At 38.7% G+C, this 144,179-nt stretch overlaps 3 protein-coding genes across 3 annotated transcripts; 2 read left to right on the top strand and 1 right to left on the bottom strand.

The window, feature by feature from the left end:
• Positions 1–27,264: 27,264 nt before the first annotated feature.
• On the top strand, positions 27,265–119,676 carry LOC127440109 (serine/arginine repetitive matrix protein 4-like). The gene is made up of 13 exons (XM_051696508.1): positions 27,265–27,911; positions 89,029–89,169; positions 96,376–96,465; positions 97,290–97,364; positions 97,483–97,509; positions 97,764–97,814; positions 107,793–107,867; positions 112,375–112,513; positions 115,528–115,856; positions 116,519–116,701; positions 117,223–117,327; positions 117,443–117,571; positions 119,427–119,676. The coding sequence occupies exons 1-13, from the start codon at positions 27,781–27,783 to the stop codon at positions 119,674–119,676; spliced, it is 1,725 nt and encodes a 574-aa protein (XP_051552468.1). The 5' UTR covers positions 27,265–27,780.
• Positions 119,677–123,277: 3,601 nt separating this feature from the next.
• Positions 123,278–136,658, top strand: LOC127440111 (heat shock protein beta-8-like). The gene is made up of 3 exons (XM_051696509.1): positions 123,278–123,929; positions 126,823–126,886; positions 134,366–136,658. Exons 1-3 carry the CDS (start codon positions 123,539–123,541, stop codon positions 134,532–134,534), a joined length of 624 nt encoding a protein of 207 aa, XP_051552469.1. The 5' UTR covers positions 123,278–123,538; the 3' UTR covers positions 134,535–136,658.
• A 937-nt stretch (positions 136,659–137,595) lies between these two features.
• On the bottom strand, positions 137,596–143,802 carry LOC127439830 (heat shock protein 67B1-like). Its single transcript, XM_051696057.1, has 4 exons — positions 143,191–143,802; positions 141,428–141,491; positions 140,225–140,345; positions 137,596–138,516 (listed from the first exon to the last, which is right to left on the bottom strand). The coding sequence occupies exons 1-4, from the start codon at positions 143,546–143,548 to the stop codon at positions 137,938–137,940; spliced, it is 1,122 nt and encodes a 373-aa protein (XP_051552017.1). The 5' UTR covers positions 143,549–143,802; the 3' UTR covers positions 137,596–137,937.
• Between the last annotated feature and the right edge of the window lie 377 nt (positions 143,803–144,179).

Below are 144,179 nucleotides of genomic sequence, written 5' to 3'. Positions count from 1 at the left end.
GTCACCTGAGTATCGATCCACTCTGTACAATATTAGTATTAAAAGTGTCAATCCTTTTGGATCGATCCACTCATCCTCAAATTTAGTTTTTCTGTTGCTGAATTATGAACTGTAGCGAATTTTACAAAGATAACAAACAACAGAAGTCATGCAGCTCTTTGTTCGATTTGTATCAAATTGTTTGGCTGTAGTGACAACTGAATTTTCTCAGCAATGCCTTTGTGTACTGAATCTCAGCATAGTATGTCAGTTATGTAACGGGCACGGTTTCTGCAACCTAGTCTCATATGAACAATACTACAACAAAATTTTGCCAAACTGACTTTTACGTTCCGCTCTCTCTAAGTTTTCTGGATAAATTAACACTAGAGGCCCTACAACAACTGTGTGTTTTATTCACTGTCACACAAATCGTGAGTACAATGGCTGTTTATGACTTTATAAACACTTATTTCACACTATTACTCACACACTACTTTGTTATGATATCGACTCACTTTTACTCTAATGCATCATTTGATAAATGATACAATTTAACGCTTGTTTTACAGACCCACCTAAATTTACATTCTACATTCCAGTGTGATTAGCTTCCGCATCAGCTCACCCGATAGAGTGTTGGACTTTTCACTTGAAAGACTGAGGTTCGAGCCCAGCCAAACATGCAAGCTGACATGTGAGACGAAAGTGTTACAGAAGCGACACAAAATGACGTGGTTGCTTCAGAAAATGTGCTTTTCATGTCGAATTTGCTTTTAAATCACTATCGGTTAGGTTTAGATATTGGTAAGGGTAAGGATGTCGGTTTTGTTCATCTCTCATTTACCTTTTATAATAATATTGGTTAGGTTTAGGCTAAAGTTTTAGGTTAGGTAGGTTTGTTTTACTCATTAAAACGTCCATCTAAAATTCACCTTACAAACCTTGTTTAATTACAACATCATTTCACTTGCTTTTGGCGCCCCCCGCTGGACATTTCACTGGGAAACTGCATGGTCAAGTAAATATTATGAGATCAGGCTAGGTTGTTTAGAACAGTAATTGCTGCTTGCAGGTGTATTTCATTACTGTTTTCCGAGGGCCCACTTTTAGGTACATGATTAATAAAAAAGACCATTCCTGAGTAGTGGAGGTGTGTTTTTGCATTGACTCCTCATTTACTTGTGGCCTGATATCATCATCATTTTTTTCTCAGAGCCAAGACAAGCAGTACAAACAATTTTATACTGGGACTTATCCACTTGTCTGGCAACCAATTTTGCCATGGATTCATTTTTTGTAATAATTACATCAGCAAAATTCAAACACATTTTTAATTGTTGTGAAATTGCTTTTCAATCCACACCCTGTTTAGATAACAAAAACAAAGGGCTTGTACTAAAGGGAAATAAAAGGGAAATAAAAAGCCATTTCTCTCTCTCTCTCTCTCTCTCTCTCTCTCTCTCTCTCTCTCTCTCTCTCTCTCTCTTTGAAATAATAAAGACAGGAATTGAAAACACAACGAGCTATTGGTTTCGCTTTGCTTTTCAATAGAAGAAAGTTGGTGCAATGAAAAACAGAAATTGTTCTTTTGATATCTATTGCTTTGAGTCTCGTTTTCACAAAGACAAACAGAAATGCAGTTTGCTTTGTGCAACAAGCACAAGGCGGTGAGTTTATCCTCCAGAGATGGCCAAGTAGTTTACATGTCATTGAAGCAGTGTTAATACTGATGAAGAAAAAGTGAAATAAAGAGAAAGTTGGAAAGGAGGTGAGGGAACAGATAGAAATTAAACGGAGAGAGGCAGAACATACAGGTCAATATTTATTGAGTGAACTGTGCTTGCACCCTAGGAGTCCTGTGTCAGATCTACTGCTTTAATTGGGCATGGATGATCACTTGCCTGGGTAAGACACATCTCCCCTATTTTATTGCCATTCACTTTAATATAATCAGCCTCAGACAAGAATCATGTTGCCTTGGTGTTTGGAAGAATAACAAGTGTTAGCCCTTGAATTCACTTCAATTCAGTGAAGTGGGTGTGGATCTACAACTACGATATAAGAGCAGGCTGGGGAGCATTTATTGTTTGTTTGTTAGGGGTTTTGTTGAGTGGAAGGGATAAATGTCATATCGTACGGTGCTGAGTGGTACTCTTTTGCTGTACTAGAGCAGGTTTTACATGTTACAGACAGCTGTAGTGCTTGCAGATGTTCTGTAAAATTGTTTTACATTGAAAAAAGGAGGAATATTTGCCTACTTTTTAAAGATGTGTGTTTAAAATGATGTAAACTTATAAGAGAAGAAGACTCCAATCTGTTGCATAGGAAAGTTTTTTTATTCTACATGGTGTGGACCACCGTCAAGGGGGTTGCCATGTTGAGATCAGTTGACCAGCCGAATCCTACTAATTTTATTTGGAAAAACCCTGCCATTACACTTTTGATTGTGGAATAAATTAATCATGAGTAAAAAAAAAAATAAAATAAAATAATAATAATAATAATAATAAAATAAAAACAGCAAATAATGCAACAATGGCATCTGTAGCTTAAAACATAATAACTCATTGGCATTGACAGGCAAAACATAAAAAAACAGTTTACTTGGATAATAGAATCAAAATTTTTAAAGCTGCAATAGGACCATTTGAAAATAATTTGTGAAGCACCAAACAGGTCTTATGTCAAGTTATTATTACTCTATGTATTAGTCAAATTAGTTATACTTTACAATAAGGTTCCAGTTGTTAACATTTGTTAACAACATTAACTAACAACAAACAATACTTATTAAGCATTTATGAATCTTAGTTAATGTTAATTCCAACATATACTAATACATTTTTAAAATCAAAAGTTGCATTTGTTAACATTAGTTAATTGTTAATAGTTTGTTCATGATATCTAATGCATTAACTAATGTTAACGAATGGAACCTTATTTTAAAGTGTTACCAAATAATAAGAAATTGACAAAATAATTCAAAAAATACAAATGCTATCTTCAGTCATTTCCTTTATATTTTTATATCTTTGATAACTGACTGGTATCTTTGAATTTGTGTGCTTGAACAAAATTGATTCTTTTGTTTTTTTATTTATTTTTTTTTTTTTGTACACACACACACACACACACACACACACACACACACACACACACACACATGTTGGTGCGGCTATCCTTATGAGGACTCTCCATAGATGTAATGATTTTTATACTATACGAACTATAGATTATATCCCCTAACCCTTCCCCTAACCCTTTCTGCATTTTAACATTTTCAAAAAAAAAAACATTGTTTAGTATGTTTTTTATGCGATTTGAATTATGGTGACACTAGAAATATCCTCATAAACCACGTTTATAGCATAATACCCTTGTAATTACCAGTTTGTAACCTAAAAAAAATTTGAAGTCCCTATGTCATTAATCCCATAGCAACCAGTGATATCATAATGCTTAAAAAATGAATAGTTCTTCAACACTCACATTGTGTGACAAAAAGATATTGCTGAGTCTACTCCGTTCAGGGAGAGATGAAACATTCTGCTTGATGTCAGGAGTTTCACACAGCTTTCACTTTGACATGGTAAAACAAACAAATGCTTCCCTTTTACATGTCCAGTGGGGGGGAAAATAATAAAAGGTAAGTCAACAAGTTGTATAGGATGTGTAAGCATCAAGTATGTTGTATAATGAAGTGCCAAGAGTGAAAGCCAAGTCTGTGAATGGAAATGGTACACACTCTGCTGTACTGTTCTCACAAAGTTGTGTATAGAAAGCTGCCAGGAAAAAAAGTTAAGAAAGCCTTCAGTTGTGAAACAAACCAAAAACGTGCAATGAAAAATAAATGAAAAACATGGAGACTCTTTACAGTCTGAACTAGAATGGCACTCTGTGGTGGCAGTTACTACAGCACCTAGAAAACTGCATAAAGGATGCAAAATACACTGTATTATACTGTAATATTCTGTAGTCTTAGACAGAAAGTTTTAAGGATGTATTAATAATTTATGATAACATTTATAATATATATATAAAAAAGTATTTATGAAAATAAAACAACAAATGTGTGTGAACAAAACAACATACAGTATAAATAGCTTCACCTGTACAATATCGTGGTAGGGGTTGTGTGTAGACATCTGACATGTTGAAGATTAGACAAAGCCTTTATTTTCCACATAACTGGGAATGGCAGAATTTGTTTTCTAGACTTTCAAAATGTCATCTTAAAGGAATAGTTCTCCCAAAAATAAAAAAATAAAATATGTCTTCATTGATGGGTTTGGAACAACATGGTGAATAACTGATATAAGTATTTTCATTTTGGGTGAACAATTCCTTAAAGGGACAGTCCTCCTGCAGTAACCTAAAATTATGGATCTAGTTCAATGGTACAGTGATGATAGTTCATGATGTTTCAGTAACAGCATGTTGGATACAGATGGAAAACAACTACAATATTGTGACCATCAGAGTGATGAACGTAGATGTGGATATTGTTCCTCTGATGTACACTCAACTGCTCGAGAAGGGCTCATCCAGAGGTGGGTAGAGTAGCCAAAATCTGTACTCAAGCAAAAGTACAATTACTTAAAAAAAAAAAAAAAAAAAATATTACTCAAGTATAAGAAAAAGTACTAACTTAAATAATTACTTGAGTAAGAGTAAGAAAGTATCCAATTAAAAGAGTACTCAAGTAGTGAGTAACTCGTTACTTTCACAAATGACATAATGGACATTAACTCCCCTATATTCTATTACATAATACACATTTAACATATATTACAGAATTATTAATATTATTATTATTATTATTAATGGAAATTTTGTCATCATTCACCATCATGTTGTTCCAAACCCGTATGACTTTCTTTCTTTCATGCAACACAATAAGGAGATATTAGACAGACTGTTTATGTCACTATTTACTTTCAGTGAATGTTTTTTTTTTCCTCTATATTTTGAAAGTGAATGGTGACTGATACCGTCAGTCCCTAACATTCTGTCTAACATCTTTTATGTTCCACAGAATACAGAAGGTCAAACGTGTTTGGAACAACATGAGGGTTGGGAAATGATGACAGAATATTAAATCATGGCTGAGCTATCACTTTAAAGGGATAGTTCACCCCAAAATTAAAATTCTCTCATTTACTCACCCTCGTGCATCCCAGATATGTATGACTTCCTTTCTTCTGCAGAACACAAATTAAGATTTTTAGAAGAATATTACAGCTCTGTACATCAGTACAATGCAAGTGAATGGGTGCCAACATTTTGATGCTCCAAAAAGCACATAAAGGAGTAGATCTGCAATGCTGCTGCTGCTGCTGCTGCTGCAGAGCAAATACTGAGACTTGCTGCTGCTAGAAAATAGACTTATAAACTGAGTTAAGTATGTAGACATGCTGCTGCTGCTGCACAATTAGAAAAACACAAGATATGCTGCATCGGGCATGTAGGACATGCTGCTGGACAAATAGACATTGACATTTGGAGCTGGGGTGGAGGTTGGGTGGAGGTGGTTTAGAGAAAAAACTCTTGCAGTGCACTGCAGTGAAACAGGCTTATATGCAAACCTGAGCAATTTAAATGGTAGACAGAGAAAGAGATGAAAGTTGACTGGCTACCTGAAAACTTGTCAAAGGACCAATAAGCCAACACCATGCAAGCCGGTTGTCTTAACATGTCAAGTGTGAGTGAGCCAATTAGCTAAAATGCATATACAAAGTTCAAAGAACCTATCAGCTTGCGCAAAATACAGTTGCATGGCTGAACTTTGGTCATTTCCTCTGTAGTCAAAAAAGACCTTTGATTCAAATTAAGATGCAAAAGTATGGCTTGTCCTGAAATTCTTGGATTTCTTAAATCAGAAAACCATGTCATATAACATATGTACAGTATATGTTACATACTATAAATAAATAATATACATAATTATAAATGTATGATATGTCACCATTAAAAATGATTCATGCTTTAAAAATCACGGGATGTAATGTGATAAAATGGGAGAACATTTGTGTTTTGTTGTCATTATATATTTGTGTGTGCATATATAGGCTATATGTGTGTCTCAGTATATGAATGTGTGTTATAGGTAAGGTGAGATCATTGTGAGGCAATGGTTAGATTTGTTTCCTTGTTAGGTACTGTATTGATTTTCTCACATATTAACACCAATTCTGACTCAAGTTTCAACAGACTGGAATAATTTATAAGAGTCTGCATGTGTGTGTTTCTGTGCTTGCATTTCCATTTGGTCCATGGATAAATTGAACCAACATTCAAAATGATGAAGGTTTGGACAGGAAGAGCATGTATGAGCTTCAATTTGAAAGTCAGTGCGGTCCTAATCAAGGATGGCCTGTTCATGTCATAGAGACACCAATCAGAAATTTGTAGGTAGAACAAACATAATAAAAAACAATCTAGAAAGAACATAAATACTGTCCAAAACAAACCCATTCTTTGTTTGTATGTATGTATTCAATATTTCTCAGAATTATCTGCAGGAATAAAAGAGCAATGTTATGTCCCGCCCCAGTCTAGGGTTGAGGAGGTGTAACAAAAAAAGGCATGAGTTCCCTTCTCCTGTCCCTTTACTCAGAAATAAATATTTTAAAATCAAATAACACTTTTTATTAAATAAACAGAAAAGAAAGTATCAAGGGCTTCAGGAGGGGGCAAGGCCAAAATAACAAACAAAAAGAGTCTTCTCTGAAGGGGGATGTAAATTGCCTAAAACTAAAAAACTAAAAACAGGAGAAAACAAATGGTTAAAAAAAATGGCACCCAACTCCCTACTACTTCCTGTTTATTAATTACTATTTACAAAAAGAATAAGAACAAAAGTAACAGGTACTTACAACAATGACCTGAAAGAACCACTTTTAACAACTATAACTTTTATCAGCTACAACATTATGCAGTAACAACAACTGTCTGGAACGAGTGAAGGGAAGCTCCATTGCAGTGAAGATCTGCTTGAGTCTTATCCTGCTTTCCTCTCCTCACTAACCAATCCAGAATGATGAGTGATTGGCATACATCATTGCAGACTCCTGCTGCTAATCAGCCTGCAAGGAGGATGGAGGAAGAGAGAGAGAGAGAGAGAGAGAGAGAGAGAGAGAGAGAGAGAGAGAGAGAGAGAGAGAGAGACAAGTGGTTTAACAAGCACTTTATTACTCTATAAAACATGCATCACATTACATTACTGACAAAAAATAAAATAAAAAAATCCTTAAAAAAAATAAAAATAAAAAAATAATAAAAAAAATTACTTTAAAAATTCACAAACTGATAATTTTGTACTGTACATAGTACCTCATTAATACACCACACATCACAGAAGAACACCACATTATTTGTAAGTCTATAATAAGCAAATTCAATCTTCAGTCTTGCCTCTATCAACCGTCTAAACATCATTTCAGGATCTACTGTAGCAAGTTGTAGACCTTTGTTCTTTCTTGTTTTCCAAATTGCTAGTTTAGCTGTTCCAGTCAAACAATTCAATAAACAAATTTTCCTCCTCATTGAAAAAGTGTATTTCATTCCCCCAATAAACACTTTATCAGAAAATTCCTCATTAAATCTCCTAAACCAAGTTTTAAGCAAATTAAAAAAGATCTTTTAATTTGTTACACCTTAAAAACAAATGTTCTAGATCTTCCTGCTCCCCACAAAATCGACATTCCCCTACTACTGCCAGTTTTAGGTGCGCCACATATCGGTCTGTAGCTATAGTCCCGTGAATAATCCTCCACTGTAGATCAGCAGTTCGCTTCTCTACAGGAGGTTTATACAGGGTCCTCCACCGCACGAGAAAGTCTGGTTGTAACAGTTCTGGCCATCTAAAAGCTTTTTGTCTCTTCAATGAATCTCGATGTGTGATTCTAACTGAAGTGCAATATATTGCTTTCTAAGACAAATCTTTAAAATTGTCTAACTGAGGGGTCTTGAAAGATAAAATCGAGTCCGCATCTTCACCGTCAGCTTCCTTATTTTTATTTCTGGAAAGCCTTGGCCATTTCTCATGTCCTGTGTTTGTCTCAGTCCTATCCAAGTCCTACAACCATTTGGTAATGCATTACAGATTTCTTCCTTCAACTGTGAAACAAGGCGTAAGGACTTTAAACCCGTCATCTCTTGAAGTGCCTCAATAGATTTCCAACCCCTCTCATTCAAGAGATGTCCAAGTTTCTGAACATCATTCCTCAGTAAACATCTCCTCACGCTTACAGAGGACAGTAATCTGTCTGGATCATTGGGTTGAAAAACAACGGTTCCTCTGGAGTCCAATTTCCTTTATCATCCATGTCTCGCTCCACTCTAAAAACAGTTCTCCATATCTGCAAAATAGACTTGTAAAAAGGTGGAAGCTCTGACAGGCTTGCTTCCTCTAATTTAATTAAAAACAGGTGTTTATCAAGTCCAAATCCTCCTGCCCACTTCAAAAATGCACTTGCAGTTCTGGCCCATACCACATCCTTGTTGTAAGGAAATCTCTGTACAGCTTGTATCCTAAAGGCCCTGATCCGACTCCTCACATCCACCAATCCTTGACCACCCTCTTGAAATGGTAAATAAAGTGCAGCTGCACAGATCCAGTGCTGACCACTCCAAAAAAAAAAAAAAAAAAAAAATTAACAAATGTCCTTTTTATGTAAGAAAAAAGTTCCTCAGGTGGCTCCATAGCTATAGTCCTATACCACAACATTGATGCCACAAGATTATTGACAACCAGAACTCTCCCCCTACAGGACAATAGTGGCAATAGCCATTTCCATTTCGACAACTTAGCAGACACCTTCTACAGCAGTCCCTCCCAATTTTTCTTTTGAAATTGGTCATTCCCCCCAAAAAACCCTAATGTTTTCAATCCGTCCTTTCTCCACCGTAACCCACCCGGGAGTTGAGGAAAACCAGTACCTTCCCACCTACCAATAATAAACCCTTCGCTTTTAGACCAATTAACTCTAGCAGAAGAGGCTTTTTCATATATTCCAATAGTTTGATTTAAAGTTGTAATATCCTCTTGACTTGTAATAAAAACAGTTATATCGTCTGCGTACGCTGATAAAAAATAATTTAAAATTATCATTTAAATTAGGAATTACAACTCCATTAAGATTCCTCCTCAATCTGCACAACAAAGGTTCAATAACCAAACTATATAATTGCCCGGAAAGTGGACATCCTTGTCTAATGCCTCTCGACACAGGTATTGGTTCACTTAATCCACCACCTGCTTTGACCATAACAGAAACATTACAATACAACAACTGAATGTAAGATATAAATCTGTCACCAAACCCAAAATACTTTAACACATTAAAAAGATATTTATGATCAACTCGATCAAAAGCTTTTTCTTGATCTAGTGACAGAACAACAAAATTAACATGATAAACTTGATTAATGTTGATTATATCCTGTAATAAAAAAAGATTGACCATTATAGATCTTTCAGGTATACAATATGTTTGATCATTGTGAACCAAAACATCTAAACATTTTTTAAGTCTATTTGATAAACATTTGGAAAAAATGTTATAATCAGAACATAGCAAAGATACTGGTCTCCAGTTTTTAAGAAGTCCCAATTCTCCTTTCTTTGGAAGCAGAGAAAAGACTGCTCGACGACAACTTATGGGAAGAGTTTCGCTTCTAATGCAGTCTAGCAAAACTTCATAAAAATCTTGTCCTATTATATCCCAGAATTGTTGATAAAAGTCTACAGGTAATCTATCAATTCCTGGAGAACGGCCAATATGTAACTGATGCATTGCTTCTGTAAGTACTTTAAAAGTAATTAAAGTGTCTAGTGCCTTTTTCTTTTCATCCTCAAGCTGAGGTAATTCCTTAAGCAAATCATCAACACTTTCAGCATCACAGCTCTCAGCACTGTATAAATGTTGATAAAAGTCTCTTGCTAACTGTCTCATTTCAACTGGATTTGATGTTACTGATCCATCCTGATGACGAAGATGACACATCTGTTTTTGTTTAACACATTTTCTTTCAAGATTAAAAAAGAATGCACTAGGAGCATCCATGTCTTTAATAGAGCAAAATCTTGCCCTTATCAACGCTCCTTTTGCCTGCTCTTGTAAAAAAGAATTCAGTTCTTGTTTTTTTTCTTCTTTAACACATCGCAATGTACACCTTTATTATTAGTTACAAGATTTTTTTCCAACAATTCAATGTCCTTTTGAAAAGATTTTACTGCTGTTTTAACCATAGTTGATGTATAAAAATCATAATTCTGACAAAATAATCTTATATTCGCCTTTCCCACATCCCACCATTGACAAAGATTCTCAAATAAAGGCTTCTTCAACTTCCAGTTACCCCAAAACACTTTAAAACTTTCACAAAAAAAAAAAAAGCATCATGTAATAATTTAACATTCAAATACCAGTAATAGTTAGATCTTAGTGTCTTCTTAACATTTAAAACCAAAGTGATCATATGGTGATCTGAAAAACCATTTGGTGAAATACAAGCATCAATTACTCTAATGTTCCACATTTCTTTCATATAAAACCTATCCAGTCTTGCACCACAAATTCTACTGTCACACATTTTCAACCATGTATACTGTCTCACACCTATATTTCTTGTTTTCCACACGTCTATTAATTGAAATTCATGCATAACTTTTAACAGTGTGACACCTGATTGACTATGAGGCTCTTCCCCATTTCTGTCCACTGTGAAAACTGTTGTGCAGTTCCAATCCCCCCCAATTACAAGACACACACAATCATCATACTTCTGGATGGCGTTTCTTAATTTCATTAAAAAAAAAAACTACTGCTCTGGACCATTATTGGGGCATAGATATTAACAAACACAAACATAGTTCCCACATACTCAGTTTGTGTTAGTAACAATCTACCTTCAACAATCTTTTCTACATTTAAAATGTTAACATTCATGTTTGCAGAAAATAAAATAGCTACTCCTGCACTATTATGTGTCCTATGGCTCAAAACAAACTTGCCTTCCCACCACATACCCCATTCAACTTCATTATCCTTATTAGTATGCATCTCTTGTAAAAAAGAAACATTAACATTTTTAATTCTAAGAAATTCTGAAACCATTGCTAATTTACCCCTGTCTCTTCCCCCATAAATATTTAGAGAGCCCACCCTCAAAGTATCCATATAAGAATAGAAGTAAAGTGTGGATAGAGACAGGAAGATACAGCAAAGTGTAAAAAACACCATGTGAGAATTAGTCATTTTGCTATCTTTGAGAAACAAGTTTATCTTTTCGTAATTTTGTTATCATCTTCTTCAATCTAAATCTCTTCTTATCCAAAGCCTCATAGCTGACCATTCTTTGCAACAACAACATTGACGCAATAAATTTCTCGCCATCCGGAAAAAAAAATCTGTCACATCAACAGTCTTACCAAATGTCAAATCTAGGAAGTCATTAATCTCTTGTAAAGTATACACCTCTCCCACTATCTGTGACCCCATATCAGAAATCTCAGAAAGCGTATCATCATCTTTCGTCTCTGTATCACAACTTTCTTCACCCTTTGATTTATCAACATTAGCACTTGTCACTTCACCATATAGGTCTACCTGGTCACTCACATCATCGTTCATTACACCCTTTTCACCTAATTCTGTTTCAGCAACAACTTTCTCATTTTGACTGTTATCAATAATGCTTTCAGCCTGTTCAACCATTTGAGCGTCACGCTCCTCCACAACCGGAGGCAGCAAATTCTCCACTTACCACAATTCCATTGCTTATCAAGCGGTTTACTTGAACCTCTTCCTTCACTTTAACCACCACAGCTTTGTTCATACAAGAAGCCGATGAAATATTCTTGTACCCGATCTCCTCTCTGACAGCCATTAATACATCCTCCACAGTCATACCAGTCACAGGAACACACCTAACGCCATGACGAAGGGAAACAGGTGGCGCTACCCCCACGGAGAGGGACGCCATCCTGATCCCAAACAAATATCCACTAGGAAACCACACAAAGTGAAAAAATATATATATTTTTTTTTGATGAAAGTATAGTATTAGACAGAAAAAAAGCCCAGTAAGTCGCCCTCTCCACAACCTCTCATCAGAGACAAAGAGAGAGAGAGAGAGAGAGAGAGAGAGAAAGAGAGAGAACGAAACAGGAAAACCACGGCACAAGCAGGCAAAATCTCCAACTACAATGAGGCCAAGGCCATACATCCACAGATGTAATCAAACAAATGAACAGTGACAACAAACAAGTAAAAGAATACCAACACGATTTCATCAAAAATTTTACATAATTTACGAGGTGGCTATTTTATATGGTCTCGCATGATGTTGTTCTCATAAACTCGTACGACTTCATCACGTGCAAATTCCTGGATGTCTAATGCGGAAGTAAGCGCGAGTTCCGTGCACTAGACGTTAACGACATACTTATTGATATTATGCCCTTACCCAAACCCCTTATCTAAACTTAACCAATCAGTAGAGTGTGTAAACATGATAGGAAGCTGTTATGTATGACAGAAGCAAGTAATTGTCACATATTAGATAGAAATGATGTCCAGCAACTTCATTGCCTATAGTGAAAGTCGTAGGAATTCAAACGAGTGCAGTCGCACGATATCATACGAAGTAGCCAAATTTAGAAAAGTCGAACTAATCCTGACGATTTCACCGTGAGAGTGTGTTGCAGAATACACTTAAATACGTCCAGGGACGTAACAAGCAATAACAGAGGTAGAGTGGATGAGCAATTCAGTCAGTTTCAAAATACAGAAATAGTGTCATGTGACCTATGATCTGTCCTTATTCTAATTTTCTCTCTTTTTCTCACTTACCGTACAGTTTGGATCTAGTATCTAGACAGATACTCTTTAAAACAGCTATTGCACTAACAAGCACTGCTCCACTGTTTGGAGACTAAGTTACATGGTAACACTTTATAAAAACAGCACATGAATAATCATGAATTAATACCAGAATTAATAGTTACTTCCGCATAAATTAATAATGAGTTAAGGAATGGACTAATCAGGAACTAATTAAAAGCTAACAATAACTACAATATTAGTCATATGAATTCATGCTTTAATAATGGTCAGCTTAAATACACGTTAGTACATGTTTGATAGTTAATGCATTAATTAACATTAGGAAATAAACTAAATCAAACAGGCTTTATAAGAAATAATGTGAAGTACTTCAACCTTGAAATAAATGTGCATAATTTATTATGGTCATAATTACAATTTATAACTTTTGATGTCTTCAATTTCACCACAAACATCACTGGATGTTGCAGGATTATTCTGCATAATTTTCATGTATCATCCTTATCAAATGTTGAACACATTAAAGGAATAGTTCTCCCATCATTTACTCACTCTCATGCTATTCCAGATGTCTATGACCTTGTTTCATCTGCAGAACACAAACGATGATTTTTAGAAGAATATCTCAGCTCTCTAGTGAATGGGGACCATATTTTTGAAGTTCCAAAAATCACATATAACAGCATAAAAGTAATGTGTAGGCTCCAGTGGTTTAATCTATGTCTTCTGAAGTAATCAGTTTTCACCGTACATCTTGCCATTGCAGTCTCTAGGCACAATCATGATTTCAAGCTTGATTACACTTTATAGTGCTTGACACATGCGCAGAGTGCTAGATGGTGCAAGGAAGTGTAATCGAGTTTGAAATCATGATGGCCAAGGTAAATGTAATGTGGTAATTTTTTTAGATTTTGGTCTGATCTCACCAAAAACCAACTGGACAACTTCAGAAGACATGGATTAAACCACTGGAGTCTTATGGATTACTTTTGTAGTGCATTTATGTGCTTTTTGGAGCTTCAAAATTTTGGTCACAATTCACCATTTTATGGACCTACAGAGCTGAGATATTCTTTTCTTTTTTGTATTCTACAGAAGAATTTCATACACATCTGGAATGACATGAGGGTGAGTAAATGATGAGATAATTTTCAATTTTGGGTGAACTAATCCATTAATGATTGCAACCAATAATTAATCTTTATAATAATAATTGATCTCAACCCATTCTGTGTGATTCTCCATTCCTTTCCCTTCATACTCTCCCTACCGTTGTGGGTCCTACCACTCAGTACACTCGTCATCTATACGCAGGCCATGTCTGCATCTCAGCTTTTACCTCATGACAAACCAAATGATGCATAATGCATAAATGCAGCATACAAAATTTGATAACTGTAGATAGGGAGAACAGTGACAGAAAAGACACAAGTGATTTTTGTAAACAGGAGGGGGAAAAAGTGTGAAAATAAAGCAATTAATTTGTCAAACAATTGATGAAATAATAAATATGTAAACAACAATGCCTATGACCAGAATTTTGCACATTTCATCACAATTCCCCTCCAAAATAAAGGAATAATTCCCCCAAATGGAAACATTCTGTTATTAAGTTCTCACCCAATGTTGTGTGACTTACTTTCTTATGTCAAAAACAAATGGTGAAATTTCGAAGAATATCCTGGCCACTCTTTTCCATAAAATGAAAGTGAATGAGGACTGGGGGTTTTTGTGCTCCACGCTGGTGCTCCACGGAAGAAAGGAAATCATAGAAGTTTGGAATGGCATGAGGGAATGGCAAATTATTTTTGGGTGAACTATTCCTTTAAAATTTAACAATGGCACACATTACCACAATGATGTTTATAAGTACTCTTTCCAACAGGGGAATGACTAAGGTACAAAACAACAGCCTAAAATAGCACCCTAACCCGGCCAAGGAGGAGATGCTGTCTCTTTAGTTACCATTTATTACAATTAACCTAATAGGGAATGGCGACTATCATTATTGATAAGCATTATGTCCAGGCCTTGGCTATGTCATATGCAATGTACTCACTTTTGTGCAGCAGGACTATCAGAAATGACTGCAGCGTGGCAACACAAGTTTCCTCTCTCTTGGTCCAGCTGTTGAAAGAATATTACACATTTTCAATGGTCTGCGTGCATACTTTCTTTCTCAAGAAAAATGCCCAAAATTTCTAAGAGACATTTTCAGCGATCCTTGAACTAAACTTTGGAATGGCTTCGCACTCAAGCAAACAGCCACTTTTAACCGTGCACTGGAGATAGTAGAGCAAGACCACATATCAGCCACAGAAGTGGCTTTGCACATTCATGACCTGAGAAAAGTCTTGCAGGCCAGGCTCGAGGAATCATTCATACCCTCTGACATTAAAAAGCAGTTGGATTCCCTGGTTGAAGCTGGTGACATGCGAGCGGATGATTTCTTTCGTGCAGTGAGAAACTTTTATTCAGCGTCGGTGGATTACCTCCAAAATTGGAGCCGCTCGTAGGGACACAGAAAAACTTGACTGGGCCCTACTGAGAGATATCCCAGAGTGGAAAGACATTCAGAGCAGCCTCGAACACTTCTACTCCAGAATTCAGGCTCTCAGTTTGATTGATGAAACCATGCTTTTTGATGAGTGGGCTTGTGCGGAAAACATTGTCACTTGTTGCATCACTGAGTGGAACATGAACAAGACGGCCATGTCTGAGGACAGACGTTTTTCGTGAGCTGGAGAGCAAGACCAACAACTTCGGAGTGTTAGCCAAGGTCGTGGAGTTTGTTTTATTCCTGCCTGGGACATCTGCATCTGGGCGCGTGTGTACTCATTAATGAACGCAGCATGGACACCGGATTATCTCGACTCAGTGTAACAGTCATGAAGGCAATCATACGTCTTAATTTTGGACTGGACTGCTCTGCATTTTACGATAAACTCTTGAAAGACAAGCACACACTGGAAAAAATTTCTGCCAGCGAAAAGTACAAGGTGTCAACAGTTACAGATGCGGATGCACCCTCTACTTCGCTATATTCGCTAATCTGCGCCTAGGTAAGGATAGGTTCATTTTATTTCTGCTGGGAGGGGGCTGTCCCATTTTCCACAAGCAGGAATCTGGTCACCCTAGTTTGAAACAGTGAATAATTAGAGAATTTGCATTTTTGGGTGAACTATCCCTTTAATTTAACTTTTTAATTTAAGTTAATATTGTATTTTTGTTTAATGCAAAAATTACTTTGAAATTTAAACAATAATTGGCAGACCTCCTGCAGTACCCTGCGGAGCCACGTTGAAGACCCCTGCTCTAAATGTACAAAATTATGTAGACTGTCAACAATACTAAGAATGGTGGCAGTCTAATTAAATTTGAAAGGAATTTACCAATACATCCATGGTTTTCTTTTGCGTGTGACATAAAATATGGAGTGCATAGAGGTTAAACATCTTGACTGGTAGAAAAATGTGCCCTTGAAAATGGCACTTAAGCTCAGATTGCTCCTGAGGTTTGTCCCTCAAGTAAAACTGTACTGTAAGATGCATGGAATTAAAGCATCTGCAACATGAAAAATAATGTAATAAGACAACATAAAATATATTCAAATGCAAAGTGAAAACTGTAGAACATTATTTAACTTGTAATTGACCTTAAAGTGTGTAATTGTAAATGTTAAAATACTTTCTCCTTTCTCAGCTGTATGCAGAGATAAAGAAAAGCAACTGGTATACTGATTTCCTCGAAATGTGTAAGCATTGTGGCTATGTGACCAATTTGGTGTGCATTTCCCAAAACCATCATTAACCAATTATGGTCGCAAGTTCCATCATTATCAACATAGTTCAACTATTTAGTGTTTCCCGAAAGCATAGTTCCAAACATTTGCAAACAGCATCGCAAAGTAGTGGAACTATAGCTCTTTACCTGTGCATAGTTCTTTGTTAGTTTGCTGTGTGGACATCAGAGGCTTCTATATCTTTCATTCCACATATATATATATATATATATATATATATATATATATATTGTATTGTGGCATGGGGGGGGTGGGGTGTTCATGAGTGGGTCTGCGGGAGAGGGGGAGCGGTAAGGATCGTCACCTGGGTTATCATTACTCTAACACCTGTCTCTGATTATAGTGATGGCGGAGGGAGACCTGAAAAGGCACGCCTGGGCATCACTGTGAAAGCTCTAGGTTCATGGGCAATGGAGGAGTCAGGAGACAGCGAACAGTTAATGTCAGTTTCTTTATTTTCATACAAAGTCACAGCTTATAGCCAACTCAAAAAAGGGACAATTGTGTAGCTCTGCTTCGTGCTCGTCCCTGGTGCTCTCTCTCCCCGCTCTGACGCCCTGGCTTGCCTTTTCAGGTCTGCCTCCACCATCACTATAATCAGAGACAGGTGTTAGAGTAATCATATCCCAGGTGACGATCATTACCGCTCTCCCTCTCCCGCAGACCGACACATGACCATGACCCCCCCATGCCACATGTATATATATATATATATATATATATATATATATATATATATATATATATATATATATATATATATGCACCCCAGATTACTGCTTTGCATGTTTGAGCATCCTGACCATTGACTCAAACAATTATGTGCGTTTGGGGTGGGACTATCTGTTTGGCTGACCAGTGGAAGATGGGGGGAGTGTTCAAGAAACCTTTTGAAAACAGTCATTATTTTTAGTTTTGTGACCGCTAGTGCAGCACTCTAGCACACTTCACCTTTAAAGGTCCTGGACCAAATGAACAGAAGTGTTGATTACATGCTTAAATAAAACAGTTGACGAACACTCTAAGGAAGCTTCATCCTTACTAAGGTTAAAAGCATACTCTGAAAACATCTCTAGCTCTTAGCTACAGCATTCATCAAACACATGGTTTGTAATAACGAAAATCAGCCACAGTCACAGTGGAAAGGTTATTGATCATTAACAAAATATGACTCATATGTTATATTTCTCAACCAAAAACCCAATGATCAAGAACTACATAATTATCATCAGAAGTGTGCTCAAAAACGTACAATCCATTAGAAACACTACTCTGTAACTTCACATTCAGCACTTAACTACTGTAATTGAATCTTTCAATTTTCTACAGACTATGGCTACACGAACACCAATTGCTTGTAATTGGATAAATGCACAAACAAAATGTTCCTAATGACAAAACGTAGATGTCTGCAAATATGGCCAGAAGCTGACACTGCCTGGTTGTGCTGAAATGCATTGGGTAAGTTTTGCATCAGTGCCTTTACTCCACATGATTTGATGACATCATTTTTTACTTCTTTAATGCTGGCTTTGCACACAGTGAGAGAATGGTGACCCTCTATGAAACTGGTCATTTAGATGAAAGAACTGCTGCAACAAGCATTTACAGAACGACATACTGTAACAAGTAAAAGTTCATTTTTGTATGTACTGTAGGAAGAAGAGGACAGCAAATTAGCTGAGAATTTATTGATACCACCCTAAAATAAAAAAGAAAGTGTAGTAACACGTTATTTTACAGTGTCCCTGTTACAGTGTAATTACCCAAGTAAGTACAAAGTACTAAATAATGTAATAACATAAAACAACATGTACTTAACATGTAATTACGTTATGTAACAGCATACACTTACACATCGTAATTATATATGTGTAACAGATAAGATTTATTACATTTGCGTAACAGGCCAGTCTTGTTACATACACTGTGTAAATGGAAGATCTTGTTAAATATGTGGAACAGACCAATCTTTTTTCAAAACATTGGTGCTTTGGTGGGTTTTGCATTGTCAAATACTATCTGTAAAAACTAAAATTATTACCTACAACTGCTTTTCTACATTTTATTTCCACATAAATTATTCTAAGCAGCATGGTTCTGTTGTGTGTATGGGCGTAAATCAGGTTGTGTCAAAATTGGTTTTACTGTTAAACTGTTGCATTCTGTTCAAAGTAGAATTTATATTCAAAGGAAAAATCCCACACAATTACTGATATTAGGTATATTGTGCTGCACTGAACTTCCACCAGCCTGTCATTCTTTGTGTGGAGATACTGGGACACTGTAAAATAAAGTGTTACCAAAAGGGTAAAGGACCTATCACTGTTGGACTATTAATGGGAAAGAAACTTAATCATTGGTATTGTGCATTTGCCTGAAAACAACTGCAATTGTCATTAGGGTCCAAAAGTCTAGCCCTGGTCTGACACTACATTTTAGGATAATAATTTATATATATATATATATATATATATATATATATATATATATATATATATATATATATATATAATATAAATATTTAAGATTATGCATTATTTGTGACATTGACCAATAAAAAGCCAAGCATTTAGCAACATTACAAGATCTTTGGAACATTCTCAAATCATGCTAGGATAACATGGATATTTAGGTTGGTGCAAACTTATGGGGTCCATGTCAGCTCAAGTGCATTCTGAAATGTAGATAATGTTTTAATACAACTTTTTAATTTCATATCATTTGTAATGATAAAACAACTTTTGGATCCTACTGTTTAGGCCTGAATATTTCCATAAAAATGCTAAATCTAATTGGAGTTTCAGTGCAAAATCAACCAGTGGCATTTAAACAGGCCAAGACAGCGAATGAGCTCAAAGACTGCTGGTTCATTAACTGATTGCCTTTAGCTACAATTGAATTTGTTCACTTTGTACAAGATCACTTGTAATCAGGGGATAAGGACTATTGATCCCAGATGGTTTGTCCATATACAGCAGGCTGGGGGTAGGATGTACTGTGTATATTGTAAGATGTGACCAAAATTCTAAGTGATATGTGGTAATTGAAGCACACACTAAGAACAATGCGATTGGTTTGGATTTATTTTTCTTACATTAATTTAATCATTTATGTAATTAGCACCATCTATGTAATTTACAGCAAATTAATTATAGTATATGGTACTATTTTCTTTAGTGTAAGATTTCCATCTGTATAAATGAGAGTGTCAGTGTTTTGTCTGAGAGATTACTTCCTATCTGCCCTATACACTTAGCTTTTCCCTTTTCTTATAATCATTGACTGTAAGAAAACCATGTTATAAACTTCTAATATAATTTCCATTACATGTGCATACAAACTATAATACATACTATGATACATATTTGCAATTCAAATTGATGTACAAAATGCAGTTTATTATGGTTAACAAAAGTGTTTTCAGCGATGTCAGGGCATTCTCTATTCATGGTTATAAATTTATCACGATACATTTTCATATGTACACATTTTCGTGCAGGAGTCCACTCAAAGGAAATTAAATATGAATCAATATCTTGCTTTGGCAGTTTGTATCCAGAATAACATTTCATGCTACTTCATTTTTGTCTGTGATTTATGTAGCATTTTTTTCCCCCTCCTGACACCATGTATGGAGCATCCCGTCTCTTGACATGTTGACTACTGGAATTAAACAAAAGCTGACGGGATTGAGCAGTTACCCACAATTCTGTTTCATGTGTTGACAGGAATAGAGGCTTCAGCAGTAATGGACATGATGGCAAGGAGGAAACAGAGATGCTATGACAGCCAAAATGTATATTATCTCCATGCCTCTTAATATGAGAAAGAAAATGTGCTGTAATGCCATAAGTGATTTTATGGGGGGGGAAAAAATCTAAAAATGAACATGTAATGCTCATAATGTATGACCTCAGTTGTAGTTTTTCTGGTAACACTTTACAATAACATTCCATTCGTTAACATTATTTAACAACATTAGTTAACATGAACTAAAAATGAACAATACTTTTACAGCATTTATTAATCTTTTTTTAATGTTAATTTCGACATAAACTAATACATTTTTAAAATCTAAAGTTGTTAACATTAGTTAATGCAATATGAACTAACAATGAACAATTGTAATTTTATTATTTAACATGAACAAAGATTAATAAATGCTGTAATACTGTAAATATGTTGTTCGTTGTTATTTCATGATACCTAATACAACGAACTTCTTCCAGCAGTACCTATTGCCATGACAATTTCTTTTGCATAATATTTAAGTTCATCAAAAATGTTTCAGGATGATTTAATGACAGACATTAGATGCTACCATTCAATAATGTAACAGCTGTTTCATTGTAACATATCTCCACATAAATTAATGAGAGGGTAAAATAGACTCTCCAGTTTAATTTAATATTACTTGCTTGCTAATTCTCTAAACAAACACCCAAAAATGGATGATCCAAACAGGACACACAGATCAGCCTTTCAGTGTAGGACAATGGCCTTCTCTGTGAAGGATCTGCATCTTAAAGCTATTAAAGCGATAGTTCACCCAAAAATGAAAATGCTCTCATCATTTACTCACCCTCATGCCATCTCAGATGTGTATTACTTTTTTTTTCTTTTTCTGCAGAACACAAATGCAGATTTTTAAAATAATATCTCAGTTCTGTAGGTCCATACAATGGAAAGTGAACAGTGGCCAGGCCTTTAAAGCTCCAAAAAGGAGATACAGTCAGCATAAAGGTAATCCATAAGACTCCAGTGCTTTTAATCAATGTCTTCTGAAAAGATCCAGTTGGTTTTGGGTGAGAACAGCCCAAAATTTAACTCATTTTTCACTGTACATCTTGCCATTGCAATCTCTAGGCACAATCATGATTTCAAGCTTGATTACTGTGCAGAGTGCTAGAGGGCACTACAGGAAGTGTAATTGAGTTTGAAATCATGATCGCCAAGGAGATTGCTATCATGATTTATAGTGAAAAATTTGCATTTTGGTCTGTTTTCACCAAAAACCAACTGGATCACTTCAGAAGACATTTACTTAACCACTAGAGTTTGATGGATTATGTTTATGCCGACTTGATCTGCTCTTTGGAGCTTCAAAGACCTGGCCACCATTCACTTGCATTGTATGGGCCTACAGAGCTGAGACATTCTTCTAAAAAGAAAGTCATACACATCTTAGATGGCATGAGGATGAGTAAATGATGAGAAAATTTTCATTTTTGGGTTAAAAGATCCTTATGCTCTTTAGAGACAGTATGCTAGCATTTCTTGTTTATTACTTAAATTGAGAAAGGGCACATAAAAGGTGTATATTACAAGCACACAGCCATAGGACTTTCAAAAGTGTGGAGATATTTAATGAAAATGCACACTTTTTATACAAAATATAGGCTGACCCATGAATGGAAACAACTAATTGGAAATATGCCAAAAATGCCTGTTCAAGAAAAACAAACAAACAAACAAACAAACAAACAAACAAAAACAGCATAAACCCAAAAAATAAATTCTTAAGATTAACCTAATCTCTGTATTTTGTTCAACTCAGACGTGCCAAGGTGTAATCCTTATTCATATCACAGTAATGTGGTTTCCTCTCATAACCAAGTGGATGGTGGCATTATATGTGGATGTTGGTTAAATAAGCAGAACTAATGAATGGAAGCTAGCATATCTGTCTGTCTCTTCACACTTATTATATATGCTTGTGATGAGAGCTCAGATGCTTTATCCATCATATTCCTTTCTGAATACTGTTTCATATTCTTTCTTGTTCCACTAGTTTTTGTAATTCATGTCACTTATCACTTTTTAACAAATTTGCTGTGCATTCTAGGATTAAAGGAGTAGTTCACCCAAAAAATGAAAATTCTCTCATCATTTACTCACCCTTATGACATCCCAGATGTACAGTACTGATGTACAGTAAAACACAAACAAGGATATTTAGAAGAATATCTGAGCTCTGTAGATTTGTGAGTGGTGACCAAAACTTTGAAGCTCAAAAAAGCACATAAAGACAGCTTAAGTATAAAACAGCATAAGTAATTCTTATGACTCCAATTTTTTATCCATGTCTTTGGAAGCGATCCAGTGGGTTTGGGGTGACCAAAATGTAACACCTTTTTTTACTATAAATCTTGGCATCAGCAGTCTCCTTGGCGATCATGATTTTAAGATTGATTACACTTCCTTGCACCATCTAGCGCTCTGTGCATGCATCAAGCACTCGGAAGTGTAATTGAGATTAAATCATGATGGTACCCACTGCCTAGAGACTGCAATTGCAAGATGTGCAGTGAAAAAATAGTTATATTATGGTCTGTTCTCACACAAAATCGATTAGATCACTTCAGAAGACATGGATTAAACTTTTTTTACTGTACTTTTATGCTGCCTCTATGTGCCATTCACTTGCACTATACTGACCTACAGAGCTGAGATATTCTAAAAAAATGTATGTTCTACAGAAGAAAGAATGTCATAAACATTTGGGATGGCATGAGGGTGAGTAAATTATGAGAGAATTTTCATTTTTGGGAAAACTGTTCCTTTAACAGGAATTACTTTGAAGAATTACCACACAATTTAATATAGAAAGAATGACTTAGAAGAATGATGTCTGCATTGGTGGCATAAAGATTTCTGAGGTGGCTTGTTGCTTTTGTTTGTATTACTATCACTGTTGCACTCTGCATGTGGGTTTCCAGTAACAGGTGGTTGCTGTGAGAGGGAAGGAGCGGGTTTGCTCTGGGGCCTCCAGGGCTAATAGGGGGAAATGCTTTGCCTCAGGAGTGATGTGTCTGATACATTCTCCCTCTGCTGCCGCACCGACCCGTGCCTCTTTTGTTATTCTGTTTAAGGCAACAGGCACAGTCTTTTGTCCTAGTACATGAGAGAGAGAGACTGTGTCCTAGTACATGAGAGAGAGAGAGAGAGAGAGAGAGAGAGAGAGAGAGAGAGAGAGAGAGAGAGAGAAAGAGAGAGAGAGAGACATGCATTCACTGTCAGACCACAGTTTTCCTTATCAGGCCACTGTCAAATTAATGTGTTCCTAAAGAAAATTCAACACCACAGAACAGACCAAGAGCCCAGCAAACCCAGCAAACTAAAGCCAACATACAAATGGTCCCCAAAACGTGAGTCAAAATTCCTTAGTGCAATTAGCTCCAAAGAAATGTCTAACCTAATTAACAGATTTCAAATAACACAGTTTATGGCTAACAAGATTGACGTAAATTCCGCAGTACAACAAATAAATTATATTTATCAAAGGTGCTCAATCAAAGCAAACCTACTCCATACAAACAAGAAAACTAAACTAAAAACTGGGGATGAAATTTGGTGGGTGTGTTCACACTTGGCACGTTTGGTTCGATAAAAACGAACTCTGGTGCAATTGTTCTGTTAGTGCGGTTCATTTGAACAAGTGTGAACGCTGCCATCTGAACCTTGGTGCGCACCAGACAAGCGGACCGAGACCGCCTGAATAGTGGGTCTTGGTCCGCTTCCAAACGAACTCTGGTGCAGTTCGATTGACATATGAATGCAACATGGACCAAAGATGTCTAAACGGACCAAAAACAGGAAGTAATTTGCCTAATACTGACCTCAATCATACCTGGTTCTTCTCATCATAGGAGCTATGTTGCCCATTACAGTTTGGTACAGGCATCAGAACCACCGTCAGCCGTCCTTGCAGCATATCTTCCTATCTTAAGGTTCGGTGTTAAAGATGCCAGTGCGAACGCTAAGCGAACCAGGACTAAAGGTGTAATTTTCTTTTTTGGTCCGGACCAAGAGGACCAAGAGAACCAAACTACAAGTGTGAACACAAAAGAAAACTACGCAGACAGCTCTCCAACCAAAAACACAGAGAGCCACACAAAGCTGAAACCAGACAAAATTATTGTGAAGCACTCAGGGGTTATAAAAATACAATACACCACAAAAAGCAACAACATCTAAACCACACTCTTAATGAAATTGAAGACTCAATTAATGATAATCAGTTCTGGGAAAAATGGAACAGTCTGAATAAACAACACAGCCAGGACATAGCCACACAAAATGTAGAATTATGGAAAGGCTATTTTACAATAAAAAAATAACCAAAACACTTTAGACTATCAGATTAGCAGAGAAGAATTGACAGATGCACTTAAGAAACTAAAACCCAGAAAGGCATGTGGTTTAGACAACATTAGAACAGAAATGCTGAAGCACAGCCCTGCAGTAATGCAGGAGGCCTTGTTAAAACTGTTCAGTCTGGTTCTGCAAACTGGCTACTTTCCTGATACCTGGAGTGTGGCCTTAATACACCCATTATATAAGAGTGGAGACAAATTCGACCCCAATAACTACCGAGGCATTTGTGTGAACAGTAATCTGGGGAAGACTTTTTGTTTTATGCTGAATGCTCGGATACAGGCCTTCCTTACCAAGCACAATGTCTTGAGTAAGAATCAGATTGGATTCCTACCAAACCACTGCACCACCGACCACATTCTCACGATAGTCAACCAGCACGTTCATCAAAAAAAGCAAAGGCAAAATTTATGCATGTTTTGTTGATTTTAAAAAAGCATTTGATTCCATTTGGCATGATGGTCTATATTATAAAATTCTACAATCCGGCACTGGGGTAAAATGTATGACCCTATCAAATCTATGTATTCGGACAACAGGTGCAGAGTTAAAATTGGCAATAAAATAGCAGAATTCTTCACTCAAGGGCGTGGAATGAGACAGAGCTGCAGTTTGATTCCAACTCTGTTCAGCTTTTACATTAATGAGTTAGCAGTGCTACTGGAACAATCTGCAACATCCGGTTTTACCCTAAATAATTCTGAAGTTAAATGTATTCTCTATGCAGATGATCTGGTGCTGCTGTCAGCTACTGCACAAGGACTACAGCAGCACCTGGACCTGCTGGAGAACTACTGTCAGAACTGGGCCCTGACAGTCAATAATAATAATTTAAAAAAAAACTAAAATTATGATCTTCCAGAAAAAAAAAAAAAGCCAGATTACAGGAAACCAGATACACATTCACTATGGGAAACAGTGCAATACAACACACCCTACACTATGACTACCTCGGTCTAAAAATCAGTGTTGGTCTGGCAGTGAATGCACTAAAAGAGAAGGCTAGAAGAGCATTCTATGCTATTAAGAGCACATTTACCCAAACAGACATTAATGTAACAATTTGGTGTAAAATGTTTGATAGTATTATTATGCCTATTGCTCTGTACGGATGTAAGGTTTGGTGTTCACTCTGTCTGGCAGATTACTCTAGATGGGACAAACACTCCATAGAATCCCTGCATGCAGAATTCTGTAGAAACATTCTAAGAGTTCAGAGAAGAACACCTACTAATGCATGCCGGGCCGAACTAGGCAGATACCCCCTAATTATACATATTGAAAAACAGTCCCTCAAATTCTGGACACACCTAAATTCAAGTTCCCCTAACACACTGCAACATGAAGCCCTTAAAATCCAAGAGTTGAAGCCTAAAACCAGTCCCCTTTGTCAGCAGGCTCTGAAACTTACAAACCCACTAACAACTAACAAACACCAGTTTCAGACCTGCACTGCTGAACAAAACCAAATCAGAATAAACCAAATCATAAAAGAAAGCATAAATTCATATTTGGACCATTGGGAAAATGAAAGTAAAAACCAAAGCAAATTGGAATGTTATCAGACCCTAAACAGAAAGTATAATCTGGCAGAATATCTCCACACTGTAAGAAATTCAAAACAGAGACAGATCCTCACCAAATACAGGCTCAGTGATCACTGTCTGGCCATAGAAAAAGGGAGACTCAGACAAACATGGCTTCCAAAGGAAGAACGTGTCTGTGCTCACTGTGACACTGGTGAGGACGAGACAGAGACACACTTTCTCCTTCACTGTGAGAAATTTACAGAGGTGAGAGAGAAATACTTTGACAAACTTTCAAACCTCATGCCACTGTTTTCCAGTTCAGCACAATCATGCATCAGTTGCAGCAAAATTCATTTTTGAAGTGCACACCCTCAGAAACCAATTACTGCCTTAATGTACTTCGTTCACAATATTTGTTTATGTTCATGATGTCTTGTTAAATTCTTATTTTATTTTATATTGTATAGTGTATATTGTTATTATAGTTTTTATTTTATTTTATTTTATTTTATTTTATGCATTACCTGGCACCTTATTTTAATTTTATTTTTATTGCTATTTGTTACTGTTTTATTATAATTTTTTTGTCTTGTCATTATCTGTTTTGTGTATTAATACTTTGGCAATATTGTATATATGTAAACACAATCATGCTAATAAAGTACATTAAAATTGAAAATTGAGAGAGAGAGAGAGAGAGAGAGAGAGAGAGAGAGAGAGAGAGAGAGAGAGAGAGAGAGAGAGAGAGAGGGATGGTCCCATTCCCTGTGACCTATAGCCCCCCAGTCTCATTTTCTTTAACGTCACAAGGTGCGTGCAACAAAACGAGCCACCATCAACTGAGCTCTTCAAGTCGCTCCAGCTCGCGCGCGAGCCACCATCAGCTGATTTTTCCACACTTGTCCAACTCTGAATATTAACACACACGTTGGCACCGATCTCACCGAAGCTTGCGTACTTCATTTCAACGCTCTGTTCTTCTTTTTCCTCTATCAAATCGCCTGGAGTTTAATTGATATCGTGACTTGCACAAAGGATGGTTTTGGGTCGCGAGCTCCGACACTCAAATTGAACTAAAGGCGGGAGGCGCGAGCGCTGAGGGGAATGAAGCGCGAGAGGGGAAGCCGAGACAATAAATAGAAGCTGCCGCTTAACGGTAGCCGTAGCGTCCGTCATGGAACTGAGGGGGAAACGTAAGTAGACGTTTAAAACGGACTCTCAGACGAATTTAAAACGCTCAAAACGGACTCTCAAAACTAGTAAAACACAACGAAAATAAGCTCTCTCCTCTCAAACAAACGGTTGGTTTCAGAACTTGGACAGCTCCCTGGTGCTGCCGCCTAAACAGTACCAACTCTGTGAGGCTTCATCGAAACTCCAGCACAGAACCGTGTTTCCGAGACTTCGGTTTGGTGCCAGGTCTTTTCGGTATTCTTCCTCCGAAAATCGTGGCGCCATGGCTGGTGCACTTCAGGGAGAGAAGCAGCTTTTTGAGAAGTTCTGGAAGGGCACGTTCAAAGCCGTGGCCATGCCGCGACCCGAGAGCGTCATCGTGGCCAGCATAACCGCACGGAGAGCCGTGTCAAAGTGAGTGCTTGAGCCTGAGGCTTCTTGTGTCCCCTTATGTCTTTATCTTGACATTTGTAATATTGTTAAGCGATCATATTTCTGTAACCTTCATGTTCTGCTTTGATTTTGATTGCTTGAAACACAAACTTAACACTTAAGTTTTAGGTTGATATTTCAAGACTTTTTCTAACTGTTCTGCAAGAAATATGTTACATTTACCTCTGTTGGATGTTTTAGAATCCCCAGATATAAAAATTAATAGGCTAATAGCAATGCATTTTCAAATGAGATGAAAAAATTATCTGATTGCTATACTGTACATGTAGTAGCAGTACATTCCTGTAAGTTGCACATTTGTTTTATTGTATCTTTTATACCATATTGTCAAATTGACGCCAAAAGAAGCAATGTAAGTATATTGGATAACAGTCACTTTTCTGAAAAGTGCATGTCTTCTTTGTGATACACAGGCATTAAATAATATCAATAATGTCTGGCTGCTGGGTTTTGATTAGTCAGAGGAACATTTCAAAAGAATTTGAAGGGATTTTTTTCTTTTCTTGCTGTATTATTGTTAATTTGGCAGCACTTTACAATAAGGTTACATTTGGGGGATAGTTAACCCAAAAATGAAAATTCTCTCATTATTTACTCACCCTCATGCCATCCCAGATGTGTATGACTTTCTTCTGCTGAACACAAACGAAGATTTAAGAAGAATATATCAATGCTGTAGGTCCATACAAAGCAAGTGAATGGTTACCAAAATTGTAAAAGTAAAATTAAATTAAAAGTAATTCATACCACTCCAGTGGTTAAATCTATGTCTTCAGAATAAGTGTTGGTGAGAAACAGATCAATGTTCTAAAGTACTTTTTTTTTTTTGCTATCAGTCTCCACTTTCACTTTCACATTTTTCATCTTTTGTTTTTGGCGTTTCACATGAAGGGAGGAGAATTTAAAGAAAAAAATGTTGTTAACCAATGTTAAAAAATGTACTGTAACCTTATTTTAAAGTATTTTCATTAATTTACTATCATTATTTTTACATGTAAATAATTGGGGTTTAAGGGACTCCTAACATAGCCTCAACAACACACACACACACATACACACACACACACACACACACACTCAACAAAACATGAGGGTTAAAGTTTATAATTTTTTTTCTGATTTGTTCTTGTTCAGTTGCCGTCAATTACTGTATATTCAAGCCATATTTTTATAGCATTTTGTCACATAAGAAACATGTAACACAGTCACAGTCAGTGTGACTTGTGTCTATTCTCTTCATTCATCATTGCTTGTCCTTCACTGGAGGCCAGTCAGTTTCACTTGTGCACACACAAGTGCACAGCAGAGCGAGAGGCTACATGGAGTCCTAATGAATCAAGTCAGTGTACAGCCTTCATCATGCCCTTAGGTTAGGACATGAAGAGGATCTCAGCACCTTCTCCCTCACCCATGAATTAGGAGGCATGGCAGTGTGTTGAAGAGAGAGAAAAGGAGAAAAAGGATGAGAGAAACAGAAGGATAGAGAGCACTGGGTGCTCTGTAGGGTTCCAATGCTTTACTTCCCTTTTCTTCTTTTCCTGTTAATCAGGATCAAGCCTTACTCATTACTCCAGTAAGGACAGCGTAACTGATTTGTGATTTACTCTCCTGCCTGTGTGCATTTATTATTCGTTTCCATTCTCCTTAGTCTTATCTTAGGAAACTGTGGCAATTCACACAGATTTGACAACTTTATCCTTTATCAAGGCACTTGCCTGATAAAGCTGTTCATGAAACCCTGAACATCTAGCCAATATTGGTGGATTGACTGTGGTCCTTAAAATAGCTTTGTAGTCATACATTTAGTGCATTAGGACAAATATTATAATGGTGTCTGTCAACACATAGCTGTTCTATCACTCTGTAAAATTTACCATGGATACATTGCTTCTTTCTTGTTCTCTATGCTTTGTAAAAGGCATGCAAACATTATAGGTGATGTTTTGACGTTTGAGTGATAATGATTAATGATAATTTGTCCAAATATTGTCAAATCACAGAAAATACTTTTTTCAGCATTTGTCAGAGAATGATAAATTGAGAATAATAATGTTACCAGGGCTAGGTAATGATGCATAATTTTTGATTCACAAGCTCTCTATTCGACTTAATTTCATATGTGTGTATTTTAGTTATAATATTCATTAATATATTTTGTTGCATGTTAATTTTTTACATTTGTACTATTTAAAAGTATTTACATTTTGGACATACTTCATCCAAGGACATGGGCACTGACCCATGACCCGCATATATGACGTAAGAAAAACAACCGTGATTTGCTCTGGCTGTATTAAACAAGCTCCATTTAAGCACAAAGAACCATTATCTTGGTATATGTAGCACTTAAAGTTGAGAAAAGCCAACTGACTCGCAGTTGTAACGTAAGCTGGCAACAAGGTAAACGAAGAGACGATGAAGTGCGATGATCCCAAGTGCAGTTTATTTACAGTGCTTTCAAACGTGAAACAAAACATAAACATAAACTTGTCTTGACTTGATCTGACTTCCAAACAATGTTACATTATCAGTACTCGACCATGGACAATGGCAAACATGAGGGTTAAATACTTGGACAAGGGAGAACACATGACAATGAAAACCAAAGAACACTTAGAACTCTAAACAAGATTACAAGGCTGCTAACAACCTAATGAAACAATGAGCCAATAAGGGCAAGACACAAAAACATGGGAAACACATGACAAGATCACATGACAAGGAAACAGGAACTAACATGGCATGGAACAAAAACACATACAACCCTGACATATCCCCCCCTCTAGGGGTGGCTCCCGACTCCCCAAAACAAAAACACATAGTTCAAGAGCGTGGCGACTTGATGTGACGTAGGGATGGAGGTCCCCAGTGGAGCTGAAGGATCGGAGAGATGAGGCGTAGCCAGAGGATCAGAGAGCCAAGGTGGAACCAGGTGATCGACAGACCAAGGAGGAGCTGGAGGGATGAGGGACCCCGGTAAAGCTGACAGGCTGAAGGACCACGGTGGAGCCGAGGGAACATAGAGCCGAGGTGATGTTGAGGGACTGACAGGCCAAGGCAGAGTCCAGGGCTCGGAAGGTCTAGGCAGAGTCAGAGGTTCAAAAGTTCTCCTTGTCTGGGATATCTCAGAGGGTGATGATCGAGCCGGTGGCTTGGGGGGAACCGGCTGATCAGGAGAACTGAGGGTGGGCACAAGGGTGGGAACCAATTCCAACTCAAATAGCCCAGTGAGAGATGGCTCTGGAAAGGACGGGGCTTGCAATGCTGGCTCTGGGACGGACGAGGCTTGCAACGCTGGTTCGTTGACTGTGGCAGACGTAGGCGTTGGCTCGTTGACTGTGGCAGGCTTGGGCGTTGGCTCGTTGACCAGAGGTGAGCCTGAGACATTGCATGGAGCAGACTGAAGCTTGGCTGTGACATGGCATGGAGCACACTGAGGCGTGGCTGTGACATGGCATGGAGCAGTCTCAGGCATGGCTGTGACATGGCATGGAGCAGTCTCAGGCGTGGCTGTGACATGGCATGGAGCAGTCTCAGGCATGGCTGTGACATGGCATGGAGAAGACAGAGGCACGGCTGTGACATGGCATGGAGCAGACTCTGGCATGGCTGTGACGAGGAACTCTGGCTTGGTAGCCATGACGTGGGACTCTGGCTTGGCTGGCATGAAGTGGGACTCTGGCTTGGCGGCCATGACATGGGACTCTGGCTTGGTGGCCATGACTTGGGACTCTGGCTTGGTGGCCATGACGTTGGACTCTGGCTTGGCGGCCACCTACCCCACAGTGAACGATAAACCACATATTAGTAGGGCAAGGTTGATATACTGAGCCAGGCTGTGGGTACTCAGACCGCCTGGCATCAGGGAAGAGATTGGCTCATTCAGTCCAAAGTGAAAACAGTCCTTGAGGGCAATCTCATTAAAATCGACCCTGCTAGCCAGAGCACAAAAGTCCTCCACATATTCCTCAATGGAACCGTTTTCTTGGCGTAGACGAAGAAGTTGAACTGCTGGGTTCATCTTGGTCAGTCGAGTATTCTGTAATGTAGACTGGCAACAAGTTAAACGAAGAGACAATGATGAAGTGCGATGATCCCAAGTGCAGTTTATTTACAGTGCTTTCAAAAGTGAAACAAAACATAAACATAAACTTGACTTGACATTAACAATACTTGGCCATGGACAATGGCAAACATGAGGGTTAAATACTTGGACAAGGGAGAACACATGACAATGAAAACCAATGAACACTTAGAACTCTAAACAAGATAACAAGACTGCTAACAACCTAATGAAACAATGAACCAATGAGGGCAAGACACAAGAACATGGGAAACACATGACAAGATCACATGACAAGGAAATAGGAACTAACATGGCATGGAACAAAAACACATACAACCCAGACAGCAGTTCATCGCTGTTCTTTTAAGTCCAGTGTTTTGAACGTGACATCGCCTCAGCTCCCGGGGGATTATGGGATCATTAAGTGTCCAGACGATCCGCACTTCAGAATCTCGCCAGAAATAGTAAGTCATGTGGGTATTACTCGCTTACTGCTTCATGAATACTTTGGATTCTGAAATACTACTCCATCGGCATACTGTTTTTGGCATACTGTATAGTAGAGAAGTATGGATATTCGGACACAGCACCCATTAGCGTCTGCCAGCAGGAGGTTGTTAATCCCTTGACCATCGGGACTCCCTGCTGAGTTAATGGTTCCAGCAAGGGAAAAAAGGATCCAACATGACGGAGAAAAACTTTCTGTCGCAGGGGCAGGCTTTTGTGTTTTCTTGAAGTGACTAATGAGCTTCTTATTTTACCAAAGAACTGACAAGACGTCAAGCTAATCTGAACATTTTTATCTCACTCAGCTGCAAATCATCACAAACGCTGATTGTAATCCATAGTGATTCTTTCACCAAGTGTTTTTTCACACTAAAATGACTAATGAAATCCTAAATTGGAGGCACAGCAGTCTGTTTTTATTGAACATAATTTCTGTACTCACTGAGAGCTGCATATGGACATGCACGTTTTACAGCAAGCCTCAAGGGGATAAATACACAATCACACACTTTGATGAGGTAAAGTTACTCCATAAATCACATCCTAAATTACTCTATTACAATTATTTATGCTCACACGGTTCTCCTGTTGTTATTTTGAGGAACTCCACATGACAGGGACTCAAAGAGAGAGAGTTGCATTGAGTTGGTATGTCTGTCACCCCTCCACCATTGTAAATCGGCTGAAGAGAGTGAGATCTCATCAAAACAGTCTGCATGTGTGACACCCTCTACCAAAACTGAGCTGTTTTGTGTCTGCTAGTACAGCTTTACACGAAACGAGTCAAACCAAACTTTTACTCCCAACACACAGTGAAAGGATCTTCGTGCTGGACTTTTTTCCCACTGTACAATCACTGGTGAGTGAAATCTAAACATCATAGATGTTTTTAGTCGCATATGTGAGTGAATTACTTGCATTGTAGAGAGTTTCCACTTAGAGTTAAAGGTCGATCTTGGGATTTAAGAATCAATGTCAAAATCGATCAAATGAAGACCAAGATGCATTGGAAAATCAATAGTTTCACCCAGCCCTAAATGTTACAGATTTCTTAATTTTGCTTATAGAATTCTGTCTTTCATATTTTCAGTCCCTGTCTCTTTTGACTTCTCTCCCTTTAAAGGGTTAGTTCACCCTCAAAGAATTCTGTCATCCTTTACTCGCTGTCATGTTACAGACTTTTTTCTTAGGTGGGAAAAAAAAGGATTTGTTAAGCAGAATTACAATCCCAGTCACTATTCGCTTTCTTGTATGAAAGAAAGATGCAATGAAAGTTAATGGTGACTGAGGCTCTCAGTCCATAACACAAAAGAACAAGAAGTCATACAGGGTTGGAATGACATAAGAGTGTGTAAATAATGACAGATTTTTTTTTTTTTTTTTTTTGGTGAACTATGCCTTTAACTTTCTCACTGCGTACATATTCATCAGGCTACCTAGCCTTCAGGGCCCACCTGACTTTGATGTTGATGTGTAGAACATGGATAATGACAGTAACATTTACAACCAAACTGATGTCACTGATACAACCGGTACCATCTGTAAATTCAGCATTTAGCTTTCTCTTCATTGTTATTACCACAGGCACATGCAGCACAAACAAGTCACACAGAATTTTTATGATTTTTGTCTGAAAAATAAAATGACTTTTTAATTTTTATTTGCAGTAATAAATCTTAGAGCTGAAGTAGTGCCCAATAAGACCTATTAGCTTCAGTCAGCTCTCTCCTGCATCACTGGAGAAACATCATTATTGGTTATGCCAGCTGAAAAATGCTGGTCACCTATGCATACATATAGCCCTGTTTGCATTTACTTCAAATGTATATGCTCGCTCTGAATTACACATCCTTTATCTCCCTACTTAATCGATAATAATTTAAAAACAATATTATTCTTTCTTATTTTTCTCTGTGTCACTGAGCTTTAAAGAGGCCCACAGTGAAGGGCAATTATGGGGGGGTGTTACTGATCCTCCTCCGTACCCCTAGTGTATTCTGGCGAGACTGGAGAGATGAGTTCACTCTTATGCAGCTGAAAGGTCCTGCCCCAGGCCACTGCAGCCCTGCAAGCTCCTTCTCAGTTGCAAACCTCATTAAAAATGCAAAGGGTTTTAGTTGGACTGAGTGTTAGTGTGTTTGTGTGTGGGTTAGGAAGCAGATGGCCCATAGGAGAAAAGGGAAGGGGGGGGGGGGGATCTCCTACCCCAGCAGATGCTAGTTTAACGAGGAGTAGAATAAAGAGATTAGAGTAACCTGGGAAGAGAACTGCACTCAAATGCAAGAGAAAAAGACATTACTTTGCACTGGTGCTTTTTTTACTATTGGTAAGTGTTGTCCTAGGGTTCACTGAAAGCACACTTGTCATTTTTAATAGTGGTTAACCGATATATTGCAGAGGCTGATAAATCAGTCGATATTCTGACTTTATTAATTATCGGCATTGGCCGATTTGTTTCTTGAGGGCGACCAAAATCGCCTGCTTGCATGTGAAGCGACTGAGACATGTAAACGACCAGTCACATTTCGTTTTGTTGTTACGTGCCATCGTGTTACTATGATAATAGACCTGTGTGCAACACAGTCTCATTTAAAACGGTCTGCATATCAGACCCGCGACAGAAGCGTTTGAGCTCATAATGTTAAAGTGCTCACCTGTTTCATTCTTCCTCTCTCTCCTAATCAGTTCCTTGTAACTTTTAACTGTCTTGTCTAATGATAAAAAGGCAAATATCAATAAAACTTCTATTATATACCATTTGCAAATATGCAGATATTTCGTTTAAACAGATGTAATTCACGAACCCGATGAAAATCCAGCGTTTTCTTCCTGTTGAGCGCTCTTCTAATATCTTCCTCTGAAGCGCGTATTCTATCAGCCAGAATCAAAACTTCAGGGTAAGGTTCAAAAGTTCCTCTGATTCACAAATCAGGATGGTCACTCCGTGACAATCCAAGCAGGTGATCCAGGCCGTTTAAACTGCCAGGAGATTGCTGCTTGTGTTGAATCTGCACGAGTGCGTGAGTGCAACTTCAAAGTAATGTGCTTCACGTGCACTAAATATGAATGTCTTATTCAATATGCACTGTATGTACTATTGGATTGATTTGGTATTTTTGGAGAAAATGCGATTGCTAACGTGGACATGACATACATGGTTGCTGGAATACTGTGTGTACTGTTATTTCCTTCTTCCTAATATCGTAACAATTTCTTCATTTGCAAATAAATTTGATGACTATACAGAAATCAAAAGAAACTGCTTTCTACCATTTAAAATATAATATTATTTTTTTAGATTATTTTTTACAAAGTTAAAGTTTTGTGTGAAATTGAGTAAATATAGAGCTAAATAAGAGTTTATAATTTTTTTTTTAGCAATTTTATGTTTATGTTATTTACTATATTAAATTGTGTGATATATCGTCATTGTATCGGCCACCCTGCTTTCTGGATATCGGCCATTAAAAAACCTATATCTGTCGACCACTAATTTTTAAACTAACCATACACAAAACTATGACTCATAAAAATACACGTTTTGAGTTTTGAACGAGTAGATAAAAGCTGCTTTTCTCCTAACCACTGCACGGTTTACGTGAAAGAGAGTTTGAATAAGAAAGAAATGCTAAATCTTATGCTCTAAGCCTTGCAAAATTTGTATCTATATTTATCATCAGTAAAGTTTTATTTTCCTGGAAAAAAATGACAATATATGTGAACATGCTTGCTTCTTTGAGAAGGATTTGTGTTTATTGAGTCTCTTGTTTCAAAGATCGATTGTTCCTCTGGTATTAATTTGACTTGGTGAAAATAAATTAAGTTAAAGGAATATTCCAGGTTCAATAAAAGTGAAGCTAAATTGACAGCATTTGTGGCATAATGCTGATTACCACAAAAAATCAAGGTTACAGTGAGGCGCCATAAAAATGAATGGGGCCAATTTGTGGAAGGTTTAAAGGCAGAAATGCGATGCTTATAATTTTATAAAAGCACTTACATTAATTCTTCCATTAAAACTGTATTATATGAGCTGTAAAAGTGTTTAAATCTTAAATTTTAATGTTGTTTTAGAGTTTTCGGCATTACGTTGTTATGGCAAAGAAAAGATTGTAAAATTGGATATAACTGCACAGAAAAGGTTATTAAGCGATTTTATCACACTAAAAACATGCATATTGTTTACTTCTTGTAGCTATACTTTTGAAAAAATGGTGAGTATTGGTCTCTTTCACTTCCATCGCAAGTACATTACTTTTACAAGAAAAAAAGGTCTAAATTAATTTTTGTGGTACTTAGGGCTGCCCCCTAATAATCGACCAAACATTAGTCTATGAGAAGAGTCTTGGTCGACCAAGTTTTGATTGGTCGGTTGGTCGCAGAAAAAAAAAAAACTCCACAGGAAACCGACGAATTACCGCTGGTTGGATGCTAGGTGGTTCTATGGGGTAATTTTCGTTAAGCTGGGTTAGGGTTAAGCCTACACAATAAAGCAAGACACCTTGATTTCAAACCTTGAACTTTATTTTTTATTTATTTTAACTAAAAATTAAAATGAAACTGGAAAAAATTAAGTGCAATTAAAATGTGTGTTGTTCAACTTTTTGAAAGATGGCTTTACAACAGTTGTGAAGGGCAACATCTCTCTGGTAAAGAACCTACTTCATCAGTGTATTCACTACCGGATGGGTATTTCGTTGTCTGGGAAAATACATCATGTGTGAATAAATTCGTTTTGTTCCCTCCTTCACGATATATATATATATATATACAGGGTTGGGGAGTAACGGAATACATGTAATGGGATTACGTATTTAAAATACAAAATATAAGTAACTGTATTCCACTACAGTTACAATTTAAATCATTGGTATTTAGAATACAGTTACATTCAAAATTTATTTTGATTACTGAAGAGATTACTTTGCATTTTATTGTCATTTGTTGCATTTAATATTTAGTCCTTTCAGATGGAAAACATTTATACATATAAATTATGCGATCCAAAGTGCATTTTAACAGCGGTGAAACACTTTCTTATGATGTGTTACATTCATTGAGCAGACAGAGAAGTACGTTTGAAGTAAGTTTGGAGCACAAGAAATATAAATAAACCTTGTGTAAACTGTCAGCTTTACATTAGCTGAAATGCTATTTCTAGCCATTTTACATGCACATGTTACCAGGCACGATCATATTTTTTGTAGCAAGAAAATTCACATTGGATCATAATTTATTTTTCCTAGTAAGACCTTTGATATTAGGGCAAAAATCGTATTCTTGATAATAATTTTTGTATTGTTTTCCTGTAAAAATATCTAAAAATCGTTAAACAAGATACATTTGATTTATCTTGTTTTAGAAACAACTCTGCATAAGACATTTAGGTTTTTCAGAGAATGTATTTTTAACATGTGTATTTTGTCACTGTACTGGCAGAGTTTATATAGTCAAAACAAGTTCATATCTTATACCGTCTGCAAATATGTGCAATCCAAAGTAATCCAAAGTATTTAGAGTACGTCACTGACCTTGAGTAATCTAACAGAATACGTTACAAATTACATTTTACAGCATGTGTTCTGTAATCTGTAGTGGAATACATTTCAAAAGTAACCCTCCCAACCATATATATATATATATATATATATATATATATATATATATATATATATATATATATATATATATATATATCGCAATATCCAATTACATCGGCAACCCCTGGGCTGAGGGATCAGTGAATATTCTTGCTTTAGTGATTTTACATTGAAAATTAAATTTATTTATTTAAAAACGAAAAACTTAAATCAAATACATTTCTAAATTGCACTCCAAACGAAATGAAAAAGCAATTATAATAATAAAGTGAAAAAACTCTATATATAAGTAACCACCTTTCCATTTACCGTCAGGCAAGTATCTGTCTAAACATGCAGGTGGAAAATTACTTACATAAATGAAGACATAAAAACAATTATAAATGTAAAAATAATAATTATAATAATGATAATAATCACTGAAATATAAATCATGGTTCGTGGTGAACGTGTTTTTGTATTATTTTATGTTGTAATCACAGATGTATAGGCTGCAGAGTTGTGGTCACAATGAACTGCTCTGTGGAAATAAAGGGAACTGAACTCAAAGCACCTCCTAAGCTGAGATGTCTGAGGTCATTTGCAGCACTCATAGATGATACTGTTCTTGCAAAAAAATTCAGAAAACAGAAACAAAGAAAGAGTGAGAACCTTTTACATGCGCGTGTTCCACAAGACTGCACGCCTCCGTACAAACAGCGTGTCATACATGCGCATAGACGTCTTTTCTGTCATCTGTTCTGAATAATATAATAAAGTGTTTTTCTTCAAGCATGTGTCTGTGTGTCTACGGGCAGATTATTTGTAATATTAATTTTATATTAATACTAGCCTAATAATAAAAATAATAATTATTTAATACATTAATGGGAAAAAGAGCCAAATATCGTCTTGACATCGTCAAAGGCATCGGCTATTGGCGATCACTCTGACCATCGTCAATCCCTGAGATCATCGTCTGTCGGCACAACCCTAGTGTGCATTTCACTCTATAAATTAACAAAATGTTCAGACAGTCTCCTTGCTGGTTTTTCCGACACATTCAGAATCATTACTGCTTTTGCCGGTGTCGCTGCAGCTCACTTCGTGCATGCGCTTTTAAATTTTATATTTTAAAGGCTCATTATTACGGTATAGTATTTCTCTGTAATGTAGAACAGTGTTAGCAATGTTACTTATAACATTCTTTCTCAGTCCTGGAACTCAAACCATTTTCTGATGCTCCCCAAAATATACATATTTAAGTAATTAAATTAATATCCTAAGCATGCGACAACTAGTCGACTAATGGCTTAAACTAACACCTACTAGTCGACTAGGAAAATCTTTGGTCGGGGGCAGCCCTAGAGGTACTTAACATTATGCCAAAAATGCTGTCAATTGAGCTTAACTTGTATTTGGAATATTATTTTATCATAACATTTTCCCCCTTCATTATCTTAAACCAATCAGTTTAACCCTTAAGACAGCCTATTCTTATGACATGTGATCATTATAGGAGAAAATGGCACTAGTATTCTGACAGACGCAACTGCAACTGTATCAAAAGTGCAGTGAGTCGTTATAAAAATACTAAGTGTGTGTTTTTTTTCAGTGTTCATCTAAGTTTGCATGGATTGGTTCAAGCCATTATTGTTTGCTTTTTACTTTGTTATCCTAATAGTTGCTCCACACCCAGGCTACTGCTGAGGTAATAAAATGAATCGAAAGGACAATGGTCTTCATCTGTTAGGTATTGTGTATCCTGTTTTTATTTTTATTTTGCTCTGAAAGCAGAAGGAAACGGTATTGTTCAAAGGTTGTGTGTGTCAGGGCCTAATGTAGAAGCAAATCAGAACTCTCAGTTCCATTTAGTTCCATTTCAGTTGATTTAAATAAGCTTGAGCTGTGGTCGCAAACAGAGTTGTTACATCTCATAGAATTTAATTTCCTTATTTTGTTTTTATAAGATCCATATGACTCTTTTTCTTTCTCTTGTTCTCCCATTCCACTTTGTGTTGGTCTCGCTCTCTCTCTCTCTCTATTACTCAGTCTGGCTGGGTGGGGACTCTGAAGGGACTGTAACCCCTGGAGCTGAGCTCTAGCTCAGAGACAGCTGCAGAGCTGTAGAAATGCTGATATGGTTGCCAGGCCTCCAGGGTTCAGCTATAATTCCTCTTAAATCTAGCTACTGCAAAATTCCAGCACATCATCTAAGTGGTAGGGGACTTCTTAAAAGAGACACATTTTATTTGACTGGGATTGAGTCCAGCAAGATGAAAGGCACTGCTGTGAAACACCATGGGAGATGTTGAAATGCAATATGCAGTCTTGATAGGGAGGACTTTGGGAGGTTGTATGGACAATTTGCAGAAATTCCTTTTAAGTATGATGTGGTCATCTGATGTAAGAGCTTTTGATTGAATCTTTGCAGACATTTTCATGTCCTTGATAACAGTGTTGAACGTGTAATGAGAAAAAGGAAGGCATAAGAAGCAAGTCCGGAAGTCAGTATTTTTGCACACATCAGAAAATGTATTGAACCGTTTAACACCACTCATGTTAACAGTATGAATTGTATGTGCACAGTTAATGATTTTTTAACACCCACTTCAGTTAATTTATTATATCTTGGCTTGATTAAATAGAGTACCCCTTCTGGAATTTACCAATGCAGTGGTGCACATTGTTAAAACAAGATGAAAAAAATATTGTGATTTGTCTTGTATACAGATTTGATTTCAATCTAGCTTTGATGCACCTTACTTAAATTACAGCTGACTAGCATAAAACAGAAACACTAAATTTAATCTTCGCCCTTATGTTTTATAATGACTGTATTTCTTTTTCTGTTGCCCTCTCCAAGTGTAGTCCACAAACCTAATTGTGTACAGAGGCACTTTGAAACCTCAGTGAATCACTGAAAAGCTGCTGAGATTACGGAAAATGAGAACGAGGCACAGCCTGGAGTTATGTCCTTGTAATTTTACTGGGATGAATAATCCATAAAGTGTTGGCACAGGACTGCATACATTTAGAGAAGTAATACTGTTTCCATTAAACATTAATAACCATATTTAATGAGAATAAATCTACTTCAACACTTTTGTCATGCCTTGATAATTAAATGAATTAAACAAATAAAATACATTTCTGCTGAATTAAGTTTTAACAGAGCTATTTTACGGCATGTTTGGGTTTTGTAAATGTGTGCAAAACTGCCTTATTTAAAATGTGGAAAATAATAGTAATAGATAAGGGGCAGAACTGATGTTGTGTCTGTTCTTGTGTTGTGAAAATATGCCATGTAAAGATTCTTTACATGGTATACGTAACAGCTGTAGATTTTAGTATGCTTTGACCTTGCTTTGCCAATTGAAATTAAGAATGGCTTGTGTTGAATTCTTTATACTTTTATATATAATCCCAAAAAAGATCACATTTGCCATTATTTTATTTCTGATCATGAAATATTTATTTAATAGATCTACATTTATTTACTTTGAATTCATTGGCAGGATTCACAGTATTCTGCATCTGAATAAGCGAGTTATATTGTCCTTTAACTATCATAAATCCTATATGCAAATATAATCAAGGTTGGAAAGATCACAACAGAGAGAGAGCGAGAGTAGGCAAATGATTTCAAGCATCTTGTCAACGTGAATGTTTATTCAAGAACACAACCAGTTTTTCTTCTGGCAGCATATGCACAATGTGTAGGCAGCACTAAGCAGATTATTTGTGATTTCCAGGCCTTTTGACTTTCTTCAGGAAAAAGCCAGGCTAGCTTTAACATCAAACTAATCATTAGGTAAAAAAACAAAACAACAAACACAAAAAAATAAAATAAAACATAACCCTTGCAAAAACCAAAATTCAGTCAATCAGTCTCAAAATGACAGATGTGAACACTATTTTGAAAACCATAATAAACAAAGAGACTGTAGAGATTTTCAGATATTTAAAATACTTTATCCTGAATTTAAATAATTCAGTTGCTCACACAAAGGCTATTACTGGAGGATGACACTTCACATATTGTTACATTAATGTATAATGTCATAAAAGTACTGTAACGTTTCTGGCTGCTGGCAATGACGATGACGAAGTGTAGAGAATCCAAGTGCAGTTTATTTACAAACGTGATAACCAATAACCCTAACTACAAACGTGAAACATAAACATGAACTTGACTATGGCTTGACATAAACGTGGCTTGACTTAAACATCTACAATCACATTCAATACTTGACAAAGACACAATGGAAAACATGAGGCTTAAATACATGGACATGGGGGAACATAAACCAATGAACAAACAGAACTCATAACAAGCTAATTAAAAAATAAACCAATGAAAACAAGACACATGAACATGGAGGGAAAACAGGAATCACATGACAAGGGAAACAGGAACTAAACATTTTAAAATAAAAGACATGAAATCAACAAAATACACATGACATATCCCCCCCACTAAGGGGCGGCTCCCGACGCCCCAACACATAAACAAAACACAAAAAAACATTACAAAGTTCCAAAGTTCTGTAGGGAGCTGGGGGATTGGGGGTTGTCTTGAGGTGTGGGGCGTGGCGTGGCGAGAAAGGGAGAGGGGCATGGGACCAGGGCACAGTCCGTGGGGGGTGGAGCCATGAGAGGCTCAAGGGACGGAGCCATGGAAGGCAGAGCCGTGAGGCTTGATGGGCGGAGCCATGGAACTTGGTGCCCGGAGAGTAGCCGAAGACTCGAAGGGCCAGGGTGGAGCCAATGGGACTGAGGACAAAGGTGGAGCCATAGGGAAGGAGGTCCCCGGTGGATCTGACAGATCGGAGGGATGAGGCGCAGCCAGAGGATTGGAGAGCCAAAGCGGAGTAGTTGACCGACAGACCAAGGAGGAGCTGGATGGACGAGGGACCCTGGCAAAGCCGACAGGCTGAAGGACCGCAGTGGAGCCGAGGGAATGCAGAGCTATTAGAGGCAATGTCGAGGGACCGACAGGCCAAGGCGAAATCCAGGGCTCAGAGGGTCCAGTCAGGGTCGGAGGGCTGAAAGTTCCCCTTGCCTGCTCAGGAGAACTAAGGGTGGGTATAAGGGTGGGAACCATCTCCAGGTTCAACTGCTCAGGTGTGACTGTGACGTGGCATGGAGCAGGCTGAGACGTTGCTGTGACGTGGCATGGAGCAGGCTGAGGCGTTGCTGTGACGTGGCATGGAGCAAAAGATGGCGCTAGCTCAGCGACCATGACGTGGAACTCTGGCTTGGCGGCGGCCATGTCGTGGACCTCTGGCTCGGCGGCAGCCATGTCGCGGACCTCTGGCTCGGCGGCGGCCGTGTCGCGGACCTCTGGCTCGGCGGCGGCCATGTCGCGGACCTCTGGCTCGGCGGCGGCCATGTCGCGGACCTCTGGCTCGGCGGCGGCCATGTCGTGGACCTCTGGCTCGGCGGCGGCCTCCCCCACAGTGAACGTGGAACCAATGATCTGTAGGGCGAGGTCGATATATTAAGCCAGGCTGAGGGAACTGCGACCGCCAGGCATCAAGGAGGAGATCGGCTCACTTAACCCCACCCTAAAAATGTCCTTGAAGGTGACCACATTAAAATCCACCTGGCTGGCCAGAGCGCAAAAGTCCTCTACGTAATCCTCCAGGGGACGATTCCCCTGACGTAGGTGTATGAGCTGAAATACTGGGTTCATTATTCGGTCAAGTATTCTGTAACGTTGCTGGCTGCTGGCAATGACGATGACGAAGTGTAGAGAACCCAAGTGCAGTTTATTTACAAACATGATAACCAATAACCCTAACTACAAACGTGAAACGTAAATCATAAACATGAACTTGACTATGGCTTGACATAAATGTGGCTTGACTTAAACATCTACAATCACATTCAATACATGACAAAGACACAATGGAAAACATGAGGCTTAAATACATGGACATGGGGGAACATAAACCAATGAAAAACAGAACTCATAACAAGCTAATTAAACAATAAACCAATGAAAACAAGACACATGAATATAGAGGGAAAACAGGAATCACATGACAAGGGAAAGGGGAACTAAACATTTCAAAATAAAAGACATAAATCAACAAAATACACATGACAAGTACACAGCTAGATTTATGCTATTGCATATAAAAGTTTACGAATAGGGATGCACAATATAGAAATTTGGCCAAAATTGATAGCTGATATTGTTTTTATTTTGTGGAAGAAAACTTCAGTCTAGAATTGTACATTCTCCAAGGAAAATCAGGCATAAAACATTTTGCAGAGATTATTCTCTATCAGCTTTTTGAGTCGTGATACTCACGTGCTTTAGTGCTATTTTCCTCCCTACCGGACCCCTGGAGTGATCAAAGGCCATTATTAAAATGCAAACTTATCAAAGTCAAACCATCACTTAAATTAAATCATTTCAAGCTTGGCTGGCTCTCCTCTTCTCTGCCTCCCCATCATTTTTCATTTCCATCTCTTGCCCATCCTCATTTCAGGAAGACAATCTGCCACTCACGCAGAATTGCCTCCATTTGCATAACTGATGCTTCATTTGGGCTGGGACTGTTTCCGTGGTGATGTCACTGCACAATGGTGAGGCAGTAACAGCATCTCTCCCACCTCTCAATCTTGCAGTCAAGGACAAGTGTTCCTTAAGTTAACATTTCCTTTCCTTCACCCTCTGGCTGAGCAGATGTTCAGGTTTCAGCTCTGTAATACTCTGATAGTACTGCCTCCTAAATGCAAGTCATGGAAGGACTTATTCAATATTCAAGAGAGAACTTTTAAGAAAGGAAAAGAAGATGACACTAAATATTCTATTTGCTTCCATCTATTTGCTCTCTAAAGACCTGTTCACAGCAAGTCAGTTTTTTTCGCTTTTAACAGGAACAATGAATTCCCATGGCGCTATTGACATTTGGTCCGACAAATCGTCCGCCGACAATTCTACGTTTTTTTTTTACGGAGACTGGTCTAATTTTTTTTTCTTCTGTGAAAACTGACTGGCCAATGAGATAAGAGCTTTTTGTCATTTTTCCAGAGTCACTGCAGCTGCTCAGTCCATCACGTTGGTGGCGCTAATCAACTGGCAAACACCGGCACTGGATGTGTAGCTGATACTGTGCCTGTTATTTTCTCATGGCATAAAAATAGCAATGAGGTTAGGCAATTCGTTTGCACAAAGCTTGTAGTAAAATATCCCATAAAAAAGACACTTTACATGCAATATTTTACTGTAGACAAACGAATTGCAAAACCACACTGCTATTTTTATTGCAAGGATGATATAACAAAGTATTGCAATAATTTAAATAAAGAAAGGACTGTGAGTCAGTGTTTTCTTTTATATAATTTTTTATATTACTAGGGTTAATATTATAAATTTTTAATACTACCATTATTTTTAATGCACATTATTCCATGTGTATGTATATCTCTGTACCTTATGTTATATATCCAGGCATTAATCCAGGCATTACAAAAAGAAAATATGGTTTGGTTGTCCGTTTGGAATACACTCGTAGCAAAATACATGAGCAAATAAATATACAACATCGCTCTTCACTAATCTCACTCACATAAAAAACACAGATAATATGTGTTAATAAAATGTATCAACATCATGGGAAGAACATAATGAAACCAAATTAGGTAAATAAATGCTTTAACAGCGTTCAGTCTATTAATCTCTATCACTGACAGCTGGGCAGTGCAGGAGACTGGTATAAATGTTTGAAGAACAGTAACAGCACCATCTACTGTACTGGGGTGAAATATTTTTTTGTTTTATTTTTTATGGACTCTGTGTGAATAGTCCTTCCGTCACAGATTCATCTTGCAAAATCGTCACAGATTTGGTGTGAACAGGCCTTAAATCATTTTCTTTTTTTTTTTGGCTTTTCATTTTATATATATATATATATATATATATATATATATATATATATATATAAAATAAACTACATACTTGGACCACATATTTAGCTAAGAAAATAATATCTATTTGTTCCCTTTTAGCATTCCATCATGTCTGTTCATAAGAGAACGATAGCTAAGAGGGTCAAATATAAACATTAAGAGAACTCAAAGAGACGTTGTCCATTGAAAACCAAAAAAGTTGTAGCATTTGACATGCCAGGCAGTCGCAAAGAGGACGCAGTCTGCGGAGGTGCTCCATAAATTGCAGTGGTCTTTTGGAATGAGCAATTTTGCCACTGACATTTCAGTAGCCAACATATTCAGCTGAGCAGTTATTATAAAAACCAAAGCTGACAGGTTTGCTGTTGTTCTCAGGCTGCTGTGGCACATTGTGAAGTGCATTAGAGATATTTTCTCCCACAGCAAGAATTTGTTTTTTTTGTTTTTTGAGTGTTCTCCTCTTGCTCCAACTCATTAACCATCTCTGCTAACCCCACTCTGCACTCAACAAACCTCTTCACAAAAACTCAAGCAAAATTATGCGAAAAAATATTTTGCTTTCCACAAACGTTTAATTTGAATTAAGTGTAGATTAAGGTATTAAAAGATAAGGGCTCTATTTTCGTGAATTGGCAAAGTGCAGCGCTACGTGCAACAAACATGCGCTACGTCTTATCCAATTTTCGTAAGCGCACTAATTCTAACTGCAATTTTCGTGCCAGTGCAAAGTGCAAGTAGGCGTGGGAGTGTTAGTGCTTTCTGTGGGTGTTTGCACGCAAACTGTGGATGTATTGTATGTTAATGAAGTGGCGCCAAGCGCAAGTTGCTATTTTCAGAACAAAGTCCAAACTCAGTTCCTACATTTTTAGTTTGGAGAATCCGCCAGCAGGTGGTAATAAGGTTAATGTACAAACTCTGAAAATATATAGTGGAACATCAATTTATGTCCCTGACGATCAGAGTTATATATAGCCGTCTTATGAAATGAAAACTTTAAAAAGAGATTTGTGCTAAACTATCTATAGGTCATGGTTTATTTTTCATTAATATTATTTTTAAGTTTATATTTGCAATTGTATTTATGGGCTAATTTGTATTGGTATTTTTCGTACAGTCCTACAGTGAAAGAAGTTAGAGAGGATAAAATGTTTGGATTTGGTAAGAGATTTTTTTTTTTTTTTTTTTTTTTTTTTTTACCATTTCATTATTTTGATTATATTTTCATTTAGTTTGTAGTGTAATTTTAATTTAGAAATGTTTTTGGTTTATTTTTTTCATGTTTCAATAAATGAATTTAATTGTTCAAAATCGACTGGTAGAAGTGAAGTGCGTGCCGATATAATCAATATTAATACTTGCCATGATTTGTGTCTTATGTTGAGTGTTTTTTGTTTTGTTTTTTCACAGCCAATGTCTGCTCACCAGTCACATTAATTTAAGCCAAGTTCTATTCATGGTTAATCTGTTTTATGGAGAAATTACACATTTTATGGAGCTACAAAAGCAATATTAACATAATATATCGTAATCGGGGTAGAAGGCAACAACAACTCACGTTGGTCAATTGGATGCATACAGTTTTGAATAATGACACAGAAAGCCGAACTCGGCCGTTTCAATCAATCAATTAATCTATCTATCTATCCATCCATCCATCCATCCATCCATTTTATCCTATGTAGGTTCACAGGGTGAACTCGGCTGCATAAAAATTTCAAGTGCGCTTTCTTTCCCTTTAATCTCGCATGCTCCGCTCTGTGTCTGCTGTGAGAAAGTTTGTGTAATCTGAGACAGACACATTGGGTATTAATATATAATGATAATGGATTATTACATTTTGTAATCAATGCATAAAAATTTCTTTGCTAGATCAATACACCGCGATGCATCGATGCATTTTACCACCCCTAGTTTTTAGGCTATCTTCAGACTTTCTTTCAGAACTGTTTCCCACTTGTGATAGGAAAAGAAAAGCAAGAAATACTTTCACATATCTATTTCAATTTGTGTCCTATTCATGTGCAAAACATGAAAGGCCCGCACTGCAGATAGGTGAGCAATTAAGCTGTAATTGTTTTTCAAGTTTAAATTAAAAAAGGTTCATAGAGTTGATAAAAATGGCTTGGTTCGCTCTTTCTTTAAATGATTTTTAAAGGAAATAAATTGCTGACACTACAGTGCATCTGGCCTATTATAAAGGACCAAATGAATGACTCCGAGTCTTTGATCAAGGCATAGTGATGGGCTCATGTTTCCATCCCCATTATAATAAAACTTTCAGCGTGAATCAGATGCTATTTAATTATTTAAATGCTCTTGAGTACATTTCTGCCATCTTGCCTGTTTCAGTGACATTATACTGTATTTCTTCCATAATTTATGGTAAACTTATCTATTTCCATTATGATATACTTGTTATATTGAATATGTTCTCTTGATCTACAGTATGTTAGAAGTTATTTTGCTTTGATATCAAATTTTCTCTTTGTGTCAAAATCTGTAGGGAAATTGTGTGACTAATCATAGTCATTATTCTTTCATCCTCTCTCCCTCTCTACTTTAAAGTATCAGGGTCACAGGAGAAAAGGAACAAGAGCTGACAAGAGTGGGAGTCGGATGGCAGAAATTTGACTGGCACTTCTGAATGACTGAATGTCAAGAACAGGGCAAAATAATGTCTTAAACTTCGAGAATACAAGTGGAGTCTTTTGGGATTAACATCCATGGCTTTTGTGCTCAAGACCTTAATCAGATGCTCCCTTATTGTAATTAACTGGCCATGGAGATGGTGTTAGGATCCATGTGCTGGAAGTTTATTATGAACACAAGCAAACAATCCAAATCGGCAGGCAAATAGAGGTAGTTGTAAAGCAAGCGGTATAATCCAATAAACCAAAAAGACAGTCCAACAAGGCAAACAAAACAAAGGGATATCCAAAAGGCAGTAAATCCAGGAAAACAGGCAATGGTCATAACATGAAAACAATCAGCAAAGGCAATGGAAAAACACTTGGTAAGGCAGGATAAACTGGCAATAATTCACAAAGTCAGAATGGAACAGCATGGTATTTATATAGTTTAAACAGGAAGTCACCAAAGAAGAAATGGTACAGAGTTAGTATTCGGGAGAGGGCTCCCTCTGGTGGTTGGTAGGAGGGGTAACAACCTCAGATTTTACAGAACCCACTCCCCCCCCCCCCCCCACGAACAACTCCTGGTGTTGTTCTACTGGGACGTCCCCTTGGTCGTGATGCTGGACGATTAGGATGGGCATGATGAAATTCTTGGATCAGGGATGGGTCCAATATGTCCTTGGCGGCTACCCATGATCTCTCCTCTGGTCCGTAGCCCTCCCAGTCCACCAAGTATTGCATCTGGCTCCCTTGTCGTCTTGAGTCCATGATCTCTCTGACCATAAACGCTGGGGCTCCATCTACCTCCAATGGAGGTGGAGGCTCAGAATCCATGGTTCCAGAGACAGACGCCAAGTGGACGGGTTTCAGGAAGGACACTTGTACTGAGCTTCCTGCAGGGTAGCCGCAACTTGAGATCCCTTGTGGACAACCAGACCCTCTGTCCTGGCTGATAGTTGGGATGGTGGCGCCTCCGTCGGTCAGCCTGGAAGCGTTGTGCTCGGACCGCTCGCTGTAGCCGGACATGTGCGCTGTCCCACACCCTCTCGCTTCGCTTAATGAAATCGTCCACCGCTGGCACTGTAGAAGGTTCGCCTGACCAAGGAAACATTGGGGGTTGGTAGCCCAGCACGCATTGGAAGGGGGTTAGACCCATAGAGGTATGAGTGAGGGAATTCTGTGCATATTCGGCCCAGGGCAGGAAATAGCTTCACTTCTCCTGTTCACGGCTACAATAACTCCGAAGATATCTGCCTATCTCTTGGTTTAGACGTTCCACCAGTCCGTTGGCCTGAGGGTGGTAACCAGAGGTGAGACTCACATTGATATCCAGTTGTTTGCAGAAAGTCTGCCAAAATCGGGACGTGAAATGTGGACCTCTGTCATACACGATGTCCTCTGGTATTCCATAGACCCTAAAGACTTGGTGGAACAAAGCATTAGCGGTTTCCATGGCAGTGAGTAAACCCTTGAGAGGGACAATTCTACATTATTTAGAAAATCTATCTATTATTACCAGAATGGTAGTGTTACCATGGGAGTTTGGCAGGTCTGTGACGAAGTCGATGGAAAAGTGGGACCATGGTCTTTGTCGTATTGGCAGTGGTTGAAGCAACCCCGTGGGCAGTTCTCTGGGGGTCTTGGATTGGGCACACACCTGACAAGACTTTACATAGTTAGTTACATCATGAATCAAAGTTGGCCACCATAAGGAATTACGCACCAGGGTAACAGTTCTTTAGATGCCAGGATGTCCAGTGCTCAAGAAAGTGTGGACCCATTGGATAGTTCTCTGACGTAGAGCTTGGGGTACATAGTGCTTGGTCGGGGGCAGTTAGGAGGTGACGGTTCATGCTGTTGTGCTCATCGTATTTCCTCCATGATGTCCCAACTGATCAGTGCAATGATGACAGATGGTGGCAGAATGGACCCAGGGTGAGGTTGGAGGTAGGGTGGATCATGTCTGCGTGAAAGTGCATCTGCCTTGCTGTTCTTGCTGCCAGGGCGGTAAGTGACTGTAAAATTGAATCTGGTGAAAAACAATGACCATTGGGCTTGACATGGGTTCAATCTCTTGGCTGCCTTGATATATTCAAGATTTTTGTGATCGGTGATAACCTGGAAAGGGTGGACTGCCCCCTCTAAACAGTGATGCCATTCTTCGAGGGCTGCTTTCATGGAAAGTAATTCCTTATTTCCCACATCATAGTTACATTCTGCAGAGTTAAATTTTCTGGAGAAAAAGGCACAAGGGTAAAGCTTGCCTGGTGTTCCGTGACTTTGTGACAGGACCGCTCCAATCCCGCAATATGAAGCATCTACCTCAACGACGAAGGGAAGATTGAGGTCATGATGTTTCAGTATCGGAGCGGTCGTGAAGCTTGACTTGAGGGAGATGAAGGCCTGGTATGCGGCATCGTTCCATGGCAATTTGTTGGGCTTTCCCTTGAGCAACGACGTGAGTGGGGCTGCAATGATGCTGTAATTCCTGATGAAACGGTGATAGAAGTTGGCAAAGCCCAGAAACCGCTGTAGTTCCTTGATTTTTAAAGGTCGAGGCCATTCGGTGACTGCTGTTATCTTAGAGACATCCATTTCTATACCTTAATGGCTGATATTGCAGCCTAGGAAAGTGGTATAGGAGGTATGGAACTCATTTTTCTGCCTTGACAAATAGTTGGTGTTCCTGGAGACATGATAGAACTGCCTTGACCTGCTGGATATGTTGTTCCATGTCTTGTGAGTAGATGAGGATGACGTCAATGTAAGCCACCACACAATGATTCAGTAAGTCTCTGAATATCTCATTGATAAAAGACTGGAAAAACGAGGGGGCGTTAGCAAGTCCATACCAAATATTCATAGTGCCCCATGGTGGTGATGAAAGCAATTTTCCACTCATCCCCTTCTCGGATTCTGACAAGGTTATAAGCACTTCTCAGATCAAGTTTGGTATAGATCTTTGCCTCACGGAGTTGTTCAAGGGCTGAGGGGATAAGAGGTAATGGGTAACGGTACTTTATGGTGACAGAGTTCAGGCCTCGATAGTCGATACAGGGATGTAGACCTCCATCCTTCTCTACGAAAAAGAACCCTGCAGCAGCTGGGGAGGTAGAAAGACGGATGTAACCGGAGGCAAGGGCTTCCTCATGTAATTCTCCATGGCAAGGGTCTCGGGGCGTGACAATGCATATGCCTTGCTTCTCAGTGGGGCTGTATTGGACAGAAGTTCAATGGCACAGTCCCATGGACGATGAGGAGGAAGTTGTGTAGCTTTGATTTTTGCAAAACACCTCACTGAACTCTGCATACTCCTTGGGGATCATGGGCTCCTTCTGTGATTTGGGGATCTCAATACTGGTGATAAGACAAGGCATGGAAACAGCAACATGGAGACAATGTTTGTGACAAAAACTTGACCATTGCGTGAGCTCACCTTGGTTCCAAGATATCGATGGGTCATGGATGGCCAGCCAGGGATGACCCAGGATAAGAGCATGCTTGGGTGAGTTGATGACATATAGTGAGATTTTTTTCTACATGAAAGTCCATCCTTGATGGTTATCGGAACAGTCTGTTGGGTTATGCCAGTACCAATAGGAGTGTTGTCAACAGTGGTGATGTTAATTGTTGGGGAGCAGTGAATGGTGGGTATGTTGAGTTCTTGTACACTCTCCTGATTAATAAGATTAACAGCAGCACCAGAATCCACTAAAGCTGTAAAACTCTTTACATGACCACCAATGGAGAGCTCTACAGGTAACAGAAAATTATGTGAAACGTGTGATACAGTGTTCATTGTACTCACATTTTGCCTTGACTCAGGAGAACTTGATTTCTTGTATAGGCATGCAGCATTGAGATGGTGAGCCACAATAAAAGCAAAGGTTTTCGTTGCGTCGACATCGGCGTTCCTCCATGGAAACGCGAGCGTAAGCAACTTGCATGGGTTCGGGTGATACAGTGGATGCCTGGGCCTGAACTGAGACTGTAGAATTCGAGGTGAAGTGAAACTGAGGCCGTGAAGCATTCTGAAGCAGGTTATCAATCTTGATGGCCATAGTTATATATTCAGAAAGATTCGTACCTTCACCCTTGCAGGTCAGTTCCGTCCTGAGTTTCAGGTTAAGCCCTTCGCAGAAAACAGTCTTCAGAGCGACATCATTCCACCCACTCTGAGCCGCTAGTGTCCTGAACAGAACTGCATAATCCGCTGCTGATCGATGACCCCGGCGTAGATGAAGTAGCTGAACAGAGATATCTTGGCTGCCTGCTGGATACTCGAAGACTTCGTGGATTTGTTGAACGAAGTAATCAAATGAAACCTGGATTTGAGTATCTTTATCCCAAACAGCAGCGGCCCAATCGAGAGCTTTGCCGGTAAGCAGTGACATCAAAAAAGAAAATTTCCTGGCGTCTTGATCATATGATTCAGGCTGATTTGAGAAAAATGCCTTGCATTGTCGTAAAAAACCCCAGCATTTTTCAGCAGAACCGTCAAACTTATCAGGTAGAGCAAAGCTTACCAGTTTAGCATGGGGAGCTGGCAGTGAGTGAATGTATTGTGTCAAACATTTGTTGGCAGCTCGTAGGTTGTTCAGCTGGTCTTGGTAACCCCTTAATAACTCACACTGGTGTGCGAATGCAGCCTGGAGCTGTGAAACGTCCGCTGGATCCATGTTAGGCGAAGTATTTTGTAATGAACTGGCCATGGAGACGGTGTTAGGATCCATGTGCTGGACATTTATTATGAACACAAGCAAACAATCCAGATCGGCAGGCAAATAGAGGTAGTCGTAAAGCAAGTGGTATAATCCAATAAACCAAAAAGACAGTCCAACAAGGCAAACAAAACAAAGGGGGATCCAAAAGGCAGTAAATCCAGGAAAACAGGCAATGGTCATAACATGAAAACAATCAGCAAAGGCAATGGAAAAACAATTGGTAAGGCAGGGTAAACTGGCAATACTTCGCAAAGTCAAAATGGAACAGCATGGTATTTATATAATTTAAACAGGAAGTCACCAAAGAAGAAACGATACAGAGTTTGTATTTGGGAGAAGGCTCTCTCTGGTGGTTGGTAGGAGGGGTAACAACCTCGGATGTTACACTTATTCTGCTTATTCTGTTTAAGATTTTCTGGATAGGAAACCAAACATACATAATGCTAGAATGCCAACAAAATATCCACTGTGATTAAGCAAACATGAACTCACATCTAATGGAGTTTTGTGTTCCTCGCAACAGTCGCCTTTTGCTAGCTCACTGGGGGTCTAAAGACAAATAATATATATTTTGATGGAATATTCTACAATCGCGTTTTCATGAAACCGCACAATGATGATTTTTAAGGCTTAATTTTATTTTACAGCAAATTTTCTGTAAAGCTGCTTTTAAACAATGTGTGTTGTGAAAAGCAACACACTTGACCTGACCTGACTTGACTTGACTTGATTATTCTAGAATTTAATCCATTTATTTTATAATACATTCTTCTTTATCATAACAGAAATAAAACCATATATGGAAGAATACTTTGTTTAATCTGTCTACACTTGCACAAAAAAATATGTAAAATATGTTAATTTAGGAAATTATGCATTAGCTTCTTATAATTTACAATTAAATACTAATATTTGTGCCATACTTTTTTCTCATTAGCCTCCACTTAATGTAATTAAAGCATACAGAAGCATGTGTTGCAATATTTGGTCATTTCCTTGAGCTGTCTATGAATTTAATGGACAGAGTTTAATTAAGCTCATGCAAGTTTATAATATTTACTTCATTTGTCTGTCTCGGTAGGATTTTAAGCTTACAAGCCAGATAATAACACCAAAACATAATTAAATTAGACATACTGTATATAGCTCAACAGTTTTGTTCCATCCTTCAATCCTAAAATAGGATTAACACTTTTTCTTGGTGATAATTTCGAACACATTATTAGTGCTTGTTTTATTATGGTGCATAATAAAAATTCAGAATTATAAACATTTTAAGCTAATTTTGACTGAAATATTGTGAAATATTGTGGTTTTAAAGTTATTTTACTTATTTAAACCACATCTTCCATGTAGCATTTGTCTTAAGCTCTCTTGTAGGATATGAGCCATCAAACACAATAAAATATCAAGTCCTTGAGGTCACTTCCAGTGACATATTAAGGACTAAAGCATAATCCACTTGCCCTTGGGATGGAGTATCCTTAAGGAGAATCTGCAAACTGAATGAACCTCCTTCACATAAAATGCAAATATAGCTTCTTTGTGATGGTACTAAATAATATGGAAGGTTACAGAAAATGAAGACATAATGTTTGTTGGGCATCCAAATAATGGCCTTCCTACAACTGCTTACTAAAAAGGAGTTCACCATCTCTTTATTGAAGACACACAGATTAAGAACACTTACGGGGACAATTCCCACTGAGCAGGTTTGATAATTATTTATTTATTTTCCCTATGCTAACGTAGTGCTGTTTGGGCGGATTAAAGTTTACATATGCATCTTGAACAGTCAGATGCATTTACACTTGACCAAGTTACGAATGGAATGCATCTCAAACCACATCCTGAAGTGGTTTGAGCGATAGGATTGCAATTCGTCTCGAATGCGTTTTGGAGGACTTTTCATGATCGGAAAACTATCTGATCAGTGAAAATGCATGAAGTGGCCAAGTGTAAATGGGCCCAAAGACAATGGTACAACATTTAGTGTCTTTCAAGGGGACATGAACTACATTCCCATGAAGCATTGGGAATGACGTTATAGGAAATAAAATTATGTACATTTATTTTAAGTTGTTGATTATAGAAACAATGTAGTTTACGTTAATTGTGAAATATTCATATATATATATACAAATAAATAGGTAGTTTGAGGGTGAAGGGAGACCGACTAGTTTGCGTCATTCACAGTGCGTCATGGGAGAGGGTGGTCACTTCCGGGCTTGTTTGGCAGGCTTTCCAGGTCGCAGTTCTCTGATTGGTGAAATCTTTTCTGCTGGACCATGGGTAATGTAGTTCTTCACCAGGAATTCCGCTATCAAAGATTTTTAAACAACAAACTTGAAATAGCGCAGACTGACTGCTTTACCAGAAGCATATACATGCCATCATTGAACAACCTTAGCGCTCATGGTAGGTATGTCTTTTATAAGCTATCATTGAAAATCAATTTGTCTATGATGAATGGGATTTTTACTTCCAGAACCAGACTGTTGCACTCAGTTCTAGAGATTTGCTAAAAACCTTTTGCCTCTGAACTACCTTTTTAAATGGCCTCTTTGAGAAATGACTGTGGTGATGTGGGCATGGCCGAGCGACGTCTGTGGAGAGCAAGGCCAGGAGAGGAAGAACGGTAAGGATTGACATCTGTGGGAAATGATCTATAACAGCTGTTCTGTGTTACAGTGAGAGCTGGAGAGGGATAAGAGGGCAGTCCAGACCACCGGAGGGGAGAGAGAGAGCGACACACAAACCTGGCTGTGTGTGTGATCTGTGTGCTGAAAAGCCATTTGTGTGTGAGCTTACACTGTAAAGTGCTAAAATAAAGACTTACATTAAATTGTTTATCCGGCTCCTGCTTCCTCCTTCCTTTCACACTAGGAATATATCACAGTGGTGCCAAAACCCAGGAAATTTTTTGGAGGAAGATATGTCGTCATGGAGTCCTCGCCCTTTGCCGAACTTCTCAAGATCCTCGTCAGCATCCACCAAACTCAACATCAGTCTCTGCTTGAGCTGCGTCAGGAACAGGAGCAGAGCTTCTAGACCTTCCTTCAAACTCAAGAGGACAATCGACAGGTGCTTCACTTCATGCTCGCCAAGATGGGACAAGAAGATGATGCAGAGGCGTTCGTGGAGTTATTTAAATGGGTGGCGGAAGCATCGGGATGGCCGGAGACCCAGTAGGTTGTTCCAGTTGCTGCCGCTGCTGTCGGGAGAAGCTCAATTGGCAGCCCAACAACTCCCAGTCGCCAACCTTCTGGGGTATTAGGACTTGAAACGAGCCTTCTTGCAACGGGTAGGCCAGAGTCCTGAACAACTTCGTTGACATTTCCGCTCACTGACATTTAGTGAGCTCGGCGCCCGTTCGCATTCGCCCAACAGCTCCATGATGCCTGACGGAGGTGGCTGCTAGCAGAGGATCATGATGCCAAAGCTGTCATCGACCTTATGGTGCTGGAACAGTTTGAGTCGGCGTCTCTTACGGGGGCAATCCAGCTGGCTGAGGACCATTTGGCGGTATATCCGGGGGCCGGTGAGCCCTCTTCTTCTCTCTCTCTCTCCTCCTTCGTACTCTCCTTCCACCCGTCCTGTTTCTCTTCCCCTGGAAACAGGGAATTATGACCCCAAAACAGTTCCCTGGTCCCGTGGACCTTTGAACCTGCCGGTTCTCCCCAACCCTCTCCGCTCTCTCCCACAGGCTGGTGAATCCGCTGCCATGGGTGTGGCCATGAAGTCTGGGCTGGTCTGCTGAAGCTGCGGGGAGCCTGGGCACTTCCAGGACTGATGCCCCACGATGGAGGTGGAGACATTGGTCCAAATCCCCGACGCGCCACAGGCTGCCCCAATCAAGCAGGAGCATACCAGATACCTGTGAGTATTAAGGGTGATACATACCAAGCTTAGGTGGATTCAGATTGTAATCAAACCTCCATTCACCAAAGCTTGGTTCAGTCAGAGGCTTTGGATACAGGCCGGCGGGTGAAGGTAAGGTGTATGCTCAGGGATATTCAAGATTACCCTGTAGTGATGGTCATTATTAAATTTAGGGGACAAAAGCATAGTGTTGAGGCTGCGGTTAGTCCCCGCCTCTTCCATCCACAAATTTTGGTTACAAATTGGCCGGAATTCACAACTTTATTGAGGGGAATGTGTGTGTGGATGGGTCCTGCAACAAAGTGTGTTGGTGTGTGGTGTGTGATTCACTGGCTGGGGAGGTGGTGCCGGGCCATTTACATCAGCTCCACATCAGGAGGACGTAAGGGAGGGGGAAGTCTCGGCTTGCCCAGCACTTAGAGGATTCTCTGCAGGGGATTTCCCTCTGGAGCAGACCTGAGATGAGACCCTTTGGCACGCCTTTGATCAAGTGAAAGTGATTGATGGTCAACGCCTCCAGACATACATTTCACTCACATATTCATATTTTTCAATTATCAAGGATCAGTTCTATCGAGTGATGCGGGACACTCAGATAAAGAAGGATACAACCCAATTGTTAATACAGCGGAGCCATGGGGAAATGTTATTCCAGATGGCTCATTATAGTCTGATGGCAGGTCACTTAGTGCAGGAAAAGACACTGAACCATCTAATGGCCCATTTCTATTGGCCAGGCATTCGCGGGGATGTTCGCAGGTGGTGTGCAGCATGCCGTGAATGTCAGCTGGTAAATCCGCCAGCCACCCCAAGAGTGCCATTGCGCCCACTTTCGTTGATCGAGGTCCCCTTCAAAAGAATTGGTATGAACCTCATCAGGCCATTAGAATGGACAGCATGCGGGCAACGTTTTGTGTTGTTTCTTGTGGACTATGCAACACGATATCCGGAAGCAGTGCCTCTGCGCAACATTTCATTGCGAAGTGTTGTGGAGGCACTCTTCAGAATTATCTCCCGAGTGGGGATTCTGAAAGAAATCCTTACTGATCAGAGCACTATGTTTCTGTCACGTACACTATGCGAACTGTACGAATTATTGGGAATTAAATCAATTCAGACCAGCGTTTACCATCCCCAAATGGACGGCTTGGTCAAACAATTTAAGCAGACCCGAACTTCATAAGTTCGTGCATGAAGACGCTCGAAATTGGGACAAGTGGCTCGAGACCCTATTATTTTCAGTACGAGAGGTCCCACAAGCCTTCATAGGAGAAGAGTTCTCCCATGGAGCCATGTCAGCAGGCATGGTATCTAGCTCTCTAGCCTTTTAAGTTCGAGGTGGTCCACAGGCCAGGGGCGCAAATGGCTGTGGCAGATCTGTTCTCTAGAAATGGGGGTGGGGGGGGGGCCTGAGTGGGTGATGGGGGTATGTGGTGATGTAGCCGTGGCCATGGCTGAGCCAGACCGCTTTGGGTGGAGAGAGTGACAAATGAACCTGGCTGTGTGTGTGTGTGATCAGTGTGCTGAAAAGCCTTTAGTGTGTGTGTTTACACTGAAAAGTACTAGAATAAAGACTTATGTTAAATTGTTTATCCGGCTCCCACTTCCTCCTTCCATGAGAGAACTGGGAATATATCTAAATGACAAGACACTAATTCTGTTTTTCAGAACTCCTGTTTTGTATTCGTCATCTCTGTCTGGAATTGCTGCTAGTGCCACATACAAAGGGAGCTTGCAGTGTCCATTGCTTGTGATTTCTATTTTCAGTCATGTGCAATTTAAAGATAATAAGCTCTGTTTGCATTTTCCAGCCCTATCAGACAGCATAGACTGTACAAGGTTCTCTGTTTGGTCCTGCATTCACCTCAGCTATGCTGACTAACTCAGAGCAGTTTTAATTTGCACTCTTTTTTCACGTGATCTCTTCTTACTTTAAAAAAATATCTTTCTTGAAGAAATTTAGCTTACTTCTTAAAGGGATAGTTCACCCAAAAATGAAAATTCTCTCATAATTTACTCACCCTCATGCCATCCCTTTCTTTCTTCTGCAGAACTCAAACAAAGATTTGTAGAAGAATATCTCAGCTCTGTCCTTACAATGAAGCTCCAAAAATTACATAAAGGCCACATAAAATGAATCCATAATTAGAGTATACCATCGCCGGATGTAGTGGAAAACATTCACAAATGAACCCCACATTTTTCCTTTCTGAATGTTTTTCAGTACATCTGGCGATGGTAAACTCCAACCACTTTTAATCTCCTCCTTTAAAAAAGAAGTGTATATAACTTAGGAGGGATAAGATGAATCAGTGTGTTTGACCTGAGGAAGACCGAGAATTTGGGTTGAAACATTTTCAATAAACTGGAACGTTTAGCAGTGTGCAAGGGTCTCTACTCATTTTTATGAACTTCAACTTGTAGCTGTGCACCTGAATTCTTTTTAGATGTGCGTATACTACCTCTAAACTCCAGTGGTAAAAAACATGTTTTCAGAAGTGCTATAAGTGTAGGTGAGAAACAGATAAATATTTAAGTCCTTTTTTTTGCTATAAATATCCACTTACACTTTCACTTTTATATTCTTTCACATTTTAAAAGTGAAAGTAAAAGTGGAGATTTATGGTAAAAAAAGCTTTCTTTACCTTCTTTGGATCGCTCCTGAGCAGGCTGGGCAGCTATTTTCTATGCATACAAGTGGCATAAATGTACAGCTCCTATCTACTTGAATGGGTAAAGACCTAAATCTCCAAAACTGTCCAAGATTACGATCAAGGAACATATTCAAAATCAGCAGTAATATACAGGAGTATATTACATGCAATGTATATGGAGTGGCATTTTATAAATACATAAATATATAAAATGCCACTCTTGTATTTACACAGTGTGTTGGAGTTCTTTTTCTTAAGCAATTATCTCCAAATTAATTTGTATTTGGTTTTCGCTCATCGTCTAAAATCAGCATGACTAAAATGAATTGCCCTCCTTCATGAAGACTTCCTGCTAAGTTCCTGTCCTACTCCTGAATACGGAAAAAGTATTCCCAAATAAGTTAAAAGGAGGAAAGAAGTACAAATGAGAAGTTTCTCATCTCAAGCTGATCCATCTGGCTTCTTTTGTGTATAAAATGGAGCCAGTGGGTTTGGACCAGCCCTCACATCTTTTCAATCAAATTCCTGCTGCTTCTGAATGGCAACTGGCCCACATCTAAGCTTGGCACTCGATTAAGTTTCTCTGTGCTAAGAAGCTAAATCTGTTGCCGTGAACCATGCCTGATGTGTTAATGGCGGACCCTTTGCTTCCTCAGAAATGCCACACTTCAATCATCAACCCCAGCTGACTCTTGTTCTTCCATCGTCTGCGCATCTCCTTTACTGTAATTAGCTACAGTGTGCCCACTGATTGGGCCCCTTATTCTCTTTGTCGATTAGCTGTATATTGAGAGGCATCTCTTCTCTCCCCAGAAGGCAGACAGGAAGCGTCTTGGAGATTGGGCTAAATAGGGAACATTTTGCCTCTATCACTGCACAACAAAGAATGCCTCATCTTCTCAAACTTGATTTTTGGGAGTAATTTACAGACTAGCTGATGTGGTTCACAAATCCAAGATGTGTGTTTGTGGTTGTTAACAATCCGAAAATAGGCTATCTGTTCTTGACTAGGGTGTCATTAGCATGGTTAATCAAGACCTTAAGAGAGGCATTAAAGTTCCCTCAATGGAGGCTCTACAATCGTCTTTATACAGGCAACACTGTGACAAAACAAACCCAGAGTACAATTGAAACAGTATGTTTTGCTTAACTTAAAGCTGATATAAGTCCTGTGACACTAGCACGGATTTGGAATTGCAGAAATAAACAATGGTTTTAAAACAGCTTTCCGAATACGCCCCTCATCTGCTGTTGTATAAACAGTCAGATAGTCCTGTCCCTAACTCACGCCATTGGTTGAGTAATGTTTTTAGGGCGGGTGTAAGCGGGTCGCTCAAAGCAAACAGAGGAATTGTAATAGTGCTTCAGAGACACAGTGTTTACAGTTTTTGAGAAAATTAACCTATGAATGGTTTACTTTTAGTTTTCTCTGCATAATAAGCTGGTATAGAAGAAAGTAATTTAACACAGATAAAGTTACACACTTCAGCTTTAAGGTAATGAGTAAAAAACACCTTTGATTAACCCCTTTTTTCATCCTGAAAATGGTTATTTAGGTTACTCCTTTATTTTCAACTCAGAGATGAACCCTTGTTCCCATGTTGCATTCTCCTTTTACTGTCTCCCAGCAATCATGAAGACTTTTTGATAGAAGTTAATGAAATGAAATAAATTGGCTTGTAATGCATGGGAGGCTGTAAAGCTAATGGAATTTGAAGAGTGTCTGTGGGAATGGGGAAATAGGTGGAGATTGGTTGGGGTCTGTGTCCAGAGGGCCGTGAAACATGGCAGAGGATAGAGAAGTCAAACATAGAGAAGATGGTCTGATACTCATTTAAACCTTTATTTAGTCCTGAATATCTTATGTGGCTGAATATTTTTCACATATTGTTTTGTTTGTTTGTTTTTGCTGATGCATTTTCTTTTTTCCTGGAAATGGAAATGTCATTTTTATCACTGCAGTGTTAAATGACTGTTTGATAGCTCTTCATTCATTCATTCAGCTCCATCAGTTTACTTTGCTTTAAACAAAAACCAGCAATTAGTGTGATACACAGTCACACACACACACACACACACACACACACACACACACACAGATATATATATATATATATATATATATATATATATATATATATATATATATATATATATACATATTTCTCCAGGTTTTATTTTCCTGACTCCATATTTCTATCATCAAGCTCTCAAGTTCAGACCATGTGCTTTTTAATCTGCCAGGGTGAGATAGAGAGGTTGATCAGAGACAAACAGAAGCTTTCCTAGCTGATGCCATATATTCTGAAAGCTCCTGATGCATTAATGAGCTTTTAAAATAGAATTGTGTTTAACACAAAGAGAGGAGAAATAGAAAATCTGTTTCCATTTAGGGATGATGATAGTTCTATTAATGTTGCCTTTAAGTTCTTCTGGGAAGTTCTTTCTTAGGAGTTTGAAAACACAATTATGATGTGTGTTCAAAAGATATTTCATATTTCTTTCTCTTTTTTCACCTTTCAACAAAACACAGGAAGAAAAATTCACAAACAGTCACAAATTTACAAACTGTACAATCAATATTCAAACTTATTATTAATACAACTTAGCTTCTGCCATGATTCTTTAACTGGGACTCAAAGAAAATCCAAATTATAACCTATATTTTTCCGACATGACTTGAAGGCACCATACTGAAGCCAAAGGCAATGGTGGAGAAGATGAAAATGTGAAAGTGAACCAAAATATGAGGATTCTCATTTCTCTGATCTTGCTTGATGAGTTCAAAAAAGACTCTTTAGAGGTGGATCTATACAGTTAATACACTGAGTTCAGTCAACCAGGATAAAATATGAAAAACTGAGATCGCACACTCCGTATGCACCCATTAGGTCATAAACATGTTTCACCCGCCTTTGCATTGGGCGAAGTTGTAGTGGCAAGCTGTTGATTACACATTGTGAACAGTGCCCTTCTCCAAAAATGCATCTCTACAGAATAAAATAGAGAGAGTTTGAATTTTAACACTCCTTTATTAAAACATGTAGCTGTGCACCTGCCCCCCCCCCCCCCCCAAAAAAAAAATTAACATATGATTACAGAATTAAAACTGAATTGTTCTCTTCATCAACTGTACATAAAATTCCACCAATACCCCAAAAATTATTAAAAACAAACAGATTATTTGTCATTTTGTAAAAAGCAAACTCTGCTTTAATTCTAGCAGCTATAAGGGCTTTAAAAGTCAAATCAGGGTCTACTGAATTTCCCCCCCTTAATTTCCATTTTCTTGTCAACCATATTGCCAACTTTGCTTCACCCACTATAAAGTTTATCAGAGAAATTTTCTTTCTCTCTGAAGCAACATACTTGGGTCCAAATATAAAATGTATTGCGCTAAACACTTCCCCAAATTTCCTAAACCATTCCCCCAAAGTCTGAAACAACCCTTTCAGTCTAAAACAGTTTTAAAAAAAACATGGTCTACAGACTCTTCAAAAGTACAAAACCGACACCCCTTTTCCACAGTGGAATCGATGTGTGCCACATATCTGTTTGTGGCTACTGCCCAGTGAATAACCCTCCATTGGAGATCCGCAGTGCGTTTCTCTATGGGAGGCTTATACAAGGACTTCCAGCAGCCCCTAGGGGATGAGTCTGGCCCAAATAGATCTAGCCATTTTGATTCCTTCAGCTTCTTTAGGGAGACACGATGAGACACTTTCACACATGTTACATACATTGCTTTCTTAGAGGTTTCCTCAAACTTTGTTAGTTCTGGAGTTCTAAAATTGAGAATCGAGTCCTCCTTTGGTTGTTCCTCAATAGTAGCAAAAACCTTTATCTCTGGAAAAAAAAGATAGTCTTCCTCCTCCAGCGGAGATATCTTGTTGGCCTCATAAACTTGTCTAAGGACCGAAGGTAAAAAAGAATACATTTCATTAAGTACCATCTTCATGAACCTGACAGACTTAATGCCCGTCAGGCAACACATCTCCTCAGGACTTTTCCAGGTTTCACCAGCTCTCAGATCTGATATTTTGGTACAACAAGCTTTTGCCATTATAGTCCTTAAACTCTTAAGGTTTAACACCTTAGCTTCTATCAGGGGATTACTGAAAAGTGGTTCAAGTTTTATCCAGTCTCCAAGATTTGAAAAGTCTCTCTCCAATTTAAAAGTGGATCTCCATGCTTTTAAAACTGACTGATAGAAAAACAAAGTGCCACTCAAATCCAAGTCTGTCAGCCTTATTAAAAACAACTGCATGTCACTGCATTTAAAAATGTCCACTTTTTGCAGCAAAGCGCAGGCTGTATCAATCCAATTTGATCCCCTAGAATATAGCAGTCTCTGTGCAGCTTGAAGTTTGAAGGTCATGAGTCGGCTTTGTACATCCATTAATCCATGCCCACCTTCATGAACGGGCAAAAAAAGCACAGCCGCCTTCGTCCAATGAAATCCAGACCAAAAAAAATCAATTAGTCTCTTTTGTATCTCGTGAACAACATCCTCTGGTGGATTAAGCACAGTCATTTTATGCCAGAGCATGGAAGCAACTAGATTTATGGCAACCAAAACCCTTCCCCTATATGATAGCTGAGGTAGCACCCAGTTCCAACTAGACAATTTGGCACACACCTTTTCCACCATACCCTCCCAGTTCTTTCCCTGATACCCATTATTTCCTAAATGGACACCAAGAATTTTTAGCCCTTCACTACCCCATTCAACTCCACCTGGAAGTACAGGGAGATTTCTCTCTTGCCAGCTCCCTATAATAAAACCTTAACATTTTTTCCAGTTGACTTTTGCAGATGAGGCCTTTTCATAGATTTTTAAACTTTCTTTTAACACTCTTTCATCATTATAATTTTTTATAAAAACAGTTATATCATCAGCATATACAGACACATTAACAGGCCTGTTTTCAAACCCTTTAATTAAAAAACCTTGCAATTTCTTCCTTAACTGACAAAGCAAGGGTTCAATTGCCAGAGAATATAGTTGCCCTGATAAAGGACAACCTTGTCTAATGCCCCTATGTATTAAAACTGGCCGACTAAGCTCACCTCCTACCTTTAACATGGCCGATGCCCCAGCATATAAAAGTTTTATCCCTGATATGAATTTTTTTCCAATTCCAAAAGCTTTAAGAGTACTGAACAAATAAGAATGATCAACTCTATCAAAAGCCTTTTCTTGATCAATAGAAAGTATACCCAAATCTTGATCATCCATACATGCTAAATCAATTACATCTCTTAATAAAAAAAGATTGTCCATTATAGTTCTGTTGGGTACACAGTAGGTCTGGCTTTTATGTACCACATACCCAAGGTATTGCTTTAGTCTATTTGATAAACACTTATAGTCTGTGCATAATAAAGCAACCGGTCTCCAGTTTTTTAAAAGACCAAGGTCACCCTTCTTGGGCAGTAAAGAGAATATAGCTCTTTTACAACTTGTTGGTAATTCCTTCTTTTCAAAAGAAACTTTAAAAACCTCTAACATGTCTTCTTTAAATAAGTCCCAAAAATGTTTATAAAATTCTGCAGGAAGTCCATCAATACCAGGGGCCTGACCAACAGAAAGTTGTTGAACTGCTTTTGACAATTCCTGTATTTGTACACTATATTGCCAAAAGTATTCGCTCACCTGCTTTTAGATGCATATGAACTTAAGTGACATCCCATTCTTAATCTATAGGGTTTAATATGACGTCGGCCCACCCTTTGCAGCTATAACAGCTTCAACTATTATGGGAAGGCTTTCCACAAGGTTTAGGAGTGTGTTTATGGGCATTTTTGACCATTCTTCCAGAAGCGCATTTGTGAGGTCAGACACTGATGTTGGACGAGAAGGCCTGGCTCGCAGTCTTCGCTCTAATTCATCCCAAAGGTGCTCTATCGGGTTGAGGTCAGGACTCTGTGCAGGCCAGTCAAGTTCTTCCACACCAAACTCGCTCATCCATGTCTTTATGGACCTTGCTTTGTGCACTGGTGCACAGTCATGTTGGAACAGAAAGGGGCCATCTCCAAACTGTTCCCACAAAGTTGGGAGCATGGAATTGTCCAAAATCTCTTGGTATGCTGAAGCATTCAGAGTTCCTTTCACTGGAACTAAGGGGCCAAGCCCAGCTCCTAAAAAACAACCCCACACCATAATCCCTCCTCCACCAAACTTCACAGTTGGCACAATGCAGTCAGACAAGTACCGTTCTCCTTTCAACTGCCAAACCCAGACTCGTCCATCAGATTGCCAGATGGAGAAGCGTGATTCGTCACTCCAGAGAACGCGTCTCCACTGCTCTAGAGTCCAGTGGCGGCGTGCTTTACACCACTGCATCCGACGCTTTGCATTGCACTTGGTGATGTATGGCTTGGATGCAGCCACATGAACTTTGGAGGTCTGTAGCGATTGACTCTGCAGAAAGATGGCGACCTCTGCGCACTATGCGCCTCAGCATCCGCTGACCCCGCTCTGTCATTTTACGTGGTCTACCACTTCGTGGCTGAGTTGCTGTCATTCCCAATTGCTTCCACTTTGTTATAATACCACTGACAGTTGACTGTGGAATATTTAGTAGTGAGGAAATTTCACGACTGGACTTGTTGCACAGGTGGCATCCTATCACAGTACCACGCTGGAATTCACTGAGCTCCTGAGAGCGGCCCATTCTTTCACAAATGTTTGTAGAAGCAGTCTGCATGCCTAGGTGCTTCATTTTATACACCTGTGGCCATGGAAGTGATAGGAACACCTGAATTCAATTATTTGGATGGGTGAGTGAATACTTTTGGCAATATAGTGTATCTCAGAGTCCAATTTCTTTTGCTGTTCAGCACTCAATTTAGGCAAATCCTTAAGAAAAAAGTCAATACTAAGGCCATCACACTCTTGCACTCCAAACAGTTCATTATAAAAGTCCATTGTAAGTGTCCGCATCTCTTTTGGATCAGATGTCAAAGTTCCATTAGTTCGTTTCAGATGTAGCATCTGTTTTCTCTCCGATTCTTTTCTTTTTAGACTAAAAAAGAAAGAACTAGGAGCGTTCATGTCCTGCAACGAGGAAAAACAGGCTCTGATTAAAGCTCCTTTTGCATGTTCATGAAGAAGAGAACATAAAGCATTCTTTTTTCTTCAACATTCCCACATCTGCTAAATTATTGTTACTTACACTCATTTCAAGTTGTTCAATGTCTCTTTCAAGTTCTCTAATAGTTTTTTTTTAAAACAAATTGTTATTGTGAGCAGTATAATTTTGACAGAACATTCTTATTTGAGTTTTCCCCACCTCCCACCATTGTACAATATCATCATATTCACTTTTCTGTTCTCTCCATTCATGCCACAATAAAACAAACTTTTCACACAAAACTACATCATGCAATAATTTTACATTAAAATGCCAATAAAAACTAGAGCGTTGTGATTTTTTTCAAACTTATTTCAAATAAACACAAATGATGATCAGAAAAACCATTCGGAGAAATACTAGATTTTAAAACTCTATTATTCCTATTCCTACTAATATAAAACCTATCTAACCGAGCTGAACTAATATGTGCATTGGACGCTTTAACCCAGGTGTACTGTCTTGCCTTTGGATGCTGTTCTCTCCATACATCAAATAAATCATAATCTCTAATAATATTACTTAAAACATTTACTGAGGAGGGTTTACTTTTTCTATCTAAAGTAAAATCTAGGGTACAATTCCAGTATCCACCTAAAATTAAAAAAGCATTCTTATCAAATTGCCTTAAACCATCTTGTACTATATTAAAAAACCTAGTTCTCTCTGCTCCATTGTTTGGAGCATAGATATTAACAAGTACAAACAATTGGCACATTATATCAACTTGAACAGCTAAACACCATCCTCTTTCTATCTCACAAGAAGAAACAACAGTCATATTTAAATTTTTCCCAAATAAAATAGCAACACCCCCACTTACATTAGAGCCACTACTAAAAAAGATATTTCCTTCCCACAACATTTTCCAGTCTATTTCATTTCACTATGAGTTTATTGTAAAAAAAATAATATTAATGTTCTTAGTCTGAATATATTCTGATATTCTTTTATTTTTTTCCCTCCCTCCATTAATATTAATTGTTCCTAATTTTAAGCTCTCCATGACAAGAGGGAAAATAAAAAGAACACGAAGAGAGAAGGAAAACAATCTAAGACAAGACAGAAGATTTACCCCTTGTGACATTAACATGGTTTGGTTAGTCTTTTGGTTGAGGTTTTCCCTCTCCGTAAATTTGTGACAATTTTCTTCAATCTAAACCGTTTCCTTCTACTAAGCTCATCAAAACCCACAGACTTCTGTATTTTTCCCACTGAAATCAAAAACATATTGATGTCTGGGAAAAACTTTCGCACTTCAACTGTTCTGCCTAAAGTTTCATCTAAGAAATCATTAATTTATTTTACAGTGTGCAGCTGTTCATCTCCACACTGAGAAGGGATGTCTGACATTTCAGAAATGTTATCATCATCCCCTATCTCCTCCATACCATTACTAGTTCCTGTGAAAGAGAAGACTGTTCTGCACTTGGAGGGTAGGAGAACTGCAAGTGTTCTCTGTCAGCGAAACGTGCCTGGAGTTCGGTCCGGGCTACTCTCACGTGATCTTGAGACCCCGACCGGGCTATGTTCCCAAGGTTCCCACGACCCCTTTTAGGGACCAGGTGGTGAACCTGCGAGTGCCGCCCCAGGAGGAGGCAGACCCAGCCCTGACGTTGCTGTGTCCAGTGCACGCTTTACGCATCTATTTGGATCGCACACAGAGCTTTAGGATCTCTGAGCAGCTCTTTGTCTGCTTTGGTGCACAGCGGAAAGGAAGCTCTGTCTCCAAGCAGAGGATTGCCCACTGGCTCATTGACGCCATAGCTATGACATATCATGCCCAGTACATGCCACCCCCAGTAGGGCTACGAGCCCATTCTACCAGGGGTGTAGCAGCCTCCTGGGCCCTGGCCAGGGGTGCCTCTCTAACAGACATTTGCAGAGCAGCGGGCTGGGCAACACCCAACATTTTTACCAGGTTCTACCACCTCCGGGTGGAAACGGTTTCGTCCCAGGTAGTGGCACGCAATACAAGCGGATAAGCCTGGGATAGCCGGCCGGGTGTATCACTTGCACATAGCGTCTTTCACCTCCTCTGAGCTGAAGACGTGTGCCATTAATTCCCAGTAGTGTTCACAAACTATGTTCCCTGTTTGACTTCCTCCGAGCCCTGTGGCAGTTGAGTCTTCGGAGAGACTCGCTGCCAGCTCAGTACACGTGCTAACTAAGAGCCCTGTTCTGGGGTAGGTGCTCCGCATGTGGCGGTTCCCTGTAAGGTAACCCCATGTGATGTATATCTTCCGCTAATTCGTTTCCCTGTTGGCAAACTGCGTCTTCCTTGGGCAGAGCCCCCTCTGCCACAGTCTCCATGTTTGTAGTAACTCCTCCCCCGTTGGGTAGGATCTACCATGAGACTTCTCCACATGACATACTTCCGACATAGTTCGGCAAGACCATGTGACGTATTTTCCACTTAAATATCCCCCCCTCTATCTGGGTGAGGTGTGGTCTCCGCTGTGTCCCCCCCTTGGGAGGGACACCCCCCAACTAGACCTGGTCAGCCCAGTCGGATATTCCCCCTTTTTTTTAGGGAGTGGGAAAAAAGAAGGGGAAAAGAGGCCATGACTGGGCTAGCCTGTCTCTAGCTTGTCCCCAAAGCTTGTCCCCAAAGGGCTGTTCGACACTCATAAATATGTTGGGGGAGGTTACGTGTTGGCCTGGTGCGCTGGCTATGAGGCACACAGTTGTCTGCCCGTCACACACCGCCAGTTCATGTAACACAGTTCAGCCAGTTGCGGCATTTTGTATAGGGACCCCTAGTGTCACTACATCAACACAACATCGAGTGAGTGACAGATAGGGAACGTCATGGTTACTTGCGTAACCTCCATTCCCTGATGGAGGGAACAAGACGTTGTGTCCCTCCTGCCACAACGCTGAACTACCCACTGAAATGGCCGGACCTTGTCTCGGCTCCTCAGCATAAAACCTGAATGAGTGGTTGCACACCAGCTCCTTTTATACACATATGTCTGGGGGAGTGGCATGCAAATACCACTCGCCAATTTTCATTGGCCTTTTATCAAAGACCAGAGGTGTCTCGGGCTCCCAAGAGTGACCCCTAGTGTCACTATATCGACACAACCTCTCGTTCCCTCCATTAGGGAACGGAGGTTACGCAAGTAACAATGACAAATTCCACTCACTCGGATGAGCTTCCATCTCCACACCCCGCCACAAGGTTGGAAAACAAACAAACAAGCAAGCAAACAAACAAACACACACACAAAATAAATAAATAAATAAATAAAATAAAATAATAAATAACAAACCAATCCAAAAAAGAAAGAGGAGAAAAAAATAAAAAACAGTTGCTCTTCTCACCCGTAAAACGCTCACACGCTCACACACCCAACAATCCCAACATGCAAAGCAAGAGAGATAGAGAGAGAGGTGGAGAGAGAGAGAGAGAGAGAGAGAGAGAGAGAGAGAGAGACTTTTAACTTTTAAAAACACTTTAATTTACAAACATTAAGAAATCAAAAGAAAAACAATAATAATATTACATACTGTTACCAATTAAATACCAGGTTCCCTGATTCACTTATAATTACCAATGCCCCTCCAACACCCCATCTCCATTAAAAATAAGGAACATTATTAGTATGCCGATAGTAAGTATATTCAATGATCACTCTTGACTTCACCAAAGACTTAAATAGGGTCACCATATTTACATCCTCACCAGCATTTTTACACTGATGTGTCTTAAAAATTGCAAGTTTAGCTTGCCCTATTAAAAAATTGGCAAGTGTACACTGTTGCTGCCAAGACCTCTTATATCGGCAACCCAATATAAATAGACTATTGGTATATGAAATACCCAATTTTACAATAATTTCCCCCAACAATTCAAACAATGAGCAGAGTCGAAAACACTCACAAAACATATGAAAAACAGTGTCAAGTGCATTACAAAAAGGACAAACTGGTAAAACAGTCTCATTAAGCTTCGAAATAAAAGAGTTTGAGGCAACAATGCAATGCAGTAGCCGCCACTGAAGGTCCCCACATCTCTTAGAGATAGGAGATTTGTACAGTAATCTCCAGGATGGATATACCTCATCAGAAATAGATAGCCAAGACCTCCATTTAGTATCTGGTCTTTGCTTCAATTGCCCCAGATTTGACACAAATATGATATAAAAAAAAATTTCCCAATAAAATAAAATACCAAATCCCCGTAACCTTTCAGCAAGTTTGTCTGACATGTATCATCAACAAATTCCCAATCTTTAAGAACCACCTTAAACTCAGGAAATGTCTGAGGAATAAAACCATTCAGAAGAACATTATTAATAAAAGAAGTCAGCATCGGAGGGAAAGAGGCCTTAAGATTCCTAATTAATCCCTCCATAATTCTAACCGAAGTTAGCCCAGCTTGGTATTTCAAAAATCAAATCAAATCAAATCACTTTTATTATCACACAGCCATATACACAAGTGCAATGGTGTGTGAAGTTCTTGGGTGCAGTTCTGATCAACATAGCAGTCGTGACAGTGATGAGACATATACCAATTTACAATAACATCAAATTAACACAGCACAATTTCTAGTCTAATATACACATAATTACACACAACAATATACAAATAATAACATACACTGTACAGCATACAATACACACAATATAGATACACATTATTCAATAAAATAAAAAAAAGTATATATAGTAGTATATATAGAATGTACAGTAGGTTGTATTGTACTGTATTGACACACAGGCTGTCGGTTGATAGTAAGTTGTTAAGAGAGAATATAATATAATAATATAATTTATGACAGTCCGGTGTGAGATATATGAGTAAGAGTAATAAAGTGCAGTGCTGATGTATTTTGATCGTGGGAGATCAAGAGTTCAAAAGTCTGATTGCTTGGGGGAAGAAGCTATCATGGAGTTGGCTGGTGCGGGTCCTGATGCTGCGATACCGCCTGCCTGATGGTAGCAGTGAGAACAGCCCATGGCTCGGGTGGCTGGAGTCTCTGATGATCCTCCGAGCTTTTTTCACACCGCCTGGTATATATTTCCTGGAGGGAGGGAAGCTCATCTCCGATGATGTGTCTGGCAGTTCGCACCACCCTTTGCAGTGCTTTGCGGTTGTGGGCTGTGCTATTGCCATACCAGGCGGAGATGCAGCCAGTCAGGATGCTCTCTACAGTGCAGGTGTAGAACCGTGTGAGGATGTGGCGGTTCATTCCAAACTTCCTCAGCCATCTCAGGAAGAAGAGGCACTGATGAGCCTTCTTCACAATGACTTCAGTGTGGATGGACCATGTGAGTTCCTCAGTGATGTGGACACCCAGGAACTTGAACCTGCTGACTCTCTCCACTGGTGCTCCATTGATGGTGATGGGACTGTGTTCTCTGTCTTTTCTTATGAAGTCCACCACAAGCTCCTTTGTCTTACTGACGCTGAGGGAGAGGTTGTGCTCCTGACACCAGTGTGTCAGAGTGTGCACCTCCTCTCTGTAGGCTGTTTCATCATTGTCAGTGATCAGACCTACCACCGTCGTGTCATCAGGAAACTTAATGATGGCATTGGAGCTATGTGTTGCTACACAGTCATGTGTGTACAAGGAATACAAGAGTGGGCTGAGAACACAGCCCTGTGGGGCTCCAGTGTTGAGGGTCAGTGATGAGGAGATGTTGCTGCCTATTCTAACCACCTGGCGTCTGCTTGACAGGAAGTCCAGGATCCAGCTGCACAGCGAGCTGTTTAAGCCCAGAGCCCGGAGTTTCTCATCTAGCTTGGAGGGCACTATGGTGTTGAATGCTGTGCTGGTGGTATTTTGGTGCGACTGATTTGAAACTGGCTTTATTAAAGTCCACGGTCACAATGAACGTGGCCTCAGGGTGCGCGGTTTCCTGCTCACTTATACTCCCATACAGTTCCTTGATTGCCTGGTCTGTGTCGGCTTGTGGGGGGATGTACACAGCTGTGATAATGACCACTGTGAATTCCCTTGGTAGCCAGAATGGTCGACACAGAAGCATGAGAAATTCCAGATCAGGAGAGCAGAAAGACTTGATAGAATGAACGTTCCTCTGATCACACCAGGATTTGTTGATCATAAAACATACACCACCACCTCTGCTTTTACCTGTGAGGTCTTTCGCTCTGTCCACTCGGTGAATGGAGAACCCCATGGGTTCAGTGGCTGAGTCTGGAATCTCCGCAGACATCCAAGTTTCCGTAAGGCAGATAATGCAGCAGTCCCTCGTCTCTCGTTGGAAAGAGATCCGCGCTTTCAGCTCACAGAGCTTGTTATCCAGAGACTGAAAATTTGCCAGTAGAATAGTGGGTAGCGGGGGTCGATTTGCACGGCGTCTTACTCTGATGAGAACGCCGGCTCTGTTTCCCCTTTTCCTTTTGCGTTTCCGTGTCCGGACTGCCCAGACAAAGGGCTCCACTTGCGTGTTTGTAAACAGCGGGTCAGCGTTGAGGAATTTGAAGTCCGGTTTACGGTGTGAAATTGCTGAACCAATGTCCAAAAGTGTTTGTCTGTCATAGACAATAAGGCAGACAACATCCAAGACAAAAAAAAAACAAGAATTGTGAACAAAACAAACAAAACACTACCATGTTGTGTCGGAGCTCGCAACGCAGCAGCCATACTCGGCGCCATCTTGAGTCATCTTTATTTCAAAAAGGGGATTAAAAAAAGTGGTTCTGTAATACCATAATGCTTATCCTCTTGTCTTAGCAGTTTAAAACAATCCCAAGATTTGATCACTAATACATAGAAACTGAAAGGCAAACAATGTGTCTTCTCCACAAAGGATTTCTGCATTAGGAATAACTGCTTGTCAAGACCAATTCCTCTAAAATTCTTGAGTATACGCAGACCAGAAACAACCCAAGGCACTTGATCTGAACAATACAGGAGTTTTTGCAGTGTATGCAACCTCATTGCCAAAATTTTAGATTCTAAATTTATTAACCCCTGCCCTCCCTCTGCCACAGGAAGATAAAGGACACCTGGAGGAAGCCAATGGCAACCATCCCAAAAAAAAATTAACAAATGCTTTTTGAACACCAATAAGTAATTCTTTAGGAGGATCTAACACATTACATTTATGCCATAGCATTGAAGCTGCCAAGTTGTTAATAACCAAACATCTCCCTCTATAAGAGAGTTGTGGAAGAATCCATCGCCACTTCTGAATTACAAATCACCCGATCAAATAGTCCTTCCCAGTTCTTTTCTGTGTAACTATTAGTCCCAAAATAAAGACCAAGAACTCTAAAGCCATCTTGGGCCCATCTACATTGCTGTAGTAGCTGGTGAGATCCTGCGCCCTGCCAGTCTCCCAACGGCAAGGATGCACATTTCCCCCAGTTAATACATGCAGATGGAGCTTGCCAAAATCGATCTTAGGTAAAGATTAATCTTGTAACATCTTCAGAGTCTTTTATAACTACTGTTATATCATCAGCGTAAGCTGTAAGTTTAACTGGATCGGCACTGGGGAAACTGGGAACATTAAAATCATGTAACTGCCTCCTAAGTGAAACCAGGAGAGGCTAAATAGAAATTGCATACAGAAGACCTGAAAGAGGGCACCCTTGCCTTATTCCCCTGGTTACAGAGAAAGGCCTAGTTAAGGAACCATTAAGACTTAACCTGCTGTAAATTTCATTATATAACAATTTAATGAGAGAAACAAAATAAGGACCAAAACCAAAAGCTTCCAGGGTCATAAATTAATACAGATGATCCACCCTGTCAAACGCCTTTTCTTGATCCAGTGAAAGAAAACCAATGTCCAAATTGTTCATTTTTGCAACTGTAATAATATCTCTCAACAAAAAGAGATGATCAAAAATTGACCTTTTGGGGACACAGAATGTTTGATCTTTATGAATGACTGATGCCATATATTTTTTAAGTCTATTAGTCAATGCTTTTGATAAAATCTTAAAATCAGCACAGAACAATGATACTGGACGCCAGTTCTTTAAACACCCAAGATCACCCTTTTTTGGAATTAGTGTTAGAATTGCCCTTCGACAACTCAAAGGAGTTCTTTGATCAATGCATTCAAGAAAAACATCATATAGGTCTTGTCCAATTAAATTCCAGAAAGACTTTTCCCAGAACACATCTCCTGAACAGCTTGTGAAAGTTCTCCAAATGATAAAGGACTGTCTAAGTCATCACATTCCTCTTCAGATAGCTTAGACAGGTCACATAAAAATTCGTCAGCAGCTGCTCCGTCGCATGTCTCAGAACAGTATAAATCCTCATAAAAGGAAAGAACATAATGTTGAATTTCCCATTGGTCAGTTGTAACTCCACCACATGGAATCTTCAATTGATGAAAGATCTTCTGTTCCCTTGACCTTTTTTCAAGTCCAAAAAAGAAAACTGTAGGAGCATCCATGTCATTCAGCTGGGCAAACCTGGTCCTTAGAAGGGCTATTTTTCCTCGTTCCTCCAATACATTTTTTTAAAAGGAGCTTATCTCTTGCAACAGAGTCAATAAAAGTTGAATTATTGTGGGTACAGTCACTGCTTTGCCCAAGGATGTCTTTTTCAAGAGCCTTCATTTTTTCTTTGAGGGCTCTAGTACTATGTGCAGTGTACTGTTGGCAAAAAGTCTTAATTTGCACTTTACCGATGTCCCACCATTGACTCAAAGACTGAAAATTACATCTCTCCTCTCTTCAAGTTTTCCAGAAACTTGAGTAAATAAAGGTGCAGTCCTGCAATAATCTATTATTAAAGTGCCAATGTGATTTTAAAAATCTAGGAAATGAGACAGAAACTACAATAGATAAATAGTGATGATCTGACAGAAAAGATGGCGAAATCGAGCTATTAAAAAACCTACTTCTATTGCCTTTCTCAACATAGAAATGATCAAGCCTAGCCCCTGACATATTATTAGAATTAGCTTTTAACCATGTGTACTGTCTAACCCTAGGAAAGGCCTCCCTCCACAAATCAACTAAATTATGATCATTTATTAATTTCTTTAAACTCTCAGCAGAAAATGGATGAGGCTCATCATGATTCCTATCCAGATCTGGATTAACAGTACAATTGAAATCACCACCAAGCACAAGAATATTTCCCTGAGGACACTGTGATAAAGCATTAGAAAGTATTTTGAAAAACATAATACATTCTTGACCAACATTTGGGGCATACACATTAAAAAAGGAAAAATGTGTATCACCCAAGGCAATATCAGCTCTTAGAATCCGACCAGGCATAACCTCAACCATATCTGGTTGACTACTGACACATGGGGAACAAAGGATGGCAACACCTGCACTGAGGTTTGTTCCATGACTTATCAAAACATTGCCTTTCCAATCACCAGTCTACTGTGACTGATTCTGCTGATCTGTATGTGTTTCCTGTAATAAAATCACATCTGCTTTCTTTAAATGGAAATAATCAAATAAAGCAGCTCTCTTTTCTATACCCCGACAACCATTAATATTAAATGTTCCAATGTTTAAGGTTGCCATAAGGAAAGAATTGAAAAAGCAAACAACAGCCCCAAAAATCACCCTATTAATGAACATGGCCCTATTAATACTTCTTTTGACAAGTTTTTATCTTTTTTTAACAGCGCTCACATGTTTCTTGAGTCTATATCATGTAGGCTGGTCGAGCTCCTCCAATGAAGCCTTTCTCATAGCCATAACACAAGAATCGACAAAAAGTTGCAAATCAGAGAAATACTTCTCTAATTTTGGTCTTCGCTGATTGAAAGTGCTGTCATGAAAAATCATTAATTTGTTGTACCGTATAATAAGGTGGCTTCGTTTGAAGGCTGCATTTTTTTTCCTGCAGAACTTCCTTGTGAACTGACATCAGTGAGATAATCTACAATATCAGATCCCTCACTATCAGAATCAATATCTATAGACTGAGTCTCACCTCTCTCGGAGAGCTGGTCCACGTCACTCTGTGACAAGCCAACAGATGCTTGCGGGTCCCACGACTCTCCGGCTCCCGCGAGCTCACCTGGCTCCCCCGTGCACTCTGGGTTGCTGGTTCCCGCAGCGGCGGTCTCTGTTCCACCGCAAGCCCCACTGCTGACATTATCACGTTCACTAGCAATCACTGAACGTGTTTCTGCACCCTCAGCGTGACTGTTTGCTGCATGCTCATTCGGATATTCTTCGTCTTTAGACAAAGAATCGGATACAGCCCGCTGATCAGATTTATTACCTACATCCTGATTGATATTTTCTGAAGTATAAGCCACTCACTCCGGAAATATATTAGGTTCCATCTCATTTTGTTTAGCCACCTTATTAGATGGACATTTTAGTTTTGTGTGACCAAAAATCCCACAAGAAAAACATTTCATTGAGTCCGTGCTGATAAAAATTGTATAATCTTTACCTGACAAAGTCAATTTCACAGAAACATCCAAGTTTTGAAATTCAACATTCAAAATCATGAAGGTTTGATGTCTGAAGGACATAACATGTTTCAAGTCAGGATTTTTCACACCGAGGGGAATCATTTTAATCGGCATCACTGTTTTACCATAGCGGCCAAGTAATCGCTCAAGTGAGTCATTAGAGATAAACGGAGGCACATTGGAAAGAGTTACCTTTTTAGAAGGGCTCGACAGCGGTAAAACAGGCAGAAAAGCATCACCAACAGATAAGCTGACTTCTACTAAATGATGAACCATAGACTCTTCTTTCAAAAACACAATGACAGCTTTATTCATTCTAGATGCTGACATTATGTTTCGAGCACCTATTTCACTGCTAATAGCAGTCAAACAGTCTTCAACTGTGATAGATTCATCTGGTATACATTTACAGCCGTTCCGGGCGGTTAAAGTAGCAAACCCATCAGAGTCTGCTGACATTTTCACATCCCCTAACAGCTAATTAGAAATAACTACAAACTAAACTAAATTATTACAGAAATAGGAAAAAGGAAAAACTCACTCAAAAAAGCCGCCACACGCTCAAACACTCACACGCTCCTCCCAGTCACTCCGCACATGTGCTCAGAGAGAGAGAGAGAGAGAGAGAGAGAGAGAGAGAGAGAGAGAGAGAGAGGTAATTTGTTTAATTTGAGCACAGGGGATGGTAGGAAGTGAAGAGTGCTTAAATTGATTGATGGGTGGTTCGTAGAGTAGTGGACCGGGCCATAAGTACTTTTTGTGCCGAGTGTGATAAGGAAATTAATCAAACCATTATGTTGCTCCATTTTATCATCAGGTAGCAATAATTGAATAAACCAACTTCACTTGTCTTCAGAATTACTTTCCCCTCTATATGTGCTGGCTATCTTTCACACAGAAGATTGGAAATGTTTGCGTTATGTCTTAATAAGAGAAGCATTTTCCCTTCATTTATTATATAAATTAGGAAATTATTCAGAAATTATCCCTTTTTTATCATTCCATCTGTCAATCTGTCTGTTCATCCTCATACCTGTCTATTTGTCAGCATCTGTTCCAGTGTAGCTCTAGCATCTAACACTATGTACAAACTATGTACAATTTCACTCATGCTGCAAGAAATCCTGGAAAATTTGTCTCTGAACAATTCACATGCACAGTTAGGTTGTAGCTTTCTGTTGTTATGTTGTTCTTGTGTACCTCCAGCTGAGCAGTACAAAAGTGGAATAGATGGCAAGGCAGGAATAAGCTGTTAAATCAAGCTATCTTATTGTTCTTAAATCCTTCATGTCCACTTCTATCGTGCAGTGGAGTCTTCATGCAGAGTTGGAAATAGGGCAGTCAATTCTCGATTCAGCTAAGCTTTTTGTGGATTTTTTTCACCCTGCCTATATCCTCTGCTTTCCCCTACATCCCCACTCTTTTTCACTCTTCACACTTTTCCTTTTTCCGTCAATCTGAAAGTGTCTCTACAAATCACTTAACTTCCCTGGCTCGTTTGGGACTTAGTGAGGATATCTGTGGCAGACAATGAGGTCTGGTGCTGTGATTTTCTTTCTCATATGATACCATGCATGTTATTTTCTTAGAAGAGGCAGCGGGCCTCATGTTGCAGAAATTTAGGCTGCTGTTGTTGTCTTCCCATTTTATCAAAAAAGAAGTGACGGCTCTGCCTTACACTGGCCAGACCAAAAAAATTAAATAAAATCACGGAAAGTACGGCACTGTTTTGTCTAGGGGACTTTGATGCTGCACTCGGACTACTAGTGATGTGATGGCCAGTGATATATTCTATACACATTCCCGTGTAATTGCGTTTGACAGTGGATTCAGTTTTTCGATGTATTCATTGGCCAACGTCAACAAGTGAATATACTAAAATTATTTGGGACAAAGTTTTCTTTTCTTTAGTACATATAATGTTTTAAATATACATAAGTACATGTTTAACATTCTGTTTGCTGAAACTTTCTGCTAATCTGACTTATTTTTGTTTGACATTTATTTTACCGATAGACACATCCACTGTAGGAGGGGTGCAGATCTTAGAACCGTTCCTCTGGGAAACTTCAATTTGGAATTACTTTCACAAGGAGACAGGAAATGCTGCCCAGTCTTCAGTACTGTTCCTTGCCATGTGAATATAGCATGTCCAAGGGATTGTTCTGCACATCTGCTGTTGTTAGGAGAGTGTGTGCATCACTCAATAACAGTTAAACCTCCATAATTAGCACTATGTTCCTGATATAATAGCAGTGTAATACTGCTGTTTATTTGCTGTTAAAGAGATAGTTTACCCAATAATGAAAATTCAGTCATTGTTTACTCACCCCTGTGTTGTTGTAACCCCATATGACTTTCTTTATTTTTCTTAAAGGATTAGTTCACCCCAAAATGAAAATTCTCTCATCATTTACTCACCCTCATGACATCCCAGATGTGTATGAGTTCAGCAGAATACAAACAAAGACTTGTAGAAGAATATCTCAGCTCTGTAGGTCCAAACAATGCAAGTGAATGGATGCCAGAATTTTGAAGCTCCAAAATCCACATAAGGGCAACATAAAAGTACTCCAGATGACTCTGGTGGTTAAATGAAACAATATGATAGGTGTGGTGAGAAACAGATTAATACTTAAGTCCTTTTTTCTTAACTTTCACTTTCTCCTTCTATTTTTGGTGATTCACATTCTAAGTGCATATCATCCCCTACTGGGCAGGGAGGAGAATTTATGACAAAAAGTGACTTAAATATTGATCTGTTTCTCACCCGCACCTATCATATTGTATATGAACACATGGATTTAACCACAGGAGTCATATGGATTACTTTTATGCTCCCTTTGTGTGGATTTTGGAGCTTCAAAATGTTGACACCCATTCACTTGCATTGTGAGGACCTACAGAGCTGAGATATTCTTCTAAAAATCTTAATTTGTGTTCTGCAGAAGAAAGAAAGTCATACACATCTGGGATGGCATGAGGGTGAGTAAATCATGAGATAATTTTCATTTCTGGGTGAACTATCTCTTTAACACAAAGAGAGAAACTGTGAAAAAAATGTTGTGCTCAGTGATGTCATCTGACCTTCCAAATGTTTTCGCTGAGGTCTTATTCTCTTCAGGTGGAGGTTTGTCACACACACAGCGGTTCAGATTGGAGAAGAGGGAACAGACATTCCCACCTCCTCTATCTCTCTCAGTTTGATTGAGTACTCCGTTTGAAACAAATAAGGTTGGGCACAGAAATGCATCTGTTCTCCGATTGCAAACTTATCAGACAGGTTTAGTAAGTTTAGATGTTTGCATGAACTGTTACTCTTGTGCCCTGTCATGAACGAGCAGAGGAGAGCAATGGTCAGTAAACAGTTTCACTAAATAATACATTTCTCACCAAATATTATCGTATGCTTTCAAAACAATCATGAGTCTCATGGGATACTTTATTAGACTTCTGAATTATAGCTTACTTTTGCATTCTTTTGAAGCTTGAAGAGGTAGTCACCATAAACTGCCATTGTATGACATCACTGAGCACAATATTTTTTTTTCACAATTTTTCCCTTTTGTGTTAAGAAAAAGAGAAAGTCAAATGGGTTTATAACAATACAGGGGTGAGTAAACAATGACTGAATTTTCATTTTTAAGGTGAACTATCCCTTTAAAGCTTTAAATGAAAATAGGACACTGCTTAAACAGTATTATCTCATGAAATTCCCAGATTTAGTCTAAAATTTCCTTAGCTTTTAACACTCAGTTCATTAACCAGATAATGCAACATGCAGAAGATCATCTCATTTTTAAATTCTGAAATTTATATGCATCTTGCTTATCTTAAAGCCATGTAGAAAAGCCAGTTTGCCTCCTTCTGGATCTGCATGGTCTTGATTACTTAAAATTGTTTAATTGCCTGATGTTTCGCCTCAGTATACCCATCATAAGAATCAATATCATGATGAAAAGAGGCTGTCTTTTACCCTGAATTTTAGACAAACAATATCATCACTTTCCATTTTGATAGATGGAGCTCTGGAGTTTGTTAATGGGTATCCACCCTTAATTAACTTACTCAATCATGTCTCTCACTCTCTCTCTCTCTATAAATGATCTCTGCCATCCTTTTATTTTGTGAAAGCGATTATCAGTTGTTTGGCTGTGGATCTGACAGGGATAATAGCATTGAATGGCCTCACTGAACTATAGAATGGGGACTCGCATATCAGATCCGCCGTGGGATTGAGTCTCATTTTATGTCTGTTGTCCTCTTGGAGTAGATGTGACTGTGAGGCTTTTAGTACTAGAGGAGAAGTAGCTCTGATTTTAAAGTTTTTACAGTTTCTGCAAGAGTGAAACATGCAAAGATAAAAGGATCATTCTGTGTCTATTAAAAGTCGAACGTGCATTTAAAAACAATATATATATATATATATATATATATATATATATATATATATATATATATATATTTTTTTTTTCCCTTCAAGTCCTATGACAAGTCCTCTTGTTGAGTGTTAACAGCACTAATTAGTGTGATTGTTAAAGCATATAATTGTGGGTCATAAGTTAGCTTGGTTGAAAGATCTCATACTTGTTCATATCTGGGTGCCATGGTAACTAGCAGCATCCTTAAATAACACTTTCCAGGATGAATCAGAGCAAGCTAAGAGTGGCCTTAGAAATTAAGAGCTATATATTGGAAATGTGCAGACAGTTGTCCCATTAACGTGTGCTAATCCGATGGCTTTCGCTGTTGCGCACTGTCTCCGTGTCTATATCAGCGTCTCCCACTGAACGCATTTAGATTCGCTCTACAATATGGAATCTCAGTTTGTTCAAATCTGTTTAAGCCAGTGGGTATATCGGGCTTCCAACAGAGAAGAAAACTCACAAATGAGATCTCTTTAATGTCCTAGACAATAATGAAAAGAGAGCAAAAAGAAACTTTTGCCTAATTCTCCTGCTTCACAGATTTTTTACCTAAGAAACGTAATCTCACATCTTCTCTAGAGTTTAACAAACTGAGCTCACATTTGCCAAGATACCAAAGTCTGCAATTAAAAGCCAGACATTTCAATATGAACTCAAATATTTCTCATTAAATTCCCCCATGATTTTCTGATCCATGCTATCCACATTATTTTTATAGCTCTAGTCTATATACTCTCACTGTATGTAAATATTTCTTTGTTTTGAGACCAGAATCTCCACCGACTGCCCTTCCATGCACGTTAAATGTTATTCAAGGACACGATCGCAGTCAGACGATTGCCTTGCAGCTGCTCCACGTCAGATTACCCCAGATTGTCACGATCGCTGAACTATGTTTGGCATTGATTTGGCCAGCACCAGCCCTGGTGTGTTGTGATCATATCTATGAACTTCTGTAAAAGCCTTCTACAGTGTATTCTCTGTTTCTTAAACTCATTTTGCTCATGTGACATTTCTACCACACACTGTTTATTATGTGTTTGTGTGCATCCTGAGCCATCTGTCTTCTCTTTCTTGATTATCCTCCCTTCTCAGTCTTCCATCCACCCCCCAAAAGCACCTTTCACTCCCATCACACTGGGTATCAGTATCACATGACAGAGGCAGAGAGGGGACCCAAGTCAGGAGCTGTGACTCATCTACAACAACACAAGCACATCAACACACAACCTGGAGTGCTGCCATTAGACTGCCACTGAGACCCCACATCACAGCACAAACAATACTTCACAGTCATACATTTTCTATGCACTTTAGAAGATACTCCCTGCTTGCCAGTTATTATACTTTATCTAGTGCCTGGCTGATTTTGTTTTTGTGGACACAAGTTTGTAATTGTTATAAACGTAAATATTTGAAAATCAGACAAAATTACAAACGTACAAGACAGCGTTCTTCATGTCTTTGAGGGAATGAACTACAATCCCATGAAGCATTGCAAAAGACGTAATCGAATTAAAATCGATGGGAAAATAGAAAAAGTTGGATTTAAAGTTGGCCATTTTTACAATACCAAAGGATCGCAACAAACAAAAGGAGGAGATGAGCATAATTAATAAAATAGTAACACTTTATTTAAACCTCACACATTACGGAAGAGCTGTCATAAATGGAATGATTCGGTTCGAGCTAAAGTAGACCAGTAGAGTGATGTGAGTTGGATGGAGCCCAGAAAGGATCAAACACCTCTACCACGGGAAGGAAACGACTTATGTATAATGGAAACCCCACAAACGTGAGGTGTTCCCAATCACTCATCAGCCAGCCAATCACCTGCAAATAGACACACAGATGCACATACAGAAGGGACAAAGAAACACAAACAGGTAGTGGCCAATAGGGTCGTCACATCCATTATAAGTGTAGTAACAATATATATTTTACTTTTTTTTTTACAAAATATTCAGATATATTCATCTATAGCCTACATGAGTTGAGAGGGTAGGGAACCCAACTTGATTTCATCATTCACAGTGCATGGGAGTGGGTGATCACTGCACAGCTCTTTTGGCATGATTTGTAGCCATGATTCTCTGATTTATGGAACTTTCTTAGCAGGATCATGGGTAATGTAGTTATTCACCACAAATTACGCTATTACATAAATAAAATAAAAAATTAAGTTGAAATAACGTGGACTGATGCCATCAGCAGAAGCATACTGTAAATCATCAGTTAACAACCTCGGAGCTAACAGTTGGTCTGTCTTTAAAGTTTTATAAGTTATCTTTAAAGATCAATTCCCCTATGGAAACAATAAAAGGGATATTCCAGAACCAGACTGTAGCTGTAGTGTAAAAAAAGGATATGGATAATTTTCTATCCGTTCCGGAGTGGAACTTCAATAAATTGCCCTTGAAGGTCTCTGCGTTGTTCTGTCTTTTCTGAGCGCTGAAGTAAATCAATTATTGTTAATTCACACATTTAATTCCGTTATTCATTTTATCTGACTCCAATTTTATATTAATCTGGCTCCAATTTTAAATTGACCTCTAATTTATATTTAAGCTCTAATTAATTTCTGATCATTCTTTTAATTTAACATTTTTAGGTTATTGATTACTCTAAATCCTCTTCTATTCATTGTCCTTTTGATCTTTGGAGACTTACGCCGGCCGTTATTAAATTACGTAAACCTCCCGAAAATGGATAGCCAGTTCCGTTCTTAGTCAGCGGTTGTAGGGTTAACTAATATCGTCTGGTTTGGCTTTTCTCATAACCAGACGATACTGCCGCTTAGTCACGTACATACAACTTGCTAAGACGGGCGGTGAGCAGTGACAGAGTCTTTAAATGGCTTTCTCCTACCTGGTTGTCCTGAGTGGTTTCTCCTATATTAAAGCTCCAGTATGGTCTACCCTGGTCTATTGAAATTCAAATCCTACCCGGCTGTCCTAGGTGGTTGTCCTACCTGGTTGTCCTGAGTGGTTTAAATTCAAACTGAGAGTCTTTAAGTGGCTTCCTCCTATATTAAAGCTCCAGTAATGATTTCAGAGGAATTCAGAATAAATCAAATAATAACAATGTATTTGTCAGGTAGGATATAAAACATTGTTGCAGAAATTCAAATCAAAGCCAATTTCACATGATCAGAATAAACAAGCATTACTAAAAATAAATATCTGCATACAGATTCCCAGAGCTTCATGCCAACTTTCCTTAAATATCTAGACAGAATAAACATTGTGTACCAAATGGTATTATCCTTTGAACAATGAGGATTTGGGGGTGAATGGGTTCTTGACTTCCTGGGGTTTAACCTTGTTAACATACAGGAGATAATTTCAATTGTAGGTCAAGGAGGGGGAGACACCTCCAGAATTATGCAGTATTTGGCAAAGACCTTATAACTATGTTACCATTAGTTTTATCAACATGGGAAATAGACCACTATACCAGTCGCACAGAGACCTCTTAAATGATATCAAACACATACATTTGCATTCTTTGTTTTCATGGAATTTGTTATATTTTTACATATAAATCTTGTGTCTTTTGTGTTGGTGCAGTGCTGATGAAGGGGAGAAGGGGGAGAGAGAAGGGGGGGCAGCAAGGTGATTTGCATTTTATCACACTGTGGTGATATTCAGGTGTAGATTTCAGCTGTTGTGAGAGAGTTCTTTGACTTTTACCGGAAATGGTGCCTTTTGGTTGTAGACATTCTGGTGCCAGCCTTACAGTAGCTAAGCAATTCGTCTTACAATTGTTGTCTGGCAGACGATGAAATGGGTGGAAAAATCCCACAGATTTACAGTGCATTGCAGGAAGGACCTGAAACATATCTAGTGACCAGAATATCATAGAGATTTAGGGATGTACTCTTTTGACTTGGGCAAGTAAGCAATCACCTACCAACCACCCAGAACACAATAGCAACACCCTTGCAATTACACAGTTATTTTGATAACAAACTCAAAGGTCTGTCTCTTACAGTGCTACAGTAAATGATCTGCAGCTATAATCAAACAACTCTCTCTCTCTCTTATTATTTTGTAGTAAGCTTTTCCCGCTGTGAACTTTGAATAGTCCTATTTAGACATGTCAAACAGTCTTTAATATCCACAGTAATGGATTACAAGCACATAAGACTGCTTTGAAAGTTAGCAAGCTCAAACCGAAGCAAGTGCTTGTGTGCAACCGCATGTTTGTGACAGATATAAACAACGCCATAAATCCGACTCCTTGTGGAAAAGTTCTCCCATAAATTGAAGCCGATCAGAGGAAAATCATTCCGTGATGGGGAAACCGATTTCATTTAAAAATCTCATCAGTGGCCTCTCTAGCTGACTGCCAGTAAGAAAGAGTCAAAAGGCTGGGTTAAAAAGAGCCTGTGAAAAATTAAGAGAAAGCTTCTATTAGGGCACAAGGCTGTATTATCACAACAGTTACTGCCTCCTAGAGCTTGGGTTCGTTGTCATGCATTATTTGTTGAGGTGTTGCTGAAAGCATTGTAAACTTTATTCTGTTAACTCACCAGTGGCCTTGATGCTTTAGAAACTACTGTACCTGTGCAGTTTTTCCTCCTTTGGTTCTGATCAAGCAGGATATTGAATAGTTGTTGGATCAACACCCTTGGTGTTCGTGGAACAGCATTGCTATCATCTATCATCAGATTTTAAAGTTGGGTTTAGGGGTTAGGGTTAGGCTTATATCTGGGATTGGGGCTTTAAGAGAATTCTTATCAACCAATCATTTCTGCTCTGACCCCAGCTTAGCTGGGATATGCAGAGAGAAAAAAAAAAGAAGATTTTCACAGTATGTTCAAAATGTATAATATGTGACAAAATATAAAAGCTTCTTCTTTCAGTCTGATTTTATGGTTAGGTTAGGGATGGGTTTAGGCAGGAATGTTGTTCCAAAATCAACAAAAGATGTTGATCCACGAACACCTCCTGCTTGGCAAAATCACAGTCACCAATTATTTGTATAATATAATATATTTAATACCAATGTTCAATAACATATTAATTGGTGTTGTATTAACCTGGCATTAATAAAAAATAAAATAAAATAAAAAAAACAGTCAACACTTCTGCGACTGTACTATAGTTTTAATAACAGCTAAATTTGGCCTTTTTTTCTCTTTCCATAATCTATCTATCTCTATTTTTTTCCCCCTCTTATGAAAGTTTTGGAAATGTAATAGTGGATAGTACTGTTGGAGCAAATGAGAATGCAACATTTGTATTTGTATTTGCTGTGGTCTCCCATTCACCACCATGGTTTACTATATCCATCCATTTATGCATTTGGCAGACGCTTTTATCCAAAGTGAATCACAGTGCATTCAAAGTATACTGTACATGTTATCACTCCATGCATTTCCAGGGGATCAAACCTGTAATATTGCCGTTGCTAGAGCCATGATCCACCAGTTGAGCACTGGAACATCACTAACATATGTGATCTAACTTAGACATGAATGTGAAGATGTTTGGGTCATTCATCAGCCCTCACAGCAACATGTTTTCACTGATTCACCATCTGTAATCCTCTCCCTATTATGCACAGCAGGATGATGTATTTTCCAATCACGTATAGGCACATTGGTGGGCCATGTAGGGCTGCACTGCCGGAAGGCTGACAATAAAAATGTGATTGTGCTATGCCCTCTCTCATCCAGTGGTGCCAGAGGGCAGGCCTCCTCCTGCTGCAGAGAGAGAGAGGCAATCAACATTTAATCTGAAAGACTGATTAACTTCTCATTACAATCAGACACACACACACCATGCAGGCACTCAGACACAAAAATTAATGCTCAATCATTTGGGGGCACATGCAGACACGTATACACATGTGTGCACACGTGTACACACACACTCACACTCTAGAGGAGCATCTGTAAGCATGGCATGGAGATCAAGTCAGTCCTATCCACCCGGCTCTAGCAATCAGTTTTATTTATGTATTTATTCAGATATTTTGTACAGAACATGGCACTGACAGGAAAAGAAGTGATCAAGTGTCATGTTGCAGTCTTTGTTGAATCACCTGGGTCTCTCTCTTTCTGCTCAATTTGAGTGTTAATCAAGCACATTTTGATAGTGAATAGCGGATAAGAGTATAGAGAGCATTCAGTTAAGTGAAGCAGAAATTTTAAAGTAAAAAAAGCCAAAACTAAACCATGAAACACAGCTAAAAATAACTCTGTCTATCTGTTACCAGTGGTGTTACAATGAAATAACAAGTAAAAGTGACAAGTATTTTTAGTCATTTACTCTTTAACAAGCAACAGGTCGTAATGTCAGCCAATTCTTAAAATTTTAGCCATACTGAACATGATCACTGAAACATCAGACAACATGAAAAAGACATATATGGCAATGTGTTATAAGTATAATTACAAACATGGTGTGCATGTGATATTTGCTGTTATTTTTCTGATTTATTAAAAGATGTGTGAAATTCTGCATATGAGTCTTGAGTTTTCAAACTATGCACCGAACAACCTTGAGAAAAAAATAAAATAAAAAAAAATAAATAAAAAAAAATCAAATCAGAAATGTCAGTTCAACTGAGGCTTGTAAATAAAGGCCACTCTGTTGACACCTCATTTGAATACTGAGCAGATGACCTCTGTATATATGAAGGTCTGGGATAGAAACATGAATATATTTCAATGTTTTGCAGCATAGAAAGCCCAACCCCTTCCATGAGCCTAAACATCAGTGCCCTTTAAAACTGAACAATGAAAATCACAGGCATTTTTCATAATGCGTTTTAGTGTATTTCAGTTTCATTATTTAGTTATCACTTTGTCCAACTGCCCAAACCAAGGAAAATGGGGATGGAAATGCTAATGGATGAATCCACAAAGAAAAACCTTTGCATTAAGAAAATGAAGCCTATTTAGTTTACCATTTAGTTTTGTTGCATTGTGACATTATTTTCATAACCCAGATATTTATTGACAGTTTTTACATGAGATTCTCCCTAATTTTGTAATTGTCTGTACTTTGCAGGTTGATTTTCACTCTTTAGTACTTTTCCTGGACTACCTATTGGCCCTTAGGAATGTCTTGGCAAAATGTTGACAATATTTCCTGAATGTTTGATTCTAAACAGTCATTCTGTTTCTTTGTTCTTCCAGGCTGGAGACAGCAGTTACCCTAGCACCTAAAGACGACAAAGAGAAAGTGGAAACTAAAGATACAGTTGCAAAAACTCATGAGAAAAACAGACACATCAAACACAGAGGACGCAAACATCGTAGCCACCACCGAGCTCGCAGGTCTGTATCTTCTGACACCTCTCCCTCATACGTTCATCTTCAAAAACATTTGGGTGCTTTGGAGAATGCACTTCATAAAACGTATATAAACTGGTCAAGAATAGAAACCTTCCAAAGTGTCTCTAAATGTAAAATAGTTTTTTTTTTTTTTTTTCACAACTTTGAACTAAGTGTTGTGGAAGGCATCGTACAATTGAACTATAGAACCTTTGCATAGATAAATCTATTCAAACATAAAATCTTATTATAACTCCAGAGATCAAACAAATGAAAATATGATGCACCGAATCCACTTCTAAGCTTCAGCCTCTCTCTACAGGCATGAATAAGAAACACCAAACTTTAAAGCGGTGCAGACCCAAACACTCTTATCTCTTTGCAACAGTGTAAACATTTAGGTGTTGCCTGAAATTTTAACACGCATGTCTTTTATGGGGTCCTCTTGCTTCGCGTCCGCCAAAATTCAAACTCCACTCTGTAAAAGAAATTGATTCAACACTGAATTCTTAACAGCATAATTCCTCTGATACCTTCAAAGTGTATGTGATAACACAGTGGAAAAGCAGTGCATCAGTATGTAAAATAGGGAGGACGCCAGCTTGAATGTTATCTCAAACACGCTAATCTTTAGGTGAGTTCATGCCGAGTTTCTCTGCCAGACAGAGGCACATGTAAAGGCATCATCTAGTCTCAAACAATTTTATAATCAAACACCCAACTACAGCTAAACAATGCCAGATCAAAGAAAGATTAAGTCAGATCAATCTAAACCTCAGAAATCCACAACTGTTTTTTTCTTTATCCATACAACTGAAGAATCCTAAATCAGGTACATAGACATTTGTGACATGATTCTTATTCCAATAATAGAAACATCTCACACATGATAAGAAATATAATATGGTATCAATTTCAGTCTCAATAAAGTCACATTTTATATAGAGAGCTTCTATTCTTTGGGGTAGAACATAAGGAGACCCTTATGTTCAAAGTCTGTTATTAGTCGTGACAGCTCTTTTGCTCTGCAGGTTAGACAACTTTGGAGTGTGACAGTACTTTGTCAAAAGCCCTCTGCATGATCTTTTCAATGCAAGACTTATTGCATGGGCTCTTAAATACACTTTTTCTCATGCAATAGAAAGTTAACCACTGCCCAGTATCTTGATTCCATTTGTCATGGGAAAAGTATCATGTTGCTTTTTTTTTTTTTTTTTCAAAGAAGCACGGTACGTACAGCAGTGCTGTCAGTGTAAACAGCTCTGAAGCCCTCGGTGAGATGTCCATTATCAATGTTGACAGCCTTTTAACTCTCTAGCCTTGAGTATTCTCCTGAGTGTGTCAGCACTCGGTCTAACACACAAGACGACTCCCTCTCCGCACTGTTCCTTCTGACAGCTGAAGTGATGCTGGCCATTAGGGGCGTGTTCGTCACCTGTGTGCATTCATGGTCAACCCAAACTGACGGAAAGCCTTTAAAAGCCGGAGCACATCACACAAGCTGAATAAGCTTGCCAACACTGCTGTGAATGAGAGTTGTTGAATAGCATGTGCTATTGTATTTTAATGTCCTCTAGAGCAGTGTCCTCTAAAACTGGTTTTGCTTCGGGACCCAGATTTTACATTGGACATCAAGTGCCGACCCACCATAGAAAAAAACATAACCTGTATGAAATGTATCCTAGGTCATATTTTATTTTATCTTGCATAGTTTTGTTCATGGTTTTCAATTTTAAATGCACGTATCAAGTGACATTATTTTTGTTGTTGATGTCAACAACAAAAGATACAGAAAGTTTTCTCTCCCCTCTTTTAAAAGATGAGGATATTTATTTATATGAGCCCATTATATTTATTATCCAGTTTATTTCCTAATTTCAAACATCATTCAAACAAAACATATACTGTATTACACAAGAAAACTTTGTTCATTATTTGTCCACAAGTCTTGGAGGCCCAGGATGTAAAGCTCTTTATGAACTTGCCCTTATATTTACATTGCGATGACATATAAGCAGAGGAAAGACCATGGATTGCCATGGTTAGGTCAATGCAACTAGTCTTTATAATAATAATATTAATAAAATATAGTGTTTATTAATAATTGTATAGATTCTACCTAATACATTATTTAATATGAAACTATAACATGTTTGTCAAAATATAACAGTTACTGTTACTACTGTCACATTGTGAAACAGTATTGTAAGGGTGATTATGTGTAATTTCAAAGAAAAAATAGGACAGTGTTGCTCTGTTCCACCTCATTGCTGTTTATGATGTTGGGGCTACCTGTTTGAGAGGGTTGACTACCGCCATAGCGATTTAAACTAGTTCTCACTAGACTATAATAATTCTCACTAGAATTTAAATGGATGTTGATGTGCGTGTAAGCACCATAGATACAGTAGATTAGAGCAGAGCAGATCATTGGCGTGAGTTGATCTGTTACACTTGCGCGAAAAACAAGCTTTATCGCACCGCAAATATATCGTGTTGCAGATTATATATTTGCGCGTAAAGCGCTGTATGCCATATTATCATTAAATTTGCCTTGGTAGTCCTAAATTTCACTTTTCGCGGCCACTGAAAATGTTTAAATGGGAGACCCATGGCATTGTTTTTTACTGCTGTCCGCAGTTGAACTGTTCTCGTTGCAGAGCCATGCTGTTCCTTACTGATTTGGCCTTGTTGGCATGGTTAAAGTTTCTTTTTTCATTGTGGTGCTGCAAAATTATAATTAGAATAGACTGACTGAGCAAGTGACCAATCGTGAGTTGCCATGTCACTAAAGACACTCCACCTGCACATTTTTTTTTTGTTTTTTTTTTTTGTCCTGAGCATGGTTAGCTGGAAACAGTTTATCGAAATGAACTGAACAGTCCTCTAGTGGAAATGCTACTGAAACCATTACTCATAATGCTCAGAACCATTCAGCCCAATGGCAGAATAGCAATTGTAGAGGGAACACAGTCAGTCAAAGAATAGTGTCACAATGTCACTTGGACAGAGGTTAACGTATTACCATTAAAATTGCCAGAAGTTACTGAGCTTTTGATATTAAAGTCCAGCATAAAGGTCAGTTTTGAGGGTGTAGAAAAAGCCAGGTCAGTTTGAAATCAAGTGAGAATACAAGAAATTGTTTTTCTGATAGCACAAATGGAGTCGCTTCTGATCACCATTGAAATCAATAAATTCACTGCTATTCTCAGATACAGCTAAACATCTGCAAGGCACAAGAGAGGTTTTGTCAAAATTACGAGAATAACTTTTCATAATTTTGAAGGCATCATTTAAAATAAGTTGAAATTTACAAACAAGTAAGTAATGTTTTGCATTGTCTGTCATCGTTTTCCAGCAAAGCTAGTGTTTTGTAAAAAATCTTAACATTTAACGAAAAATGTAAATGTTATTCCTGACACATATACATACAGTACAAAAATACATTGCTAATACCATTTAACTTTTTTTTTTTATGGTGGGGCCAGTGAAAATGTTGGCAGAGCAAGTGAAAATATGAACTACTGGCTCAAACGGACTAGCAGAAAAAATTCTTAATGTTGAGCCCTGAAGGCCAAAATAAAAGAACATACATGTATTATAGCATCATGTGATTGATTGTCAGGATGAGGGACACTAGCCAAATTTTCTTAACTCTGCCAAAAAGGGCCTTTCAGGAGAACTAAGATTAATTGCAAAAGATCTTGGACTATTGTAGTGTCAATGTGTGTGTGTAATTGCTTCTGCGGCAGAGTGTAATGTGATACAAAGTTTCCTAATTAAGCAGAAAAGGCACTTTCTTTGCCTCTAATCAGCTTCTAATGCATTTCAGACTTGCTAATGTGGAGAGGGCTGGATGAACTGCCTTCCTATATCAGACCAAACAGCCTTTTCCACCCTCAGAGAGTGAACGGCCCACTTCCCCACAAGCCCATCCACGTGGCTTGCTTGGCACACAATCTGTGTTTTGATCCATCTAAATGGTCTCCTCTCAGTGTTCATGTTGTATCACTGACTGGCTGGGCTAAGCAAAAGCTATGACAGTCTGTAATTCACAGACAGCACTCCCCTGTGTCTATGAAATATTATCCTGCTGCAGCGATGTGCCTCAAGTTGGAAATCTCATTGCTGCTGCCATCATGTCTTTGACCTGCACCAGTCATGTGTATTTGTCATGGAAATCCTGTATACCTTCTCCCATATTTTATATTTTCATTGCTTGCTGTCAGATAGATTTCAATCTGACAGTATATGATGTTTTGATGTGCTCGCTATTCAGTACATTGTGTTAATGTACTGTACAAACAGATGGCACTATGTTGGGTTTATTTCAGAAGTTTTATTCCTCCATCCATTGTGCTCATTCTTATAAGACAAGCTCTTTTGGTTACGGAGCTTTTTAAGCTTAATATCATGAGCTAAAATTAGTCTTTTATATAAATGGGGTCAGTATCAGAAAAATATCATAGAGGTCAGCTCTTCTGTTCCATGGGCCTTATCATTGTTTGAATGGTACAGATTGGGGGGATTTTGAAGCGTCTAATGGATTTTTTTGGGTTCAAAGGATTAAAAGTGATGGAAGGACATTACTTGATGTGGCTAAATTAGATAGAGACAGTGGGAATAGTATTTGCTCATTCCCACCTTTGGCCTTCATGTTATATAATTCGGCTTTGTTCAGAGGGGGTCGGAATTTTAACCTTTGAAATAATTTGACAGAATAAAATGCTTTTAACTTTTGATTGGATCTGTTTGATGACTATGAATCTCTCCTGATAGAATGAGAGTGGTGTCTCATTGCTGCAATCAAAATAACAATAGTGTGCTTTAGAAAACAGTAAAAATGTTTCATTTATTCATGTATTTTCCTATGTGCAGTGGCAGCCTCTCTGTTCATATTTACCTGTTGATGATTGCACTTGATTTGCTTGCCAGTGGAATTTTCTCTCTAGCCAACTGTAGCTCATATTCAAGGCTCTCAGTTGTAAATACAAAACAGTTGTAACGAGTGGCTGCTGGCAATGATGAAGACGATGGAGTGAAGAACCCAAATGCAATTTTATTTACAAAAGTGAAATCCAAAAAACCCTGACTATAAACGTGAAACATAAACATGAACTTGAATAGACTTGACTAAAACTTGACTTAAACCTGACTTAATAAACATGAACTTGACTTGGCTTAACAATGTTAAATTAACACACAAAATACCTGACAACCAACAATGGAAAACATGAGGGCTTAAATACTTGGACATGGGAGAACATAAACCAATGAACAAACAGAACTCTAAACAAGATAACGAGACAATAAACCAATGGAAACAAGACACATGAACATGGATGGAAAACATGAAATCACATGACTAGGGACATATGACATGAAACAGGAAATAACTTTCAAAATAAAAGACATGAAAAACATGAATCAACAAAATACACATGACAACAGTTCTCTGTTAAGCTACAAATCCTTCCATGCTTGCTCTCCCCTCAATGTCATTGCATTTTAAAGATGCTTTTGAGGCAACACCTCAGTGCTTTTAAAACGGCACACATGTCCCACTCAACCAGGACATCACGTCCATTCTCTCTGACTCTACTAAAAGTACATTTTTAAAAGCTGCCTGTCATCAAAACATGCTGCTCTTTCTCTCTCGCTCGCTCTCTCTCTCACTCACTTATTCTTTTCTCTCTTTTCCTTATTGCTGTCCCTTATCACCATCTTCATCCCCAATTTTTTTCAAGTGCCATTTCTGGTCTTCAGTTCATGAATTTAGATGCATCGGTCTTACACATTGTTCATGTGGAATGGTGAACATGATTTTCACTTCTGAATGAATGAATCAATGAATGAATCGAAGCGCTTTACATAGTGACCAGGGGACTCTACTCAACCACCACCAGTGTGCAGCATCCACCTGGATGATGTGACGCAGCCATAGTGTGACAGTACGCTCACCACACACCAGCTATTGGTGGTGAGGAGAGAGTAGAGTGACTGAGCCAATTCATGGATGGGGATTATTAGGAGGCCGTGATCGATAAGGACCAATGGAGGGAATTTGGCCAGGACACCTGAGTTAAACCCCTACTTTTTTTACGAGAAGTGCCCTGGGATTTTTTAATAACCACAGGGAGTCAGGACCTCGGTTTAACGTCTTATCTGAATGGCGGTGCCTTTTTACAGTATAATGTCCCTTTCACTATACTGGGGCATTAGGAGACCATACATACTATTGGGGGGCACCACTGCTAGACTCACTAACACCTCTTCCAGCGGCAACCTTAGTTTTCCCCAGGAGGTCTACCATCCAGGTACTGACAGGCTCAACCCTGCTTACTTTCAGTGGGTAAGCAGGGGAGAGCTGCAGGGTGATATGGCTGCTGGCCATGAAAAGGCTTTTTCTGAAAAGACCAGCATCTAGTCACCAGCATATGTTGTGTTTTGGATGCTGGTGGCAGACGTCTTACTGTAACTAAGTTACAGTAACCCTCAAGAATGATCATTCTGGTAAACCAGTTTTGCTGGTCAACTAGCTAGACCAGCACAGTAAAATTAAAGCTTTCTGTAAAGCAAGATGTGAACTATAGCTTTCTCACTCTAATCAGTTTATCATCTCTCTCTCTCACCATAGTAACACTCAAAATGAAATTTCCTAAATAAAATTAAAGCAAATTAGGGAAGAGCATGCTCAAATAATGCTGCATATTACAAGGCTTATAGTATATTAACAGACTTATATTCTTATATTTCCCAAATTTCTTATTTAATGTCTGCAATTGCCGAGTCAAATTCCTCGTAAGAGCAATCTTACCTGGACAGTAAAAACTGATTCTGATTAAGATGCTTTAACTTTTCCTTTCAACAATTGTTCCAGCTTCAAGCATATCTCCTTTACTACATCTCTGACCTTTTTCTCTGTTGTCATGTTGTTATGATCTAGCCCCTTCTATTAGACAACCATCTACCTACATTTTCCACATCCATTGCTCAAGAAAAATGTATATTCTGTCAGGTTGTAATGTTAGAAATCATTCAGTGTCTTTCTAACTGAACTCTGACCTTTATATGCAATAAATGATTCTTTTCCTAATGTGGTCATTAATCACACTTTTACTATTGAATAACTGTCATTGTATGACCTATGAGATGAGAATAACAGAAAGAGATTCTGACAAATGGATTCTTTTTCTCGTATTTTTTCAGTGTGTCTTTTGATGCTGATCTTTCCCCTCGGCTGGTGTATAAAGCGAAGAAAAAGAAGAAGAAGTCAGAAAGGAAGAGGAGGAGACAAAGGTCAGCCCAAAAAACAAATTATCTTAATTATTTTTAACCATCAACAAAACTGAGAAAGACATGCAATACAGACAGACAGAGAGACAGACAGACAGACAGACAGACAGACAGATAGATAGACAGACAGACAGACAGACAGACAGACAGACAGACAGACAGAAAGATAGATAGACAGACAGACCGACCAACCGACAGACAGATAGACAGACAGACAGATAGATAGATCGATAGATAGATAGATAGATAGATAGATAGATACTGTATTTTATGGTGTGTCTACTGTATTTTATGGTGTGTGTATACAATCTATATCCATAACAACAGCTTTTAATTTTCATGAGTACATTAGTGAACGGTATAAAATGTGTCATAAAGAATCCAAGAGCATGATGAATGTAATGACAAGAGCCATTGAACAGAAGGACTGTTCTGTTATGCTTCAAGGGGAATGCATTTGCATTTCTTTAATTTTAGACATTCGCTTTTCTTGCTGGCATTTGGGTTTCCCATGCTGGTAGATTCTAGGATCCCATTCCATTTAAAAGCTTCTCCTATTTTTTAAGCCCATGTCAAATGTTTATATGTAGCTCTTTATTATTATGCATTATTATTTCTTACTGTAAGATAAGTGATTGCATGAACAAAAAAGGAGGGGGAAAAGTCCCTTGAAAGTAATCCATTCAACTTTGGCTATAAGTCTTTGACACATATTCCAAGTAAATGTCAGAATTTTAATTAATGGGTGAACTGTCCCCTTAATGGTTTCTGTCAAAGCAAAATGCTGTACATGCTTTAACTAAATGTGGCTTTGTTTGATCTCACAGAACTCCCTCCTGCAGTCCATCACATGTGAGGAAGAAAAAGAAGAAGAAGAGCTCAAAGAAAAGCAAGCGACATAGGTAGTGATGGATTTTCACTTCAGGTTATGTTTAGAGATTTGTTTGGGGGCATGTTTGTTGTTCTGGTGTGTTTGATTTGTCACCGCTGCCTCTAAAGTCAGCTATTGTTTGCCTCCAGGTTTGCCTCAAGGAAGGGGAGACACAGGTACATTTTATATTAATTTAATATTTTGTTGTTTTGAAAACTCTTTCCAAAGATATAATGGCTTTCTAGTGTGCTACAATGCTTTTCACACAGTACAAATAATATCTGCTCATTATTGTTAATGATTTTACAATAAACCCCAAAAGTGCCATTACTGTATGTAGTTTATGCCAGGACAGTTATGCCCCCCCCCCCCCCTTTCATTTAAACCCACCAATAGTTTTCCTGTTCCCACTTTTGTTTTGTTTTTATAGTGGCTCGAGTCCCAGGCATAAAAGAAAGGAGGACAAAAAACACAAAAAAAGGTTGGTTATTTCAAAACGTGTCTTTATCATTTAAAACACAATTACACTACAGCTGAAAGTATTCTAGTACTGACAGTTTATGTAGTTATATTCAGGTCCTCTGTGATTTATCCTTTATTCTTAAAAGACCAAATAATGTTACACCATAAAGCACCTACACAACCTCTCATGCACAAAAGTCATATTTGTTTAGATTAGATTACTTTGTTATGACAGCCACTCCAAGTGCACCTCAGCTCCTCTCAGAGAGTGCTGTCTGGCTGCTTTTGCCGTGTGGTCTCTTAGACTGAAGAAGGGTGTTGTGTGAGAGCAGCTTCTCACTGAAACAGGCAAACAGCCAGAGAGGCAGAAACATAAACCAATTTCATGGTGCTAGTCTGCTACACACATAACCAGAAAAGAGCCTTGCTGGGCTTTTGATCTTCCAGAATGTTCAGGTTTTGTGTGTGTGTGTACATGTTTATACTACACTGTGGGGACCAAATGTCCCCACAAGGATAGTAAAACCTGAGATCACCTACCTTATGGGGCCCAGCCAGTGGTCCCCATGAGGGTAATGGCTTATTAAACATACTTAATCTTTTTTTGAAAATGTAAAAATACAAAAATGTTTCTGCGAGGGTTAGGTTTAGGGGTAGGGTTAGGGGATAGAAATTATCGTTAGACCTGTATAATATCCATAAAATGCATGGAAGTCTATAGCGAGTCCCAACAATGATATAAAAACAAGTTTGTGTGTGTGTGTGTGTGTGTGTGAAAATTGTCCTAAATTCCTTGTTCTGTGTAACTGAATTATACTTAAACTGAATCTGTATTAACATAAGCTTTTAGTCAACTCTGACTTTAAAAGGTTTGTAACATTGTATGATATACTGTTAGTTTTGATGTTGAGACTGAATTAGGAAATGGTCAGGACATGTTAGCTGTAAATTGGTTTATTGCAGCTGATTTTACTGTTAATGATAATACTGTTAATACTGTTATTTGTCACCTCGTTATGTAACAAAGGGCAATATAGAAAATAATGGCAAATCTGAAAAAGAAAATAAATAATTAAAATAAAGTAAATAAAAAAACAAATATACACATAAACAAAGATGTATACATAAATGAGATAAAGAAGATAAATAATCAAAGAAATTAAAATAATTATATATTTTTATAAGTCATGGGTCAGAAAAGTTTATTATTAATAACTTAATAAGCATTCATTGCTAAAACTGTGAAGGATTTGGTAAGGGACCATCTAAATGCATGGTCAATTTCTAGCTATTATTAGCTTTCAATGTAGTAATATTGACCTGTACTGCCGCTTCCTATATGCATATTACGCAGTCTGCATAGTCTCCCTAAGGGGGCAACAGAAACTCCGCCGGCCGGCTGCCATTTCTCGCACATATGAATCACATAACCCCCCCCCCCTATTTTTCACAATCCAATGTTGGCAGGTATTGTTTTATGGTTTGTTGACACTACATCATCATGGCAACAAAGTTATAAAATTGGCTATCTACCTTTTTCCTGGGGGTCTTTCTGGGGAAACGAATGTGGGTGGAACTTCTGCCGGAAGTCGTTCTATAGCTGCATTCATTTTAGACCCTGTATATAGCTGGTTATAAGATGCATTTTGGATTATCCAATTCGCTGATGGTCAGTGCTAAATATAGTGGTAAACAGGATGCAAAATGTTTTGTGATCGGATCACAAAAAACACATACAGAGGTAGTCAAAATCCACATCGCATTTGAGGTTTAAAACGCCCTCCTGATGCATCCCGGATGGCAGCAAATCACCACCTCTCACCAGTCAATCACCCGCCGAACAAAAGTTAAAACTTACGTGAGGATTTAAAAGGAAATAAAATTTTTCCGTCCAATTGGAGAACTTGAAAAAGCGATTACATACCCAAGGACAGAACTTCACGACTCTTCGTCAGTGTGTCTGTCTGATTTGAAAATGCAGGGTGACAAGATGACAAGCACACACATCTGAAGCTGAACTAACAGAGGTACTCTTGCTCTAAATGTTGCGTTTGTGCTTCATCTGGGAGAAACAGCGTGCTGGTTTTGTTTGCACTTTCTTTGTCTTTTATGACTTTTTTGCAGTTTATTATCCTTCAGTAACACACTGATATAGTGATTGATGTATGTTCTCATGAAATCAGACACGCTCTCCTCAAAATCCCAACACCGTAACGAAAGAATGAATGGACGTACACAGCAACAACAGCTGTGTTTACTTGATAACGGAAGTAACACCCACATTTCTCGCTAAGCATCAAGGGACATAGGAAAAAGGTGGATAACTTTACACAGAAAAGGCTAGTAAGTGATTTTATCACACTAAAATCATGTTACCACACATTTTGTTTATGTCTTGTGGCCAAACTTTTGAAACAGTGAGAATTTAAACATTCAGAAATCCCACTTCCAATGTAAGTGCCTCAGTGTAACATCGATTTGCTTTTTAAAAGGAGGGGCAAGTCAAAATTAATTTTTGTGCTAATCAACATTATGGCACAAATGCTGTTGATTGAGCTTAATTTGTATTGAACCTGGAATATTCCTTTAAGATGAAGGCTAATGTATAATCTCCTAAAAATATAAATACAAGGTTTAATTTCCTAAAAATATTTCAAGATTTAAGGGGGACATGTCAGGTTAAAATGTTTGCTACAGCTCTGGTGTTTGTTACTTCAATGAAAACAAGTTTTATGTATACATTTTATTTTATTTTTTTTTTTTTTTTGCTACTGTGACTGGAGTGTAATCACTGATTGGGATCGAAATGCCAATGGTAAATAAAATAAAATGTATAAATATAATAAGAAAAGAACATGTAATAAAAGTTCATTAATAAATTTAACAATAATAAGAAAAATAAAGTGCAAAGATGTCAAATTAATTATATTTCTAAAGGTAAACATTACTTAAAATATCAGGGGGTACTTCAAGTAATTAATTTAGGTCAAAGGGGTTCGGCTGACAAAAAAGTTTGGGAACTCCTACTCTAGAGGGTAAACGTCTAGGTTACTGAAACGTAACCCCGGTTCTCTGAAAGGAGGGAATGAAATGTTATTTACATCGAATGACGACTAAGGGTCACACCTGAGTCCCCGATCTCTCTGAATAGTTTTCAGTCACACCAATTCTGATTGCCAGATGTCTTTTGAGGTCCCGCCTCCATGCTCAGCGAGCATATAAAAGGCAGGGAGAAAGACGAGCTCATCGGGACCTTCTTCAACTGAAGCAGCGAGAGGATCTCAAGCAACTTTTCAGCAGTAATCAGTATCGTGGCAGGAGTAGGTAATGTCTCGTTCCCTCCTTTCAGGGAACCGGGGTAACGTTTCAGTAACCTAGACATTCTCTTTCAAGTCGGTCACTCGACATTACTAATGTTGAATGACAACTAGGGGTCCCTATAAAATAATGCCATAATACTGATATGGCTGCTCTTGCTCCCCATCATGTGGTAGCAAACTCACAGACATCCCGTTTCCCCACCTGGGTGGTGAAGAGTCAGAGACAGCGAGTGACACCTAGTGACACTGCCATAGACGAGGTTTAGCCAATCTTTTCCAAAGAACTCACATCAGGTGAGGTGATGAACTGTTAAAGGGAGGGCTGAATCACAGACTTTCAATCCTGGTTATTAAAGGGTCTGCCTTCTGGGGCACTTTAAACCAAGCTAAGGAAGAGCTGAATATTCCCATATGAAATCTAGAAAACATTTGCTAGATAAATAATTGCCCTAACTGCCTATCTTTTCGTGAGACAGATAAAACATACTTGGGGACCCACTGTCCTGTATATATATGATTACTGCTATAATTTACAGTCAATCTTTAGCAGTCCTTCCTATTTGTATCTTACTGCTCCGGGGAATATATCAAATGGTTTTATGCCATAAGTGCAGTAATTATACTGCATAACCAGTGGGAAGTGTTTTTACCCAAAGGATAATACTCTTCTATTTGGTTCAGAATGAAACAAAAAAAATAAAAGTTGTAACCAACAACCTTCATGTTTCAAGGCAATTGCTTCAGTGCTACTCATTGTGATGAGAGCTCAAATTCCCTTCACCAAGAGCACCTGTGAAGACAGGGAGGAAACATATAGATTGTAAAATCTAGTAATGTGTTCGGGGAAGCTCAGCCTGCTGCTTGGCAGATGTCTGACAGTGACATATCTTTTACCTATGCCCAAGAGGAAGACATGCCTCTTGTGGAGTGGGCTTTAATCCCCACAGGGCATTCCAAGCCCTGTGATTCATACATCTTAATAACATCTATGACCCTGAGGGCCTGGGTAGCTCAGTGAGCATTGACGCTGACTACAACCCCTGGAGTCGCGAGTTCGAATCTAGGGAGTGCTGAGTGACTTCAGCCAGGTCTCCTAAGCAACCAAATTGGCCCAGTTGCTAGGGAGGATAGAGTCACATGGGGTAAACTCCTCGTGGTCGCGATTAGTGGTTCTCACTCTCAGTGGGGCACATGGTAAGTTGTGCGTGGATCACGGAGAGTAGCATTAGCCTCCACATGCGGAGTCACCGACGTGTCATGCACAGCGAGCCACATGATAAGATGCGCAGATTGACGTGTCAGAAGCAGAGGCAAATGAGACTTGTCCTCCACCACCCGGATTGAGGTGTGTAAACGCGCCACCACAAGGACCTACTAAGTAGTGGGAATTGGGCATTCCAAATTGGGAGAAAAGAGGCTAAAAAAATAAATAAATAACATCTATGACCCACAAGCTTTACTGGAGCCAGTAATAAAATGTTTTAAATGAGAGAACACGTAGTTCCGCTGTTTCCAGCGGCTTCAAATGGAGAGCCTTATAGAGCTTTTCAGCACCAAGAACAGCTCCCGTTCTGGGACTGTAAATATGATACGCCTTACTCACTTAGGAATTTCATAACAAGATCATGCTTCCTTATTGAAATGCCTTTAACCGGGGTGTGATCGCAGAAATAGCCGCAATAAACCCCCATCAATCACTCTTGAAGGAAGTGAAGTATCACGTTCACCTAGCAGTCTGCTGGGTTTTCAATCTGTGATGCACACGAGTCTGAGAAGACTCACCACTTTAGCGTATACAGGTGCCTGGTAAAAGGAGCTGTGGCTTCTGTGATGGTGTCAAGCACTGTGTGCAACAATCCATCTTTCACCCGTGTTCCATTCACCCGTGTTCTGTTCAATAAATTTATAGCTTCCACAGCTGTAGCTGTGAATGCCAGATTGTGCCCTGTGCCTAAGAGAGTAAATATCCCCTTTGTGGGATTTTCCATGATGGAGCTTTCAGTAGCTTGACACGTTACAGAAACCAGGGCTGGTTGGGCCATTTTGGCGCAACTAGTACCACTGCTTCTTGATCCATCCTGATCTTGCACAACACTTGGTGCATCAGGCCTACTGGGGGAAAAGCATGTTTGCTTTTCTTTGCTGGCCATTTGTGGGCTAAGGCATCCGTTCCCAGTGGAGCCTTGCTCAGCTAGTACCACAATTGGCAGTGTATGGTCTCCTGGGAAGTGAACAGATCCACTTCCGCTTCCACAAATGTTTCCCAAATTCTCAGAACCACCTGAGGATGGAGTCTCCACTCTCCGGGGCGAATGCTCTGGTGCGAGAGCAGATCGGCTCTGTGATTCAAACAGCCGGAAATGTGAACTGCCCCCGCACGGAAATATTTCCATTCTGAGAAATTAGATTCTTTGAGCCGGTATGAGTACACTTTTTCCAACTGACTCTCATACCCAGCTGCCACAGATGTGCAAGAAAGGTATCTCTGTGCTTGCAACACCGACCATATGACTGTGTTAAAATTAGCCAGTATTCTGAAAACATATTCTGCATTCTGATTATTGCTGGGAAAGGTGTTATGACACCACCAGGGAGGATGGTGCATCAAATTAGTGTTGGATGCCACCACCATCCCCTCTGGTGTACTTATATATGTCACCACTGACTCTGTTGTTCATTTGAATCAATCCTTTATACTGGAGTTCTGGTCGAAATGATTTCTGAGCCAGAATTTCCTTTTTAGAGGAGTTTTCTTCGAGTGATGGAGAATAAATTGTGCGCATCTGCCTGAAATTGTGTGTGTCAGGTGTTAGAAAATGCTAACGTCATCCTATGACATCATCCTGTGACATCATGCATTCCTTAGTCCTCTCGCACAGACCCAACAAAGGGATCTTATGTGCAGTGAACACCGTAGTGTGGCAGCAGCTGATGTGGCCATAACCTAGGTGCTCTCTGAAATCACGGAATTATTCTCCTTAATTTTGAAGTTCATTAAGTGATGAAGAATAAAATAACTGTATGTGCCTGTGGACACATGCATTGCCAGTTGCTGCAGATGTGCCAGCCAAATGTCTTTGTGCTTGCCACACAGAGCTCCTGTCTGCGCTAAAATCAGCACCAGTCACCACTTGGACGGGGGAACCCACCGTGGCGCGAGCTTGGCTGTGACGCTTTGTGTCATGGTCAGTGGCGAGGTGGTCTCACTACCAGTTCGGCGCAGCTTGACGGGGCTGAAGCTGGAGTAGCATTGGTTTCGGCAGGGTGTGCCTCTATTGAAAATCGTGAGTGAAGTTTAGCATCTGCAACACTATTCGGCAGGAAATGATTCATAAACTGCTTCCTTGCATTTTGCCATTCTTCGGAGAATGCGTATTCACGTCTCTGAACAAGCCCAGCTGAGACACCCGTGCCATTTTGGTTTTAGTGTGGTAGAAGTGTTCACTCCAAAAAAGTTGGTGCGAACCAAGTAGGCTGCATGACACATTGTGGAGAGTTTGGTGTGCATCTCCAGGAAGGACTGCCCCCTTTCAGGGCTCTCGCCTAGTGAGAATGCATATCAGTTCAGCTGAATTTTACCATGCCATGCCAAACAATTATCTGGGGATATGTCAAATGAAATTTAACCCTCCATCTAGCTGAGAATTTTGTTGGCATATTCCATAGGTGAAGATACTACAAATGGAGAGCAAGGGGCCAGCAAAGCTTGCGCCGGTGGGAGCCTCCCTGAATTCTTCGCATTCCGTATCTTAGTTTCACACAACACCTGTCTGTGCTCCACAGAGGAGGTGTTGTAGGAAACTGTAGATGTGGCAGCGTTCTTTGACAAGAATGCGAAATGTGTTAATACTCATGCATTCACAGAGAATACTTTGTGCATCATTGAACTTTGCTTCAGTGTGAGCGCTGGCCAAGCCTGAAAAACAATAAACATTCAGGAGAATACACTTGTTATATATCATCCCGAAAAAGACATATATATCACAAGTGTTACATTTTGTTTGTATGAAAAATTACAAATTTTATACACACAAAACAGCCTTTATCAAGAGGGATACCACTCCTCTTTTGATAATCATACCTGTATTCGTAGAGAATACATTGCATCGCTGAACGCTGCTTCAGCATGGGCGCTGCCCAATCCTCTATTCGCAGAGAATACATTGCATCTCTGAACGTTGCTTCAGCGTGGGCGCTGCCCAAGCCTGAAAGAGAATAACGTTCATAAAATACACTTGTGATTATTTTGTCCTGAAAAGGACATATATATCATGAGTGTTGCCTTTTGTTTGTATAAAAAATGAAAATTTTCAGTAAAAAGACTTTCAGTAAAAATGTTATCAAGATTGATACTTCACCCAGAAATGTCAGTAGCGTGCCACACGAGTTGCGTTGCGCAATCCTTTGGAGAGCATGAGAATGGGGGCCTGGGTAGCTCAGCAAGTAAAGACGCTGACTACCACCCCTGGAGTCACGAGTTCGAATCCAGGGCATGCTGAGTGAATCCAGCCAGGTCTCCTAAGCAACCAAATTGGCCCGGTTGCTAGGGAGTGTAGAGTCACATGGGGTAACCTCCTCGTGGTCGCTATAATGTGTGGTTCTCGCTCTCGGTAATGCGCTCAACAAGCCACATGATAAGACGTGATATGCACGGATTGACGGTCTCAGATGCAGAGGTCACTACTCCACCACAAGGACTTAAGGCATTCCAAATTGGGGAGAAAAAAAGAAAAGTGTGAGGATTTTACTCGATCAGATCCCCAAGGATTTGGACAGGAGTGAAGGGCGCTACTAAGTGTAGAAGTGTGGCATAAATGTGCCAAAAAAACGCTTCTCCCACCTCTGGAAGGATGGTAAAGCCCTTCTGCTCCTTTTTGGTTTTAACGTGGTAAAGGCATTCACTCCTGAAAGTGCGTGCCAACCCGGTAGAGCGTATGCTCCATTTTTGGAGAATTCGGTGTGCATCTCAGGGAAGGACGGCACCCACGGTGCACTGCTTGCTAGAGAGAATACATACCAGTTCAGCTGAACTGCAACATGCCTCGCCTTCCAACGCCACTCCTCTGGGAATATGCTAAACAAAAACGAACCCTCCATACAACAGAGAATTTCACTGGCATATTCCACAGGTGAAAACACTTACAAATGGAGAGCAGGAAGCACCTAAAGCTTACGCCGGTGGGAACCTCTCTGAATTCTCCGCGCTCCATATCTGAGCCGCGCGCCACACCTGTCTGTATTCCCCAGAGTAGGTATTGCGGGAAACTGTGGACGTAGCAGCGTTCTTTGAAAAGAACGCCTACCGCGAGCTTAGTATGCCTATGCTTATGCATTCGCTGAGAGTACATTTTGCATCGTCGAATGTGGCTTCATCGTGGACACTGCCCAAGCCTGAAAGACAGTAAACATTCATTAAATGCACTTAAAATTATCCTATCCTAAAAAGGACATATATACATCACAGTGTTGCATTTTGTTTGTATGCAAAAGAAAAAGAAAATTTAACACACAAAACAATATTTTATCAAAAGGAATACAACTCCTCTTTTGATAATCATTTGGATATACTTCGCTGGGCACTCAGGGAATGAAGATCCTCTGTTTGCCCATGTAGGCAAACTTAGCACAGCTAGTAGTACTGAAGAGAACTTCGTCTGCTGAAACTGTGCTTACTCACAACGAAGGGCGTGAGGAGAGAGATATGTTCTCGACTGCTGAAGGAGAAGGTTCTGACTTTCTCCCAGCCTTTTATAGGCTCACTGAGCATGGAGGCGGGACCTCGAAAGACATCTGCCAATCAGAATTGGTGTGATTGAAAACTATTCAGAGAGATCGGGGACTCAGGAGTGACCCATAGTCTTCATTCGACGTAAATAACGTCGAGTGACTGACTTGAAAGGGAACTTCACCTTCTATCTCTGCATTCCAGTCACCAAAATGGTTCCCAACAAGGGAAGAGGCTCAAATAAATAAAAGGCCTGATTCTTAAGACAAAATTTTCAATCAACTGTAAATTTTCATTCATGTCCATTCTGATTTGGAACACCCATTTATTATCCAATCAATTCCAGATAAAGTCAATTCCTGTCCTTTTTTTTTTTTTCTAATAGAATATTGTAAAATGGGTTGTGAATGCCCTTTCGTGTTGACTTTCGTGCTCAATAAGTTGATCTGTTATGATAATGTACAAATATAAAAGCTGCTGTTTAAAGTGTATTAATTAAACTCAGTCCATTAAACATGTTCTACTCTTTGTTCAATTTAAAGTATGTTGGGCAACGGAATTCAATTTTGAACTTTAATTTAAATCACTCAGCAATCTCATGTGAGTCTGTATTCAAGCGCTGAACGTGTGAATAAACTGTCTCTATTTCAGACTCAATTAACAGTTTTACATGTGTCACATTAAATTATAAAACTTCTCATAAAAAGCTCTGACTCTTGCGGGGGCATTATGTCATGTTTTTTATTGTCTTATGGCACCATAATTACTCTCTCTCTCTTCATCTCTCTCTCTCTGTCACTTCCATTATAATGTGAGTTAAGTGAAGATACACTATGTGTAATATACTGTAAATGTACAAATTTCAAGCCTTGGTGATGCCTTCTGAGTGCACAACAGCAGAGAAGGAGGGTGAGAAAACTAATTTCTTAAATGTCTGTTGGTTACCTTTCAGGTCAAGGAGCCACTCTCGTCGTAAACACAGACACCGGAAAGTAAAAATGAGAAGTTCCCCCTGCATGGAAAACAGGTATACGTGTAACTATATGACTGAATAAGTCGGAGAAGGCCAGTTTAAATGTGTAACTCCATCTCTGTGTCCGAAACCAAAGACGTCTGCCTTGCTGTTGTTTTTCTATGAGGGTACAGTTTAAAACAATAAAATTCTCATTACACATGTTCTCATTACACATGTTCACTTAATTGGAAAACACTCTAGGCTATAAATCATTAAATAAGATATGGTTAATACTAAATTTACATACCCAGTCCTCGCATGTACACATACGTGGTCAAACCCCACACATGCAATCCATATGCATCCTTCAAAAATGATCCATAACAAACACTCAAATTTAACACACTACTCTTCTGAGCACATATTTAATGTAATTTATCAGCACTTTGATATTTGATATTTATCCAAAAATTCTCAACCGGTGAACAAAACTGGGAGCTCTCTCGCGTCTCTAACACGAGAAAGTGCCAAAAAACAGGTGTCTCAAAACTCCGGTTCCTAAAGGGGCCATGTCCAGTTTATGACTAGAGTTAAATTACATTAAATTTCTCCACTTGGCTACACTTTCAACACAATATCAAACACATATGTATCTTAAATTAACTTAATGAAGTAGAGATGATGCATAATGTTCAGAGGGGTGAATCTTTACTTGTACGTTTCCTAAAAGAAACCCGTTCTACTCAACGAGCCTCAGTTTTTCACGTGCCACATTTTTACATGATTGATTAAATAACCCAGCATGCTCATCACTTATTTAAATCAGCCTTTCTTCTCAAAAAACATGTTTCAACTATTTCAGCACATTCAATGTTTTAAGATATGATATAAGATACAGTGTTTGTTGAGGTCTAAGGGATTAAATGGTTATTTAGTCAGACCCTTTACATGAACTTTCTCAATGCAGGGATGTCAAATTTCTTCTTCAAAGTGATGGTGTTTTTGAAAAAATGTTTTGGGGTCGGGGTATTCAGGGCTTCATGCTGGCCAGTCAGGTGTTTTTATCTTATCTGCTGTGAGGGATCGGTGCCACTGTGGTGATGACTGATAAAGGTAGAGGTGACACAGAGGAAACTCTTTTATCTGCCTCTCACAGCTGATGCCCAACATTTGGTGTGCAGATCAGTGAAAACTGGAAGGGGAATGAAATTTTAGCTCTCGCCCCGTGGACATTTATGCCTCTTTAGAGTGGGTTGTGGGGTGGAGGTGGAGCACTGTTGGGAGGAGTAACAGGAAAAAATGTGTTGTCTTTGATAGTAGGTGTAAGTGAAGACTCCCTGTAATACATACAGTAAAGATGTTATAAGGATAGTTCACCCAAAAATAAAACAAATTATTGACTCATCCTCATGTTGTTCCAAACCTGTATGACTTACTGTACTTTCTTCTGTGGAACACAAAAGGTGATGTAAGGACAGCCTCAGTCACCTTTCACTTTCATTGCATCTTTGTTTTCCCATACAATGAAAGTGAATGGAGAATGGTGACTGTGGCTAATGCTCTGCCTTTCAATTTTTGTGCTCCACAGAAGAAAGAAAGTCATCCAATGACATGATAGTGTGTAAATGATGACAGAATTTTAAGTTTTGGGTGAACTACTACTTTAGACCTCCTGATATCAGATGCACAAACAGTTTGACAAATAGAAGTTAAGAAGATTGAGTATAGTATGCTTCCTTATTAGGCAAATGAGTGTAGATTATGAGATATAAAATGACCGGGTCGAAGGCATTTTTTTAAAGTACATTTAGCATTAGATGAAGGATTTTTTTTATGGATTAAATTGGCCCAAAACTCTCTGCTAGGTGTCACCACTCAACAAGCAGTGATTACTTCATCAGTCATTTATGCAAAAGCCCCTCTCATTCATTCATTGCTGAACATATGCCTTTTAGAGAGCAGAGAAACGTGAGCTCAGGTTTCAAATTGAAATAATCTTAAACAGGAGATGATTGCTTTTAAATCACTAACTGATCTCTCCATTATTTGGAATTTCTTAGGGATATTCAGAGTGCGAAATCATTATAGAAAGCAAGCGCTGTGAAGCTTAACATGGTTTCAAGAGCTGAAAAGGCATGAGGAGTCCAGTCAGGCCTTATCATAGGAACAATGGCCATCAATTCCTTCCCCTGTGAATCCCCATTCACTTCTGAAAAAACCATTACAGAAAATCTATGTCCTGAGCTTGTATAATTGGTGTGTTCTTTCATAGAAGACCATCTTATTCCACCTTTGGCTTGTACTGATCAGAGGAATTAGATCATGGAAGACAATAAAACAGAGAACTGCATGTTGCCATTTTTTAAACAAATGGACATTAGTTGAATCTCACTGCTGGTGTTATTTCAGCAAAAGAATAATATTAAAGATACAGTTCACCCATAGACAGTTATGCTGTCATAATTTACTCATCGCCATGTTGGTCTAACCCGTATGACTTTCTCTCATTAGTGGAAGATAAAAGGACATTTTTTTAAGAATACCCTGGCCACTCTTTTCCATATAATGAAATTGAACTGAGACTGGGGTGAAAGCACCAAAAATAACAGTTTCCAAATTTTTGCTTAATAGATTCTTTAGGCAAAATGTATCCGTATTATCCTATACATTTTGTTTTCCACTTTTATTGATAGTGATAGTCAAGAGAGGAAAAAATGGGAAAAAACTGGGTAACGGAAAATTGCGCAAACGCAAGCTTGTTGCCTACATAAAAGCCACAGCTCCCACAACAAACCTAGGCATTTAAAAAATAAATATAGGCCTATGCTACTGTGGATTTACTCCTTTTAGAGACACAGGGGCAAATTCACTAAACAGTTGCACCACTTTTGTGTGTGGTATTTCAGCGCAAAAAGCACGTCTTATTCACTATCCACCTGCAATCTAGTTTAAGCAGGCGCAGTCAGCGCTGAAATCGTGCTGCGTCTTTAATATTTAATTTAAGTCAATGTCATTCCTTTCTGCACAAACACACCTCCTTTCTATGTAATTAGGCTCAGTATAGATTGCGCTTCATTCACAAAAATGTACCAATGCAATTTATATTGCGCTATTACTGCTAGATGAAATCTGTCAAATTAATTTTATTTAAAAGAGATGTTTGTGCACATTTTTTATTGATCGTGGCAGCTGCAATTTATAAGATAATGATAAAATGGTGGAGAAGACCGTTATAATCTGGCATATATGAAGATGTGTGGTGTATTCAGTCACACTTTCAGCATGTAAAATTAATAGTTCACCCAAAAATGAAAATTCTTTCATCATTTAATGACTGAGTACTCGCAGCCTCTCGCTCGACGTAAGCGTGCTGGCATGTTCAAATGAAAGCAAAACCAAAGAAGCTTGTGAACAGCATTCTGTTGTAAATGAACCGAGCTGCACTTGCAGTTGTATCACATCAGTTCTCGCGTGAACTTGCCAACGTGTTTACGTCATGCGAGAGACTACGTGAACTCGGTCCTCTCATGAACGCGCATTGGAGATCGACCAGAAGGAATAAATTATAGTGAAAAGGACTTTAAAATGTATCTGTTTTTCATCCAAAGTGATCGTATAGCTTTAGAAGATATTCATTTAACCACTGGAGTCGTATGGATTACTTTTACCATGATTGTCAGTGCTTTTTGGAGCTTTAAAGTGCTGATCACCATCTACATTGTATGGACCTACAGAGCTGAGATATTCTTCTAAAAAACAAAATGTTTGTGTTCTGCTGAAGAAAGAAAGTGAAACACATCTGGGATGGAATGAGGGTAAGTAAATGATGTGGGAATTTTAATTTTTAGGTGAACTAACTCTTTAAAGAGATGATTCAGTTGTCTGAATCACAGTTGTGGAGTGATGCTGTACTGTCCCGTTAAAGTGTGCCAGATCGTAGTGGTCTGTTGCATCCATCGCCGTATCTCCACTCAGAACCAGACTGCGAGATCAGAATTGCTCCATGCAAACTGCGTTCAGCACAGTTTTTGTGGCTGTGTTTGCACCAATGCCTGATCTGCATAATTACTTCAGTGTATCGGGTACAAACAGCGCCTTTACCAGGCACAATTCATTCTTAGTGAATTCCCCTCACAAATTTACAAACCTGCCTCTATTTCTGTATAAAAAAAAACTGAATCCAAGCCCCTAGCCTCACTCCCTCAGGGTTCCACTTCAGTCTCACTCTTTCAGAGTGTGTCCACTCTGTAATTCAGACCGCTTCCGGCGGTGACATTTACCATATGCTAACCTGTGGAGGACTCACCTTTCCAGCTCACAGCCTAAATGCTGTAGAAAGGGAAAACTGAGGCATGACGCTTCTAGATTCTACCTTTGTGTTCACACTTTTTCATCCCACATTGCAGTTTTATTACTACTGTTCTAAAAAGTGCTGTGAACATAATTTTGATAAAGTGAAATGATATTACAGTAGTACGTACAGTATATTTAATGTGAATATGAATATATTAATTCCTTGACTTTAGTCTGCCTAAGGTTGAGAGGCCAGTAACTTTGATTATGTGCTTTGTGTTTATAGATATGAAGATTGTGAAAAAGCTGGCTTCCACGATGGTGGGCATTCATCAGCTGATCACAGAGGCGATGCATGCAGTTCGGCAATCAAGCTGACCAATCAAATCTCCTCTAAGTGCTGCTGCCGCCTCTCTGAAAGCACTGTAAGTGTTTTTGATGGGTACCCGATGCATTTATAATGCCGAACTCTCTGCTCTGTTTAAGGCCCTCATGGAACAATTGATTTATTTTTTGCCACTGATGGGTGTCAAGACGAATAGGGTTATTTTACACTTATCTGTCAGGCTAATGCATTTGAAAGTCAGCCAGTGCACATCTTTTCCCCCATGGAGAAACATTTATTGTAAATTATTTGTCATTTTGCTTGTTGCTGAATTTTCTTTAACAATAACTTATTTTACAATAACTGTTGGTAGGATTTGGATCCATAGTTAAACGTAAGGTCATTATGTTTTTCATTCTCAGTGACTGCATTTTACAGTCTCTTATTTTGCTTTATAAATAGGCAAATATTGTATTGATACCTCCATTTTGAATAGGAACACTAATCATCATTGTAGCAATGCCTTTGAGTGAAGTTACACTTTACAAAAAGGTTCCATTTGTTAACATTAGTAGGTATTATGGTATCATGAACTAACAATTAACAATATATTAGTTAATGTTAGTTAATAAAAATGCAATTGTTTATTGTTAGTTCATGTTAGTTCATAGTGCATTAACTAATGTTAACAAATACAATGTTTGATTTAAAAAAATTTATTCGTACATGTTGAAATGAACATTAACCAAGATAAATAAATGCTGTACAATATTGTTCATTGTTAGTTCATGTTAATAAATGGAACTTTATTGTAAAGTGTTACTATTTATGTTTGTGATAAGCATTTTTAACTAACATCAGATTTGCATATTGCACACATGCTTGACACACAATTTGATCTTCCGTTAATAAACTTTTTATAAGAGTGGTTTCAAGTGATTTCCACTCCCGGTAATTATACTTGTTAAAACTGACATACAGCCTCTTTACACTCTAAATACATGAGTTCAAAACATGAATGTTTACCGTTTCTAAAGGACATTTTCTTACATAAACAGAGAATGTTATCTTGGCTAGTCTTAAAATGTCAGAGAATATAGACTAATAAAATAAAAATCCTAAAAGAATCTGCATTGTCATCAGTTAATTACTCTATCTCCACCTACTGTATATGCTAAATCATGCATTTACTAGCAGCAGTCTGCTACTTGATGTGAGGGAATGGTAGAGAAATTCTTGTAACATTGTTTTCAAGTAATGGACACAATTACCAAAGTCTTTTGGGATTATTCATATTCACCAGAGTAACAGTGCCCCGGCAGATAAATCACATACAATCACTAAAATAGTAAACACTCATCATTTTCCTCAAATAATCCTTAAAGTTACACTAATTATAGTATCAAGTGTTTAATCATTGCTAATATTTGGAATTTAAACACACAAAATTATGATTTAAGATCATCTTTGGCTAATAATATAGTAATTATGCCAAATAAACCACCAAAACATGAGGTAAACATTACATTTCATGTTGTAAAACCAATTTTCTGTTTTTAATCATTTTTAGCATATGCATGGGTCATTCATAGAACTGATTGGCCTTTTTTTCTTTTGTTATTATATCTAAATACATATCTAAAGGTTCTAAAGAATGTCTACAAGGAAAATGTTCTTGACATCTAAAGAAAATGTCAAGATGTGTTGGACATGATTCTACAATGCTTTCACTGATTTATAATTTTTTTGAAGATTCCTTCGTCCTTAAATTATAATGTTGCTATAAACCTTTTTTGTGTGCAAGTCTCCCTTGAACAAATTTCTAAAAGCATATTTTTGAGGTATGTTTTATTTTTGTGTTGGCCCAGACATGGCCAGCTTTGCACTGGTTTCATTCATATACTGAGGCTTGCAAAAAGCTTATTCCCTGGAGAATAATATCTTCATAACCTTGCATATAGCCTTCACAAATATATATTAATCTCACACTCCAAAACCAGAAAAGAAAATGATTTAAATAACCACTGGGCTATTCAAAGTTTGTATTACACCAAAATCCACATTTTTATTGTTGTTTGTTTCATTGTGGCATACAAGAATTGAATTGAAACATAGCAGCAACTGTCTATTTTCTATATTAAAAGAAATTAGATTTATTTAAACATTTATTTAAATTCCGTCCCACAAAAAAGTAATGAAACATAATTATAGGACAAGTGCACAACAAAGGTAAAGAAAAAGGCACATGCCAGTATGTGGCAGAGTGGAGTTGGATTTAAAGAAGAGAGGGTTATTGTATTTTTCTTGCACATTACAACTCTAACGATGCACTTATGTCACCCGCTCTTCCCTTTTTCTTTCACCTTACCTACTTAAGGAGGAAGTCTTGATTGGTAAGTCGATGCTATTCGCAGATTTAGGGACTTATTGTAGGCCGCTGGTGGACTGTAAAATCTCTTCCGACAGGGGACTGAAGCAGAAACATGTTCTTTTTGTTTTTATCAAGGATTTTAGCTAGTTAGAGTGATGGAGATAAATTATTTTGTCTGCAATCCTTTTCATATATGATTATTATTCTAACTTGCGCCCATTTTGTAATGTCTGTTCAGTGTCCTATAATGGAAAAATGCTTTAAAATTGGGGATTTTGTTTCTGTTCTCTCTCTCTCTCTCTCTCTCTCTCTCTCTCTCTCTCTCTCTCTCTTTCTTCTTACATAAAAGTAGCTGGAAGTTTATTCACCAAGGTTCTTTTTCTCTCTTTTTTGATCTGGATGTTTCTTTTATTTGCCTATTTCATTAGCATTGGTTCATTGTTTACTTTCTCTCTTCTCTATTTCATTAGTTTCTTTTGTAAGAGTTCTTGCTTTGTTCTCCTTTCTTTTAGAATTTCTCGCATGTGACAGATCTGCATGCCATTTTTAAAACTTTTTCTGTTTCTGTACTAAAAAAATAAAAAAAATAAAAAATAAAAAATAAAATATTAATTTCCTCTCAGTTCTCTGTAGGGACATATATGCCTTTTAAAATGTACTCACACTGAATCATGCAGGTAGCAAATTAAAAACGTTGCATTTCTTCTTTAGAAAAACAACAGTTTTGTTATGTCTACTTGCAGGTCTCACCATCACGTCCTTGGGTTGAGAGTTTAAACAAAATGGTGATCGTCCAGGACTCACTGTCCAATAAGGGCAAAGAACATGCAGATTACGATTCGGGAAATGACACGTCCTCTCCGCCCTCAAGTAAAACTGGCATCACGAGGTCAAAGGTTGTTGGAAACAGAAAGGTATCATATCAAGAGTTGACATCTCCAGTGAAGCTCAGACTAGCCGATGGGGACAATGCCTCAGATTCAGGCAATTCACTAACCAGCTATGACTCTCTGGGTAAACCGATGCTGAGAGACAATACTTTACACAGCTCTGTCTTCAACAAGCTCAAAGGGTGAGGCTGTGTAATGTTATGCTTTGGCATACATTGGGGTTCAGAATTCTTAGTCCACATTGAAATCTGAGCTCCCCATTTTAAATCTGGAAATACAGATCATTTAAGGGTTTTGAAAAATGTTTAAAAAACATTATTATCTAAAATTAATACAAAATATTTAAGACATTGACTATGTTAAATCCTTGGTGCAAAAAATACCATTTCCATGCTTTGAACTGAAGCAAACAATTTGCACTTTGGAACATTCTCAAATCATGGTGGGATAACATGGATTATCAGGTTTTGCGGAAAATTGAGGAGTCCATGCCAGCTCAGTTGCACACTGTCACTGAAGCAAAATGGGGACATCCATGTAAATGTTTTCCTGTAAATCATGTATTTCATTAGAAAAGAAAATCACAAGTGGTCTCAGACTATTAAACCCACTGTATGTCATGTTTTTCTATCTTCTCTCTGCAAAAAAAAAGCTTATGTGAATGTATCTGACATCAACTGCAATGTCTTTCTAAATTTATAATGTGTTGTTCATCAAAAATACCATTCTCTTTCATGCCATCTCTCTGCATATACAGCATGCATATTTCCTAGACAAGCTCTGTCACTCACATTGTCAAATTTTAAAGTACAGAACTAACATTATTTCCCTGTTATAATTGCAGTGAGGAAATAGGAAGATACTCTGATTTTGAGAAGACACCTCTGGGTCTTGGCACTGATAGGAATCAGAGTCCTTCTTATGATAGATATCAAAATCGAACAAGATCCCGCAGCAGAAGCACATCATCCCAAAGCAGATATTCAGGGCGCTATTGTAGAAGCCGATCCCGGTCCTCAGGGAGGAGGTGGGTCACAGAGCTACTATATTATAAAAACCTCTTTGTCATGGAATATTTACATCTTTATTTAATTGTATTTACTTGACTTATTTTATTTATTTTTGGTGCCTGTATTATGATATATTTGACAGTAGTAATATGGTTTGTGAGCTAAAAATGGGTGTTACATGTTTTGTGCTCTTGTTGTGAATTTGGGAGAGTGGTGCAACTTTCTTTGTTACACTGAAAACCTATAAATCTAAAAATTGTGCTTCATGTGGTAACATTTAAATTAATTGTTTTTATTCAATTAAAAATATGAATTAACATGACTGAATCAACCTGACTACGTAAGGTTACATCAGAAAGCTGATTGTTATGGTTTAGAACAAGCAGAAATAGCTCCTTAAGGCAAAAAATTGCAGGTTACCACTTTTTTACAATGTAATGTAATCCGTGACAAAAAAAGAAAAGAAACCAGATCTCTGATTTGAAGGTAACTTTCAGTTTGATTTCTGACAATACTATCTCCCACGGCTCATTTATAGATCGTATTCCCGCTCATCCAGTTACTCACTGGATTCACGGAGAGACAGTCTGTCTAGTGCGAGCTGTTGCCACAGTCTAAATTACTCACGGTGCACACCAGACAGGTAAATTTCAGCTGAAATGTATAATTATATAAGAAATAACAGCAAAAAGTTAATAAAAGCTCTTATTGAGTGCATGCATGTTCACATCACATCTCTTTCATGTGTGCATGAAAAGGTTTCGGGAGCGAAAAAGAAACTGCCGTTCCTGTGAGAGTAAAAAGCACAACAGAAGAAGACCTTGTTCCCCAATGAGAAAGAGAAGAAGAGATTCACCCAGCCATCTCGAAGCTCGTAGAATAACAAGGTCTGTTCTTACAGAACTCTCTAGCACTACAGCACTTACAACATCTTATAACCTATGAATTTTGATAGTGGTACGACTCACAAACGAAATGTTCCCTTTGCTGATCTTTTTTTTTTTTTTTTTTTTTGGCAATCAAATTTACAGTAATCTGTGGACTTTTGTTTAGCATTTTCTGTGCTGATTTTGGGGGGAAATGTGCAGAAATCTGCAGAATGGATTTAAATATAGTATAATGTCTTGAACTGAGCTGAAAGCATTTTCAAATTAGGAAAAAATATTTATTAAACATATATGCAAATATTATAATATTATAATATATAATTCTGTGGAAAACTGCTGAGCTTTTTGTGGAGGTCTGTGGGCACAGTTTTCTTGTGTTTTACCTGTCTGGTGGTCCCCCAGAAGAAAATTGTATTATCAGTTGTTTCTTTTGAGTATCAACTTTGTCTCGGATGTTTTTTCTAAAATTCCTTTGGAGAAATAAACATTTTGAGACAATTACTGACATGCAGTAAGAGTATAGAGCTATACAATTTCAGTAATGTGGATAACATTGCTCAGATAATTTGGTCTTGGAAGAATTTTATGAGAAATGTTTGAGTTCATATTAAAATTTCAGACTTGAATGCAAACTTTGGTATCTTGGCAAATCTGACCACAGGTTAAGACTTTGCTAAGCTCTCTTTTGAAATTCCAGAGAAAACACATGAGATTACGGGAGCCTTTTTCTCTGGAGAAAAATCGGAGAAGCACGAGACTTAAACAGAAGTCTTCATTTGCTCTCAATTTAATCTCATTGCTGTCTAGAAGAAACAATTAAGATATTATAGTGACCTTCTTTGTCATTTTATCTTCCTATGGGCCTGCAATCAGTGGCTGCAGAACAGAAGCCAATAGTTAAAAAGACAAATAAGATAATTCTGGGTTCAATACAAGTTTAGCTCAATCAAAATCATTTATTGCATAAAATTGATTACCACAAAAAATATTTTCAACTCTCCATTGTATATAAAAAAAAAATTAAAAAAAAAAAAAAATCACAGTTACAGTAAGGCAGTGTAAGGGGGTTCAGTGGAAAGGAGGAGGCGAGAACCGGCTTAATAATATTAATAATAATTTAATAAACAATTTAAACAAAACACACAACCAAAACCACACAGTACAGCTGCCTGCAATTCTGTCTCTCTCTCGAACTGTCGTCCCCGGCCGCCTTTATCCCTCGCGCGCCTCATCAGGCTGATTGGGGACCGGGTGTGTCTCATTCCAGCCCGGCCCCGCCCTCCTCGGCTCTACAGGCACTTACAGTGGAAGTGAATTGGGCCAGTCCATAAACATTAAAATACACAACATTTCGTAAGTGTAGCCACAGGACATAAACATTATATGTGTTAACATGATTTTAGCATGATAAAATCAGAGATTTACTGGCGTTGCAGCGTTTATCAGGTTACAGGGTTTACTGCCATTATGTTGTCATGACATCAAAGTTTATTGGATATAACTTTACACTGATAAGGTTAGTAAGCAATTTTATCCCACCAAAATCATGTTAACATGTAAAATGTTTACATCTTGTGGCTATACTTTTGAAATACAGTGTATTTTAACATTTATGGACTGGCCTCATTCACTTCCATTGTAAGTGCCTTACTGTACAATAACTGTGATTTTTGCATTTTTTTAATAAACAAGGAAGGAGTTTAAATTATTTTTGTGGTAATAAATACTATGCCAGAAATGCTGTCGATTGAGCTTAACTTGTATTGAACCTGGAATATTCCTTTAACTTAATGCCTTTCATTAATAACTCATTATTTGTATTCTCTCTCTATGCTTTACGTCCTGTCCTGCACAGTGCCAGAAAGAGACCCATCCCCTACTACCGTCCCAGCCCTTCTGTCAGCAGCCGATCCTCCAGCCTCCTCTCCTGGCGCCTGTTTTCTCTCAGTCGCAGCCGTTCGTGCAGTCGAAGTAAAAGTCGCAGTCACACTTATTCCTCATACAGAAGCTACAGTCGCAGCTCATCATGGAACTCTTTATATAGCAGACGCAGTCAGAGCAGAAGCTATGACTCTGTGGTGAGCTATAGCAGAGCCCGTCGCTAATTTACGGACAAACCAGATGCTGGAATGCCAAACTCCAGCACAAGCTTGGACTAGATATTACTGCAACTGGGAGTGAAATGGACCAGCACTGAGAACATGCTTTGCTTGGATATGGAACATCAGGTAGTGACAGGATCATCTGTTCGGTGTCAGATAAGACTGAAGCTTTCCATATTGTTGTGTACTAAACTGTGTGCTTTCATTCATCCCGCTCAAAAGAAAAATTGTCTATCAATCACAAAACCTGCTGTTGTGGAAAGGACCAAACCAGAGCTATCATAGAAGCTCTATTGAAATATTCTAAACAGTGAGTTTCTGCTATACCTTGTTTGCACAATGGTGTGAAGATATTCCTTTATCAAATGTGGTAGATAAAAGGACATGTCTTCGTGTGCTGGGTGACTCACAAGGTGCTCATGACCTTCACTGTAAAAGCTGATGTTTGAATCTGTTGTTTTTTTGTAGAGTTTTTTTTTTTTAATGATATGTCAAAAGTGCTTTAGGAGAAATATTTATTGCTTCCATAACAGCTTTAACTGAGAGCAGCCGCTTCTGTGTTTCACACACCTTCACTTTGAAAAATGTGCCATCCGAATTGGTCACACTAGAAAATACAAACACCATCAGCCCAAATGCCAGATGTATTTATCTTCTGTTGAACTGGAAAACAATTCAACTGTCACTGGCCGTGATGAGGATGATGAGGATGATGAGGATGATGGTGGACAATCAAAATGCGGTGGATGTGCTTCAGTGGTTGGAAGCCTTTTGTGGCCCAGCTGTCCATACTGTGTTACCAAATACGTTCAACTGCATATTAATCTTGCAAACCTAAAGAGACAAGAAGTTATTTTCATCCATGGGATTCAAGGCTGCTTTTTGAGTGAGCAAAAGAAGAGTGGGCATTTTTGGACTTTGGCCAACTGATTTCAAGATTAAAGCACTGGCGTATTTATTATTTTGTTGACAATTAAATATTTTTATTAGTATTGCTATTAACATGCCATTACACCATTGCATGACCCTTATTTATTTACTTTTTAATGCATAGTCATTTGAATTTGTATCTGTGATCATATTCATAGGGTCTGCAAATTTCTATATATTATTCAGATCATTTGAATTATTTATAAGGTGAAACCTTTGATATTTATGAAGAAAACATTGTGTTTTCCCATTATTTCTAAGTGGTTTCTATTCATTTATTTTGCTCAAAACGCCAGTTAAAACACACATCCAGTCCTGCACTAATTAAGTCACACATTCTCTAAATCACACACTTCACATAAACCACAGTGCTATTTATAAATGCAAATGTTTCGTAAAGCATCGCTATTCTTTATTGGTTGCACATCAGTGCAGATAAATCAAGAAACTATTACAGACTGGGAGGAACGAAGATGGTTGTCATAAGAAATCAGTCAAAATGGCAAGAACAGGGCTTTTTTAAAGGATCAAAGATGTATATTTGGTGTGTGATACAGCTTGATGAAATGGCGTGCAAAAATCAACACACCTTCGTTTTGACCAACATGATCACATGTGAAGTCGGCATGATGTTTCCGATAGTTTTGATACCATAGGATCGGCGACTGTATGCCGATGCACTGACATGCAGCATTCTTATCAGACATGCTTGCAGTGGTTTCAACGCGTTTACCTTTCTACCTGGCGCGACTGGCAGGGCATTGCTTCAGCTGTGTGGGAGATTAGAGTTCAAAGCCAGGTAGTAACTATGTTTGTATAAACAATGATTCTGAGGTTTCACTTTTCCCTCTAACATTACTGTTTTACTCCACTAATGGTTAAGGTAAGGTTTGGGTTTGGGTTGGGGGATAGAATCTATAAATACTGTATATGCTTTTCTGTTCATTATATAACATCCTGTAAAGCTGAAAACAACTTGCTTCACTACTAGCTTTTGGCGACCTCTCCTGGACATAAATGGAGATCACACATGCCCATATGCCATACAACACTTACCGGTTTGGCCACTGGGGGCAGTGTTTTGAAATTTCGGTTAACGTATACCGATTTTGATGAAAAAAAAGTCGGTCTACTCTTTCCGATTTCACTGTGAGATCAGGCTGTTTTGACAGACGTTGGCAGGTTCTATGTTTCTGTGTCCTAAAATCTATTGGAGTACTTGTTAACTGAAGGCATGGTGATCTCTATGCACTGTATATTATTAGCTGTCTGACTGTTGTGAATCCTGACAATTTTACAGATAATTAGTTTAGATGGTGGGGGGGGGGGGGGGGGGTTGCTGGGTGCTTGAAGTGTATCACAATGTTTTATCTTCTTGAATTCATCTTCTTCTCTTGTCTTGAACCGTAAATGAGTTTAGTAAATGATTATGTAAATCTGTTGTGTAAATCTGCAAACATTTAGTGCGGCAATATGAGGCATGGGCTTTATTTATTGAGAAAGTGTAGTGGTCTGACTGTTTACAAAGCTGGCTTTCAGATTTACATAATTTGCATTGCTGTTTTTTCCTGCTGAAAACATAAATAAATAACATGGCATGTTGAAATTTTGCCATGAATCCACATTTGCAGTCTTGCAATTGCAAAAGTCCTTTGGATTGTTGCAATATCCTGCTAGGGTTTTGACCAGACATTCACTTGTTTTTGCACAGAATAAGAGGTAAAGATATAATTGAGTTAAATATATTTGTTTTTAGTAGTTAAAAGTTTAATCCCCCAATATTCCCCCATTCTACAGCAGTGTATATATACAATGATGTCTATGTGTACAAGAATATTAATGTCTCCTTTGCTCTACAAAATTAATAGTTCTCTGTGGTCTGAATCTGTAATAACATTCAAAGAATTCTAAATAAATTATTAATCTCATTAATTTACCCAATAATTTGCTTCTTTAAAATTTTGTATTTGTTTAGACTGCATTTATCTTTTGTTTTTTTTTTTTTTTTTTTTTTTTTTTTTTTTTGTCTTGTATAGTAAATAAGGGAGAATGGGCTAAGTTTAGACACCATTTGTATCCAGAAAGCTGCAAAATTTTTATGTGACACAATATTCAATAAGTGGGATTTTCTAGCTGCTTTTCTAGCTCTATGTGATTGAAAAGAGCACATGGGAAAGTTGCAAAGCGTTTTATGCTAAAAATGGCGTAGTCTTCCCCAGCAAAACCTGCAACACATTTCAAGTCATATTTCGACTCTATTTAATATGCTTAAAAAATTGATTGGGTTATTTTTCTTTTGATGATTCTGTCATCCTGAAATATAGTATGTTGCATTAGTTTACCCCTGTCATGATCTGACTCAGCTTTCCCCTACATGACGAAATACGCAGACTCATCTCAAGATTAATAGGAGATGCCGCATGTCAATGTTGTATTCCGTCATATTTTGCGTTTAGAACATAATTAGCGTTCTTCATATTACTGTGTGACTACTCTCTGGCCTTGAGGTGTTAGTAGTTTTCTATTATGAAGTGAATGAGTCACCTGGGGGAGGGTAAGATTGGACCCGTCGCTGTCCGGTGGAGCCACTCACAGCCTGGGGTCTAAACTTGGATAGGGAGGGTCTTCAGTCAGCTGTTGTATGTCGCCGCTGACTTTCTAGACTTTGTTGACCGGTAGCTCCACGGTAAAACACATATAAACCAGTGGAAACAGCACTTACATCGTCAGAAAACTTGAGAACACGTACATGATCACGGTGATACACGTATAGTTTGGTGCGTAATTACGCGCCTGGAAAGTTGTTCAGGCCACTTTTGCTTTCCTTTGTTTTGAAATTATAACGGAATAAGTTTTGCGCTCTTTTAAATAATTTGAAAGTACTCGGACAAGAAAAGTTTTTGGACCACAAACTCATCTGAATCCAAGTTTCACCATGGCAGAGGGGGATTTCTACACAATGGGCAACCGACAGAGAATCCCACGGGATCCCTTCAGGGAACAGTCGCTCGCTTCGCGGTTTATGGACGATGAGTTTGGACTGCCACCCTTTCCCGACGAATTATCTATGGACTGGCCCGGCTGGGCGCGACCTCGACTGAGCGCCCGACTCGACGCGCCATGGACGGGCTCGTTGCGCACGGGCTTCCCGCGGACGAGCATGGGCGCGCCGCAGGGCTTCAGCTCCATGTACAGCGAGACCCCTCGCAGAGCCAGCGCGCCCCCGACCAACCCAGACGAGCCGTGGAAAGTGTGCGTGAACGTGCACAGCTTCAAGCCAGAGGAGCTTAATGTCAAAACTAAAGACGGCTTTGTAGAGGTGTCAGGTGAGGAAAGCAAATGTGTTCCAGAAAAAAACAGCTGGGTAACACTTAAAATTAAGTTTCATTATTTAAACGTTATAGAATTCTCAAATAACAGATACTACATGTGCATTCATTTTGTAATGTGGAAGTACTATGGTACAGTGATATCAGATGGTAACACCATGGCACTATGTATGCCATGGTACTGAATGATAACCATATTCATGTTCCATGGTATTTACATGGTACTCCAAGCTACTTCAAATAATACCAGGGTACTATCATGGGACATGTTCAAAAACATAGTAGTGCCATGGTATTCTTTGAAGTAAATTAAGTATTTTTACATTTTATGTTTTAGTAATCATTCCTCTACACATTAGTTAGTAAGGCCATACCAACACAATACCAGCCTATGTGCCAGGTTTATATACCAATATATATATATATATATATATATATATATATATATATATATATATATATATATATATATATATACAGTACTGTGCAAAAGTTTTAGGCACTTGAGGTGTTTCACAAAAACATTTGTCTTAAGATGGTTATTTATATCTGCTACTTTAGTGTGTCAATAGGAAAAATACATTTTAGACTCCCAAACATTACTTTTGCAAATAGAAAAGATTAGAATAGAAGAACAGGGAGCTCTGCAAGAGATGGCATTGCCCCCACAGAGCCCCCCACTGAACACTGAGTCAGTCTGGGATTACATGAAGTGACAGAAGCAGTTGAGACAGCCTAAATAGATAAAATAACTGTGGTGAATTCTCCAAGAAGCTTGGTACATCCTATCTGCCAAAAACCAAGAAAACTGTGTCCAGGTGTACCTAGGAGAATTGGGGCTGTTTTAAAGGCAAAGGTGGCCACACCAAATATTGATTTAGCTTTTTTATGTTTTATGGACTTTGTATGATGTTAACTGATACATTAAAACTATTTATGGCATTATTTTTGAAGACATCCTCACTATGCAACATTTTTCACAAGTGCCTAAAACTTTTGCACAGTACTGTATATATACTGTGTATATATATATGCCAAGTTTATATGCTTTATGAGCATAGAGCACACAAAACAGATTCAGTATCAGTTTTCTATCTCAAATAATGCACTCATACTGTATACCAGTCACTCCTTAACATATAACATAAATAGCATATTTATTCCATACAAGTGTATGCCAGTCTACTACAATTCAGAATCTCTGAGGATGGAAGGCCTTTGACATGACTTGCACAATAGCTCATATAATCAGTCACCTGCTAAGATGGATGAGATGGATTTAGGCATGGGCGACATGGGCACTAAAACATTTGGGGTGTTGAAGGGGGTTTCACCCAGGGCGCCATACAAGCTAGAAATGCTACTGCACTAAGAATCACTCACACCATCATAAACAACACTCAGAATTAGACTTCAAATGGAGAGTTCCATAGAATAGAACTTTCTGCATTACCTATATCTCCTTTGCAGAAGATTTTTTAATCTTTTCTTCAGTATCTAAAGGTCAATGATTTCAATGCAACCCTAAACATGAATCGCTTTATCATGTGTTTGTAAAGTGGAAGGGCAGAGAACACTTGCTGTCTGCCCCAGAAATATGTTATATTTGTTGACTCTGATAGCAGGACAGAGGTTAAGGGTTCAGAAGAGAGCAGAGGCCCCGTGCGGTGGGATTTTTATAAACACTCTTCTGGTATGCCAGCTGGGTCACTCAGTCACAGAGGGAGGGAGGGAGAGGGAGGGCAATAAGACTTTATTAACATCACACAACCTAATTCTAAAAGTGTTCACACAGGGATATCAAAGCGAGCCCTACATGTTCTTTACCATAGGCCTTGTCACAGAATTCTCAACTTCCTTTAAATTTTGTAACACCTGGAAAATCAGCACACCATTATAGAGACAGTTCACTAAAAATGAAAATTCTGTCATAATTTACTCACCTTCTTGTCTTTCCAAAACTATTTCTTCCATGGAACACATTCACACAATGAAAGTGAATGGTGACTAAGGCTAACATTAAGCCTAACATACTCTTTTGTGTTCCGTGGAAGAAAAAACAATAATACGGGTGTGAAACAACATGAGTGTGAGTAAATGAGTTCATTTGTGGGTGAACAATAGGTTAAACTTTGTCCCGAGGGAAAGCAATGTAAAAAAAGCATTTTAAGTGTTTGTTTACAGTAATAGGGAAAGGCTATTGCTCAGTATGTCAGTAGGTAAACAACTATATGTGGTAATAGATTTATTTTGTTCATAGAACCTGCTGGAAACAGCATGCGTCAGAGGCCTTTTTATGCCATTGAGTTGTTAGCTAGAATTATGTTGGTTGTTGAAACCACAGATTGTGAATATATTGATAGTAAGTAATTCATCGTGTGTGTGTGTGTGTGTGTGTGTGTGTATGTGTGTGTGTGCATGTGTGAGAGATTTCTTAGTGTGCTCTGGAGAGCTGTTTGTTGTAGATATGTAGGCCATGTCGAGACACAGTATGGCATGACTGGCATTCAGTGACCAACAGCTGCAGTGAATGAAGCCTAGAAGCTTCTATGCAGGCTTTCTTGATAGATACATACTTACATACATATATAAGTGATAGATAGATGTATCTGACATGATAGAATGATAGATAGATAGATAGATAGATAGATGATAGATAGATAGATGATAGATAGATAGATATGTAGATAGATAGATAGATAGATAGATAGATAGATAGATAGATAGATACCTGTTCAACCTACTGACATGCATTTAAAGCAAAATCATTTTCAAAAATCTCTGCAGCCCTTTTTAAAAAGCTGATAAAGATAGAATGTCATAAGTGTCACATGGCGATATCGATCAGCATCGATCTGTGTGTTAACAACTGTCATTATATTTTCACCAGGGAAACATGAGGAAAAGCAAGACGAGGGTGGAATTGTTACCAAAAACTTCACAAAGAAAATTCAGTAAGTATCACAAATTGTATCAAAACTTTACAGAACTTTCTGATTTGGAACCTTCCAGAATGATGAAGCAACTTCACAAGGAATGTCACAAGGAGTTATTACAAGCAGCTCAAAGCATTCCCTACACCCACAAACCCACCCACCCCCTCTGCTTGTTCTTCTGGCTCTTTAGTGAATCAAATCGTATGGTATCTGGCAGTAGAGAAGAATCAATGTTAGAGATGAAATAAAAAAGAGAAATACCTTGCTACAGTCAGACTTCATGTGGCTCTGATGTCTGCAGTTATTAAGAGATAAAGTGATTTGATTTTTATTGCCATGCAGCTTCTCTGACACACTGAGAGAGTTTAATTGAACAAATCCAAGACTATTTTAGTATTCTAGCAATATACCATTACATGTTTCCAATCCATAATCAATGCCTTCATTGACTGAAACTTCGTCATAACTAAATACAAGTCTAATGAGAAAATACTGTAGCTGTTATATCATGGTACGATGATGGTATTACATGGTATTATATATAAAAGCACGGCCCAGATTTTCTTGACACATGGACAGTCCTCGTCTGCACATCATCGGCACACATTCATATTCGCTCACAGTCAATAGAGTACACTATACTTTGAAAGGCAACACGGTCGACCAGACAAGTACACAGAAAAACAAAGTAAGCCCGGGCCTTAAACCCCCCTTACACCCAGCCATGATTAACAGCATACTATTATCATGGAACATGTGCAAAAACCATGGTACTACCATAGTACCATTTCTAAAAACCATGACAATACCATGGTTCATTGTAATCTAGTACTGCCTTTCACTCCTCAGCAACAGGGCAGCAAAGTCTGAGTCACTGCTTTCAGAAATACTGCACATGGAAGGGGAGTGCAGGGTCAGCCCTAGTTTTTACGCCCTATTTGACACCCTGGAATGCAGTAACGCATGGTAATGCAGGACTGTAGCACTGCAGTGCTAATTGAATAGCGTCAGGCCACTGAAGTCGGCTCTGGCTACATGCTTAGGTTTATATAAACTCAACAGAAGCTTGGCAACAAGTGTGGAACCTTTAGTCCAACCTTATTTGGCCATAATGACAGACAGAGCACAGGGACTCACTCCCTTTTCTCCCTCTCTGTTGGGTTCTATTTGACTGTCCTTCTCAAAGCACAATTTGTTTTGAAACAGCTTGGTTCCAAACCCAGCATGCTGTCTAGGTTGGTAGCTCACTATGTGTACTATTTATTTTTATGCCTATTAGAGTATTTAAGTATATACTGTATGTCATTAACCTAGTAACATAATAATGTCAAACTCTGATAGAATTAATTGTGAGTGTTGAGCCTCTCATGCACTTGATGTTCGGAACACTATTTGTGTGATGCATGGAGCTGCTGTCTATGTAGAGCATTCCAAATTAGGGCTTGGGTTGGGTTGCTGTCTTATGTAGGGTTTCCAACTGTCCCATATTCACCGGGACATCCCGGTGTCATATTGAAGGCATTGTATCCTGTATTGAAACGGCAAAATGCTCAAATGCGATGAAAATGCACTGGCTGGGTGATGAAACGCTTGAGGGAGGCCCTTGTCCCATATTGAAGTGCTCAACATGGTCAAGCGTCCCGTATTCGTTTGGCAAAAGTTGGCAACCATACTTAGAAGCTAGTTCCTTATGTAGGCATTTGACAGCAATGGAGATAAGTTATACATTTTTGTTGTTTAACTAAAGCAAAATTGAGGTGAATGCAAATCTAGTACCTCTACTACATTTTGCAGTTCCCTATCTGTCACTCACTCGACGTTGTGTCGATGTAGTGACACTAGGGGTCACTCTTGGGAGCCTGAGACACCTCTGGTCTTTGATAAAAGGCCAATGAAAATTGGCGAGTGGTATTTGCATGCCACTCCCCCGGACATACGGGTATATAAGAAGCTGGTATGCAACCACTCATTCAGATTTTCTCTTCGGAGCTGAACAGTCATGCTCACTGAGCTGAATTCCCACGACTGTTCATTCACCTCTGCTGGATCTGACAGCACGTTTCAGTGGCTTCTCCCCCCTCTGCACTGGTGCACTGCAGAGAATGCCCCTGGGCGCTTCGGCAGAAATAAAAGAGTATATTTCTCTAAAAGAGTATATTTCTCTAAAACAGCAGCACACACGGAACGTCTTTCTAAAGATGCTTTTCCGATTGTGTGTTATTCCTGGCTGCGCTCGTTATCTCTCGCCTTCTGATGGTCACGATCACTATCTTTCATGTCTGGGCACTGCTCACGCGGAGACAGCATTCGTGGATGGTCATGTTCTCATTACCCATGGGTATGAGGCCAGCGTGGCTAGCACTGGGGGCGATTTGGGGACCCCAATGGGACCGCCTCTGCCGGGTATCCCCCCGCGGACCTCCCATCCCCCAGCACGCTCGTCTGCACCGATCGGGCTTCCGGATGAGTCTGCCGGCTCGTCTCATGGCGAGTTCAACCTCTTATTCGGAGCCCGCGAAAGTGATGAGCTCTCGAGCGCAGCATCGGAGAGCGGGCTCGTCCAGTCAGAAGCCTCAGCTGGGCTCCTCCCTTCGGGGATGATTGCCCAGTCACAGGCTGACGCAGAGATGACGATCGGTTTGCGTCCGAGAGTCAGGCGTATCAGTACAAAGTCCTCCCTTTCAGCCTGTCCCTGTCTCCTCGCGTCTTTACAAAGGTCGCAGAGGCTGCCTTGCCCCGTTAAGGGAGGTGGGCATTTGCATTCTCAACTATCTCGACGACTGGCTAATCCTAGCTCATTCTTGAGACATGTTGCACGCACACAGGGACCTGGTGCTCTCACACCTCAGCCGACTAGGGCTTCGGGTCAACTGGGAAAAGAGCAAGCTCCTCCCGGTTCAGGGCATCTCTTTTCTCGGTTTGGAGTTGGACTCAGTCTCCTTGACGGCACGCCTTACGAACGAGTGCGCCCAGTCGGTGCTGGCCTGTTTGAAGGCGTTCAAACAGAAAACAGCGGTTCCACTGAAACTTTTTCAGAGGCTCCTGGGGCATATGGCATCCTCGGCGGTGGCCACCCCATTCCGGTTGATGCATATGAGGCCACTTCAGCACTGGCTCCAGACTCGATTCCCGAGATGGGCATGGCGCCACGGGACACGTCGCGTGGTCATCACGCCGGTCTGTCACCGTCTTTCAGCCCTTGGACCGACCTCTCATTTCTATGGGCAGGCGTTCCTGTAGAACTGGTCTCCAGGCACATCGTGGTCACGATAGACGCCTCCAAAATGGGCTGGGGCGCTGTTTGCAATGGGCACGCAGCCGCCGGCCTCTGGATGGGTCCGCGACTGCATTGGCACCTCAACTGCCTCGAGTTGTTGGCAATTCTGCTCACCCTGCGGAGGTTTCCGCCGTTGATCCAGGGCAAGCACGTGTTACTTCAGACAGACAGCACGACAACGGTAGCATATGTCAACCGCCAAGGTGGTCTGCGCTCTTGTTGTATGTCACAACTCGCCCGCCGTCTCCTCCTCTGGAGTCAGCAGCACTTTAAGTTGCTGCAAGCCACTCACATCCCGGGGAACCTCAACACTACAGCGGACACACTGTCATGACAGGTTACCCTCAGGGGAGAGTGGAGACTCCACCCTCAGGTGGTCCAGCTGACTTGGAGTCGATTCGACAGGCACAGGTGCACCTGTTCACCTCCCAAGAATCCTCCCCACTGCCCGCTCTGGTACGCCCTGACCGAGACCCCCTCGGCATAAATGCGCTGGCACACAGCTGGCCCCCTGGCATGCGCAAATATGCGTTTCCCCCAGTGAACCTACTTGCACAGACCCTGTGCAAGGTCAGGGAGGACGAGGAGCAGGTCGTCCTGGTAGCACCCTACTGGCCCATCCAGGCGTGGTTCTCGGACCTCACGCTCCTCACGACCGGCAAATTCCCCTGAGGAAGGATCTTCTTTCTCAGGAATGGGAAATCAGGGAACGGAGGTTACACAAGTAACCATGACGTTTTTAATAATGGTGAATAATAACATTTAGATATACAGTATATTATAGTAATATATTGCTGATGGGGCCCCACTAAACCTTTTTGTTTTTAACGAATGGAAAGAGTCTTGCATTGTTTATTCCTACTAATCATGTAAATACTATAAAATGTTACCATAATAACATAATGGACTATCAAAACAGACTTTCCCACCTTCAGTGAGGGCCCTTGTTACTTAGGTCCACAATTATTTGCAGTCCGATGCTCCTGTTGCTGATAGCAATAATTAATCATTTCCAAAAACTGTGTTAAAGTATTTAAGACTATTTAAGTAAGCATCTTCAAAACATTGCATTCACCTCTTGAATATCTAACGCAGTCCCTCACCTCTAATCTGTTGCTATAGAAGACCAGTAGGGAGTGACTTTATATGATATCACCATTCATTCATGTCAAAAACAAGTTCCACCCTTTCTCTGTAGAGTAGATATGAATTTATGGTAATCCAGCCTTAAAGGCATCCCATTCGTCTCATTAAAAAAAATGCAGACAGTTTGCCTGCTGGATGATTAGACTAGTGTGTAGATGGAAATTTGTGGTGATAAACTTTGCATCAGGAGGCGATTTGTAATAACTGGCAACAGACTCTATTTCTGAGCCCAGCACCTGGAGCAAGGTTCCCTCTCTCTCTATTCACCCTCTTGCCTTCTCTCTCTCTCTTTCTCATTCTCTGTCTCTCTTTCTCTTAATGCAAGTGATGGCAGGCAGAACATTTTAATGAAAACCATGGAATGCACTGAAAATTATTTACTAGTCACAAGCTGCCACAGAGAAAATGAAGTTTGTTGAAAATTAAACCAATTTGAGAATAAGCAGAGCATGTGTCTGCAGTTCCCATGATTGTTAATATTAACTTTAAACCTGAGATTAGATGAAACAGTAATCAGTCTGGGTCTGTTTAGTTTGGAATAGTAGCCTATACTGTGTGGTTCCTAAAGGAGTTAACTTGTGAGGAAACAAAAAAGCATAGACTATAATTTTGACTTGATCCTCAGTTGTAAAAACAAACTAAACATTTATGCACTTACAAAGAAAGTCTATGGGGCAAGGCATTCTGTGGGTTTAAAAGCAGATATGTAAAACTCGTATTTTTGATAAAGCACTTATATAAATTCCTCTTAAAAATTGTGTGATATTTGAGTTGTAAAAATGTCTACATTGTCCTTTTAGCAGTGAGACTACTTTTCTAGGTGGATGAACTTTTAGTTATTTTGTATGGGCTTTAAACCTGCGGTTGGATTTTCCTCTCCCAGTGGTGCCTGCAGCTGTATGGCTGTACGCACTGTGTGTACCATGAGCGTTCCAACTGACCTGAGAAACATTTACTCTCAGAATATTTCATCAATCATGAAATGTGTCCCGTATTTCTGTTGGCTGTTTAAAAGAACTAGCAAAGTCCAATTTGCGAATGAATAATTATTTTGAGTCGGTTCTTTTCAGTGAATTGGCCAAACGAGCTAGACTGAATCAATTCGTGATTCAGTACAATTATTTCAGAGCGCTGTCTCACTGAATCATTTGTAACGGTTTCTCACACAGTAAAACAGTATTGGGATATTTACGAACAAAGAACAAACAGCGCTGAATAAAGTGGAAATTTACATACAGTCAGCTGAAACAAAAGGTTGTCTTTTTGAGAGGTAACTTTGAGAAACTTCAGCTAGTGCTGTGTCATGTGAACAAGGGACTGTTCGTGCTGTTTTTCAATCGTTTTCCATGTAAACATTCACTAGATGGATGTTTTTTGACAACTGCATCACGTTTAACTGTGTTTTTAGCATCTTTCACGGGAGCGCTGCATTTTTAGATGCTGTGAAAATGAAAATAGTTGCTAACAGCACTTACATTGTAACCAATTATTTTAGAGTTATTAAAATATTTCTAATCTTGTAAACATCTTATATAATGTTGTCACTTCACATGTGGTTTGAGAGGTTTTTCTAACATTAGTTATATTTAGATCCCAAACTTTATATCTTACTCTCCCACCAATGATCACATGGTTGATGCCACTTTCTAAACTGAGAAAGGCCAGCCCATGTTACCATGGAAACCTCACACTATTGCCTAAACAGAATGAAGATTTATTGTATTAATATATTATTTAATAAGAATAACAAGTCCTAATGCCCAGTTGCATAAAACACCTTAAGTTTTTCCCTTAAGTATAACACACACTTGTGGAATTTAAATGTGTACATAAATTCTCAAATATATGAACTCTAATTGTATTTGTTAGTATATGGCCATATACCAGATTTAAATATCAGACAATGTAATAATGGCAACAGGCCTAATTATTGAATCCTCATTTGTGTTTTTAGGAGATTTCTGGTACTGCTTCTAAACACTATGCCACTCGACCTAAAATATGGAACAGAACTGACTTTTTTTTAAAGTATTTTTACATTTCAGTTGATATTTTTATTATATTTTATTTATACAGATTGTTAGTTTTTTTTTTAGTTTTTTTTATACTAAATTCAATTTCATAAGTCTTAAAATAATAAATCAAAAATAATATTTGGCAGCATGGGATACAATTAAATGGCAGTAGAGCAGTTAGAAGTAGTAACAAGTAGTTAAAAGTCTAAATTTAACTAATTGTATAACTAAACATCAAACTGTTAATAATATTAGTAATACACCATAATACCATAATACTGTAATACTGTGGTATTTTTTGTGACGGTTATCATACCGGGAAAATCTCATACTATTACACCCCTAGTGTATACAAAGTAAACATATAATTATTATTAAAATACACATTGGCCACAAATCATATGCCACCAATCTAGATTGAGTGGATGCCGTGTAACACTAAAAGGGCAACACTAATAAAATATCAAATGATTATTGTGGACCAGCAGTGTCTGAAAATTATTCTAAACAATTTTGAAGCTATTCAGGTAAATATAAGAGGACTATTTTAAAATCTGTGGTAAAATATCTTGTAAACACCTTTATTAAATACATTAAAATAATTCATCATGACGATTCTTATGATTTAAAATATATTTTATTGTCACAGTACATGTATTTATCATGATACAAACAACTGCAACACAATGAACTGTAAGCTGTTAAGAGAAAATATAACATAGTTTGATTTCTGTGCATACCCTCAGATGAAATCCTGCAGGCACCCATGTTCTTTCCATTTCAGTTCTATTTAATTTTGTTTATAGTGGTTTTTACAATACATATTGTTCCATAGTGTCTTTACAGAAAATGGAAAAAGTAGTATAATTTGAAAACTACCATGCAGAGTTGCCAGCTTTACGTGGCACAGACAAGATTGTCAAGATTTTTTTTTTATTACACTAGTCTTTCTGTCAAATTTTGCTTTGTCTTTTTGATGTAACTACAGGACATAATCCAAAAAGCTTTTTACTTTAAGGTCACATTCTCATAATTTTTAACTTCTTCTCATCTTCTCAGGATTCCAGCCGACGTGGACCCTCTCACTGTCTTTGCCTCTCTGTCTCCGGAGGGAGTTCTTATCATTGAAGCGCGACAGACCCCTCCATACTACCTCTACAACAACGAAACACCTGCAGAATTCATGGAAGAACCCGTGGCCAAACTTCAGGAACCCAGCATGGCTTAAACCCCATTCTTTGAATCACAGCACTGTCAGGGAGCAAACAGAGAGCATGCCCATGGTTATTTCTTCCAAGCATGTGCCAAAATGTCTAGTTTTACCAGTTTCTTAAACAAAATGGTAACACTTTACTATCAGGTTCCATTCGTTAACATTAGTTAATGTATTAGGTATCATGAACAAACAATTAACAATATATTTTTACAGCATATATTAATCTTTAATTAATAAATAGATAGTTAATAAAAACACAATTGTTTAATATTAGTTCATGTTAGTTCATAACGCATTAACTAATGCTGAGTTTCATAAATGCTTAATAAGTATCGTTCATTGTTAGTTCATGTTAACTAATATTGTTAACTAATGTTAACAAATGGAACCTTATTGTAAAGCATTACCAACAAAAGTATTATCATGTTTTTTTTCTTTTCTTTTTTCTTTTTTTTTTTTTTATCAAGTTCTATTAGTTTTATCATGTTCTTAAACAAAAAGTCATTAATTTGCTCCAAAGATAATGAAATGAGCTCCACAGTCCATGTCAAGTGTTACACCATGGTTTGTGGTTGGATCAAATTCCTGTAACCAGTCAGGTGATAAGTGAAAGGTATTAAAGGGATAGTTCACCCAAAAACGAAAATTCTCTCATCATTTACACACCTTCATGTCATCCCAGATGTGTATGACTTTCTTTCTTCAGCAGAACACAAACAACATTTTTTAGAAGAATATCTCATCTCTGTTGGTCCTTACAATGCAAGTGAATGGTGATCAGACCTTTGTAGCTCCAAAAATCACATAAAGGAAACATAGAAGTAATCCATACGACTCCAGTGGTTAAATCCATATCTTCAGAAGCGATATAATAGGTGTGGGGGAGAAACAGATCAAAATGTAAGTCCTTTTTATTTACTCTAAAAATCTCTGTGTGTTCTGCTGAAGAAAGAAAGTCATACACATATGGGATGGCATGAGGGTGAGCAAATGAGATGAGAATTGTAATTTTTGGGTGAACTATCCCTTTAAATGCAACCTGGTCTCATAGACACATGTTTATTATACCTACATCTTTGCAAAATGATTGTTACGGGGTTCGTTGTATGCACCAAAGCATTTTCCTGGTAAAATGAACTATAAATGAACTAAAGCTGAATGACATTTTAAGTTTTTCATGTCACATTTGCTTTTTATTACACTATTGGTTAGGTTTAGGGGAGGGAGGTAGGATTTGTTGATTTAAAACTCGATAGAGCATTAACCTTAAAAACCTCATCTGTTTGGGAGAAAATTTAACTCGCTTTTAGCGGCACACAGTGGATATTTCATCACGGAACTGCTGAGATGCATTTAAGGAGCCACGCAACAACATTTTGCAACAATGTCGCCAGTAACATTATATAAATGAGATCAGGCTTGTTAAACATGGTGAGACAGGGCCAAATTTCTGTAGTTTGAATTTTAAGGCCTAAAATAGGTCAGAAACATGCTCTACATAATTACGTAAATGTAGGCACGAATGCTTGGACAAGACCACATGCATGTTGAACGTATGTGCATTACTTTGCCGTTAACAAACCTCAGTACTCAAGGGGGTAGATTTAGCTTCAAATGTCTAGCTGTAAACATGCTGACAGTTTTACCCGCTAGTGGCAACACTGAGAATGCAACACAAATGTGTGCTGTGAATTGCTATCGGACACAGTTACGCAACAACACATGAAATCAAGCTTGCATGGATAGAAACGTTAGAGATTACATACTTGCGTAGGTTATGTTTCAGGCTTATGACCTTCTTCTGAGGTCCTTAAGTTAATATAAACTTGTTTTGCCCTGAGTACAAATGTAATGTACAAATGTAGTAGGCTCTATTATATGGAGGTCTTTACTGAAAACTGGGCCTGAATACCGGAGCTCTTTCTCAAGGGCTTTTGATTGTCTGTTTTGTTCTCTTTTATCTTTTTGTGTAGGTATGCTATGCACTTTTATAATAAATGACATTTACAAACACAAGCCTTATATTTTCTCTGCAAATATCTATGAAGTTAGTTAATTAAATGCATTACATATATAGAGAATGTAATTTGCTCTACTGTTGTACTGCTGTGTTTCTATTCACCCTTACAGCATATTCCTTTCTATTGCACATGGAATCTGTGACATAGAAATTTCAGAAGAATTGGAAAGTGCATCACGCAACCCTTTTGTGTACATTTACTAAATATTTTCTCTAATATGATTATGTTTTCAGCAACCAATAAGAGTGTAGTACTCTGAGCTCTGTCTGTTTAACTCTTACCATGTTTAAATATGTTCCACAGAATTCCACAGATTTTCCACCGATATCAGCAAAGAAAATTTGAGAAAAAAGTAATAAGTAAACAGATTCTGTCTGGGCCAGGTAATACAATAAATCATGCACAGGGCTCTCCCCTTCTCTCTTTTTCTCAATCCTCTGTCCTAGATCAAATATGGGTGTTCACTTGGCAGATTGGTTAAGAAGAGATCGGGCTGCTTATGGAAGTGACTCCACTGGAGTTGTCTCAGCACGGTGGCAGTAATTGGGTGACCGATTAGTGCAGAGATTATTCAGAGCAATTTGGCTCACTTTCAGTCTCCTCGATGTGGCTGTAGAGAGAATATATTGAAGAAAACAGTTTTCCACTGCTGATTAATTGACCTGTTTGCCCATTGAATTTTTCTCATCAAATCGATCAAAGCTCTGCATTTTTCATCTAAATTTTAAGTTTCAAGGTTAATGGATTGTGAATATAACCATGCTTAAGGGGCAGGGGAATTATATCCATTCAAGTTAGAACAGCACTAGACAATATTTACTACAATTCAAGGCACATAATGTGCAACCATATGCAGTGCATAAAATTTCCATTTAAAATTCTCTGCAGATATCAAGCATAATAACAGTAGGTGCCAATGTGACAGACCTCTGTCTGGAATAAATTAGAACATTTATCAGCTTTCACTGATTAATTCAGTATTGTAAAACAACATATGAGGAAGCTTCACAAAGTCTTGCTCAGATCTTTATTAGTGCTAAGAGAATGCGTAATACAGTAATAATAAAAAAAAAACTATGAGAATTAAAGGTGAAGTGTGTCATTTTTGCACCATGATCATCATCAAATGGAATTTTCAAATAGTTTCCCAACCACACCCCACATCTTTCATTGGTTGGTCAAACAGATTGTCCTGCCCCAAACTTACACCATGGTGTTTACACATTTCAGGGGAATTAACCTTCAAATGGCGTACTTATATTATAGACTTAGAGTCTCTGCATATTAAGTTGCGATAGGAGAAAGTATTTTAATGAAAAATCGAAAAGTGATACACTTCACCTTTAAGTGGCTAAGGAATGAGCATGGGATGTTGCTGTATTGTGGCTAAAATACTACTTGGTCACTTTAGTTTGCTCTACATCCATTTCCTTTTGGAGCACCAGCTGAGGGTCGAACACCTCTTGGGTTTGCTTGAAGGTTGATTGCTCATCTTCAGTCACAGCAGTGTCTGTATAACCTTCACCCTCCAGCTCCTGGGGCTGCCCGTTCTGGATGACCTCCTCCTGCTCTCCTTGGTCTGAGATGACAGTGTCTGGAGTCTCTGGAGCCTGGGGCTTGTCTGCAAACTCATGGACTTCTTCTCTGGCTTTTTCAATGTCCTCAACTGCCTCTTGAACGACTCCTTCTCTGACATCTCTGGATTCTCCAACCTCAACACTTTCAGACTCCAATGTACCTGGTGCTGGCTCTAAGATGGACTGAGCTGGTGGTTCTCCAGATGGGCCTACTTCAGGATGGGTAAAGTCAGATACAGTTTGCTGGTCTGCAGGATATCCCTCAGGTTCCTGAGCATCTTCAAGATGTTCTCCAGGTACAGCTGATGTCTCAAATGACTCTGGTTTTTCGGCTTCAACACTATCTTGGGGCTTCTCGCCATCCGGTTGTTTTCCACTAATGGTTTGTGCTTCCACCTGTAGCAGATGTGAAACAGTTTTCAAATGAAGTAAAAAGCTTCAAATGCCACATCAAGGCCCTAAAATGCCACGGCCACTATACACAAATTGATTAATTTTCTGGGTTGTAAGAAAAGGCCACACATCCCCTGAGGGAGAATAAGTGCTTGCATTTAATCTCTTTGTTGGTAATTTGAACAATTATGAGTCTAGTAATTGGAATTGCAGGGTGATTAATTTATAAACTGACTTCGACATCTGACGTTTTTTTACAGCGCACTGTAGAATTGTATACCTCTAATTATTTCTGAAATCTTTTTGGCTGTAACAAAAAGCAGTTTGCTTTGCAGCCTGTTATGAATGCACAACTCAGCAGTGTTGCAAACTGACACAAGCTGAAAAAGACATGCAATGGGTAAACAATCATGCTAGCATTTCTTCACCTCCCATGCAATAATATACCTAAAAATTACAGTGATTGGAATAATGGGTTTTGAGATATCCTATTTTCCTTTCTTAGTAGCTCTCATGTCTCTTTTACCATGCACAAGCAAATACCTGTCAACATTTTGTCATTGCACTGGCCAATATTGCAGTACTTGTGAGACAGTTACAGGACCTGTGATGGCTAACTCTTTTATAATGGAAGCCAATTAGGATGGGCAGTGTTTACCTATGGATTTTCTTACAAAAGTATCTGTTTCAATAATGATAATAATGGTGCCATTTCACTATGACTGACAGTAAGCACCACATAAATAGGCTATTATAATCTTTAGTGCCTGCAACTATACAACTGTATGCACTGTGCATACGTCATGATTCATGACGTGTGTCTCATCTTTTTGTCAGCTTTGTAAAATGATAACTAGTGATGCCCGATTCGTGGATGAATTATTCTTTTAATGCAGTTCTTTTCAGTGAATCTTGTCAAACAGATTAGCACAACAGTTGAAACGACTCACGATTCAGTCTGATAAGACCGATCTGACTCACTGAATCATTTGGAGCGATTTTTTACTCAGTAAAACATTATCGGGATACCTTAGAACACAGAACAAACAGTGCATTGGATGAAGCGAATATTTACCTACAATCACCTGAAACAAAAGGCTACTTTTCTGAGTGGTAACTTTGAGAAACTTCAACTAGTTCTGTATCATGTGAATAACCGAACTTGGTCTTGTGGCCATCCGTGCTGTTTTTCAATGACTTTGTCTTTGATAGGCAGTGTTTACCATTGGATTCACCCTCGTTTACCGTTTCCTACAAGTTTATCTGTATTAAATAATGATAATAATTGTTCTATTTCACTATGACTGACAGAAAGCACCATATGTCCCACCAGTCCTACTCGACCCGTCCCAAGCAGGATTTGAACCGGCGATCCCTGGCATGGGAGTCGGACGCTAGCAAGGAGGCTATAAAAGCCATGGCCTCTAGCCACGGTCACTAGTGCATCTCTTAAGGCCAGGAGAGTGAGGTTTACACACTGCACAGCTATTACGTTCCAGCTGGCTACTGTTACATATGCATAATTATAATGGTGAAAATCCCTCTAACATGTCCTTTAATAAACGATAAGTGCAATCAATGCCATCCTGTTCTATTTCCTTTACAGGGGGCCTTGGAAACATAAATGCCTATAGTGCCTAATTTTGAGCTTTGTTTTCAATAAGTTTAGTCTGTGATTAAAAATTTAACAGCTGCCAGGACCAATCAATACCTGGATGGGGATAATGACATCAGCAGGGAGAGGAATGTTGGTTAATGGTGCTTCCACAGTAAGAATGCCATCCACAGAAACAAGCGACTGGATATTTTCAGCATCAACACCAACTGGTAGCCTTGGACAATGGCAAATAAACATCTACAGTATAATCATGGTTTTACTGACTGGCAGCTGCTAAGGATGGGCGGATTGATCCTAAAGTATCTTTGTACTTCCGATACTGATGTTGAATCAAAAATATCTATCCTTTCACAAAAATATTGATTCTAAAGTTTTTTTAAACTAGGGAAATTATTATTTGGTTATCATGAACATACAGTATATCATAAGCTTCAAAGTTAAATAAAAAAAATGTGGGTATATTAGCAAATACTTGTGCAGGATGGGAACTATTTCTTCTTTCGCTCATCTTAACGTGCATAAATGCTGAAGAACACAAGCAGACAAGCGTTTGCGCCGTCACAACGCTCACTCAAAGAGGGAGCAGTGCCATGCTGAGGTAATTAGAGAAAAACAGAGATACTGCTTCTGGAGTAAATTCACACTAAATAAAAACATATCTAAAGATGACATTTATTATAATGTGTTTGTGTGATGTTTGTTACAAGTTTATTTCAATTAAAAGTTCTTAGAACTTTGATAATGTTCTGTAATTGTTGTTAATAAATAATAATATTAATAATAATAAACTAAAATTAACCATGGTTTCACTTAAGTAATGTTGCAGTAACCATGACTGTAATAACCATGTTTTTTGGCGGAAACCGGTTGGCAGTTAACTTTGTGGTAACTATGGCTTAACTAAATACCATAGTTAAACTATGGCTACTGTAGTAAAACCATGGTTAATTTTTGTAAGGTTAAACAAAGCAGAAGTCCAATAAAAATTTTTTTTAGGCTCATAAATGTAAAAAACAATAATGACTTGAATTATGACTAAAATTATATTTTAAATTACCCATTTTATCCCAAGAAATAAAAAAAATTAAAAAAAAATAAAAAAATCAATTTCATAGAGGTATCAGTATTGGTATCGGTATCGACAATATTGGACTTGATATTATTGGTATCGGATCGAAAAGAAAAAAGTGGTATCGCCCATCCCTAGCAGCTGCATGACAGTTTGTCACAATTTTATTCTGTAAAATGTAACAGACAACTCAAAAAAAAGACATTGAATTACATGCTTACACTTACCTGTATTTTCTTGTAAAGCATCTAGCAATGTAGCCATGCTCATCTGGTCTCTCCTCATGCTTTCCTATGGATCAAAGACATTGAAGGGATAGTTCACCTCAAAATGAACATTCTGTCATCAGTTGCTCACCCTAATGTTGTTCCAAGCTGGTATGCCTTTCATTCTTCCATGGAGCAAAAAAAGGAGATGTAAGGCAGAATGACACTCTCAGTCATCCATTCACTTTCATTGCATCTTTTTTTTTCTCTACAATGAAAGTGAATGGTTCATAAAGGCCCCTGCATAATTCTTACGAAATCGAAGAATGAACAGGTGTGCTGTCATTTAGAACAAACCCTGTCCAAAATGTGTGTTTTTGAGTTTGTTTCGATGGTTCGTAACAGCTCAACTTTCAGGAAATTTTCTTAAAGGCTGATAAACACTTTCCTACTGCCATTGGTCCATATCATCAGTAGGTGTGATGTGGAGCTCCACCTACTGTTGGCCAACAGCTAATTCTGTTCAGTCATTTAAAGGGATTGTTCACCCAAAAATGATTTACTCTGCAGAACACAAATTCAGATTTTTAAAAGAATATCTCATGGATTTAACCACTGTAGTCAGTAATCCACATGGTTTACTTTTATGCTCCCTTTATATGGATTTTGGAGCTACAAAATTTTGGCACCCATTTACTTATGGACATTCAGAGCTGAAACATTCATCTAAAAACCTTCTTTTGTGTTCAGCAGATGAAAGAAAGTCATACACATCTGGGATGGCATGAGGGTGAGTAAATGATGAGAGAATTTAGATTTTTGGGTGAACTATTCCCTTAAGATCAGTCAACATGAACACACCAACGTGCAGTTATTAGCGAGCTGGTGCAAATTGACCTACATCTGTATGAGCATTCTTGTAGAAACATTTTCTGAGACCATGTCATATAAAAGGAATCAAATCTTCTCTTAAGTGCCCATTCACTCTTTTGTTTTATATGCTGCTTCACTCATGTGCCTTCTGCAGCGAAAGCTCATAAGCTCCATGAATTCAGAATGTAAACAGAAAGTCAATTTACACGTTATCTACTGCATACCTATTACTTTAAATCAACAATGAGTAGTTAAACACTGATCTTGTGTGAATTGTACTCATAGAATGAGTTGTGAAATCATTGATAACACATATTAGTGTCATATTAGTTGATGTTTTACATGTAGTCTTAAGCGTCCTCTTATTTAAATACTACTCTAAACACCTCTAGCAGCGTAGCTGGGTGTGTGAATGTTCGCAAACAGTTTGTTGTTGCTCAGCTGTTTCGAACTTTTTTTGGCTTTAAACGAAGACGTACTTCTCGGGAAGTGTGCGTGGGCCTTAAGGCTGTGAGTCCTTAAAATTTTGCCTAAAATCACCCTTTGTGTCAGATGGAAGAAAGACAACTGGAACAACAAGAGGGCGAGTAAATGATGACAGACTTTTAATCTTGTGTAAACTATTCCTTTAACACCAAAATTATTTAGATCAATAACTTAAAGGAAAGCAATTGAAGTTTAAATGAATTTAGTTAAACTAATAAATCAACAGTGTATGATTGTAATATATATACACAGTGTATATATATATATATATATATATATATATATATATATATATATATATATATATACTTTAAAATATATAACGTCTTCTAATTAAAATTAAAAATGCATGCCCTCATTAATGCATTCTATTTATTAGCACCCAAAAAAGAAGGCACACAAAATAGAAAACATCTCACTCATACCTGAAATTTCCAAGAATCCATCCTGTATTTTTACCGTAATCTCGGAGGGAGCGAAGTGATTGACATCCAAGCTAATTTTCCACTTGCACGTCTCCCCAACCACTTCCGACATCCCTCCACTCATCTCTCTGTGCAGCTTTGAGATTTGCTGCACAGGTGTTCGCAAGTACCCAGGCCAAGCAGACGTCCCCAGCCTTCTGAAGATGCCTTCAATCCAGCTAAGGTCTCTGGAGTCCAATAAGGGAGGTAAGCCAAAGTGTTGGTTAAAGACTACTCTAGGCCATCTATAGCTCAGGGGATACCAGGAAACTTCATGACAATATTGAGGCCTAGATGAGGACTTGGTAGCATCTGCCATTGTGTGAAAACTGAAAATAAAAATCTAAGGATGAAAAAGAAGAACCTCGGAAGGGTTTTGGTTGGTAATGAAAGTTCCAGCCAATTATACAACTAGAAATGCACAAACTACAAAACACAGATGCTGTAGAAATCACTGCAAAAAGGTAGAATGTGGCTAGTAGACATCCAAGCCTTTGTTTATATAGTGTCTTGTGTTTTAGCACTTACTAAGCAGTAACCATGATGCCACAAGAAGAGAATGTAGGGATGAAGTGATGGCTTGGATGTTCAGTCTGCTGTTGATGGGGAGGGGGGATCTATGGGAGATGCTAATTAAGGATATTTATAGTGCTAAAAGGGAAGCAACAAATAGCTGCCTGTTGAGAGTGGACAGCTCTGGGTGAAGTTCTGCTCAGACTCTGACAGGCAAAGAGACCTTTGTTTCATTAAAGTGGTCTTTAATGGTGTTGTAGAAACTAGCACTGTGTTGAAGCATTTTACAGGGGTTGTGTAGGTGTCTAAGTGCTTGTTAACTTTATTTCCAGGGATCAGAATGGAAGAGTGCATGGGGGACTTCTGTGTGATTGGCCGAGTGTAGCCAACTCACCCTTATTAATTAAAACGTCAACTGCAGAAACATCCTGCTGATT

Source organism: Myxocyprinus asiaticus, chromosome 4, assembly GCF_019703515.2.
Source record: "Myxocyprinus asiaticus isolate MX2 ecotype Aquarium Trade chromosome 4, UBuf_Myxa_2, whole genome shotgun sequence".
Lineage (NCBI taxonomy): Eukaryota > Metazoa > Chordata > Actinopteri > Cypriniformes > Catostomidae > Myxocyprinus > Myxocyprinus asiaticus.
The sequence above is the reverse complement of the archived record's forward strand: the minus strand, read 5'-3'. Positions and strand labels throughout refer to the sequence as shown.

Bases quoted from the DNA above. Each gene is read 5' to 3' on its own strand.
- LOC127439830 (XM_051696057.1), bottom strand. From the start codon at position 143,548: ATGGCAGATGCTACCAAGTCCTCATCTAGGCCTCAATATTGTCATGAA. The intron at 140,346-141,427 runs GTAAGTGTAAGC...CCATTGTCCAAG, and splicing joins TGCTTTACAAGAAAATACAG to GCTACCAGTTGGTGTTGATG. The intron at 138,517-140,224 runs GTATTGATTGGT...CATCTGCTACAG, and splicing joins ATGTCATTATCCCCATCCAG to GTGGAAGCACAAACCATTAG.
- LOC127440109 (XM_051696508.1), top strand. From the start codon at position 27,781: ATGGCTGGTGCACTTCAGGGAGAGAAGCAGCTTTTTGAGAAGTTCTGG. The intron at 96,466-97,289 runs GTCAGCCCAAAA...TTGATCTCACAG, and splicing joins AGGAAGAGGAGGAGACAAAG to AACTCCCTCCTGCAGTCCAT. The intron at 115,857-116,518 runs GTGAGGCTGTGT...TTATAATTGCAG, and splicing joins GTCTTCAACAAGCTCAAAGG to TGAGGAAATAGGAAGATACT.
- LOC127440111 (XM_051696509.1), top strand. From the start codon at position 123,539: ATGGCAGAGGGGGATTTCTACACAATGGGCAACCGACAGAGAATCCCA. The intron at 123,930-126,822 runs GTGAGGAAAGCA...TATTTTCACCAG, and splicing joins CGGCTTTGTAGAGGTGTCAG to GGAAACATGAGGAAAAGCAA. The intron at 126,887-134,365 runs GTAAGTATCACA...TCATCTTCTCAG, and splicing joins AACTTCACAAAGAAAATTCA to GATTCCAGCCGACGTGGACC.